Source organism: Dasypus novemcinctus, chromosome 23, assembly GCF_030445035.2.
Source record: "Dasypus novemcinctus isolate mDasNov1 chromosome 23, mDasNov1.1.hap2, whole genome shotgun sequence".
In the NCBI taxonomy this organism is placed as follows: Eukaryota; Metazoa; Chordata; class Mammalia; order Cingulata; family Dasypodidae; genus Dasypus; species Dasypus novemcinctus.
This window is the reverse complement of record NC_080695.1, coordinates 64369696-64513874: the sequence shown is the minus strand read 5'-3', so window position 1 is coordinate 64513874 and position 144179 is coordinate 64369696. Positions and strand designations below refer to the sequence as shown.

The 144179-nt window shown below is 47.9% G+C and overlaps 1 long non-coding RNA gene across 1 annotated transcript; it reads left to right on the top strand.

Moving 5' to 3' along the window:
- The first annotated feature begins 62381 nt into the window (after window positions 1–62381).
- LOC131275624 (uncharacterized) lies at window positions 62382–107280 on the top strand. Its single transcript, XR_009183084.2, has 4 exons — window positions 62382–63371; window positions 87643–87730; window positions 102434–105608; window positions 105791–107280. It is a non-coding gene; the product is annotated as an uncharacterized lncRNA (long non-coding RNA).
- The last annotated feature ends 36899 nt before the right edge of the window (window positions 107281–144179 follow it).

Here is a 144179-nt window from a genome sequence, read left to right as displayed (position 1 = left end):
TTTTTTAAAAAATTATTTTTAAGTAAGGACGTTGTAAATTTACAGACAAATCATGCAGAAAACACGGAGTCTCTCTTCCACCCGGCACGATGAACACCTTGCATGAGTGGTAACTTTGTTACAATTGATGAAAGAATATTGTTAAAATTGTACTATTAACTCTAGTTCATAGTTTAAATGAGGACTTCACTGTGTTGTACAGTCCCAAGTTTTAAAAAATGGAAACATTTTATTCTAGTAACATATATACAACCAAACATGTCCCCCCTCAGGGGGCTTTTGAAGGGTTTCTTAGCTCGCAGGTGAGTGGTTGTGCACATTGCTCCTGAAACCAGTCTCCATGGGTTCAGTTTCAGTTTTGCCCCTTGCGAGTTGGGCAACTTCAAGTAAATCACTGAGCTTCTGAGACTCAACTTCCTTATCTACCATTTGCGGACAAGAACAGTAGTATCCCCATCATACGTTGATGTGAGGGTAAAACAAAACAATCCCCGTCACTGCCCAGCACACAGCAAGCCCTCAGGGAATCAGACGTGCTAAAAAGGTGCAAGAGCTGCGACAGCGGCTCTGCGTCTGGCACGCTTGTTGATCTCCCTCTGTTAACAGCTGTCTGTTGAGCCCACTATCCATCCACATCGCTTTCTGTCTGTCCCTCGCCATCCCCTGCCCCTTTAAGACACATCTCCCCACCGATCTGTCACCAATCTGTCCTCGGTTTTCCAGCCTTTTGCAGGGTTCATCAGGGAAGCGCCCTCCATGTGCCTTTCCGGAGCTGAGCTCCAGGGGGCGCCATTCTCACAGCTACGAGGCGCGCGGTGGCCCCGAGAGCTGAGAGCTGTGCTCTAAAAGGTCCGGCTGCCGCGCGCCTCCGGTCACTGCAGGGGACCAAACCGGGCCTCCCTGAGGAGCCCTAGCCCTCTGCGGGCAGGGCCTGTAGGCTCGGGGTCCCCCCCACCAGCTGCTCAGAGCGGTAGAATGGCAGGAAGCCTGGCAAGGGCTGAGGCCTTCTCCCTCTGCTTGGCAGTCCCTGATGGCATAAGACGTTGAAAGTCATGGAGGATGGCGTGATGACAGTGGAAACAGAGTCAGAGGCGACGTCAGGCTCACTGCCGCTCCCCATCTCTGTGCCGGGGGTCCGAGTGGCTGCAGGGCTGCCTCCACGGCCAGCTCAGTGGGCTGCACCAGGCTCCTCAGCCTCGTCCCCAGACATCTGGGGCCAGGTGGCCCTTCGCTGGGGGGCTGCCTGTGCCCAGGGTGATGCTTAGCAGCATTCCTGCTGCCACCCAACCAGATGCCAGGAACACCTTTGCCCCCACTTAGTCGTGGCCACCAAAAATGTCCCCAGCTCTCCCCTGGGGGCCACGTTACCCCGACGGAGAGCCGCCCGGTTACAATGGCTCCACTGAACAACTGGGCTCAGGTCCTGCTGGGTGGCAGCCACCCGAAAGCCAAGTAAACGGCGGGAAGGTGAGCCAGCCACGCCCCCTCTAGAGAAAGCCTCTGACTTAGGGCGCTTGAGGCCTGCAGTGGGGCCGCAGGGGCTCTGGACACGGCCCATCCAAGCTCTTCAGGTTTGAGCTTGGACCTGGAGGAACACAGACCACGTTGTGAGCCCGCTGGCTAGAGCTCGCTTTGTGTGGTCAGCGGGGGGATGCGCTGGGAGGGGGAGGAAAGGGGAGGAGACACGGGAGGTTCCTGGGGTTTTGGAGGGCGGGCAATCCCTCTTCTGAGGCAGGCGGACACCCAGGACATAGGCAGACTTCCCTTCTCCCCCTGCCTCACCTGGGAGTAGCTCTGTGGGCCCACTCAGGGGTCAGCCCCTCTAGGAGGGCTTCTCTGACACCCCCCCTACCCCAAGCTCGATTAAGGTCCTTTTGGGATCTTTGGGATCCCATAGCCTGGCCTGCCTCCAGTACCTGCTTGGCTACTTGTCAACCTCTGCCCACGCCCAGGACCTCGGGGGCTTTGCACTCCCAGCGCCTCGGTGTAGGAACCCAGCACTTAGCGGGCGGCCCACCCCTCGGTCCAGGCAGCTGGCAGATCGCCTACAGTCCAGGCAAAGACTTCAGTGCAGCCTGTTGGTCGCCGATCAGACTAAGCCCTGTGTAGTCACAATTGTGGGCAACAATGACGCAGTCCCTGGGGCTTATGTCTACTGTGTGTGTGTGTGTGTGTGTGTGTGTGAAGGGCAGAAAGGCAGACAAGCAATCCTATCATTTCCAGCCATGGAAAAGGCCACTATGGGTATTAGGGTGCAGACAGAATGGACTCAGCCCTAGTCTAGGGGGTCAGAATGGAGATGTGTGTCCCAGTTCACCTGGGATGGAGGACTTTTTGGGAACCAGGACTTTCAGGTTAAAACCAAGAAAGTCCTGGGCCAACTGGGACACGCTGGTGACCCTCACACTGGGCACCAGCCTAGGGGATTTACAACTTGTTACATAATTTAATCCTTAGAACAATCCTACAGAGCAGGGGTTCTCAACCTTTTTTGTTCCATGGACCCTTTGCCAGTCAGGTGAAAACCGCAGACCCCTTACGAAGTCCCCACTATACTGTGTAGAATTTAATAAACAGATCAGACCCGCACCAACACGTGCCCACAAGAAGAACGTTCTTTTGAATTTAAATTCAAGCTCACGGACCCCTTGTTAAGAAACCCTGCCATAAAGTCAGCACCAGGATTTGCGAGGCAAGGAAACTGAGGCCCGGGACCAGGGATGCAAGGAGTTACTTGTCCAGACCCCACGGTGAGTTAGGCCAGGGCTGGAACTGGAACTCAGGGGGAATCTGCCTGACCTGCTGTAGGAATTCCCAGGAACTCGGTGAAGGCAATGCCCACTTCAGGGCCAGCAGGCCAGCAGGCTCTCTTCCTGTGTGGGGGGTCCTGAGCCTTTCCCCAACCATCCCCTGGAGTCTGTAGAAGGATCTGGGGGTCTGGGTGGCTCCCAGCCTAGGGAGTGGAACCACTGAGTCAAAGGCGATAAAATTTTTACTTGGATTCTCACAACAACCTCGAAAATCAAGACCTATGGCTAACGACTGCCTACCTTTTTAGAAACCTTTGAGGAAACCGAGATCCAGGCAGGTAAAGTGACTTTTCCAAGGTCATGCAGCGAGTGGGGAGAAGCTCTGAGCTGGGTGCTTTGTTTGGAAACCGGGTTAAGAAAAAAAGCTCTGGAGTTCAAATCATGGCTTTGCCCTTACCAGCTCTAGAACCCTGGTCAACCCACTTAACTTTCTCAAGCCTCTATTTCCACTTCTGTAAAATGGCAGTAATTCTAAGCCTCCTCACAAGGTTATTTTGAGGCATCAGTGAAATAATCCATGTTAACAAAGAAAAGACCTTAATAGAGTACATAATTAAGTTTTCAGGACACAAAATAAAGCCCCACACTTAATATTCCTCTGCCGAGGCTGTGGCCGCAGAGGCTGGAACCCACAGGGATCTGTGTCCTCTCTCTCTTGCCAGACACCCGATATCCTGGGAGCCGTGCTTTCCTCCTTCCCTCCAGGGAGCCCAAATTCCCAGAAATGCAGCTAAAATTGGCCCTCGAACAGCTTTTGCAGAGCACGTCGCGGCTTTTTTTGGGCTTCCGAAGAGTCAGTTTCCATGATGAAAGTGGCACAGAAGGGGCCACCCAGCTAAAAACAGCCGCCGCCCAGCCCGGCGCTCACAGGCTGCAGCTCCCGGGGGGCTGGGGGGTTTGGGGCGCTCCGACTTCCGCGGCAGCCTCCCCCGGCGCCACTAGGTGGCAGCATCACAGCGCGGCGGGGCCCTCGCCCCCGGCCGGGACCGTGGGGAGGGAGCCGCTCGGGAAAACGCTGCGCGTAAATACGCACCCGCCGCAGCGCTCCCCACGGAATGATTTCCCTTTTATCTGGGGCATTTATCTGCACCGCAGGGGCGCCCCGGCAGTGTCTCGTCTTAGGCCTCAGGGCGGCAGAAGCAGAGCGGAAGAAGTCGAGGGTGAGGTCGCAGCCGCGCTGGCCCCGCGCCCCGGCGCCCGCGCCCGCGGGTGGCCTTTGGGGCAGTCCGCGCCACTCCAGAGGCCCGTTCTGCCTGCGGGTCCGCGACGTAGTTGGAGAACTGGCCTTGGTTAGGAATCTGCCGGGAGCCGTGGCCTGGCTTGGGAGGGGCGCACGGCCGTGCCCTGGGGCCACCGGTAGCTTCCCACTCTGGTCCGGACATCCGCAGCTTTGGGGTCAGGGCGCCGGATCCCTCCGAGCTTGGGGACCTTTGCCGAGGCCAGGGCTGGGAGTCACAGCCCAGACTCAAATGTTAGCGACTTGTGCTGTTTATTCCCCAGTATCTCCAGGGTCTAGGGTGTCACGGTCACCCAACAAATAGTGGCGCCTCACTGCCCTGGTTTGGGACACAAAGGGGTGGTGGTGAGGGGCCCCCCAAGGCCTCGGTGTTCAAAGTGTGGTCCTGACCTGTGGCAGCAGCCGCCCCTGGGGGCTTGATGGACACGCAGGGCCTCGGCCCCAGGCGGACCCACGCCCCCCCCCCCCGAGCCTTGCCTGGATCTCGCGGGCACACTCTCGTTCCCAGGCCCACCCAGTGTTGCTCTGTTCTCTCGGATTTGTTTCCTTCGGAACAGCAGGCGACAGGCGGCCCCTGCATTTTCACCTTCTCAAAATCTTGCTTTTCTCAAGCGTCTCCTCCAGCTGCGAGGGCGCTCAGGTGTGTCGGGGGCTACGCGCTGCACGGGCCCGGTTGTCTTGCGTGCGCCCCCGCCTCTGGTCTCCGTAGCTCCCTACGCCCCAGTGAAAGGAAGTCCAGCTTTAGGGGTGACTCCTGCCTCGCCCCGACCCCTCCTCAGCCCTGGTAATTCCCTCCCCAGATGCCTCTCTCGGCCCAGCCTCCTCTCCCATCCTTGGTTCTTGCGCTTCCATCTCTCCTGGAACTATCACTGCGTCTCCTCACTGGACCCCTTGCTCCCGTCGCCCCTCTCCCAGCTCCCGATATCATCTCACGCTTCTGCCAAATTAGCTCCTGCAGGCTGAACGCTGCCGGTTTCACGCTGCCGCCCAGGGTCCCGCAGCAGCTGGCCATCGCCCTCCCTAGCCTGGGAGCCGAGCCCTCCTGTGCGGCCTTCTCAAGCCTGCCCTTCACCCCGCCGCTCCATCTCTGGCTGTTTTCCTCTCGTGCTAATCAGGTCCTGCAAACGATGGCCCATTTTTTTTTTCAAAGTATACTAGAAAAATACTTTCGTCATTTGTATACTGATAAAAGAAGGAAAGTAGAGATTTCTTTTTGGTGTATGCCAGAATTAAGGGACATAGAAGAATAAGAGGATTAATAGGACTTTTATGTACTTCATGACAATGGTATATGGGAACCTCCTGTATTTTTTAATGTAACATTTTTTTTGTGTGATCTATGTATCTTTTTAAAAAAAGACAATTAAAAAAAAAGTTAACAGTGCCAACAGTTTGCCATAAAACTTACCACAGCTCACCAAAACACACAAATAAAGGACCTTATATATATATATATATATTTTTTTTTAAAGATTTATTTATTTATTTTCCCCCTTCCTCTCTTCCTGCCCTGCTGTTTTTGCTGTCTCTGTTGTCTTCTCTTCTCATTTTCTCTCCTCTAGGATTCACCGGGATTAGATCCTGGAGACTTCTGATGTGGAGACTTCTGATGTGTCAATTGCGCCACCTCAGTTCTTGGTTTCTGTTAAGCTTCACCTTGACTCTCCCCTTGTCTCCCTTTTGATGAGTCATCATCCTGCTGTGTGTTTCACTTGCACGGGCACTGGCTCCCCATGTGGGCACTTGTGCTCCCCATGTGGGCACTTGTGCGTCACTGGCTTGCCGCGCTGGCATGTTTTCTCCTCTTCTTTTCCACCAGGAAGCCCCAGAGATCGAACCCAGGTCTTCCCATATGGTAGGCAGAGGCCCTGTCACTTGAGCCACATCCACTTTCCAGGACCATGGTTTTAAAATCTATAAAAGCAAAAACTAAACAGCCAGAAGATCTAAGTCTTCTTCCATCTTAAATATAACATTGTAGGTATTTATTTACAAAGCAAGTGGGTATAACAAAATTTCAAGCACCCTTTTCCTGACTCCCGTAAGGCCTGTTTTTGTAGATAAAGTTTTATTGGCACCTAGCCATGCCCCTGATTCACCATCTCCTGGGGCTGCTTTCGTGCCACCCGGGCAGAGCTGAGTAGCTGCGGCAGAGCCCGTCTTAACTAACGTGCGGCTGGGCCCTCCCATGTTCTGCCTGGCTCTGGCGGTCCCTGCATGTGCAAAGCCCTGGCCCGTTTTTGCTCATCATGATTCTGCACATGTCGAGGGTCCAACTCAGATACAACTGCCGTCAGCATTCCTGCAGGAGGATCTGGAGTGCCCCCAGTGAGGCCTGTGCTGGGGTGACGTCGGGGTGCTCGTGCCGGGTGCTAACCGGAAGCACCTCTGGAGGTTTGTAGGACAAGTTCTGGGCTCCCTCATGGTATAACCGTAGTGTCCTATGGACTCGAGGCCAGGTGCCTGCCGTCTGTTTCTGTAGACTTAGCAAGTGCCTGGCACACAGTGTGGGTCGATATAGTCCTGTCAAATAAATGGATTTCCCTCCTCCCCAGGGTCCAGTTTGGGGTTATCACCCCAGGAGCTGGACTCCATCTCCCCCACATTTCCAGCTGCTTCTGGCATCCCATTTCAGGCCAGATGTGATTTATGTCAGTGCTTCTCAAATTTTCATGTGCCTAAGAATCCCCCAAAGATCTTGTTAGGATGGAGATTCTGTAGGTTTGAGTAGGGCCTGAGGTTCTGCATTTCTAACAAGCTTCTGGATGATGCTGAAGCTGCAGATCCACGGACCACACTCTGAGCTGCGGGGATTGGTGCTCAGTCCTGATTTCACCCTAGAATCACCTTCAATGCTGGTGCCTGGCCCTACCCCCGACCCGGTGAATCAATGTGCGGGGTGGGGCTGCAGTGGGGCCCCGTCTCTCCAGGTGATTTGAATGTGCAGCCAGCATTGAACCTAGACCTAAACCTAAACCACTGACCTGGAACTATGGGGCTTCTTCCCAAATATCTCCCTCTTCCACCTACCCCCTAAGAGTGGTCCCTAAGCATGGCCTCCAGCCCAGCAGCAGCAGCAGCACCTGGGAGCCTGTTAAAAACGCACTCCCCTGGGCCCCGCCCCAGATGTCCCGAATCAGAAACTTCAGGGTGGTGTGATGTTCTAACCAGCCCTGCAGGTGAACTGATGCAGGATTTATTTATTTTATTTTTAAAAACGATTTATTTTTTATTTATTTCTCTCCCCTTCCTCCCTCTCCTGTTGTCTGTTCTCTGTGTCCATTCGCTGTGTGTTCTCCTGTGTCTGCTTGCATTCTTGTCAGCAGCACTGGGAATCTGTGTCTCTTCGTTGCGTCATCTTGCTGCATCAGATCTTTGTGTGTGAGGAGCCACTCCTGGGTGGGCTGTGCTTTTTCGCATGGGGTGGCTCTTTCAAGGGGTGCACTCCTTGCGCATGGGGCTCCCCTACACAGGGGACACCCCTGCTTGGCACTGCACTCCTTGCACGCATCAGCACTGTGCATGGGCCAGCTCACCGCATGGGTCAGGAGGCCTTGAGTTTGAACCCTGGACCTCCCATATGGTAGGCAGACGCTCTATCAGTTGAACCAAATCCGCTTCCCATGATGCAGGATTTAGAACAGTGGTTGGCAAACTTCTGAAAAGGGTGGTTAGTAAATATGTTGGGCTTTGCCAGCCGGAGGGGCTCTGCCAGAGCTACTCAGCTCTGCCCACGTGTCGCAAAAGCAGCCCTGGAAGATCGTGAACCAGTGGGCACGGCTAGGTGCCAAGAAAACTTTTATCTACAAAAAATGGGCCATAGCCGCAGCCACTGATTTAGAATAAGAGGGGAAAACAAGCGAGAGACCCCTGGGGTCCCGCAGTGACTTTCAGTGCTGACTGATGCCTAGGGCACACCCAGACCGGCTGTGCCAGACTTTCTGGGGCTGGGGCCAGCACCTGTGGATTTTTTTTTTAAAGATTCATTTATTTAACTTATTTCTCTCCCCTCCCCCCGCCCTCCCCCCCCGCTCCCCCCTGCCCTCCCCCCCCCGCCCCCCCTGCCCTCCCCCGCCCCGGTTTTCTGTTCTCTGTGTCTATTTGCTGCGTCTTCTTTGTCCGCTTCTGTTGTTGTCAGCAGGCATGGAAATCTGTGTTTCTTTTTGTTGCGTCATCTTGTTGTGTCAGCTCTCCGTGTGTGCGGCACCATTCCTGGGCAGGCTGAACTTTCTTTCGCGCTGGGCGGCTCTCCTTATGGGGCGCACTCCCTGCGCGTGGGGCTCCTCTATGCGGGGACACCCCTTCGTGGCACACCACTCCTTGTGCGCATCAGCACTGCGCATGGGCCAGCTCCAGACGGGTCAAGGACGCCCGGGGCTTGAACCGCTGACCTCCCATGTGGTAGACGGACGCCCTAACCACTGGACCAAGTCTGCTGCCCAACACCTGTGGATTTTGAAGCTCCCCAGCCATCTGTGGTTCATTGTACCCTCCAGGTTCTTCTGAGGCTCGCTTAACCACGAGCACGTGGCCCAAGAAGGGTCTCGTGCAGAGTTCACCCATCAGCTCCTGCTGATTCTCCTGCCTCCAGCTCACTGTCCAACGCTTTCTCCATTCTGTAGTGAGTGATTTTCCAAAAACCTCAATCCAACCGGGTGACTCATCTGCTTGAAACCGGGCCCAGGATCCCCATTGCCCCTCGACTCCACAGCAGAGCTTCAGAGGCCCTCTGAGGTCTGAAGCTTCCCAGCCCACTGCCCACCACAGCCCACCTTGCTGGCATGGTCCGGGAATGTGTTTGCTCCCCCCATTGTCTTTTCTCCTTCACCTCTGGGTGCTCACACGTGCCAAGTCTTCAAGGGCAAAATGTAGTCATCTGGACAAAGAAGGAGGAGTCATTTAGTCTCTCCCAGATGCTCTTTTCTGTTAACTAAGGTGGGGACTGAAATCATGTCTTTTTGATAATTTGAAAAGAGTTTTCTGTCTTAATTAGAATGCTGGGTTCTCCAGAACTCTGAGTTACCTGGAAAGTTCCTGAAAAACAAAACAAAACACTGGCTCCTTTACCTCCTGTTCACGTTATACTTGAAGCTTCTTAACAGAAGTTTTGGGACATAAGTATAGGGAATACCCGGCCATATGACTTTGTGTCGTCCAGCTTTCTCTTTCCTACCACCCATTAGTCCCAGTGGGTCTCGTCCTCGGTGGCTCATCAGAATCACCTGAGAGATTTAAAAAATACCAGGCTCCCATGCCCAGAGCTTCTGTTTTAATTGGTTTGTTTCAAGCCTGGGCACTGGGGCTCCCAGTGAGTGACTGATGCTGAGAACATCTGAATTTAGCCAGAAATCTGTTCCCTGAGTCCAGAAGCCCTGTTTAATAAGAGATGGGGGAGCCAGTTCCTGGAGGGTTGAGAATCTCTAGATCTAGCTGATGCTAGGTCTCACCGCAGAGGTCAATGTGGGGTACCTGGATCTAGGAGGCCTTCCATCAAACCCACCCAAAGGGCAGGGCTGGTAGCTAACAGTAACTGCATTCCACACACATTCATTCTTATCATCTTTAAGGCTGCTCTACCAAGTAGGTTTTAGTATCTTGATATCACAGACTAATAAAGCTGGGTTTGGAGTTTTTTTTTTTAAATTTTTTTAAGCTCCCTTTCATCAAGAACTTTAACCTCTGCTAAGCGCTCTATATCCATTTGCTTATTAAATTATCACATGAGATGTAGATATTTCTGTTTTCTAGAAGAAGAAACAGAGGGTCAGAGAAGAAAGTCATATTAGAGGTAAGGTCCTAGGCCCCTTGAAAAAATAACCTCAAACCCTAGTCTCAACCTTCTGTATCACCTTCATCTCCAATTTTAAGCAAACATTAGGAAAAAAACCACATAAAATGGTTGAATTGAATGCAGAGAACCTGCAACTTGGCTTAGTATTATCTGTATGTTAATTTCCCTTTATCGGTCTCAGCTATCGCCAGAAAGATTCTAATCCTCATTTGAGGACATGTTCAAAGTTATGTTAGTAAAAATTACTTTAGGTAATGAACTCTAAGATCAGTTCTTATTGAAATGAGCTGGAATTAGATTTTGCTATTCCCATATGTAATGCTTTCAATTCAATGATGAATTGCCAGAGTCAGTACTATTTGGCATTTCAATGCCGTGCACAGTGTGTTACGGCGCTCTTGTTTGCTGGTCCTTTGCAGGGGGAAAGGCAGAACTATTGGACTGCATTTTTAATTTCACGGGACTGTTTGACAGAGGCTTTTTTCTTTATTCAGAGAGAAATTGCCATTTTAACATTTAGATTCATTTGTTTTCTAATCTCCCTAGGGTCCCTCCGTGAATCTTAATGATTGTATGCAGATACAAATACATATTTGTGTGACTTTGGGCAAGCCAGGTCACTTCTCTGTGTTTGCTTTCTCCTCATCTTTGAAATGAAAGGTTGGATCAGGTTGCTGTCTGCCAAAATTCTGTGTATTTTACTAGATGTTCAGAAAAAAATTAAGAGAAGTATTGGACTCAGTGAAGTCAGGACTTCTGCCTTTATAATATGAATAGCTCCTTTGCTTGTTCTGTGTTCTTGGCCCAGCCCATAAAATATGAACTTATCCTAACGCTCCTGCCCTCTCAAGGGAATATAGCAACAGGTTTAGGCTCCAACCTTCTTCCTTGTGGGAAAAAGAATAACTCACGTAACTGGATAGATGGGCAGAGATTGTTAGTCACTGGAGTCTTTTCATCAGGGCTGGGGACAAGGCATGCCTAGACTGACCTGGGCGCCCACAGTCATTTCTTCCTGTACTTGTCGGAATGTGAGGCCAGCTAGAATCTTCCATGCAGAAGACTGGTAAAGTTATTTTATTAGGTGCATCCACTCTTAGGACTATTTTATCTTCCTGGTGTAGTGAATATTTTACCATTTTTTTGCGATCTTCTCTATCCCTAGTGTTTTTTTGATGTAAAGACTATTTTGTCTGGTACTAATATGGCCACACCGTATTTTGTCAGTATTTGCCCAATATATCTGTGTCCATCCCTTTCCTTTCAATCTTTCTATGTTTTTACATTTTAGGTTTTTTTTGTAAATAGCATATAACTGGATTTTTCCCTATTCCAATTTGATAATCTTTTTAACTGGCAGGGTTAGTCCATTTAAATTTATTATGAATACTGAGGTTTTAGACTTATTTCTCCCATTTTAACTTTTTTTGGGGGTTTCTTTTGTCCTTCTTTTTATATACATCTAATTTTTATTTTATTGTCTGTACAAACCAAGTTCTCCCCCCTTATTACTTTTTTCTCCCTCCTGGGATGAAAGTAATAGGCTCTGCTTTTACTCTTGAAATGGTTATCCTTGAAATTTTACTAAGTATATGAAATGTAATAATCTTTAATATTTTGTGTTAAACCCTCCCCCCCTTACCTGAATATACAAAGAATTTGGAATACTTAAAAAATCCCACTTATCTAAAGACTTAATAACTTTTGATACTCTGGGTTTCAGGTCTGTCTTTTTAAAATTAAACCTGGCTATTAGACATTTACTTTTATTTTACAAATAAAAACTTCCTCTAGATTTACCTATATGTTTACACTTTTTTTGCTCCTTTGCCTTTCCTTCTTGTATGTCAGACCTTTCTATCTCAGATCATTTTCATCCTTCCTGAACTACATCCTTTAGAAATTCTTTTAATTGGGCTATTAGTGAATTACACTTCAAATTATTGTTTATCTGAAAATGCCCTTATTTTGCCCTTGCTCTTGAATTGTAGTTTTGTTAGATGTGTTATTCTAGCTTGAAAAGTTATTTTTTTTCTCTGCACAGAAGAGATCATTTTTATAACTGCTGTTGCTCCTGTTAAAACATCCAATTGCTGCTGCTCTAATAGTTATTTTTGTGTAGGTGGTGAAAATTGTCTGCAAATAGGATCTAAGAATGTGCTTCTTTTTATTTACTATGTTGGTGTAAGTTGTACTTCTTGTATCACTGGATTTGCATCTCTATCATTTCTGGATAGTTCTCAAATTTTAATTCTTCAATGATGGCCTTTTCTTTATTCTCTATATATTCTCTTTTAGGGATTCAAATTAGATATATGTTAGAATGTCTTATTCTACTGCCATATTGCTTAACTTCTCAATTTCCTCTCTTTTTGGCTCTGTGTTACCTCCTGTGTAATTTCTTCAGTTCTATTTTCCAGTGTACTCATTCCTCTTTCAGCTGTATCTAATCTGTTTTCTAATATACTCGCTGCTTTTTTTAAAGATTTTTTCCCCCTGCCCCCACCCCCGCCCCTCTGTTTTTTTGCTGTCTGTGTCCATTTGCTGTGTGATCTTCTGTATCTATTTCTCTTTTTTGTCTTCTATTCTTCATCTTTCTCCTCTAGAATTTCTTGGGATTTGATCCTGAGGACCTCTGATCTGGAGAGAGTTTCCCTGTCAGTTGCGCCACCTCAGTTCCTGGTCTCTGGTGTGCTTCACCTTGACTCTCCCCTTCATCTCTCTTTTGTTGTGCCATCATCTTGCTGTGTGACTCACTTGAGTGGGCACTGGATCACTGTGCGGGCACTGGCTCACTGCATGGGCACTCATGTGGGCACTTGGCTCACCCTGTGGGCACTTGTGTCGGTACTCGGCTCACTGCGTGGGCACTGGCTCACTGCACAGGCATGCTTTCTCTTCTTCTTTTTCACCAGGAGGTCCTAGGGATTGAACCTGGGTCCTCTCATATGGTAAGCAGAGGCCTTATCACTTGAGTCACATCTGCTTCCCTCACTTTTTAAATTTCAACAATTATACTTTTAATTGATTCATTTTCTTTTGTTTCAAATCCAGCTGGTCATTTTCGTTCATTTCTTGTTCCTTGCTTATTTTTAAGATCATATTTGTCTGAAATTTAATCTGCATGAACCCATAGATTTGAATTGAAGATGCTTTCTTCCAGAGATGGCTTGCATTTTCAAGCTGAGGGACACTATTTTAGTCCTTTTACAGGGTACCTGGCTTAATAGTGGAGGGTCAGGTTTAGTTTCCCTACTTTGCTATTGGTGCAAAATTGAGTACTTGATTTTAGCACTGATAGTCCCTTTTTGAATACTCACTACTCCCAATTCTATCTTTAACTCAATTTTTTTGGCCCCTTCAAGATTTTTCTTTTTGTCATCCCAACAATGAATTTTTTTTTCGAGATCTAGTTATTTAGTATGGGGAGGGTTGTTCAGAATATCTGGTCCATGTATACAGAGTAAGCATCTGGAATCCAGACTCCCTAGTAAAGTAACATAAAACCTTCCTTGATCTTAGAGCATCACAAATGTGCCAGAAACTGTGCATTTTGGTATAATAAAGTTGATAACGCATTTCATTATGTTTGGTTCAGAGTCCAGAGGGGAGCAGAGGTTAATCAGTAACTTAAGACCTACTAGGGGAAGTGGATGTGGCTCAAGCAATTGGGCTCCCATCTACCATATAGGAGGTCCGGGTTTCAATGCCCAGGACCTCCTGGTGAGGGCAAGGTGGCCCATGTGGTGAGCTGGCCCACATGGAGTGCTGACGCATGTAGAGAACTGGTGCAGCAAGATGATGCAGCTAAAAGAGAAACAAAGGAGAGACAATAAGAAATGCAGCAGATCAGGGAGCTAAGGTGGCGCAAGAGAATGGTCGCCTCTTTCCCACTCTGGAAGGTCCCAGGATCGGTTCCCAGAGCCTCCTAATGAGAATACAAGCAGACACAGAAAAACACATAGCAAACGGACATTGAAAGCAGACAATGGGGGGAGGGGTGATTAAAAAAAGTTGTTAAAAAAAAGACTTACTGGACTCCTAGGAAGAGAATATACAACCCAGTGTTTCTTACACTTATTTGACCACAACTTCTACATGTACAGAGGACCTCTCAGAGTTGTTATACTAAACACATTCTCATTTGGAAGTGCTGGACAGAATAATTTCTAATGACCCTTCCAGAAATTTCTGAGTCTGTTTTCTCCTATTAATGTGTAAGTCCTTGATTCTATTATTTAATTATCAGCTAAATAATATAAGATTCCCCTTTTCCTTAGTAGTTTGCTTCAGTATAATATATGAGGCCATTTTGGAGAAAATATGTAGGAAATAAAATAGTCTGCTTTTATTTCTAGGATGTTTTTTAACACTGGACACACGAGAAAAATCCCTGCTGGGTTTTGTTACACAGTGACTTACAGTTGAATACTGACCATAACAAGGGTGAATGTGTGTGAGAAGGAAATTGGATGTGATTAAGGCTCTGGGTGACTCTACAACTGGATATGTAGAGGAGGGAGGAGGCTGTGGGAAAGGCAAACAACCAGGAGTATCATCTTCTATTTTCATGGAACATTTCCAGGTGTATTACCATGAAGTGGGTTGGAGACTCCTGCTTTCAAGAAGACCCAGAACCATGTTGGGAGTCTGGGTACTTGGAAAGAGTAGCTGTTTTTGAGCTTATTATGTGCCTGTCACTAGTCTACACACAGCGAAGAGAGTGAGGAATGGAGCAGACAAGGTTCCTTCTCTTGTGGGGCTGACATTCTAATGGAAGAGAAAGACATTTTCAAGGAAATGACTATATAGAAAAGGATCATTTCAGATGGTTGTAGATTCTGTAAAGAAGATATGCTGGGCATGGGATAGTGATGAGGGGTGACTAGATAGAATGGTGAGGAAAGGGTTTCTGAGCTGTAACCTCAAGGAGGTTAGTGGGTTGGTGCTGCGTAGAGCTAGGGGCAGAGATAACAGACCAAAGGAAGGCCCTGAGGTGGGAAGGAGAGTGGCACCATTGTGGGACAGAAGGAGACTAGTGTGTTTGACGCTGTATTAGTTATCCACTGCTGTGTAACAAATCAACACAAATGTGGCAGCTTAAAACAACAAGCACTTACTGTTTTACACTTTCTGTGGGTCAGGAGCCTGGGTTCGGCTGAGCTGAGTGCTCTGCTTAGGGTCTCACCAGGGTGTTGACCAGATTGTATTTTCACTCAAGGCTCAGCTGCAGAGGGATCTGCTTTCAACCGTGTTCAGGCTGACGGCAGAACTTATTTCCTCGTGGATGTATGGCTGAGAGCCCTGGCTTTGCTGGCTGTTGGCTGGTGGCAGACCTCACATTCTGCAGTTCCTAGAGACCACCTACAGTCCTTTGCCAGGTGGGATTCCTTAACATAATTGGTTACTCCCCTAAGCCAGCAAGGAGGATCTCTTCTCTCCGGGAGACCTGAGCCCAGTTCCTCTTTTAAGAAATTTTACCTGATTAAATCAGGCCCACCTAGGATAATCTCTCTTTTGAGTAATTTAATGTCAACTGATTTGGTACCTTAATTACATCTACAAAATATCTCTTCACCATTGCCCTATTCTATTGGCTAGGACAAACCACAGCTCCTGCCCATATTAAGAGGAGATTACACAGGATATGAATATGAGGAAGTGTGGATCATGGGAGCTACCTTAGAAATTTGCCTACTATAGGCTCATTGCGAGTGACAATGGGAGCTGTATGGCAGGTACTGCTGGTTGCCTGCTCAATATTTAATCCCTCTTTTTTTCCCTGTCAATAAAACTCTGGGTTTTTTTTTTTAGGAGGCAAAGTAGTTGCCTAAGAAGACTTGGCTTCTCAGGTTCCCTTGAAAGTACAGTTGATTGGGTGACACAGTTCTGGCCAATGAGTTACAGTAGCAATCTAAAGAAATGTCACCAGTTTCCTAATAAAAAGGAACAGACCAGCAGGCATGAGCCTTTCCCCACTCTTTTTCCTTCCTGGAACTTGAACACAAAGTCCAAGATGGAGCAGCCATCTCTGTGATCTTGAGGCTTCCTATTTTTCTAAGGATGCCAGAGGAGGAGGATAGAACCTGGGTCTCCAAGGGCATTCTAGAACTTCTCTGGACAATTTCTGGACTTCTTGTCATGTGAAAAAACATTCTCATGTTAGGCTACACCAATTTACTTAGGTTTCTGTTACATGTAGCCAAATTCAAACCTAGCATATATAATGATATAAGGTAAAAGTCAGATTATGAAGATGCTTGTTATGGAGTGTGGGTTTTAGTCCAAGTCAAAAGGGAAGTTATTGAAGTCTTTTAGTAAGAGAGGTGCCTGGATTGTTTTATGCTTTGGGAAACTCTCTTGGCTATTTTGTGACACACTGAATATAAGTTCAGAGTGTGCACAAGTTTAGAAGTGGAGACTCAGAGAAGATCAGTTGTCCAATGTTATACAGCTAGAGGGGGACAGAAAAGGGATTCAAATGTATGTATGTTCTCTTTTTTTCCTGGACAGTCTGGCTTTGGTTGTTGTTTCTGATTTTAAGCAAGGTCTGATGTTTTCGGAAGAACCCAGAAGCCACCAGTTCACTGGATTTATCTCTAGACTCTTATTCTCTGAAAAACCTTAATTTTCACCATCACAAAAGAGGAATTCATTCTGGGTCTGGAAAATTTTCCAGATCAATCTGGGTCAACTTAATTAAAGCTAAGAAAAGAGAGCTGTGTGTGTGTGCAGGAGAGAACTTCCTTTCTCTTATGATTTGCTAACACTTTCTTTTAAGTTCCTGTTGACTAATGACCACCTGATAATAAATTACTAATGCTCAGAAATGAAAATGATTCCAGCATCATAATCAGAACTGTAATCAGCCCCAAACGAATGCTAAATGAGCTTGGAACAGGGTACTTCCCTTGGACATGATGTTGAATTTTATCCAGGCACCTCCAAGGGAGTCCTACAAAATTTGACGTGTTAGGCAGTGTAGCAGCTGAATGAACTGGACTGTGAAGGAGGAGATCTGGACTCCACCTCTTGGCCCCACTGATCACTGGTGACCTTGGGAAGTCCCTCTCTGGTCCTCAGTCTTCTACATGCAGAGTGATGCTGTCTAACCAGAGAAATGGTTTTCAATCTGGGTTCCCCAGAGTCTTGGGACTCCATGGGCGCAAGGATCAAGGAAGGGGACTGCTTCTTTGGGTCAGTTGAATCTGAAACTGAAAGATGAGCATCGGGCAATGAAGGAGCTGTAGAAGCAGACTCCTGCAACCTTGTCCCAAGGGCGCTCACCTTTCTGTCACGGCTCCACTGTTTTGCTCCAGTGGGGGGTACCAGCCTCTGCAAGTCACTGAGAAAAGCATCTGCTCTAATTAGACCCATCATGAGCGGGCAGGTGGCTTCCCGTCCGTCCTCCTGGGGAATCTGAAAGTTGGCCATCTGCTTGTTTACCATGAACAAAGTCCCCTTTGCCCTCTTGGCTCCTTGGCAAAGCTGACTTGGCCAGGCAGGGAGAGCTGGGGCAGACTCTAGAGAAGATGAATGAGGAAAAGATAGAGAGATGCAGCAAGAGGGCTAGGAAGAAACACCCTAGGGCTTAGATCCATTAATCCTGGAGGAGAGAAGCTTACTGTGTGGAAGTAGGGTAGAGTGTAGGGCAGTCTTCTGTAGGGTATCCAATGTTAAGAGTTTTGAGGGCATCATTTACTTCCTTCATAACTTCAGTCCAACCACTGATTTACAACTGCCCACCCACCCATCCATACACCTCTGTCCATTCATCCATCCATCTGTCCGTCTGTCCATCCATCCATCCATCCATCCATTTATCCATCCATCCCATAGACATTTGTTGATTCCTTACTATGTATCTGGGGATGTAGAAGAAAATGAACTCTTTTGGGAACTCACAGTCCTAACATTGTAACAGATGTGTAAGCAAATGATTACAATGCAGTCTGAGAAGTGATTGTAATACACATAAATGCAAAGTGGTATTAGAATTCAGAAGAGGGAGGATCTGCTTGGGGGAGTGGATCAAAGAATTCTTCAAGGAAGCAGTGATATATCAGCTAGTTCCTGAAAGGGGAGTTTAACTTTGTCAGTCAGACAAAGTGGGACGAGGGTTTATTTTTTTCATTTATAAAAAGGAAGGAAATTTTTTTGAGGCCCAACAAAATAATCTTAGTGTTACCAGATTTTGTTTAGGTTCTTTGACTAAGCTGGAGAAATGAATTTCAAGAGCATGTCAGGTGAGTTAGGTCAGTAAGTTATTCAGGTAGGGAGGGAAGAGAAATGGGAGACATGAACAGATCAGGAATCCCAGGTAGAGAGGAAGGGGGTGAAAAGGGATAAAGAGGGCTGATTTACAGACTACAATTCCCCATTATAGATTGTAAATGCTCAGGTTTACTTGTGTGGCCATGCGGCAGAGGGAAAATGGCGAGAGTGGCACAGAGGGAAGGAGTGGGTCCAGAGGCAAGAGAGCAGGGCATGTGCTCAGGTCTTGCAGTCTGCTTTATAAACTATTAAGTATTCCACCCCTTTACTAATGGCAGGGGAGGGCTTCCAGCTGTTTGCTGTTTGGATTGATTACCCCACCCATCCATCCCCCATGACGTCCCAATGATAAAGACCCTAGGGAACATCCGGGCGTTTTCTTAGCATCCAGAAGAAGTCTTTGTTCTGGATAGCAGAATCTTGGGGTGGGGTCTTCCAGCAGCCATCTTGGGGGTTACTGATGTCCACGTGGACTCTCTGCCAGGTTCCAGATCCACCCATTAATTCCCTATCATATTAGCCTGCTTCATTAGTGACAAGTAAATACCAGCCCAGGTAAAGGACTAGTGAGATACTGGATGGAGGTGAGAGGAAGGGGTCTTCTCCTGATTCTTCTCGGCCTGCAGATGTGAATGCTTCCCTCCAGGCAGGCTGTAGACTTTTTGGGATGTTGCCAGTTTGAGGGGGCAAGGCCTTTCTTACTCTTTACGGATATATTATCTCTATTCCTCTTCCTCCCCCTCCTTCTAAGCCTCAAAAAAAGTCTGGATTATTCAATTCAAATTTCTTGGCTGATGAAATTCAAGTTTTATTCAACAACTGATTGTTCTTATTCAAAATATTGGGGGAAAAAACCATTCAAGGAAAAATCATAGATAGTCATAGCAGGAAGTTACCTCAATCAAACTTCTCTGTGTGGCGTCTCCTACAAGTGAGAACCCAACGGGCCACGTTGCTCTTTTTGTGTATGTGTGCATGAGGCTGTGTGTATGTGTTGATGAGTGTGTGTATGTGTGGGTCTGTGGTGTGTTTGTGTTGATTTTGCTTTAGAAAACCAGCCCGGTTAGGGTTTGGAATCGTTGCGTCTCAGGCGTCTCTTAGCGCCAGCACTGCCACATTGCCGTGGAGCGTGGAGCCTGACACCTATGCCCGCAGGGTTCACCTGCCCGTCCATTCATCACGTATTCGTTAAGCTTCCCCTAAGCTTTAGGCTTGGCAGCAACCGATGCTGACGGGAACACAATGATGACAAAGGCTGGTTTCTTGCCCTCAGCGAGCCTGCGGTCTAGCGTGGGGCGCAGCAGGCTTCTGCTGTAAAGGGCCAGGTAGCAAATATTTTTGGTGCAACCATCGTAGCGCCATATAAGCCATGGCAACATACTTCAGTTTCAGTTACCAAACAGATGTGGCCCCAGGCTGGAGTTGGTGGGCTCCCTCGTCTGGCTGGGGAGTCCCACAAGGAACCAGACGGCTGTGGGAAGCGCCGCCGGGGGGTGGAGTGGCCGCACCGTGCTTCCCGGGAGCAGGGAGCAGCTCCAGACCCAGGCTTGGGCCGTGGGGCAGGTGTCTGGAGGCGGCGGCCTTGACAGGTGAGTGGAGTCCGCAGGTGGGGCGGAGGCCCGGGAGGGGTTGGGAAGGTGGGGGCGGGGCTCTAGGCTAAGCAGCCAGTGTGCAAAGGAGGCTGAAGGCAGAAGAGGAGAGGATGCTGTGTGGAAGGCAAGACCTGAGAAGAGGGCGGGAGGCTTTGGAAGGAGCTGGCAGCTGAACGTGGTCAAGAGAGGGAAGGGGTTTTGGACCAGGACAGGGGGTGCCCTCAGCTTTCCTTCTGCTCACGCTCCCGTGTTAGCGGGCCGCGGAGGTGGCCTCCGGCCCCGGGGACTGCCGGCCCACCCACCGCAGGGCCCACACAGAGTGGGGCAGCGGCTCCTCCCGGGGTGATCTTTGAAGCACCTCCTTCCTTAGGCAGCCTGGAGGCTGGGACAAGACGCAGTGCCCTCAGGAAGACGTTTTAGCTGCAGAACTGGGGGCGCTGGTTCAGCCAGAAGCACAAGCCAACCCAGGCGTTGAAACGGAGCGGGGATAATGAACGGCCACCTGCTCAGGCCCAAGCCCCACGCGCGCGGGCCCTGCTGAGGGGCTCCAAGGCTCCAGTGTGGACGAAACCTTGCAAACGTGGCAGTGGAGTAAGAGACAAGATATCTGAGCGCTCCTCCCCTCCCGCACTTCACGTGGGTCTTGTGGACCAGGATTACCGAGTGCTCTTTGCTTTCTAGAACCTTTGGAAGATAAGTGGTATAAGCACTGCTAAAATAGGGACCTCAGAGAGAACCAACCTTGGTGTGAAGCCTGGCTGTCGTATTGCTAGCAGGCTGCTCAACTTCTACAAGAATCAGCTTTCTCTTCTTTTAAATAGGGAGAACGTTCGAATGCTTATTCTGTGTCTGGTGTGAATGTTATCATTATTGGTTTCAACTTCCAGGACCTGGCACATAGCAGACACTTAGCAAATATTTGTTGATGACTTAATCATGGCTTATGGAACGTGCAAAGCATATTGTTTTTAGGTACTAGGACTACACAGCTTAATTTGCTAGTTAGGAGATTGCTTCTAGGACAGCTTCCCTTGGGTATGCATTCAAGGTTGCCCCCAGAGTTCTTACTCCACTTTGCCCAATTTTGTCCATTCCATGTTATCAGAGTCCCTAAAATCAAAGTTCCACTTTCATTCCTGCTGTCACAAAGGTGGCTCATTATATTCTTGTCTGAACCATATCTGCGTTGTCCAATCTGGTTTTCCCGCCATTAGTCTTTTCATGCTCTGTCCATCCGCCTAACTGGGGACAGACGGAGCTTCCTCAAAAACAAATAGGGGGTGGGTGGGGAAAGGAATGGGGAGTTAATGCTCCCCATTTCTGTTTCTGTTTGGGGTGATGGAAAAGTTTTGGTAATGGATGTTGGTGATGGTAGCACAGCATTGTGAATGTAATTAATGCCAGTGAATTGTATGTGTGAAAGTGATTAAAATGGGAAATTATGTTGTATGTATGTACTAGAAATGAAAAAAAAAAGATCTCTAATCTCTGCCTAATAGACAGTACAGATGCTCCCTGATGCTTAAACTTCAAATTGTCCTCCCCAGCCTGGCCTGTGAATACCTCTGGAGCAGGGCATCTCAACCCAGGGTGATTTTGCCCCCTGAGGGGCATTTGGCAATGCCAGAAACATTATTTTGGTAGTTACAACTGGGGTGGGGGGGGGCTACTGGCCCCTGGTGGGCCCCAGTTGGGGTGCTGCTAATCATCCTACAATGCACAGGCTGGCCTGACAGCAGATGATCCAGCCCCAAACAAAAGTCGTGCTGAGGCTGAGAAGCCCTGCCCTCGCCCCACCTCTTTCCACCACCCATCGCACTGCCCGTCGCTGAGGTCTGTACATGCCTCCCCATTCTCGCGGATCTGATTTCCTTTGTGCAGATCACTCTTCATCTCTCTCTTTGCCCCCCCACACTTATACTCAACCTTTGAGACCCATTTCATATGCTTCTCTTAGGCCAGAATTAATTGTTTCCTTCTTGGGGAATCACCAGAACTTTATCCATATGCTTGTTATAGCCTTTACCACATTTTAATGTAATTATTTGTTATGCCCTTACAATATTTGCTTCTGAGCCTTAGTATCAGGACTGAATCTTCTTCCTCTCCATATTCCCTTTGCCCAGTATAATAAGTACTTGCAAAATGAATGAGTAAAATATTCAATATAATAAATGTTCAAAGCATTTAATCTTTGATTTCTGTGCTATTGCTATTTTGAGACAAATCCTCTGGACTGATATGTAAAAGCTTGATTTTCTCTACTTGTTCCTTGCCTTACCTACTTTTCAGGTAAATTGCATGCAGAAAACCTTCAGACTTTTCTGAAACTCAGAAATGATTTGTGTTCATGATTCAATTCCAATTTCATATCTTCAGCATTTTCACATTCAGTAACATATTCCATTTTGCAGCAAATCTACTGATACTGCCTAAACACAGTTTTGTTCTGCTCTATCCCGTGGCACTTTTCCCATCACCAATCAAGGGTCTTATTTTTGGGAATGGAAACCAATGCTTCCCACGTGTGCCTGCCAGCTTCTCATTCACGTTCAAACCAGGATTATATCTTCCTGAAATGGCATTTTCCCCTCTTGTGGCAGGAATTGAGGTTTTGTGAACCCAAGGACCTGACCTGAGTTAGTCTTACTGCTGTACCCCTGTGCCTCATGCAGCACCTGCCTTATAAGAGGTGCTCAATGGATACTTGCTGAGAGAATACCAAATATTATGAGTTATTATGACACTTTGGTTTGCCAGACCAAGATCATCTGAGAATCACAAGGAGAGGTTGTGGGAAGAACTCAAATCTTGGGTCCTGCAAACCTAGGAAGGCTCCAACTCTATGACTTATTATTCCATGTGCTCAAGGTCATGTTAATTTTTTTAAAGGGTAGGCAAAGGAGTAAAGAGTTTATTAAGAAACAAGAAAAGAAGTAAGTATGCAACCCGGGACATGAATTGTGGGCGTGCTACAGGATGAGTCGTGTGTGTGGACCCAGGTCAGGCCTTTTTAAGACCTTTCCTTCTCCCCTTCCCTAATATTGGGGAGGGGTCCCAGCTGTTTGCTGTTCTGATTGGTTGCCCCATCTGTTAGCTCTTAGGGGGGCCAATGGGGAGGCCCATTGTTTAGAGGTACCCAGGACTTCCCCTTGAACCTGGAAAGAGTTCCAAATGGGAACTCAAGGCCAGGGTCTAGAAGGGGTCTTTCCAGCTTTGATCTCAGGAGCAGGGGGTTTCTGGGCAGGGTTTCACAGCCATGTTCCCTGCCAGGTCTCAGCTGTGACTTGTCTTCCTTCTTTTTCCCTATGCTAACCTGCCTCAACTTTCCCCTCAGAGTTTACACACTTATTCTCAAGGGGGAGCTGAATGGCAATGGTTAGTTTTCTGTAGCTGCTTCCTGCTGGTTAGGGGGAGTAGACCCTGCCTGACAGAGTGTAAAACTCTGTGGCTGTTCTGTTGAGGTTGAGGGAAGATGGATCTGGCACTGTGGTTGGAACTGGATGAAATCCCTGCATGACTAGTATCTTGTTCTGAAAGGCATTGATTCCGGAAGAAATAAACTTAGAATATAAGATACATGGTCCTAGATAAAAGGATAAAGAAGATATCCGAGATGGTAGGTGGACCCAAAAAAGGGGCCAGTCATGACATAGTGGGCTACGAGAATAAGAAAGGCCAGGGGCCTTCGGAGGCTGCATCTTCCCAAGGTTGATGGGAAACAGCATTCTTCCTTGAGTTCTTTTATGCTGCTGGTTAAAATTGTGGCAGGCCTGCATGGTTTGATATAAACTGCCAATCCCAGTTCCTGTGGCAGTGGTTATGTTTAACTCAGCTGAGAGACGAATGAAGAGAGGGACTGCCCTAGACATAAGCTCACAAAGACAGTATAGACAACAAGACAAGCATATGGCAAGCAAAATAAAGACAGTACTTACGAGGGTCATCCCTTCATCTTATAGGTACATTCATTAACTACTTAGAAAATGAATTAAATTTACCAGGACTTTTAACATGTTCAATATCCCTCAGCATATGATCTAGAATAGAAGAGATATTATTACAGTCATCAGGTATAGTTACAACACTTAATATAATCAATCCACAAGTTCCTCTTTGAGCTGCAGGTAATAGATCTAAGCTCCAGGTTTGCAATACCATAAATGTTATCTCTCCATGGGAGCAGGCCCTAATACGATTCTGTTGGTTTAAGTTCTACTCACATTACTCTGGTAATTATTGCTCTACTTGGTAGATCCTTGCCACAACCAGCAGGCTGCAGCACTGGTGGCCCTTGGAGGGAAGCTCCAGTGTTTCACCGGCGTGCTGCATAGCACCCTTTCAGCCCTATGAAACAGAGCCAGTCTGTTCATGGTAAATCTGTCTCTATCAAGCCATTGCTGGCTGCTACAGGAGTCTGAAATTGTAGTGTGCTCTCCAACCCCCTCAGGAGCATGTCTAGAGATTTTAGGGGTTGTAGTAACCAACATAGCCAATAACTTAGATAGAGAGGCACCATACAGGGTACTGAAAGCCTGGTTTGAATGCACAAGAGAGTTTGACAATACTGAAATCTGTCTCTTTTAATTTTTATATAATAGAAAGTAAATAAATATAATAAAGTAAATATATTTTCTAATTTTCTAAGCTTTCTGTATTCTTTCAATGCAGTTTATAACATATCAAATGAACTTAACTATTTTAGTACTTTATTTTTTTTACTTTCACTTTTATACCTTTACCATGATTACATTAATTAACAGGTCTTTTATTTTAGCAGTACAGGGAAAACTACTTTTTCTATTATTTTATGAAAACCTACGATTCTCTATGGAATCAAGAGTCAATCCCTTACCACCATTTTAATATGCAGATTGAGGTGGCCTCTTACAGGTTTCTCTGTTATGAAGCTACTTTTTGTTATTAATTTAGATTTCTAATTGATAATGGCTTCCTGGAATCAGCCATTTAAATACTTCACTTTAGACAGAGATATGCAACTTCTTTTAATTAACTGTAAGTTAATTTTACCTTTAAATGTGCTTATGAAATTACAGTTAGGGAAGCAGATATGGCTCAATGGATAGAGCTTCCACCCACCACACAGGAGGTCCAGAGTTTGATGCCCAGGGCCTCCTGGCCTGTGTGGCAAGCTGGCCCACATGGTGTGCTGCCGTGTGCAAGGTGTGCTGCCCCGCACAGGGGTGCCCCCCCATAGGAGTGCCATTCTGCACAAGAGTGGCCCCTACTCAAGGAATGTCCTACTTACAAGAAGTGCCACCTCACACAGGAGTGCAGCCTGCCCACGAGTGGTGCCACCCACACAGAGAGCGGATGCAGCAAGATGATGCAACAAAAAGAGACACAGAGAAGAGACAATCTGAGTGGCAATGAACTAGGGAGCTGAGGTGACGCAAGAGAATGATTGCCTCTCTCTCCCTTTGGAAGGTCGCAGAATAGTTTCCTGGAGCCACCTAATAAGAACAAAACAGACGCAGAAGCATGCACAGTGAGTGGATGGATACAGAGCAGACAATGGGGGGAGGGGAAGGGGGGAAAGAAATAAATTACGGTTAACAAACAATGAAATTTACCCTTGTCCATTTGAAAGTCTTGTAAAATTCTAAAACTGTGAATAAGCTTAAAAGCATATTGACTGCCAGTTTCTAGAATACTCATAATTAATTTGTTTTAATCATAATTTAGAAAAGATGTTTCTGTAGCTCAAGGACTTTTTCTTTACTTACTGAAATTTGGTAATCGGATTATTAATCACCCTTATTTTAAGACTATTAAAAGGTTTCACACTGCTTAGCCTAATTTGGGCTCTAGGAATATTCATTCACATATATAAGTGCATATTTAATTGTTAAGAATTTGAATAGAACTCTTTTAAGAATTTTCATTTGTTAATTTGATATTACTATCCTGATGTATGAAAATATGCTGAGCAAATAGGTAGACACAAATAGAGGGTAAGACACAGAAACACACAACTCATTATTACTTATAATTTTCATTCTCTTTCAAAATAAATTGAACTATAAAATAACATTATATTCAAAAGATCTCTTTGAAGGCTATTTCTAATTAATCTGCACTGTGACCATGTGGTTTTGCATAAGGATTTCATTTTTTTTCAGTTATTGGCTTATAACCAAATTGTTTGCAATGCTCTAAAGTAACATTTTCTTTTACTTCAAATTCTGTTTATTTCCCATTTTGACTTTGACAGACCTTGGATGAGCAACACTAATCACAGTATATCCTCACTGAGGTCATTGACGTCTCAGGGAAAGCTGGTTTTGTCTCGGCTGCTTTCAAAATTCTTGATGCTCGGTGGTGGGTACGGAGGAGGGGGGGCGGGTGGAGGGGTGGGGGCGTAGGAGGGGTAGGGGGGTGGGGAGTAGGTCCTCACTCCCCAGAAGTAACCGGACTCCAATGGCCTCTGGACTGGAAGAGTGGGTGTTCAGAGGCCAAGGATTCCCACCACACAGCCTCAAAGTCGTGGGGTCCCTCTGGGCTCTGGCCCAGGTAGGTAAATTGGCGTCCGCACCTGGGTAATCATGAGAGAAAGTGGACAATTAACACCAGTGGAATGAGATGAGACAAGGGTGTCTCAAATTTGCCTTTCCCCAAGCTATGGGAAGAAGTTCCCATGCATTCAACCAGAGGAGAAAAGAGTGGCTATCTTTACAGAGGTGAGCAAGTACCCTGGTTCACCTGTCAGGACTGGTGAGGCCAGTCCTGACATAGCCAGAAGCGAAGGCACACAGTTTAGCATTACCATCACAATAGTAGGTCCAGGGGAGAAGCTAGTCTTACAATAACTGTAATCAAAGGCAGGTTCAGTTTATAATCACCATTACCTGTAGCAAGCACACTCAAGGGTGAGGCGAGACTTGAAGTAACCATAAAGAAAGGTAAATTAGTATAAGATTACCATCACAATAGTAGGTCTAGGCTAAATCCACCCAGTGACAGCAATTTCAGATATCATCCTTTCGCTGTTTTATAATAAAGCCATCTGTACAGTGATCTTAACTCTTAGTTACAGTTTCTAGTAAGTTTTCACTTTTAAAGCAAACCGGGCAACTTTCTTGTAAAACTATTTTAGGGTTGCTAAGTTTTCCCACTTTTCTCTCAGTTGAACTGATTCCATTGTGATTCTTAAACAGGAGCAGGCTGACAACGTTAAAGCAAACCCAGATTAGAACAGAAGAGGGAATTTTACACGCTTAGCATAGGGAAGGACCTGAGGGCAGCCATTTTCCGGGAACTTTTTTTATCTTAATTGATGGCTTATGAGGAGGTTTCCTCTTCTACAGGGGAGATGTCCAGTAAACGCCTAGAACTTGATTCCTCACTCACTCCCTCTATTAGGCGCAGTGGAGGCTGGAGAGGTCGGGAGTGGCAGGTCAGGCCCGAGTAAAGCGGCTCCCCTGCTAATTAAGAAACTAAGACTCTTACCTGCCCTGTCAAGGGTCACCGGAGGTTCCTCCTGGTTGGGTTCACCCGTGGCTTCAGGTCCTTTCCCTCCTCCCTGGGGGCGAGTCCCTGGGGGCCTGGGTGGTGAGGCAGCTTGGGGCCAGGCTCCTGCTGATTGGCCTGTCACGGTGGCAGCTGAGGCGAGCCTGCCCCACATCCTGTGCCGCTGCTCCTTACCTTCCCCATCTTGGCGGTGAGGCCTCTAGTGATGAAAACGAAGGAGACTGTTCCTGAAAGCCAGTTAATGGTAGCGAAGGGGCCCAGGGAGAGTTTCTGCAGCGTTCTGTGGCTATCCAAGGTAGACTGGCTAATAAAGCGAGTTCCTTGGAAGATCTGTCCTTCTCCAGAGCCAGGCTCTACCAGAGGGTATTTTCATTGCCTCTACCAGCTTTCCTGTACGTAAGGCTGGGTTCCTGTCCTGCCTCTGAGTAAGTTCCCTGAGCTGATGAAAACCGACTAGTTTGGCAGCACATGTCCTCTTCCCTTGAAGGAGACGTGACCATGTGGTCTCCTCGACCCTCAGATCTGCCTGTCTCCTTCTTTCCGCTTATACAAGTTTAACCAGAACTCAGGGTCCCATACAAAGCCCACTCTCGGCCATACTGTATGGCAGGAAAAGATTAGCCTCTTCTGTTCCAGACCATCGGTAGGCGAGTTGTCCCAATTCCTTAGAGTCTGCTGGAATGCTAGAGAAGCCACACCCATTGTTTTAGGGAGAAATGGGGAAAAAAATGTCTGTCAGCTGATCCAGCTTTTCGGCTCCTGGCCTGACTGAACTTTTACCCTCCAAACTGAAGCCCAAGCTGCTCCTCTGGTTTCCGGCATCCTGGAAACCACAGACACCGGGAGTCCAGGCGTCCCTGGCATGAACTAGCACTTGGGAGACGTCTGGACCCAGGTTCTGGCCTGAAGCTGCCCAGGTGAAGCTTTTCCTAGCAGAGGGGCTGGCTGGAAACCTTTCCTCTGGGCTCCTCATGCAGAGGGCTTAGAAAGGTTGGCCGTGAAAGAGGCCACTGCCAGCGGCCAAGTTCTGCAGTTAAAACTAGGCTCAGGGGCCTGGAGGAAACGGGTGAGTAGGAATTTCAGGGCCTCCTGGGGGCTGAGTAAGGAACAAACCTCCCTCCTGGCCCAGGGTGAGACTCCTGGGCCTTGCTAATAAAACAAAAGAGGGCACAGACAGGCTACAATGAAAAGTTTACACTCACCAGTCCTTGCCCGGGTGGGGCAGAGTTACCTGCCTCTGTCTCCTGGCTTGGCTCACAAATATGTTAGCAGAACGCTCTGGGTTCTGGGCTTTTAGGTTCAAGATTACGTTGCCTAAAAGAATTTAAGGACACGCCATGGGGTAGACAAGGGAGCAAAGAGTTTATTAAGAAACAAGAAGGGAGATAAATACACTACAGGAGACATGGATTGTGGGCATGCCAAAGGATGAGTTGCGCTATAGTCATATTAATTTTGTTGAGGCTCAGTTTCCTCATTTTTCTGATGGGTCTAATTTATACCTTTCTCCCAGGGTTGTCGGGGTGAGTGCAATGATCAGCACACGGGGAGTATTCAATAATGGTAGCTCTTAATAACAGTAGGACAACCACCTGGGATGGATTGCTCCATGGACTGATCAGACACAGAAAGTCTGGTCAGGGAACTGCACAGCCTCCCAGGCGTTTAGGGATTCTTCCTGATTCTCCTGCAGAGTTCCCTTCTTGCTTTCTCAGGGTTCCCTCCCCATTCTGGTCCCACTCATAGGTCTGAACCTCAGTATGTGGAGGGAGACCCAAGCCAGCTCATGATGATATGGGCACAGGCATCCTGGATGTCAGAGGCAGAAGGAAACTTGAGAGAGCCCGATTCACCACCCTCAATGCACACGGGGGCCTGAAGCTCCGACATGTTGATTAACTTGCCCGGGGTCACACAGTGAGGCAGTAGTAGCCCGGACTTGATCCAGGTTCTCCCGACTTCCAAGCCCTCGTTGCTTTTCCTGCACAGGGAGGTCTGTGGTTTGCCTTTTATTTGTTTATTTATTTAAAAAAATTTTTAAATGTTACATTAGAAAAATATATGAGGTCCCCATATACCTCCCCACCCCCCTCACCCCACTCCTCCCATAATAACAACCTCCTCCACCATCATGGGACAGTCATTGCACTTGGTGAATACATCTCTGAGCACTGCTGCACCACATGGTCAATGGTCCACATTAAAGTTTACACTCTCCCCCAGTCCACCCAGTGGGCCATGGGAGGACATTCAATGTCCAGTAACTGTCCCTGCAGTCCTACCCAGGACAACTCCAAGTCCTGAAAATGGATAAGGCATTTTTTTTTTCAAATTTTTTGTCTTATTTATTTTTTTAATATTACATAAAAAAAATATGAGGTCCCCATATACCCCCCCACCCCTCTCCCCCCATTCCTCCCCCCATAACAACAACCTCCTCCATCATCATGAGACATTCATTGCATTTGGTGAATATGTCTCTGAGCACCGCTGCACCTCATGGTCAATGGTTTTGGTTTGCCTTGTGTGCTTTAGTGACCAAAGCACAAATGCTATTAGCATTGAGCCTATAGAGATGCACATGGCATTTCTTCCTGCAGCCTAAAATGAAATTCCTGATTCAGCTTTTGGAAGCCTGATGTCCCCTCATGAGAATGGCACGTGCAGGAAAAGTACTTCCAGAAGGGGTTTCTGAGAGTGATGCTCCTTAGGAAAGCAGCTCTGGCCCAGACTCTGATGTCCTTATGCTGCAAGGCTGGCTTCTCAACAACAAGCCTTTGAAGTCTCCTAGCCATATAAACTCTTTTGTCTTTACCATTTCCCCAGAGTCTACAACTGCAAGCAGGAGAATCCCATCCATCAGCCATGTGGGATCTAAGTCACTCCTGGTGTGCTTTTCAAATTGGGGCCCTTTTCACTATTAGCCCCGCCCCCACATCTCACCATTGGCCCTTCTCGCTTTAACCCCGCCCCCAGCACTTCACCATTGGCCCCCCCTCATTTTGGTGCCACTTTTCAAATTCCTGGCATGCCAAAGCCGGTAGATCCCCTTTCCCTCCCTCCTTGAATGGCAGTGCCGCAGGGTCTGGCTTCCCCTTTGTGGAAATTAAACTTAACCCTTTCCGACACAGGGACAGATGCAGGACATTATATATCCTGCCATAACCCATTGAATGGACTGGAGAGGGTGTAAACTATAATCCATGGGGTGTAGCAATGCTCCAAAATGTATTCATCAAATGCAATGAATGTGCCACACTGATGAAAGAGTGTGTTGATGTGGGAGGAGTGGGGTGGGTTGGGGAGTGGGGTATATGGGAACCGCTTATATTTTTTAATGTAACATTTTCTGTCATCTATGTATCTTTAAAAAAAGAGAGACAATATAAAAAAATTTAAAAAAAGGAAAAAACAAGAAACAAACAAATGAACAAAATATAAGCCTTTAATGGTGGAGCTGCTTCCCTGCAGGAAAACGGCAGGGAACTAACTGAGCCCCAGGACACTTGACTCTCCTTTGCCACAGCCTCAGTCCTGGTTCTGAGAGGTGGGGGAGGTGAAGCTTTGGGAGCCAGACTCCCCGGGTTCAAAGTCTGGTTCCACCTCTTCTTGCTGGGTGGACCACAGGGATGTCTCTTAATCGCTCTGCATCTGTTTCCTTCTCTATAAAATGGAGAGGGTCCCAGTGCTCCTCAAAGGGTTGTCATGAGGCTTAAAAGGGTCAAAGACAAACAGCACTTAGAACAGCATCTGGCACATGGGAAGTGCTCAATAAATGCCGGCGATAGATAAATGCAGGTGCTGGAAGCCTGCTCTGATCCAGGTCTACTTCTCATTGGTTGTGTGATTTAGGTAAGTTACTTGACTGCTCTGAGCCTCGATTTCCTATGAGATGAATGAGTATAACCATGGTAGAGGTAGATCCTGGCTTCCACATAACCAGCTTGGGGCCATTTTCTCTGATTCCCATATATTGTTTCTCATGAGTTGGAGCTTTTGCACATCAGCTGATGGGAGGCAGCCTGACAGGCTCCTGTGAGGATGCCTCTGGCAAACAATCTTTCTTAGGAGGGTCTCCAACTTTGTCTGTGCAGCAGTGTCTGTGCCAAGAACTTTACTATTTTATTGTATCTGTATAAAACCAAGCAGACAGAAGAAGGGCTAATCTGACTGTGAAAGAGCATAAGTCTCATAAACTAAATACAGTGGCTCCAAAGAAAGAAAGAAAAAAATGAAGATAAAATCACAAAAGCCACAGCGCACAGCAGAGCTTCAACTTTAGCCAGAAGATCTTTGAGCTTCAGCTTATAGCCTGTCACTCAGTTGTGAAGGGGAAGAATAAAATTAAAGTACATAGATGCAAATGGCTGAAGATTGCCTTAAAAATGAAGTTTAATTGGGTATTTCCTAACCATGTTATCTTTCTGGATAATGCCCTCCCCCATTGTAGGAACTGGCAATCTCATGGACATAAAGTGCCTGCCACAGTGCATGGTTTCCCGTGACCATCATCATCCTCAGTTGCATCAGTCACTGGCATTATCATCATCAGTGTCTGTTGGGTGGCCTCAGAAGATTTAGTTGAATAAGTGGAGACTGAAAACATTGACACATTAGCCATCATCTCAGGTAATTCGGAAGTCAGCCATGATGTCCCTCAGCTTCTGCTTGAATATCTCCAGCACTGGGAGCTCATTACCTTCTGAGGCGCCCATTCTTTTCTTAGGTGTGCTTGAGTGTACCTACTATGTGCCAGTGTATTTCCTGGGGAATTTCCACCTAGTGGTTTCTCTGCCCTATATGAAGTCATAGAAGTAGTGAAATCTTTCTTTCACATGGAAAGATAGTCTCCCTATCCTTCAAGAACTCATTCATTCATTCACTCATTCATCCATGAATATTTCCTAAGCACCTGCTACATACTGGCTTCTGTGCTCAGCCTTGGAGGAGTCCCAGGGCTAGTGGGGGAGATAGATGATTACAATCTCTAATTGGAATTACAGGGTAATTACAGCCTGGAAGTATAAGGAGGTGAGCACGGTGGGCCCCAAAGGGGAAGCTAAGCCAGCTGGGGTGGCAGTGGTGAGAGAAGGTTTCCTGGAGGAGATGACACCTGAGCTGATGAGTTTCAGAGGATGAGTGGGAGGTGGGGATGGGGACTGGTAAGGCATTTCAGAGCCGTGCAGAGACCTCAGTGCCTGGCCCAGCACATAGTAGGTATTCAGTGAACGCAACCATCATAGCAATCAATGTTCCAAGAAACATCCAGAGCAGCGTGGTGGAGGAGAGAGCAGTCCCCAGAGTAAGAAAACTGCCCTCGTCCCAGGCAGCCCATGAAAGGTCTGATTCAAACCGACTCATTAACTCCAAGACAATAGAAAATTGAACATCAAAACTTTGCTCAAAAGGCTGAAACAGCCATTGATTACGAGTCAGCCTTCTTCTTTCCTTCTTATCTGGTTGACTGGCTTCCGAGGGCTTCTCTTTCCACGTAATTAAAGAGCTAACTTATCTGTCAAGTGTTTCCACCGACAGCCACCATTCTGGGGGAGTCCAACAATCCATAGATTTCTTGCTGTCTGGTCCCACAGTGAAAAACCCCAAATCCAGCAGAGCTCTGGTCGGAGTCTGGATCTCTGAGGCCACACAACACCCTTCCATTTACCACCAAAATAAAATAGAGGCAATTGGAACCGACGATTGTACAAGAAAAGGGTTCAGTTGCAAAAACCGCCAGGCATGAAGCTTGGCTGTCACTGGTCAGAAGAAGGAAACGGGGAGGGTGGAGGGGAGTGCGTGGCATGAGCTGAGGGTGGCGTGGCTGGGTGTGATGCGTGCATGTTTTGCATCCAGGTCGGGTGCCTTCTTGGCTTGGCACTTGGGGGCAGTGAGTCGAGCTGCTGGAGCCTCTGCTTCGTCACCCGTAGAACGGGGATAAGAGCTACTTCGTGGGGCAGAAATGAGAGCACACCTGAAGGTGGCTGTCCATGAGGGGCCTTCAGCTGCTGGGGATGCAGCTCTCCTGAGTGCAGCTTGTGCCCTTGGCATTTCCTGGGAAGGAAGGAGACGGTTTATTCCCTCAAGTTAGACCCTGGGCTGCCCTCCCAGCTAACACGGTGGCAACCCGCCCCCGAGGAACCACAGAGGAGGGCTGGTCATGCTACGTGCCTGAAGCTGGCAGAGTTCCTGCCCAAATTGAAATGCAGGATTTGTCACAGGCACTGATGTCCCCTTGTAGAAACAGATGAGTGGATAAAGAAAATGTCATACCTCCCTGCAGTGGAATATCATTCAGCGCTAAGAAGAAATGAAGTGCTGATCCCTGCTTAACCCGGGTTAGCCTTGAGGACGTGATGCTCCGTGAAAGAAGCCACATACGAAAGGACAAATGTGGCATGATCCCATTTATATGAAACCTTTAGAATAGGCAAATTCATACACACAGAATTAGATTACAGGTTACCTGGGACTGGGGGGATGGGGGATAGAGGAGTTCATGTTTCATGGGTACTGTTTGGATTGATGAAAATTTTGGTGTTTGATGGTGGTGATGGTAGCACCACATTGTGAAGGTAATTGACACCACTGAATTGGGCACTTAAAGATGGTGAGAGGGAAGTGGACTTGGCCCAGTGGTTAGGGTGTCCGCCTACCACATGGGAGGTCCGCGGTTCAAACCCCGGGCCTCCTTGACCCGTGTGGAGCTGGCCCATGCACAGTGCTGATGCGCGCAAGGAGTGCCGTGCCACGCAGGGATGTCCCCGCGTAGGGAAGCCCCATGCACAAGGAGTGCGCCCTGTAAGGAGAGCCACCCAGCGCGGAAGAAAGTGCAGCCTGCCCAGGAATGGTGCTGCACACACGGAGAGCTGACACAACAAGATGACGCAACAAAGAGAGACACAGATTCCCGTGCCGCTGACAACAACAGAAGCGGCCAAAAAAAGAAGAACATGCAGCAAATGGACACAGAGAACAGACAACTGGGGCGGGGTGGGGGGGAAGGGGAGAGAAATAAATAAAAATAAATCTTAAAAAAAAAAAAGATGGTGAGAGCGGCAAATTTTACATTATGTGTATATGTTATATATGCTTTACGTTACCACAACAAAATAAAATAAAAACAGATGTGGCGTGGTGGGGGGATAAGGACTCGGTGTGGGGTCAGAGCTGAATTCCCATCCTGGCTCCACACAAGCCGTGCGATGGTGGGAAATGGCTCCCGCCTCTTGGCTCCAGGCTGGGGATCAACGGTGAGCAACGTGGCCCTGTGGGGGCAATGACATGCGCATCGGGAGTCAGGAGGCCCGGGTTCCAATCACTTCTCTACTGCACCCGTCCTCAGCCAGGGTGATTGTGCCACCCGCCCCCAGCCCCCGGGGACATTTGGCAACAGCAGCAGACATTTTTTTGCTGTCACAGTGAGAGGAAGGTGTGTGCGCCTCTGCCATCTAGTGAGCGGGGGCCAGAGACACTGCTCAGCATCCTGCTGAGCAAGGGACAGTCCCCGTCGTAGGGCGACCCAGCCAGATCGCCAGTGGTGCCGAGACGGAGGCTCCCCGCTCTGTCGCCTGCTAGCTTGCTAAGGTCTGTTCCCGCACCTGCGGAAGGCAGGTAAACACAGGGCCTGTCCTGGACGGTAGTTCTACTTACAGAGACGAGGTGGCACCTAGCAGGCCATCAGGCCCCTGGCCAGCCCTCCTTAAGTAAGTGTGGGTTTCCGTGGGGCTGAGGGTCGATGGCATATACTGGCGGCGTGAGCACAGCAGGGCCACCAGGAGCGGGGGCGACGTGCGTCCTTCCCCCCTTCCCTCTCACTGTCTTTCGCCAGTGGAAGGCGCCGTCACCCGGCCAAGAGAGCCCTTTGAGGTCCTGCTTGACGTTCCCTCTCTCTCTTCTTCCTACCCACATCCCGCCACCACCACCTGTCAGAGGCACCCCTTCCGCCAGAGGGGTCGGCTTCAGGCCACCGTCCTCCTCTCCAGGACCACTGCATCCGCCTCCCGCGTCCAGCGCCGCCCACGCTTCGCTTGGCAGCCAGAGCTGCATTGAAAAGTGGACGTTTAGGAAGCTTGTTTCTGAATTCTCTCTCTCCCATCTTCCACGGTTGGTTCCAGCTCGCGCTCAAGGTATCTGCAAGGTCAGCTTGGCTTAGGGAACTGGCCCCGTTGCAGTCATTTCAACATTCCTCCTGCAAACCTTTCCTGAGTGCCTTGCGCCAGGCTCGTGCTGGGGGCCGGGGCTTGTCTCGGGCGCAATTCCTGCTCCAGCCTGTGCTCCAGTCATGCAGGCAATGCCCTTCCTTCCCCGTGGGGGGCTGGTGAGCGCCCTTCCATTCTTCCAGCCCCAAGGCAGATAGCTCCCTCCGCGAAGATTTCTGTATCTCTAATGACGATCATTCCACTCCAGATAACGTGAAAAAAAAAAAATAAAGGGTTTACTGGACATCCAGGAGTGGGAAACTTGGAAGCACAGAGGCAGGGCAGCTCTGCAAAGGGATTTAAAGGCGCAGTGTGTCCCAGGGCCACTCTTTCCTGCCTTGCATCCCAGGAACGACAGCCGGCTGGTTCAGGGTTGCGTCCTGTGATGCCCCTGAGTAATGTCCCTCGACTGACAGCCCCGGAAAGGCTGCGTGTCACTGGGGAGGCAGAGTTCTCCGAAAGAAACTGGGGTTCTGTTATAAGTGAGGGGAGGCCGTGAGCCTGGGCAAGCACGGTGACCGCTGCCTCCCCTGTCCTTTTGTCCCCTTGGCTGCAGAATTAAGGACTCCTTTCTGAGCTTTACCTTATGCATGCTTTTTTAAAAAAGGAATATTTTAAAAATCATTTCTCTGACCATGTTGAATTACAATTATTTATGTATATGCTCTTGCCCTTGACTCCATGTGTCCTTGTGAACTGGGAGCTGGGCATGAGCCCAGCGCATAGAAGGAGTTCAGAACTGGTCATGGTGTTAAATGGAAGTGTATTAAAATGCACACTCAAGCATGGACGGATCTTGAGAACATGATGCCTAGTGAAATAAGCCAGACACGAAGGGACAAGTACTGCGTAATTCCTCTTCTATGAAACACCTGGACTAAAAAAGAATCAAATTCATAGGGATGGAAAGTAGATTAGAGGTTACCGAGGGCTGAGGGGAGAAAGGGAACCAGGAATTATTGCTTTTTAACTTCAGAGTTTCTGTTTGGGATGATGAAAAAGTTTTGGAAATGGATAGTAGTGATGGTAGCATAACATTGTGAATGTAATTAATGCAACTGAACCGTGCATTTAAAATGGCTAATTTTATGTTGTATACATTTTTAACCTCTATATGTTAAATATAAATATATGTTTTTCTTGTTTTAAAAATATATATTGTTACTACAATAAAATGAAAACCCCAACAACTACAAAACAATCGTATTAGCTTCCCAGGCTACCATAAAAAGAGTCTACAAAGTAGGTGGCTTTAAATGACAGAAATTGGTTCTCTCATCATTCTAGAGGTCAAAGTTGGGACTCAAGGTGCTGGCAGAGTGGGTTCCTTTGGGGGGTCCAAGGAGAATCCAATCCATGCCTTCCTCCCTGAGAGTCGGGGGCCCCTGGCATCCTGGCCAGCTCGTGCCTCGTGGGTCTTCCAGCTGCCTCTGGCTTCCCACGCCTGCTTTCCTGTGTGCATCGTGGCTTCTCCTTCCTTGTGTCTCACGAGGGCTCTCCACTGGTTTTAGGGCCACGCTACCAGAGGATGGCTTCATCTCTATCTGTACCTTCATCACATCTGCAAAGACCCTTGCCCATACAGGGTGCCCCTCACAGGGACCAGGAAATAGGACTCGTACGCATCTTTTTGGGGGGTGTTGGCCAACCCACTACACCAGCTATTTCAAGTCCACCTTTTGAGATTATTAGCCAAAGTTGGATTCTAATTTCAAGACTGCAGCTTTTCATTCTTTTTTTCCCCCAGGAAGCTTTTAGTCTTGCAACGTTGCCTATAAAGAGAGTTTGGGGAAAAATAAAATAAAGAAACAAAACAAAACAAAACCCCACAATAACACAAAAAAGAGAATTTAGGTTTATCAAAATTGATTTACTGAATGGTTTTAATGATAATAACCAGATATATGGTCCCCCAGGAGAGAGGACGCCCAAGAACAGGAGGAGAAATTGGTCCTTGAGACATTTCATGGACAGGCTTAAAGGAAACGTGGTCATTTGGGATGAAATAGGTAATTACGATGCATAAAATGCCATAGAATATGAACACAAACAGCCTGAGTTTATGTATGCCTGGGGAAAAAAAGAGAAAAATAACTCTGGAAGACTCGGGAGTAAAACTGTAAACGGATGGCGCATGTGCCCTTGTAAACATCCCAGCTTCCCTCTTCTCCCCACCATTATTTTCACGTAGGCTCCAGGCACTGACTCAAGCACTTATACCCACGGTTGCCTTCAATCTTAATGAGGAATCATAAGACCCATTTTATAACTGAAGACCCTGGGGTTCAGCATATTTATACACCTGGCCCCAAGTTCATACAGCTGGGAAGTGGCAGAGGTGAGATTTGAACCCTGGTCTGCCTGAAGCCAAAGCTGCTGATCTTGCTCCCACATGAGCCTGGGCACGGGGCATAGGTGTAATTTCCAAAACTGGGGTCCAAAGGGCTGACTTCACTTTTAGTCCCCGAGTTTGGTCCAGGGCCTTTTAAATCTTTTTTCGCCGAGGTCAAGACTGGCCCTGGCTGAGCTTTCTTGCTGGGTGAAAGGATCAACTGGAAAACTCTTTCTTGGCAGGATGTGCAGGTGAAATGCCCCAGCTTTAAGGAACACTCTGTAGGGAAAACCTGCTGCCTGTGGAGAAGAACTCCCTTCTGGCTCTCTGGGCTGATGAGGGTCCATGTGTGTGTGCAGTGAATTTATTTGCAAGCACGCGTGAGCTTACATGCTTCTGCATAAGAGGGCGCGTGTGACTCTGAGTGTGTATCTGTGTGTATACTTTTGTGTGTGTCTGGGTGTTGTGCATTTTTGGGATCATTTGTGCCTCTGTGTGTATGTAGTGACTTATAAACAAGGAGGAAATATGTGTACAGACACCTCTGACTTTCTGCCAGGCCGTTTAACAGGTTTCAGAGCGTGTCTGTTTGCCTCTTATTGGAACTGCTCTGCAATACTGTATTCTGCAATTTCATTTTCCATTTGATCAGATGGGTTTTGTTTATCTTCCATAAATCTCGCTTTGGCAACTCCAGCTCTGCTGATTTCCACGTCTCTCGTTGTTTGCAACATTGTCGCGTCTTTGATGAGCCTTAATATTCTGCCCCAGCTTCATGTGATGCTAATTTCCTATTAGGCTGTGATTTTGTTTTGTTGGCCTGGACGCTGTGGAGTCTGGCTCCAGTAGCTCATGTGCAGACCTGTGCTACTAGCTCTCCGGAAGTAGAGAGATGACCTTGGGCATGGGCAAATTTGGCTTCATCTTAGGCAGTCTGAGATGAAGCACATAAATGATGGGTTTTTGAATTAAATAGAGTTATTTTATAATCTGATTCTGAAACTGACCACATGCAAGTCGTTTTTTTTCTTTTCTTTCAATGAAACCCCTTATAACAAAGAGAAGTATAAGTTCTTGGTTGCTAGGATAAAAACAATATATTCAAAACATTGATGACAGTGTGTCAGAAAGCTACTGCTGTGTAACAAGTTGCCTCAACATTTATTGGCTTAAAACTATAAACATTTGTTATTGCTCATGATTTTGTATGTTGGCAATGGGGGTTCCCTCCTGTGGTCAGCTGAGGGTCAGCTGGGTGGCTTTGTTTCTGGGGCTGGCTTGCTGTTGGCATGGGTGTCAGGGCTCTTTTGCCTGGTCTCTGCTTCCAGAAGGCTAGCCCGGGCTTATCTCTTGGTGGAGTGGTAGTGGAACATTGACAGTTCCACTGTATTCTTTTGGACAAATTAAATTATGAGGTCAGCCCAGAAATTAACAATGGAGAAATAGACTCCACCTCCTTTTTTTTTTAGATTTTAAAAATTTATTTCTCTCCTCTTCCCTGCACCCACTCCCCCTTGTCTGCTCTCTGTGTCCACTCACTGTGTGTTCTTTTATGTATGCTTGTACCCTTGGTAGCACTGGGAAGCTGTGTCTCTTTTTTGTTGTCATTGTGTCATCTTGCTGAGTCAGCTCTCTGTGTGTGCAGTGGCACTCCTGGGCGGGCTGCACTTTTTTTCACGTGGGGTGGTTCTCCTTGCAGGGCTCACTCCTTATGCATGGGGCACTCCCACGTGGGGGCACCACTATGTGGCACGACACTCCTTGCGTGAGGCAGCTTTGCGCATGGGCCAGCTCACCACACGGGCCAGGAGGCCCTGGGTATTGAACCCTGGCCCCTCCCATGTGGTAGGTGGATGCACTATCAGTTGAGCCAAGTCTGCTTCCCTTTTTTCCTTTTTAAGATTTATTTTTTATTTATTCTCTCCCTTTCCCACCCCTTGCCCTGTCGTCTGCTCTCTGTGTCCATTTGGTGTATGTTTTTCTTTGTCTGCTTGCATTCTTGTCAGCAGCACTGGGAATCTGTGTCTCTTTTCATTGTGTCATCTTGCTGTGTCAGCTCTCCGTGTGTGTGGCGCCACTCCTGGGCAGGCTGTGCTTTTTTCGCACTGGGCGGCTCTCCTTGAGGGGCACGCTCCTTGTGTGTGGGGCTCCCCTATGCGGAGACACTTTGCGTGGCACGGCATCTCCTTGTGTGCGTCAGCACTGCGTGTGGGCCAGCTCCACACGGGTCAGGAGGCCCGGGGTTTGAACCCTGGACCTCCCACGTGGTTGGCGGACGCTCTATCCGTTGAGCCAAATCTGCTTCCCTAGACTCCACCTCTTGATGGGAGTTGCTGCAAAGTCACAATGTTTGTTGGCCTGGAAACTAAGAGACATTTAATGCATATTAATTAATGCTAGTTAATGTAATTTGTATAAACCAAGTTTTCTGTGGCCCAGTGTCCATTCAGATTTGCAATAAAAGAATAGTATTCTGGAAGAAAATTTGAAGAAAAGAAATTAAAACCTTTACTCAGTCTCTCAATCACCTTACAAACCTTAGCTTGTCTCTCTCTCTCCAAATCTCTAAAACTCTGCAGTGACTCTTGGAAATAGACCAAGCCATCTGTCCTTCTGCTCTCTTACTTTCCTAACCTTGACCCTCAGCCCAGACATGTTTTTGCTTCTCTTCTACTTCTCGTCTCTGCCTTTTTTCTTCATCGTGTCAACCAACTTAACCTTTCTGGCTTCTTGAGAATTCTTGCCGCTTTGCCCTTTTCCCCACACGCATAAAGCAGGACTCAAGAATCGACCCGGGAAGAAAGAATTCATTCTCTTTAAAGGGCCAGAGGAGCGGGAGAGGGTAGGATGAGGCAGATTGCAAATGCTTTCAACTTCATATTGTTTCTTTTATTTTGGTCACACCGCTATTAAATTTAAAAGACACTATCTGCCCCCTGCTCCAAGCCCTTTCTTTTGCTCCTTGCCTCTCTCCAGCCTGGTTTTTGGCCTCCAGAAGCTCCCTGCTTGGGTCACAGTTCCCGGGGAGCCAGCATCGGGGCCTGAAGGAATGTTCCGCAGAATCGTCAGGGAGGGGGGAGGCAAAGAGCTGGGATACCGGGTGATGGCCCAGGGTGATGCCCCGGGGTTGCGAGCAGTTCAGGGTGGTCCATTTCCTTCCTCCGCCCTCCACGTGTTCCCTTAGCAACTTGAGAGGGAGCTCCCACACTGCTGAAACGTCGAGGTCTTAAGGACATTACCCAGAGCGTGACTCAGGTGGCACCCTTCTCCACTGTGGCCTCAGACCCGGGCGCACCCTTCTCCACTGCGGCCTCAGACCCAGGGCGCACCCTTCTCCACCGCGGCCTCAGACCCAGGGCGCACCCTTCTCCACCGCGGCCTCAGACCCGGGGCGCACCCTTCTCCACCGTGGCCTCAGACCCGGGGCGCACCCTTCTCCACCGCGGCCTCAGACCCGGGGCGCACCCTTCTCCACTGTGGCCTCAGACCCAGGGTGCACCCTTCTCCACCTGCACCTGCTGACCCAGGGTGCACCCTTCTCCACCGCGGCCTGCTGACCCGGGGTGCACCCTTCTCCACCGCAGCCTCAGACCCAGGGTGCACCCTTCTCCACCGCGGCCTGCTGACCCGGGGCGCACCCTTCTCCACTGCAGCCTCTGACCCGGGGCGCACCCTTCTCCACCTGCACCTGCTGACCCGGGGCGCACCCTTCTCCACTGCGGCCTGCCGACCCAGGGCGCACCCTTCTCCACCGTGGCCTGCCGACCCGGGGTGCACCCTTCTCCACCTCCACCTGCTGACCCGGGGCGCACCCTTCTCCACCTCCACCTGCTGACCCGGGGCGCACCCTTCTCCACTGCGGCCTGCCGACCCGGGGCGCACCCTTCTCCACCGTGGCCTGCCGACCCGGGGTGCACCCTTCTCCACCTCCACCTGCTGACCCGGGGCGCACCCTTCTCCACCTCCACCTGCTGACCCGGGGCGCACCCTTCTCCACTGCGGCCTGCCGACCCGGGGCGCACCCTTCTCCACCTCCACCTGCTGACCCGGGGCGCACCCTTCTCCACCGTGGCCTGCCGATCCGGGGTGCACCCTTCTCCACCGCAGCCTCAGACCCAGGGTGCACCCTTCTCCACCTGGCGCCTGCTGTCCTGGGGCGCACCCTCCTCCACCTCGGCCTGCTCACCCAGGCGCACCCTTCTCCACCGCAGCAGCTGTGGCGCAGCCTTGCCTCCTCTCCGCTGGTTTCTCTGACCGTCCCCCCCTGCTCCAGTCGTTCACGGCCTGCTGCTTCCTCTGACCCTTGTTTCCCTGCTGCACCCCCCCGGCGAGGCTGGTTTCTTCCTTTCTAGCTGCACAGGCATTCAGCACGCTCCCTGTCGCCCACTTCTTCAGAACGATGAGAGCAAAGTGCTGAGTGCTTACTCGGGGCCAGGCACGTGCTGCTCGCTCTGCTTGCGGCGCTCCTGTTATCTCACTACAGCTGGCCAGGGGGGCGCCGCGCCGCTCCCTGGGTGCCACACGGGAAGGAAGGTGGTCTGCCCGAGGCCGTTCAGCTGTCAGAGCTGGTCGGTCTGGCTTTACAGCCCAGGGCCTCAAAAGTCACCTTGAACTCTCTCCCCAGCCTGAGGTGACGGACTCCTCCTGATGCTCCGGGAGCTCTCCTAGCATCAAAATGGAAAATCCTACGTCTCTGGAAACCCTTCAGTCCTTGACCACGTGGGACTGTTGGTCACTCCATCCCAACCTGTGCCTCCTCGGGTGAGGCTCCCCGATGGCCCCTCCACCTGCCGGTCTAGCGCAGCATCTGCCTCTCCGCCCACTTCCTCGTCCTGGTCAGAGGAGGACGGTCCCAGGCCCGGCTGTGTCTCCTATTTTCTCCCCAGTTCCTGACACCTGTCTCAGCGCGCGTTTCTTGCCCTTGCAGACTCGTATGCCTTCAACAGCTGGTTTATTCCTCTTTGAAAATGCATATGACACGGCAGGCCGATCCTGGCGCGGGCTGCCTGCCCCACCTCAGCAGCCGAGGCCTCCTTGGGAGCCGCTGGTGTGTAACAGCAGGAATCCCATCTGGTCTGCAGAACCAGGGCAGGAGGCATCTTGGCCTTTAAAAAAAAAAAAAAAAATATATATATATATATATATATATATATTTATTTATTTATTCATTTTCCCCCTTCCCCTCCTCCTGCCCTGCTGTTCTTGCTGTCTGTGTTGTCTTCTCATTTTCTCCTCTCTAGGATTCACCAGGATTTGATCCTGGAGACCTCTGATGGGGAGAGAGGTTCCCTGTCAATTGCGCCACCTTAGTTCCTGGTCTCTGCTGCACTTCACCTTGACTCTCCCCTTCTCTCTTTTTTGTTGCATTATCATCTTGCTGCATGACTCACTTGTGTGGGCACTGGCTCACCATGCAGGCACTTGCGCGGGCCCTGGCTTGCCGTGTGGGCATGCTTTCTCTTTTTCTTTTTCACCAGGAAACCCCAGGGATTGAACCCAGGTCCTCCCATATGGTAGGTGGAAGCTCTGTCACTTGAGCCACATCTGCTTCCCCATCTTGGCCTTTTAATGCCTCCCAGTAGCACCCATGGAGAGGGGGAAGGGAAGTCAATGCAAGGCCTTCTCCTCGTTGGGACATCTTTTCATGTTGACCTTCATGACAAGCAATGGGATATTATCAGGAAGGAGGAGAGAAGCAAATATGCAAATCAAACATAGTTGTCTTCAAGGATCTTCTCTTATTCTATACTTTCAGATTCTTAAAATAGAATGCCCTTAACAATTACCCTTCATGAACCTGCATTACCACGGAGGGACTTCCGGTGTGCTGGGGCCTGGGATGCTGCGCAGAATGGTATGCTTTTCTCTCCAGCATGCGGCATAGGCGGCTGCCTCCCAGCTATGGGAGATGCTGGAAAGGATAAAAGGGCGTGCCGGGTGGCCCCCAGCGCCAGCTTGGTCAGAGCAAAAGCACAAATGTATCACAAACACAGGCCTCGACAGGTACTGGGGTTTGAATCGGGTCTCCCCGCAAAAGCTATGTGGCAGTCCTAGGGCCTGAAACCTCAGGAGGTGGCCTCATTTGGAAACTGGGTCATTGTAGATGGAATTAGTTAAATGAAGACAGGGTCATCCTGGGGTCAGTTGGGCCCTTAACTCAGTATGATTGACATCTTCAGAAGGGGAGGAGAAGACGCATAAGACAGACCTAAGAGGGAGAAGGCCACGTGGAGACAGAGCCAGAGTGGCAGCACAGCAGCCGTAAGCTGCGGAACGCCAAGGCTGGCGGGCGGCACGGCCCCAGTAGCTAGAAGAGGCCAGGAAGGGGCTTCCCTTGTGGGTTGAGAGGGCGCGCTGCCCTGCCGACATCTTCGTTCCTGCCTCTGGCCTCCAGAACTGGGAGAGAATAGTTTCTGCTGCTCTGGAGCCGCCCAGTTTGGGTACTTTGCTATGGCCGCCCAGGGAGCTAACACAGCAGGTTTGCTGTATCCCTCCTCGGGTCACCAGACTTACCAATGCCAGGTGACAGCGCCTTTTTTAAGCCCTCCAAGTTTGGGAATTTGAACATGCCTAGCAGAGCACAAGGGAAGTGGCCTGCCTTGTTTAACAGCCACAGAAAGAACTTTTCTATGTGCAACATTCTTTTTTTTTTAAAGATTTATTTATTTATTTCTCTCTCTCCCCTTCTCCCCCCCATCCAGGTTGTCTGTTCTCTGTGTCTATTTGCTGCATGTTCTTTTGTCCACTTCTGTTGTTGTCAGTGGCACCGGGAATCTGTGTTTCTTTTTGTTGCGTCATCTTGTTGTGTCAGCTCTCCGTGTGGGCGGCGCCACTCCTGGGCAGGCTGCACTTTCTTTCGCGCTGGGTGGCTCTCCTTATGGGGTGCACTCCTTGCGCGTGGGGCTCCCCTACCTGGGGGACGCCCCTGCGTGGCACGGCACTCCTTGCGCGCATCAGCACTGTGCATGGGCCAGCTCCACACGGGTCAAGGAGGCCCGGGGTTTGAACCGCGGACCTCCCATGTGGTAGACGGACGCCCTATCCACTGGGCCAAGTCCGCTTCCCTGTGCAACATTCTTATGCATGTGTTTGGGGTGGCAACAGGTGGAGCAACCAAATAAAAATGTGTGAGTGCTTTCATCATCCATAGTTGACTATTAATTAAAAACCCTTGGTGCCACATGTTGTTGGAGCTGGGTGGGTATTTGTGATACAAAACTGGAGTCAAATCAATATTTTCCCAGAGATACAAATTAGGAAGAGCAGTTCCATACTTAGCCAAGCACGCTCAGCTCTCCAAGGATGTGGAAATGAAAGATTTCCTCAGTCCTCTGTGCATGCCTCAAAGAACATCTAAAATCTCCCCAAGGTTAACTCCAGCATAAAAAAGGCCTTTGGCAATTGTGATATTGTGAGAATTTTCTATTAGATAAAGTTAATGGGATTTTAAAAAGTACTTCTTGGATCCTATTAGGTCCAGGCTGGGGAAATAACGGGAAAAACCCAGTAAAAGTACTTTTCAAAATACACAGGAAAAAATATTGTGGGGGGAAAAATGCCCCACAGATGAAAGCAATCTTACTTTTGGAATCAGCCATTGAGTTGGGTAGATTTTCTATAATTTCAGTTATTGTTGTGGTTAATATTGACAGCAACCAAAATGGGGTAACAGGACTTTAAGTGCATGGTATACCGTGGGTGCTCAATAAAGGTCACCCAATAAACCATTATCGTGAAGTAGTTCCTGAAATTTCCTTGCTTCTTCCCCCAAAGTCCAAAAGACACGTCCATGGAGGAGCTGTATTTGGAAGGACGTAATTGTGTGATCAACTCTGATGTCCTCTTTATCCATTCATTACCCAGAAGCCCCCAGTGCAGAGGTGTGACCCACTCCTCCCTTTGAGAGGGCTCCCAGGGAACTGGATAAAACATAATTCTGCAATAGCTAATGATTTAACGACAACCTTTATTGAGCACACACTGTGTGCCACACACTTTCCCAAACACTTGAACGTCACGTTAGCGCATTAGGGGTTATTACTATTTTACAAATGAGGAAACCAAGGCACAGAGAAGTGAAGAAACTCAACCAAGTTCACACAGCTCAAAAGTACCAGAGATTTCAATCCCAAGCCTTTCTGGCTTCAAGCCTTATATTCTTTTCTCGGCTCACATGGCGTCCCTCGTGTTTCTTCCATCACACCCAAAGAATTTCAGGGATAAAGTTTAGAAATCATCCCATAGTTGAACTCAAAATAAAATCTGAGTGTCCTTTTCAGATGAAAGTGAGCTCCAGTGATATTATTCATTATTTTATTGAACTTTCCAAAATTATTGAGGTAGGAAGCGGGTAAACCATGCATCAAGCTTTTGGTTTGTGTGAATCACCACTCTTCCCCGTGGATCTAAAGAACTTTTAAATCAAAGAATTCTCGACTGTGAGCAGGCCTTGGCGAGTTGGGCACCGTGTTAATGAAGTCTTTCATGTTCATGACGTTCTCCGGAGCAGGAGGTCAAGTTCGGGCATCTGTAATCAGTTGATAAAAGTCATGTGTGCGCAGCCACATGGGAAATCTATGAATATTATCAAATAACGATGTAAAGTATAATTAAGGTTGAGCTATTAAGCACTAATTAATTAAGCTGTCAGATTTTAATCAAGGAATTGATTGTTTCTGTAGAGAGCTCCAATAGTTCTGCATCTTTGCAAAACTCTGGAACCCTGATTTGCAAAGATTAACAAATTGAAGGGCCACGCGCCAGCTATTATGGTCTCGGCAAGGGGCAGTGAGCTTTTCTGTTTCCCAGAAGATGCAGACCCAACAACTTTCTGAATCTTACAGAAAACCAAGAAGACAAATGGGCCCTCTGGAATAGAGAGCGCACAACCGGACCCAGAGGTAGTGTTTAAAATTCATGACCTAGGCGGTGATCACTCAGAGGCAAAAAACACCCATGCTTGAAAGTATGTTGTTTCACTTCATCCCACTTTGCAGCAACCCACTTTATAGAAGATGGACCGACCTGAGGCTCAGGGAGGATGTGGGACCTACCCAAGGTCCTATAGCTGGGACCAAACTCCACGAGGGCGGAAGGGGGGCTTGGTTCTGTAATCACTTTGGGTTGATAATGATACAACTGCAGCCTTTGTTGCATTTTTTTCTCCTTTTTTTTTTTTAATGTTACATTAAAAAAATATAGGAGGTTTCCATATACCCCCACCCCAGCTTCCCCCATCCCCAGTGCCTCTTCCCATTGCACAGAGGTAACTCGCCCCCTGGGAAACACTCCTGTTTTTGGAAATCATACGGATCAGAACACAAACCTTGGGTCTGTTACTTTCCTGACTATGAGAACTTGCACAATCTTCTGGGCCTCAGCTTCCTCATCTGATTAACGGGATTGATACCACCTACCTGGCCAAGGCATCTCAAATGATGTCGTTTGATGTCATTGCTACACTGTATTGAGTGCTTGCTACCCGCCAGGCATGGAGCTAAGCACATTACATCCAGCAAGCCATTAAATCCTCACCATAACCCTCAAAGCCTGTGCTGTCCTATAGAACTTTCTGTGATGATGAAAACTTTCTGTATCTGTGATGTCCATGAGATGGCCCCGGGGACCTAGAAACGGCACTAGTGTGAATCAGCGGCAGACTTTCATATTTCCTTCATTTTAATTAATTAAAAATTAAAATTTAAGTAGCCACACCTGGCTGCTGTAGGGAACAGTGCAGCTCTAAGGAGCAGCCGATTCTTACCCTCCTTTTACAGATGAGGAAACCGGGGCTCAGAGAAGTCACCCAACTTGCCTGTAGTCCTGCAGCCTGAGGTGGCCGGGCTGGGGTGCGAATCCTGACAAGGTGACTTGCTCACTGTACACTGTAGTCAATGAGAACTATTAAGAGGATCACGGGTTTCCTAGAGCAGGGGCTGGCAGCACAAGGCTGGAGCGGGGCTGCCATGCCGCCTTCCTCCGCCCTCCAGCCACTGCACCCCACCCCTTCAGAAAGACCCTGTGGTCTTGGGTTGTGTCTGGGTGCCGCTTCCTGCCTTTGAACAGTCCATGTGCCTCCCGCCTGGCCCCGTCTGCCCTGGGTGAGACATCCTTTTATACGAGAATGTGGAACAGACCTGGACGGGGCCCGCCAAGTGGCCCTGTGCGGGCGGAGTGGAATTCCGTGGCGTGGGGCTGAGTGAGCGCTGGCGTGAGCGCTTTCACGTGCGTGATCGCAGTTAACCCTGCCAGGCCGGCGCCACCCAAGGGGTGAAAAGACTCGCCCAAGGTCACACAAGTTGAAGGGGTCGGGGGCGGGGCTCGGAGGCCAGCTTTGGCTCTGCTCATGGTTCAGGCTCGACTTGCTTTTCTCTCTTTCATGGAACTCATTGCCAGGGCCGTCCCTCCTGATCTGCCCATTTCCCTCTAGCTCGAGAAGAATTAACTCCTGGGGGGCCGACCTCTGGGATCCAGCTCCGTGGTCAAGGGAGAAACCCGAGCAGAACGGGGCTGTGCAAATCTGACCGCGGCCGCTGTGAGAGGCAAAGGGCCGTGCGGAGCTGGGGAGGGACGTGAGCCAGGAGAGCTGCACCAAGGCAAGGCATAATAATAATGATAAGGATAAGTATGCCGATTCTCCAGCCCTCTCCCTGGAAGCCCTCTGGCTCCCCACTCCCAGCACAATAACCCCCTGTGTAGCCGTCTGGAATGATAGCATCTGAGCAATCATTATGAAAGAAGGGCTGTCAAAGCTGGAGCCAATGGGAAGGCAACCGCCAGCCTTTAAGGAAATGTGTCTGCATCTAATACTTGGTTTCTTTCATGGGGCAATAAGAAGGCCAAGATTGATACGTTCCAGGACGCCTAATTGAATCGTTTAAGTGTGGAAAACGCGAGCTCTGGGACTCTCCAGAAAAGCGGGCTGACAGCTTGTCAACCTCAGCTTGCCATGCCCGTTTGGGTCTTGGGCAGCTCGGTGGTTGGGTTGGTGATTCATGGCAAGTCTTCTGTGCTGGGGCGTGTCATCACCGGCTCATTTCCTTCTGGGTCGGCGCTGTTCTCCTGCAGGGAGACTCTTAAACAAAGGAAAACAAAAGGCACTGCTGGCCATTGGCAGGCAGCGCCTCCCAGCCTTCTTTCCCTCTCTATCTGATGCCCAGTGGTGTGGTTCCTGAGATTGGGAGGTCAAAGATGGGCCTGAAGCCTGGTTCTGTCATGTGGCCTCATGTAAGTTACTGAACCTCTCTGAGACTCAATATATAATTCTGTAAAATGTAGAACATTGCTTAAGGGTGGATGGTTTCAAGAAGTTAACTTCTTAAAACCTGGTTTCTGCGCCAGGCACGAGTCCATGCTCAGGAAATCCATGTCCCTGCCTGTTTTCCTTTGGAGTTTTTGGGGTCCTACGATGTCAAGGAAGAGAGGGAAGGCAGGGCAGTGGTTTAAATCACTGACTAGGGCCTTCCTGCCTGCACCTAGCTCCCTCATTGACCTGGCTTGGCGACTTTGGGCAAGTTGCCTGAGCTTTCGTGTCTCAGGTTTGAGAAAGAGCCGAGCAGCCCCTGGCAGCCAGGGAGCAGGTGAGGTACCGTCAGCTGGACTCGGCTGTTCTCCTGAAGACTCTGAACAGTTTAACCCAAATATCAGGCTCAAGACAAAACAAGACCACTCTGTAACAGTGTCTGAGCACAGACAAGGTGCACACAGTGTCCACGCCACAAAAATGACCAGATAAGCTCTTATCTTGGCTAATTTGAGTGGCTGCTGTTTATCAGTCCTAGCTATAGCATCACGTCATTCCTCCCACCTTCTAGATAATCTTTGTTAGAATACACAAGCATGGCATCAGCCTCACCTCCTGACAACATCCAATCCAGCACAAAGCCCTGCTTCCTCAGACCCTTCCCCAAATCACTGAACACAAGCTCAGTCCCATAACAAGTCCTTTCCATAAAATGGGACCAGGATACAACAGTGTTGTTGTCAAGAAGTAAATGAGGTAATAAGAGGAAATGCTGGAACAGCATGTGACACAAAAAAGATGCCCACATGATTCTTTTTAGGTTTTCCTTGGCCACCTCCCTGTCCTACTGCCTCACGCCTGCTAGGCCTTGGGTCTCAAGGGGCCATTTCTGAATTTATTAGTAGGTGTTCTTAAATGTCTATTGAAAAAAAAATCCATCACTGAGGTGCTTTTCATGGCTATTAAACAGCAAAAAATCCCAACCCTAAACAAACTTCTGAGCCCCATGTAAACTGATTCTGCTGCCACTGAGGAAATCCTGTTATGGTTTCCTGGGAAAATAAAAACCTTGAATTGGGCTCAGAGCCCGATAAGAGTTGAGGGTACTGGGGGGTCTCAGCTGACCGTGAGGAGGTAGACCTTGGGGCGCTGCTCTGGGTGGCTCTGGGACACAGCAGAGGCTCGTCCTGCTGCATCGGGACCCCCTTGGCCTGAAGCCGGCTGAGCCCCAGGAGTCCAGGCCCGTCAGTTCTGGCTGCCCAGCAATGATGGTGGTGAGAGGAGCAAAAAGCTCTCTTCCTTGTCGAGGGCATGGCTCGTCCCTGTTGCCGCTCCCTCTTGCTCTTTGCAGCCATCCACAAGGGGGTTTCCATCCCAGCTCTGCCCTGGCTTGGTTGAACCTCTTCACCTCTTTGACCCTCGTTTTTCTCATCTAGAAATAACTATCCCATGGGTTCATGTAAAAAGTAGAGTTTAGATCAGAGGGGGCGTAGGCAGTGGTGCATTGTTAAGTCATCTCTCTGAGAAAAAAGCCCTGATTGATAACATCTGCCGATTTCCAAGGTGTAAACTCCCCGGCTACAGCAGATTTCAGACTACTGAGAATGTGTCAGTGAATGTGGAGTTGGGAAGAGGCATGCACAATCTGCCCTTGTGGGCAGTTATGAAAGGCCTCCAGCACACCCAGTTAAACCTCTTACACTAATTCTGCCTCCTTAGTCAGTGGCTTCCTGCACCATGGTGTTGAGAAAGATTCTGAGGCTGTGTCTGGGTATCGGGGAAAAGAGATCAGTTAATAACAGGTGCTGGAGAGCACAGCATAGGAATAGGGATCTATCTCTGGATTTGGGGGACTATATACAATGGTCCTTTCAGGGTCTAGCACCCAGTAGACAGGCAATAAATGGTATGTATTACAACTGTGCAAGGTGACAAAGGCTGTCTCCCACTCCTGTGGCTTTGATAAGAACTTGCCTCACTTGCTGAACCCATCTGTGAGCAAGTAACTGTGCCCAAAATGGATAAGTGTTATGGTTACACAAGGTAGTGTGGTACAAAGGAAGAAGTTTGGATATTAGAGTCAATTTGACCGGGGCTGATATTCTGGTCCATTAGTTGTTGACCTAGGGAAACCATTTATCCTCTCTGACCCTTGGTTTCTTCTTCTGTGAAAAGGGACGTTATTGGGAGAATCAGTAAGATGATGTGTGTGAAAATAGAGTGTGAGGCCCAGAGCTGGCATTTCTAAGTGGTGCTTCCATTTCTCCTATTCAGTTTGAAGCTGCAAAAGGATTCTTTGACCCACAGCCAAAATCAGCCTCATAAACTTGGAAAATCCTGTAACTGATTTATAAGCAGTAGCAAAATGCAAAAACTCACTCGCAAGACTTCTTGCTACCCTTAAGCTTTTTCCTGAGTTATTCTTTTCTGTTTGCAAATAGAAATGGAATAAATGGAAAAATACGCTTATCCCAACCCTGCAAATAAACACCCGTAAGTAGTTCAGCCCCAGCGACAGCCTTTGGTGAAGGCCAGCGGTTTTGTTTTTGCCACATACTGGTTCATTATAATCCTGGGAAAAAGCAGGTTCCAGGAGAGATGCTGACACAGCCCTTCTCCACGTTGCTATGATACGTACCGACGCGCCAATTACAACTCGATACTAACATTTGGAGGCTGAGTTTTTGATTGCCCGACTCCCCGCCTGTCTTAACAGAGTGCCTAGGTCACTGTTTGCTGCTTCATGCCATTGTTTGTTTTACTTCCTTGATAGATAACGAGATTAATCAATCATGCCAGACAAATTAGCTTTTTTAGACTCAAGTAGAGGAAGCAGTTCCTCAAGGAAACAGACTCTCCGGAAGGCTGCAAGGGGTCGGGCTTGCGAATCCTGGGACTTGCTTGCTGTGTGTGTATTTCAGACGAGGCCCTTGGCTGCTGTGGTTCTCCGAGCGCTCTTCAGTACATAAACTCGAATATGCGCATAAATCCTTGGGGATCTCGTTAAGTGCAGATTCTGAGTAGTAGGTCTGGGGTGGGGCCTGAGATTCAGCATTTTTATGGAATGAGAGCCTGGGTAGTGTCTGGCTACTTGGAGTAGCCAGATTGGAAAAAAAGTTTTGGAAACGGAAAGTTACTGTAACGCTGTAAGGAGCTTTGTGGGAAAAACTCAGATGTAGAAATCCCAGCAGCTGCTCAGCTGGGTAATGCTTACTAAGGCCTTGAAAGAAGAGCTGCGCTCAGTTTGGAGACTGTGACCTAGATTGCAAAGTGCTAACTCCTGCGTGGCGACGGGGAGAGAGGGGGAGCAAGGGCCTTGGCACCAGGCAGACCTGAGTTCAAATCCTGATGCTGCTGTGTCATGGTGGTGTGATCTTCACATGTCTGAACCTCAGTTTCCCTAATTGTGACTTGAGTGTTGGGGATTGAAGCATACCCCACAAAGACATGCCAGGTAAATAAATGTTGGAGATGCTATTAGTTAAGGTGCAGGCTCATTTGTGAACAGGATCGTGGAAGAGCCTCTCTAGATGACTCGCGATGGAATCGGGGTAAGCCTTACTCCACGTGTCTAGGGTCCTTCCAAGCAGAGGAAATTCAGACACCGCCACTCAAAAGAAGCCAGGAGTGAGCGGAAACCAGAGGATCAGACACCAGGAGAGAGCATTCTCCATGTGCCGGAGGACGGCTAAAACGCTATGGACCCTGGGAAAAAGCCAAGCTGGCCATACCTAGAGGCTGGACTTCTTGCCTCCAAAACTGTGAGGTTTAAGCCAACCCGTTGTGGGCTGTTTGTCACAGCAGCCCTGGCAAACTGATACCATGGGGATGATTTGCCATCACAGGATGGGCCGTGAGGCTCACGTAAGACTGTCCTAACTATCGAGCTACGAGCTCGGCCTCAGCATCCATCCCCCTGTGGCCGAGCCACTGGCCTCACTTCTGCCCTTCGGCCTAGTTCCTGGAGAGCTTTCCAGCACTGAGACAGAAACTCCCCTAGAACGCAAACTACATCTGTGGCTGCCACGCACACCATCCACAAGCCTTTCCTGGGACCCAGAACCCTGCCTGATAAGCCGATCGTTACCCCCACCGACAGACCCCCGGTCCCCTCACCTTCCCGTGCCTGTGTGCTTTACACTACCCACTCCTTGACTCCCGCTGGAAATCTACCACCTCCACCCCCAGGCTGCAGGCCCGAGCCCACGGGTCCCTCTCCTTCTGCTAACGTGCTCATCCCCGGCCGGATGAGCCCCGCGTGGCTCCTCTCTCTCTGGGACCTGGGAGAAACATTGTCTTTTCTCCTGCCCTTTGTCCTCAGTTTCCCAGTGTGCTGCTCCTGGCCACCACCTGGTCCCAAATGAAAAAGTCCAACTTAACTAATTTGAAACAAAGACAATGGAGGCGGAGTGCCTGGCCCAGTCCCCGGCCCAGAGCAGATGTTCCATCTCCCTGTCCACACCCTTCGAGAGCCCAGTGTCCTCAGGCCAGGGCTCAAAGGGGAGGGGGCAATGACTGCTCCAGAGCAGCGTCAGCCCCGGGCAGGGCGTGCGGTCTCTCCAGGGCCCCGGCGGCCATCCTCCTAAGTCACCCAAACGGGCGGCAGCAGGCAAGGGCCAAGTCCATCCCCAAGGCTTGTTAGCTCCCCTTCCCTCTCCCTCCCAACTCTGGACAGCGACCAGCAGCCTCCATGCCCCCAAGGGCCCCCAGGGCTCCCAGCCAGGGCTGGAGGCTTGGAGGAGGGGACAGCATGTGTTCTGGTGTCAGAGTTGAGTCACTAAGCCTCGCTCAGTCTTCTCGTCTGCAAAACGAGGCTCCTTGCCAACGATGAGGATCCGAGTGCCCAGCAGTTCACATGAAGCATCTGAGTCCTCACAACCCTCCTGGGCTCTGGTCTCGTTCAATTGCCTGATTTACGTGGTGGGAACTGAGGCTCAGAGAGGTTAAGCAACATGCCTGAGGGCACACAGCTGGCAAGCAGCAGAGCCTGGAATTGAACCCCAGGAACCTAACTCCAGAGTTAGGAAGCCCAGTGGCCCCGCTCTACTGCCTCCTCATTAATTTTTCCCAGCATCTAATACGGGTGCGTCAGGCAGGGCTGGGCTGGAGCTGGGACCTCTGCCCGAAGGGGGAGTGAATCCATACCAAAGGCCCCCCCTTTGGTGACCTGTTTATGTCCTCTGGACTTCTCACATGATTTCTTGCAACACTTTTTCATCAAATGCCTAAGAACCACCCGGTCAGGTGCCTCCTTCGCAGCTGAGGAGCGTGCTCAGTGGACGCAAAAGCACCCCTTTTGTCCCACTGGGCCCCGCCTCCCCAAACTGTCCTTTGGTTCCCCGTCTAGGAGACGGTCTGGGGTGTGTCTTGGCCCAGCCTTTGGGGGCTGTGATAACTGGAGCAGCAGGACCTCAGCCCAGGCATCTCCAGCCCCGAGCGTGTCCCATGTGGGCAGGGAAACAGCTTCTGGGGTCCTGCCCTCTCCCCGGCGGGCCGGCCCGCGTGCTGCCGCAGGAGCAGCTTGCCGTGCAGTCAGCCCGCGGCAGTGGCTGTGGCTTCCTGGTGCCCCGGAGCCCCTGCACAAAGCAGGACTAATAAAGCTGTCAGGGGGATGGGCTCTTCCGGTCTCAGAGCTGACCGCTCTGTGGGTGCCCTCCCTCCACGCATACTGCTGCTGCCTCGCCTTCCGGAACCTTAAAGCAAAGAAGAAACTGTACCTGCGCTTCTGGGAGTCCAGTGGGGCTGTGTTAGGTGAGGCCCCTGGAGCAGCCGGGCTACAGGGAGGAGAAAAGTATACTTTGGGTGCTGACTTGCTGTGGCTAACAGCTATCTGGGCCTTAGGTTTCTCATCTGCAAAATGGGACAACAATCCTTGATTCAGAGAGGCCGTGCCAAGTAGAGGGCAGCAGTTGGGCAAGTCTGGACTTGGATTTGGCTCAGCTACTTGTAAACTGTGCCCTCCTAGGAAAATTTTTTTCTGTGCTCTGAACCTTAATTTGTTTTTTCTTGAAATGGGGCATAATAATAATGCCTAGACCTCATGGCGTTATTATGCTGTTTAAACTGAAATAATGCATGTAAGGTGCTTAGCCTGTTACACGGCAAACGGTGAATGTTTGTTTTTCTTATTTAGGAAGCTATTCATTTCTTCCTTCCAGACACTGTTTTGGAGCTGGGGATGTAAAAGCAAACTGACTTGACAAGCATCGAACACACCTTTCCAAAGTTGTTGGGAGAATTAGTTGAGACGAAGCCTGTCAAGGGCCCAGGTTGTGTGCTAGGGAAGTCCTTAAAGTTAGCTGAGGCGAATACCTTCCCCTAACCCCACATCACCTGCCCACCAGCAGACACTAATAAGAAAGAGCTCATACTTGTTCTAAGTACTTTAAAAATGCTCATTCACTTAAGGGCACACCAACCCTATGATGTGTATGTCATTCTTAGCTTTGTTTTAGAGACCAGGAGGAAATTAAGGAACTCGCCCAAGGTTACACAGCTAAATGGTGAGCCAGGATGCTGAGCCCAGGTAGTCTGGTTCCCAAGCCCTTGCTTTTTTTTAAATGCCCTTGCAGAAGGTTTTATTTTTATTTTTGTGTCTTTTTAAAAAAATGGTCTTTCTAAAAAAGAAACACAGATTACAAAAAATGTTAAAAAATATAAGAGGTTCCCATATACATCACTGTGGCCCCACTTGCCACCCCACTCCTTCCACATCAGCAACCTTTTTCATCATTGTGGCACATTCGTTGCATTTGGTGAATACATTTTGGACCACTGCTGCGCTACATGGATTATAGTTTACATTGTAGTTTACACTACCCCCCAGTATATTCCGTGGGTTATGGCAGGATATATAATGTCCAGCATCTGTCCCTGCAATATCATTTAGGACAACTCCAGGTCCTGAAAATGCCCCCACATCACATCTCTTCTTCCCTCTCCTTGCCCTCAGCAACTACTGTGGCCACTGTCTCCACATCAGTGATACAGTTTCTTCCATTGCTGGAGTCACAATAGTTCTATAGTAGAATACCAATAAGTCCACTCTAATTCTTATTTTATTCCTCCATCCTGTGGATCCTCAGATGGTGATGTCCACTCGACCTCTAAATTGAGAGGGGGCTTAGATCCCACATGGCTGATGGATGTGATTCTTCTGCTTGCAGCTGTAGGCACTCTTGGTTCCCTGGTGTGGTGGTTGACCATCTTCGCCTCCCTGTTAGCTGACCTGGGTAAGTACAACGAACTGGAGAGTTGCAACCCTGCTGAGGCTCAGGGGTCAGCTGGCACATGATCAGTCCAGAGATTCAAGTCTCCTGAGTTTACACAACCTCAGTGCCAACCATAGGTTAAGTAAAAGTGACAAAAGAGGCATGTGTAGAAAGGTCACATCCGAGTCCAACTCCATCACATTCAGGAGCACAAATTCCAAAGTAGGGTCCACTGACAAGGCACGGAACTCCAGAGCTGTTTGCCATTACTGTAGAACCTGTCTGTATCCAAAGCCCTAAGGATCACCAGTACCTGGGGTTGTATCCACTTTGGCTGTCTCTGGGGTCCTGCTGAGACATGCATAAGTGTGACCCCTCTGATGACCTCCTGACTCATTTTGAAGTCTCTTAGCCATATAAACTCATTTGTCTTTACCATTTCCCCCTGTTATTCAAGGTCCTTTTCTAGTTGCATCACCAGCTGGTGATTGGTAGTAATTTCCTCAGCACCAGGGAGGCTCATACCCTGGAGTCATGTCCCACGCTGGGGGGAAGGTAATGCATTTACATGCTGAGTTTCCAAGCCCTTGCTTTTAACTACTCCACTAGTTGGCCTTTCAGGATGGCAGGCTGGGTTCCTGATCTTGTGTTCCATGACCATTTCCTGTGCACTGGATACAAGTTCAGTGCTGTCCCTGGGATTGCAACCCTCATATATGCCTGCTCCTGACTCGACACAATTATATTCAACCCGACTTGACAACTCAACCCAACTCCACTCCACTCCACTCCACTCCACTCCACTCCACTCCACTCCACTCCACTCATCTCAGTCAGAACATGTGTCCAGGGTATTTTATGGATGAAGCACCTGAGGCATGTAGAGGTTGCCTAGGGTGTCCAAGTCACAAAGCTGGTGAGAGGCAGAGCAGTCCCCACTGTGGGCTCACCACCAACCAGGGAGACCATTCTCCATGCCTTCTCTGGAAAGCAGGACTCCAAGGGATGAGGGGATGACCAGAGGTGTGTCCTTTTCTTACCTGTGTGCCAAGAGCTAAAGGAGTTACAGCCTGTGGACTAGCTGGAGGCATTCTTTTTCCACAGGTAGAAGTTAGGGCTTCAGAGGAGCCAGCTTCTGCTCTGTGCACCTGGCATGAGTTCACCCCTCACCTGAACTTATGGTTCCCTCTCAGCTGACACGATGCTAGCAATCCCTCTGTTGTCACTGATAGGTGCTTTGGAGTTTGAACTGGAAGGAACGTAACAGACCATGTAGTCTAACCACCTCATTTTCAGAGGTGCAAAAGGCCAAACCTCAGAGCCAGGTGGACAAGAGACTGGAACGCAGGCCTCCACACAGCATCTGCTGGGGTTAGTTGAGTTCAATGCGTCAGTCGGAAGGGGGATTGAGATTTGGCTTTTAAAAATGAGCATTGACCACATTATCGACCCTTTTACTTTGTTTTTCCTCTTTGTCTTTGGATTCCTGGATTCTGCTTGCTGCAGGCATCAAACATGATAAAGACCCTGTTAATTAAAATGCTAACTTATACTGAATAGGGTATCTGGCTGTAGGAAGGAAGGAACCCATGGAATGAACCTGGAAATGCAGGCTGTAGCACTGCTGACTTTGGGCTCTGCCAAGTTAAAAGAGATGGATTCTGCTGGGAATGGCCACTTAAGGGCCCGTTCATTTTGTCTGGATTCAAGTTCTCATTTTCCGCTTGCTTTGAGCTGTTAGCTCAGGGAGGCAGCATGGCTTGGTGGAACAATCCACGTCAATGCCAGGTTAGGAGCCCTCACTCATCACTGTCTGACTCTGTGACCTTGGCTCCGATTCGTAACCTCTCCAAGCCTCATTTTCCTTCCTAATTAAATTAGGATAATAACACCCAACAGGCTGGGGATTCAGAAGGATTAGATGAGTAGAGAAAGGTCCTGCATATTCAACGGTTGGTAATTTATTATTAATATTATTTTTTCATAGTGGCAGAAATCTGATAGCTAGACAGCAAGCTTTTCCATTGAAGAATATTATTTGTTAGTTATATCTCAGTTCCCATATTATCCTTTCCTCACCGGGCAAATAACCTGGTGGAATTTTGAGCAGGAGTCATATTTATCAGAGAGCAGGCCTGAGACGATACTCTGTGGATAAGGCCCTTGCGTTTTCTGTGGCCCTGAAGTGGGACTGTGGCTTCCTGCTGTCCCTAGAGGTTGGGGATGTCGAGGGTCCTCTCTTTGGTAGACCAGACAACCTTCTCATTGATTCTCGTTTTGTGTGCAATTACTCTGATCGTGTACAGAAGGCTGAGAGCTAGAAAGAGACAATGTGTCTAGAGGAATCGGCTTTGGAGTCAGAGAGAACTGAGCTTGCGTCCAGCTCTCCAACCCCAATGGTGTCATCTTGGTTAACACGTAACAGCTCAGAGTCCACTTTCTAGCTAATCGGGAGAGGTAGAACACACTAGCTACCCCGCAGCCTTGTCGAAAGGAATAAAAGAAATGCATGCTGAGTATGTACATAGGGTCTCTGTGTTAGCTGTAATTATGTCTTTTTTAAAAAAATAAGAAACTTCCTATTGATTTCCAAGTCTTGCCACAACAAATTACCACAAACTGGGTGGCTTGACACAACAGAAATTTATTCTCATATTTCTGGAAGCCAGAAGTCCCTAAACAAGGTGCTCTCAGGGCCATGCACCCTCCAAGGCTCTAGGGGAGGCTCCTTCCTTGCCTCTCCAGCTTCTGGCCGCCCCAGGCCTCCTGTGGCCACTAACCCCAGCCTCTGCCTCCATCTTCCCAAGCCTCCTCCCCCATGTCTCTAGATCCCCTCTCTTTTCTCTTATAAAGACACCAGTCACTAGATTTGGGGCCCACCATAACCCATTATGACCTCATCTTAACTGGTCCCATCTGCAAAGACCCTATTTCCAAATAAGGCCACTCTGTGGATTTGGGGGGAATGCTATGGAACCCAGCACAAACTCTATTTCTGACTGTTACTTTGTCCATCTTGCTAAAATCACCTGAGCTGGAGCACAAAGACGATCACTAAAAGGCTGTGCAAAGTAGAAGGCATCACTCTCCACGTGCCTTGGGATCTATCAGTCACCATCCTTGTCCAACGAAGAAGACCCAAGTGGGCCGACACCTTCAGGTGGAGCGGCAGGTGTCCGTTAAATTCCCCCGTTATTAGTGTGAGAAGCCAGCAGAGGCTAGATGTCAACCCCCTTGCCTTCGTGTCTGAGGCCTTTGACGGTTGTGCCTCCCCTGCCTCTTGGCCTCCTTTCCCAGAGCTCCCTGGCAGGCAGGGTGATCGTGGTGTGGGTGGGATGTTCCCAGTTCTGTGTCTGTGCCCACACTGTGGCTGCTCTCTGCAAGGTCCTCTCCCCATCCCTACAGGGGGAAATCCAAATGGATCCGTCCTCACCTTCCATTTCTTCCCAGCCTTCCCATATGTAGGGGATGCTTCTTAGATCAACTTTGTTGAGCAAATGTTCCCTCTTCTTTTGGTAGCACCCCTCACCTTCACAAGTAAGGGAGGGATTGACCCCTCTCCCCATATCCAGGTACCCGGGGAGGACCCACTGAGAGCATTCCATCCCTGAGGCAGGAGGAAAGCGGAAGGCAGGAGGGAAGGAGGAAAGCGGAAGCTTCTAAAGAGCCTTCCTGGAAGTCCTCCTGCCCTTCCCCCATCCCCTAGTGCCAATATATGTTTACACCTCACCGGCCCGACTGTAGTCTTGTGGCCATACCTGGCAAGGGAGTCTGGGGAATATCATCTTTTAGCTGAGGGCAAATTTGGGATCTGATACTAGCAGAGAAGGGGAAATCAATCTGACATTAGCGTCTCCACCACTGCCCCTGTGAGTTCACCCATCATGTAGATGGCCAGGGTGCTGATGAACGTAGGGGAGAGAGTTTTGGGTCAAAGAATTGAACGTTAGCAAGTTTAGCGAGAAATCCAGCTTTCCTCTTCCAGTCCTCTTTGGGGAAATAACATGGCATGGAGGAAAGACCTCTAAGAGTGTTGCCTTAACATTGAGTCTCGGTTTCCTCTTCCTTCTGTGACCTTGGACACTGGATTCATGACCTGTAAGAGCAGGGGTTGGGAGGTGACTGCTCGCGCTCCTTCCACCCTCTGTGATTCTAATGGGAGTGCCCCTGCCTAGACTGGCCCCAAACAACAAGGGTTTCTGTTGTTGCTATGCCTCTTACCGCTGTCTCTGGCTCCGGCTTATAAATGTTTAAAAATATTCGCTTAACGCACAGTGGGGTTATAGACTCTCTTATTTCCGAAACGAAAAGCAGTTCATGCATTATTCAAGAAATATATTGTATTATTGAACAAAGGATTGGGTGGACTCATCCCTTATTATGCATTCCAGTCTCTGTCACCTTATTAGTAGATGCATTCTGTGAGGGTTTTACTGATAGGGTTTGTAAACAGAGGCGGAGATCAAAAACTGGTGGGTTTAGATGGCAAGATTAAGAGATTATCATAAAATTAACAAATTGCTTGCTTGGAGGTCATGTAGTTCACCCAATGCGTGGGCTTCTTCTACCATAGTCCTACCAAGTGGAAATGTAATCTTGGCTTGAGCTCTTCCAGGGATGGGAAACACATTATTCCCTGTTTCGCTTTTGCAAACTTTGACCAAAAGGAAGTCCATCTTATATTGGACTAAAGCCTCTCTCTCTGTGGCCATTACGCACTGGACTTATTTTCCACATGGAATAATTCTGTTCCCTTTTCTCCATGACAGCTCTTTAGTTATATGAAGATGGCGCTCATAGTAACTCCCCTGGGCCATTTCTTTGAAAGGCTGAATATCCCCTGGGTTTCCAGCCATTGCCCATAACCAAAAAGGAGAGTCTTTTAGACCTAATAATGCATTTATCAAATAGCCTCCTCCTTACGTACCAGGAACTGTGATGAGAGCATTTACGGCTTATAACACTTCGCTGCTGAGTGGACCATTTGCAGAATATTCAAAATTCATGTCCACTCTTCACCTTTCAGTCATGTCTCCTTCTGTTCATCTTCTTGCTTCCTCTGTCCCAGGCTTCTTGATGCCTCAGGACCTTTACACATGCCATCCTTCCTGCCTTGGGTGCTTTTCCAAGACCCTCTTCTCTGCTGCCCACTTCTCATCATGCAGCTTTCAATTCAAACACCTGCTCAGAGAAGCTTTCTTAGGCAATCCCACTTCTACCCATCACTCTCCATTCTGTTACCTTGGTTTATTTTTCTGTAGCACTTTCCATTCAATTGGTCAATTCAACAAATATTTATTGAACACTTACTAGGTATGTACCCATGATTGTTCTAGGTACTTGGGTTACATTGGTGAATGAACCAGGGATTCTTGTGTACATGGAGCTTACATTCTCACAGGAGAGACAGAAAATAGACAATAAGCATATGGAGAAATTATCTTGTCTATTAGAAGGAATTATGAGCTATGGAGAAACAAAGTAGGGCAGGGTTAGGGATTTGGAAGAGCCAGTGGGGTGGGCGGAGCTGTGTGTTAGATGAAACACTAGGGCAGGTCTCTTTAAGAGATGAGATTTGAACAAGGGCTTAAAGGAGGTGACAAGTTCACTACGTGAAATAATCGTTTTATTTATTTACATACTTATTATTTGTCCCCTAGACTGTAATCTCTGTGAGGGCAGGGGCCTTGTCTGCTTTGTTTCCATCTGCTCCCTGTCCCTGGTATATAATAGGCTTTCAATGGAATCTTTGACAAGTGACTGTTGAACGCTTATATGACAAGATAAGAGCTTGTGGCAGAAGTTTCTCTCCTGGATTTAATGGTAAAATCCACACAGTTGTCACCTGTATCCTCTGTGACCCTCTGTGAATGCTCTTTTGAGGTCTTTCCCTCCCATTTCCAATGAAAACATCCCATGATTCTGACCAGGCAGGACAAGTGCTCTTATTCCCATTCTGCAGATGAAGAAACTGAGGTTCAGAGAGGTCCAAGGTCCACCAGCATTTAGTGAGTCTATGGGCTTGAATCGGAGGCTTCCCACCAGCAGGTGGACAAGCAGACACCAGCAAACCCCTTCTCCCTGGGCTTTTCTCAAGCATCCGCAGACCAGAGCTCCCCTTAACAACTGCGCAGAAGGCTGCCCGGGGAAGTCTTGGGAGCAGGCCCTTCCTCTGCCTCCTCCAGCTGGCTGTCCTGAAATGCAATTTCCCGGAGAGGGAACTTCCCGCTTCACAGCTCTCTCTGAACCAATCTGGTCACGGCAAATCTTTCTCCGCCTGATGGGTGCTTTTAAACAGAACCAAATAAATAAGCGAGAGCTTTGAATAATTGGCTTTTGCTTCTCAAAGCCAATTGTTATCAAAATGAATCCTTCTCTCTGCCTCTTTCATTACATTTAACCAAATTGTTTTTTCAGGCTCAAGAGAAAGATTAACTCTTTTACTTCCAGACGTTTTTGAGCAACATCAATACTCCCTTTACAAAGGAAATAAAATCATATGATTTTGGTCTAGGCATTACAAACAATGCTTTGATATGTAAGAAATGAAGATTAGTTTAGTTTTCACATAAAGGAAGAAAATATTAATTAATGTAACCTGGCAGCCTACTGCCTCAGTCTCCCACTCCTGGGTTAAGCAGGAACAAAGGAAACCAGCTTAAGCCAGTCCTACAGGCAGTAAAAAAGATGCCCAAGACAGAGCTAAGTCAATACCAGTTCAGCACTAAATTCCGTTCCTTATTTGGCAAAGGGGAGCAGGTAAAAACTAAAATGATTGGAATGTGATGGGGGAAGCAGTTAATCACACTTTTGTGCGGATAGTTGTAACTTCTCAAGTATCCAATCTATGGAGAAACAGAAGAAGCGCTTGCGTGCTAGGCTTAGGGGTATAAATTGTGTCATTCTTCTTTGTTTGGCATGCCAGCCACGTTTTCTGGTTGTGCGCCCCTTCTTGCAAGATTGAGAATAAATTCTTTTCTTCTCCACAATCGGGTGAGCCTTATTTTCTTCCAGAAGAAGATTTCTTTCTTACATGATATATACAGGATTCTTTAAAAAACTTGGAGTCCGTTGGATGCTTTCATTTTCAAGGAACAGAAAACTCAACTCCAATGGACATAGAAATAAAAGAAACTTCCCGATGGAACTGAAATGTCTCGAGGAATTACAGCTTCAAACACAGCGCGGTCAAGGTATGGTTTAATTTCTCTGTATTGTTTTTAATCATCCCCCATTGTTTTTGCGAGTCAGATTCATTCTCAGCCTGGCTGCTTTCGTGATTGCAATATGGTTATGACAACCGATGCCTGGACTTTCTCCCTCCCTTTCAGGCACAGAAAGACTCCTTCTCTCCATTCCAAGAAGACTTGCAAATCATCTCAACTGTATTTCTTCAGGCCACATGCTCACTGCTGAGCTGGGAACTGGTGCCTTGGAGGATTGAAAGAGGCTGATTGGTTTAAGCCACTTAGATCATCCTGTATCAGGTCTTGAAGTCACTTCCCCTTAAAGCATGTGGAAGCTGTTACGGAGAGTGAGGGGGGCGTTGAATGCTGGGTAGCAGCCAGCACATGCTTGCTACAGACCCAATTTAGAGAAGGAAAAACTGAGGATTGAGTGACTTGTCAAAAGGCGTCTGACTTTGGTAGTGGAGAGAGGCTAGAATCCAAACTCATGAGTTTTGATTCAGAGCTCTTTCCAAGTATCCCATTCTCTTCAACTTTTTAACATTTTAAATAGTGAGAAGTGATCTTCTCTTTGTCCTAGGCTGGGCAGCTGTCAGTGGAGTAAGATATTAGGGGTGAGGGAAGGCCCCTTTCGTGTCTTGCTGATACTGAAAATTCCCAAATAATTGCCTTCTTTTGGGTTATAGTATTGCTCATTCATTCATCAACAAATACTCATTGAACTGGGAACATTGGCTTCCTGGGCCATCTGGAAACCTGTTTTTTAATCAAAAGTCTTAGAGTTGCAAGTAATAGAAATCTACTTGAGCTAGTTTGAGCACAAAAAAGAGGGGGGTGGATTTATTCTAAGGATACGGAACTCTATTCCATCCCTTGTTCTCCCAGAAATTATAGCATAATCTTATATGATGAGATGTTTAATAACAATACCCATATTGCTTATTGAAAGACTTGTTTGACCCTCACTCTCCCTGCAGCCTCCTTGGTAGTTCACATTTGTCTTTCTGCTGAATACTCTGTTACTTTCATTAAATCTGGATTTAGGGAACTTCAAATAAAATCTATCCCCATTTGCATGCAATTCTAGCTAGCTCATTTAGGCTTAATTAGATGGATGTGCTCAAGAAAAGTGAAGGGACTGAAAACTTTCTTAGAAAAAAATATACAGGATGAGTCGGAAAGCTGGATGGCTCACTTCATTATCTGGCTCCACAATTCAGTGGCTGTAACCTCCGAGGCAGGCCTATTTTGTACTGAGCTTGCATTCTGATTCAGGTCCCACAGGTGCAAGCCAAGACTACTCCAGTCTTACAGGAGGCGTGCTGGTTTTATAAAGTTCCTTTGGGTTCGGTCTGCTCACTCCCATGCAAGATCTTGGAACATGGGAAAAATTGCCTGGCCATTCAAGTGTTCATATACGCCGGGTGCCCCTCTGCTTGGGGTGGTAAGAGGGTCACCTTCCCATCCATCTGGACCAGAGCATCTTGAATGATCCTTTCTTATTGACATCATAATTTCCTTTTCTTTCCAGAGGGAGAAGAGACCAACAACTAGATAACTTGGTAAGTAAGCAGGTACCTTCCCTCAGGAATGACCTAACTCCTCTTTTGCTTCCCCAATGAATTTTGTGGAATTTCTTTGCTCAAAGCATGGTTCTTGGACCATCACCTGGGAGCTTGTTGGAGATATAGAACTTTAAGTCCCATCCCAGACTTTCTGAATCCAAATCTCTATTTTAGGAATAATCCCTATTTACATGCATATTAAAATTTGAGAGCACTGTTGTAGAAACTGCTTCTATATCATCTATAGTTCTTTATTACACTCATTTCATTACTTTTATTGTCCAAGAGAGGAAGCAAGGTCATGTCTATTAATCTATGTATCTCCATATATTCATCTTCTACCTTGTATTTGGTCTTCAGGAGGTATTCCATAGCTACTGGATGGATGGATGGATGGATGGATGGATGGATGGCTGGATGGATGGATAAAACAAGTTTCACTATATGACACGGAGGCTATTTGTCCTAGTGGAAGAATGCTGGGGTCAGAAGAGAAGGGAAAAGCCACTGAGCAGATTTGTTGCACTCAGCATTTCTTGAGCATCTAATTAAGGTGAGGTGGTTTACCTACATCATGCAATTTACTCCTCATAAAACTTTCCTGGGTAGGTATTGATATTTATCAGTTTTCAGATGAGCTAGTGGCAGAGCTACAGTTTGAATCTGCCATAATCCTTTTATCTCTCCTGCTACACTGCCACTCAGTAGTTTTGTGTGAGCTTGGGTTTGTTACTTAACCCACTGAACTCCTCTTTCTAGATCTGTGGCAGAGGCATTGGTGCCCTGCTAATATCCCCAAGCTCTCACTATTCCTGCCACCAGCTTCAGCTACAAAAACCTGCACCTCTGCCTAGCCTTCCCCTGGCTTTGGAGGAGTGGGGAGTTGGTCCTCTGTGGCAGGCAACGAGAAGTGTTGGGGAGCTAATGTCCAGGAGCATTAGTGATGAATGGGAGTTGGTGAATAAATGCCTCAACCAGTGATGAATGGGAATTGGTGAATAAATGCCTGTTTCTGTGCTCCCTGGTTGGGATAACTCTGAGGGGCAGGCTCTACGCCATTTCCCAGAATCCCTCTTGAGATTGAGCTCTAGTTTCCCACAGCAGTGAGCTGCATACACACAAACACACACACCCTGTATTGACCCTCTTCCCTTCCCTGTCTTGTTTCCTCACTCCCCCTTTGGTACTTCCAGGGATCACCTTCACAAATAAATTGTTTGCACTCAAACCTTGTCTCACGGTCTTCTAGGAAACCCAATCTGAGACAGATGCTGTTAAATAAAGACAACTACAGCTAACATAGTCTGATTGTGTGATGAGCACCTTGTGCGCATTATCTTATTCACTCTTAATGACAACCCAATGGGATCCCCAGATGAAGAAAAGGAGACCCCGACAGGTGAAGTGACATGCCAAATGTCCCCCAGCTCTTAAAAGGCAAAGCTAAGGTTGGAACCAATCTCCCGTTGATGTCAAACTCCATGGTCTTTTAATACTTGCCTCCCAAGATTATTTGGATTCCACATCCCTGAAATCAAGGGATGTGAAGATACTTTGCAAAAATTATAAGTTTAATACTCATGTTTCTAGAATGGACTGACTTTGTCAAAATCTTTCTTACCAAGTGGGTTAAGACAAGTCAACTAGGGCTTGGGTTGCAAGGGATCTAAAAAGTTGTGTTATACTTGGAGAGTCCCAGTGTTAGGATTCAAAGGGACCAGAGGAAAATGCCAAGGCTAAGGCAGAATAATCTCTGCCAGGGAGAATAGGATGAGATTGAATAGATGGAAGGATGAGCTGGGAAAGTGAGAAGGACCTGGGCCTCTCTAATGGACCAGTTCATGCTTGATGTTGTGGTGAAGCTTAGGACTTTGATAGACAAGCATGGAAGTAGGAAGATGAATGACATGTCGACCATAGTAGTCAAAGGTGAGCACCTGGCATCCACATAAGTAAATCCTAGATGGCAGAATGGCAAACAGCTTTAATCTTACATACCAGCTCTCATTGATTGATACTGGCCTCCTGGAGCCCCATGTAGAGGGCAATTCTAAGGATGCTTTGCTTTCCTGTTCAGAAGGAAAAAACATGATTGATTAGTGATGTCTTCTAATGTCTGATTGATTGGTCATGCCTGCATAGGGCATAGGCATGGAGAATGTTGATACACATGCCACATGGGGGAATAGACTGAATTCTAAATTGAGTCAGAAGAATTTTCTGTGGTCTGAAGCAAAGTTTACATTTCAAGTAGACTTCCACTTTTGAAAGGGATGGTTTCCCCTTGAAGACAGTTTATCTGTAATTTCCACAGATATGGCTAAACTTATGCAATATGCAAAATCACAGCTTGATTATATATCCCTAAGTGCAAAGAAGAGAAAAATCAGCACATATTTTACAGAGTAGAACACATGGGGAAGTGGAGCGTGAGCCTGTTTTGAGCAGCCTTCCTTTTTCCTTGTTGGCCCACTCTGTGGTGGGCGGGTTTTGATAATGCTAAGTCATGTCATAACCTTTCTGAATCTGTGGTTTCCACCTCCAGGAACCTTGTTTCTTGGTCTCATCTAAGTTCTGAGTGTTGGAACTCTGTTTTCTCAACTTACTGCAGTTGGGAGAGGGAAGCAGGGAGCACCCCCACAGGTCATGGTGAACGAGCACATCTGCCTGTGAGGAATGTTAAACAGAAACCATAAATAATGCAGCTACTTCTGCCCTTGAGTTTGGAACTTGTGTGAATGTACTGCATCACAAAAGTTACTGGTGCTCAAGGCAGACCTGTGTGGTGGGAGGATTCATGCTTTTAGTTTAACCCATAATTTGTACCCTTGACTTCAAAATACCCAGTGGGAATCACCTTTTATCTAAAAGATGTGAAATTCTCTTTGAATTTTCACAGGAAATTCAATTTCAAATTCCTTTAATTAACAAAATGCCTAGTACATTTAGGCGAAGTTAGATGGAGTGCTCTTGTCATGAAACCACATTGGGACAGATTCTATTCGTGTTTAATTAATAATTGTCCAGTCAATGGCTTAACACTGAGATTCTATAGTGAGACACTGGCTTTTCTAAAATGAGCTTTGCAGTCAACTGATTAATGAATGGGAGGATGGGAGACACAATTCTTCTAGTGCAAAAGCATGGTCTGGAAGCTCAGTTAGGTGGAGTAGTGCTGTAGAAATGGTGGAAGGTGGATTTTCTTGGGTTGGTGGTAATGCCTGGAACTTAACTAAATAGAGAGGCTTCTGAGGCTGAGGCTGGGGGCAGTCAGACTGATTAGCAATGTCCACCATGGGAAAAGGAGGGGAGAAAATGGGTTAAGACACATATGTGTCATCCCTTCTTTGGGAAAAGGTTGTCTAGAAAAATAGGGCAGGTAGAACAGACACCAACCGTCCTGGAAGTGAGAAAGAGTAGTGCAAGGTCCATCCTGACTGCCTACTGCTGAAGGAAAACGTTCGATTTAGATGTTGGCAGCCTCCAGATCAAGCTGATTCTCTCCATCCTCCACTGTTTCCTAAAAGGATGAGCCAAAGCATTGCTTAAGGCCTAATGCAAATGAGGTTTCCAGGCAGAGGAGAGACAAGAGAAAGAAAAGCAAATATCTCCTTTGGCACTGGGCAAGGAGCAGCAGAAGTATAAAAGAAGTTGCTTTGTGGAATCACACTGTTCTCCTTGGACTTTCCACCTCTTCTAGAGCAGGTGGTGGAAAGGTTCACCCATCTTTGGATATGGATTTCGAATGCTGACTCTACCACTTACTACCTAAGTGACCTTGGACAGATTATTTGAACTTTCCAAATCTTATTTTCTCCCTGTGTCGATTAAAGCTGAAAATACAAAACCCTTTTAACTCACAAGGTTTTGGCACAAATGGAAGAATATTCTTCTCATGTGGAATCAACATCTGAGGACGTGACTAGCACAGTGTTGGGCACACAATCCACACTCAGCAATATGACTGCAGGAAGGCAACTTCCACTTAGGGTCAGACGGAACTGGCTTCTGCCTCCTCCTTCCCTCCTACCCTGAAGGCCCTGGAAACCTTCTTCTCAGCGGGTACTGCTTCCAGAATGCCTCTGTTTAAGAGAGGACACACAGGTTCTGGTGACTGGGCCACTTTATGTCTGTGAATTCAAGAGACTGCAGGAAAAAGCCATGTGGTGGATCAAGTGCATCCCAAATGAGACCCTTTGGCTGGGATGTCTAGATCTTTCTTTAGGAAGACCCTGAATGTTGGAGTTTTGTCTTTTTAATTTTCTGCAGTCAGGAGAGACAGGGTGCCCTCTCACTATTCCCCTCCCCACTTCCAGGTGTTTATGAAGCTCCAAGGTGAGGGTTTCTGCTAGATGCTTTCTCACTGTCTTGTTCTCTCTGGAGCCAACTTCAGCATCTCACTTTTGAAAATCTCAAGTCCTTCAACTGTTACAGACCACAGAGAAATCGAGACTCTGTTAAAGCCACAGAAGGCTTCAGGCAGGAAGGACCTGGGGGGATTAAATCAGACCTTCCCCTATGAGCTCCAGGAGCAGGAAGAACTGAAAGAAAATCTATGCAGATGTCTGTCCAGGCCCACAAACCTTTCTACCTTAACGTGTTTCGCAAAATGACAGCAGTTGAATAGGCAGAGAATCCAAAGGTCTCTGCTTGTGTCTCGAGTGTGCACAACCCTCCTAGTTGAGCTTCTGAGGTGGTAGTACTAAGTTTAACTAGTAGGTTTTTCTGTGAGTGCTGCTTCCAACATCACTCCATCCTTGGCCTTCACTGGGCAGACACCAGGTCTACCCTGGCCCTTCCTCACTTTGGAATTTCAACAACAGATAATCCTTTTTTCCTGCCTGGCTATTGAGAAAGGCCCAAGGCTGTGCTCTCCCCCTGCAAGCTGAGAAGGTCTGAAAGAGTCAGTGTCAGAGTCTGAAGAGTCTAGAGTCCGGTATCTGTTGGCTTCGGGATTGGGTGTAGTTCCAACAGCTACCACGGAGAAGACGGGCCTTGCTCTCCCAGCCTCTTGCAGAGGCTGAGCTGTGAAGCGCCGGAGGCATTTCTCCACAGGCAATCAAGGCAGAAACTAAAGCTGAATTTTCTGTTTTCTGGCAGCAGCCCTGGCTTTCCTTGCCCCTCTGGGGAAATTAGCTTGCTGGCTGGGAGGGAGGGAAGATAAATAAGCCTAACCTGAAATATGCATCAGAGTTGAGCTATTTTTGGAGGTGCCAAGATTGAAAGTGGCTGAAGGCTGACCAGTTTCCTGCCCTGAATTAACTTTCTGAGGTTTTGTGGGGACAGTGAGGGGGCCTGTTCGTGGCACGACACTTTGCTGAGCTGGCAGTGGATCTGGGAGAAAGAATTATGGTTATGGAAAGTTCTTTCCTCTTAGTGACCACTTGAAGGAGAAGGCGGAGGGGGAAGATTGTCAGGATGGGTACTGTGTTTGGAACTCAAGGGAGAGCCTGGGACTTCCCCATCAAATGGATTATCTTGACCCCCGAAATGGCAAGGCTGGAACATTATTTTGGGGCATGCTTTTACCCTTTCCTCTGGGTCAGAAGAAGCATGAGAAGATCTTGCTTATGTGCATTAGGCTGTGAGTTTACCAAGAGCAGGGGTTATCTCCAGTCCTTCTCTGCATCCGTAAGTCCTAGTAAAATGCCCAGTACCTAGTAGATGCTCAGTTAACATTTGTTAAGTAAATGGAAGTGGGGGGTGGAGAGAACATACCTTTTTTTTTTTTTAAGATTTGTATATTTATTCCTCCCCCTGCCCCATTTTCTGCTTTCTGTGTCCATTTGTTATGTGTTCTTCTGTGTCTGCTTGTATTCTCATTAGGCGGTTTTGGAACGAATCCTGGGACCTTCTGGAGTGGGGGAGAGGTGATCATTCTCTTGTGCCACCTCAGCTCCCTGTTCCACTACATTTCTTATTGTCTCTCCTCTCTGTCTCTTTTTGTTGCATCATCTTGCTGTGCCAGCTCTCCGTGTTGGCCAGCACTCCTGTGTGGGGCAGCACTCCTGCGTGGGGCAGCACTCCTGTGTGGGGCAGGACTCCTGCACTGGGTAGCACTCTCGTGTGGGCCAGTACTCCATGTGCACCAGCTTGCCTTTACCAGGAGGTCCCAGGTACCGAATTGGCAGACAGGAGCCCATCTGCTTGAGCAACATCCGTTTCCCAGAACATACTTTTTAAGGTGTCTCAAAGACCCAGTTTACACACTGGGAAATAGAGATGGCTGCATATGCTGTCATATTACTATTTTACTATGGGGGAAACTAAGTCATAGAGAGGTTACAAGGCCAGGAAGTGGTGTGCCAGAGTCTCAGCTCCTAATCACCATGCTTTGCATCTTGTCTCCAGGGCGAACTCTGACCCTGCAATGGTAGAGAAATAAGCAATGCTATGAGAGCAGAGGGGAGGGAAGATTCATTTTATAAGAGGCGACTCTTCCTCCGATCCCTTGCACTGTGTGGTCACCTACAACTACACTGTCTAATGTGGTAGCTGGAAGCCACAGGTGGCTGTGTAGCTTTAAATTAATTAATTAATTAATTAAAAAGAAATAGAACTGAGATTTCAGTTTCTCAGTTGCACTGATCACATTTCAAGTGCTCAGGGGGCTACATGAAGTTTGTGACCACTGTATTGGACAGCACAGAGAAAGAGCATTTCCATCATCACAAAAAGTTCTATTGGACAGCATCTATCCTGATCTTTTGTCCAGCGTCAAGTTCTGAAAGAGACCCAGCTCGAGTTCCTTTCTCTTCCTTATGGAGATGGTAACTATCATATAATTGCTACTCTGATTTGCAGAGATCTCTATTAAGTCACACGAGGTCTTCTTATGGTTCCCCACTTTCCCCTCTATACCATGTGTCACCAACTACATTAGTTTCCTATGACTGCTGCAACAAATGACTGCAAACATCGTGGTTTAACACACACCTTTATTATCTTACAGTTCTGGGGATCAGAAGCATGAAAATAGGCTGGAAGCAAGATGTTGGCAGGTCCATGTTCCTCCTGCAGACTTTAAGGAAGAGTCCGTTTCTTGTGCTTTCCGGCTTTAGAGGCCACCTGCATTCATTTACTTGTGGACCCTTCCTCCGTATTCAAAGCCAGAATGACTAGTTGGGTCTTTCTCACATCTCTTCACCAGGACCTACTCTTCTGCCTCTCTCTTCCCAATTAAGGACCCTTATGTTTACATTGGGCCCACCTGGATAATCCAGAATAATCTCCATATTTTAAGGTCAGATGATTAGCTACCTTAATTTCCCTGTGTCACATAATGTAAAAATTCACAGGTTCTGGGAATTAAGAGGTGGATGTCACTGGGAGGTCATTTTTCTGGCTACCACACCATCTAATGTTCTAGAACCAAATACAGCAAAAGAAATATAATCGAGGTGTAGAGAGACAGACAGGTTGGTGAGAGGCAAGGCTTTGTGATCTGAAAAGCAGTGAAGGATGGTGGCTAAGAAGGTTGACTTTCGGAGCCAGCCAGCCTGGGTGCAGCTCTCATTTTGTGATCTTGGACAAATGTGTCCAGCCTCAGTTTCCTCACCTGTAAAATAGAGATGATGACAGGTCCTCCCTCTACATAGTTTGTTGAGGGTGAGAAGAGGTAATGCGTGGGAAGCTTGGCAGGTTTGTCGCCCTCAAATGTCAGCTTCCACCTGGAGGCTGAAGATGGCTTCACATTATGGCTTGAATGCATCCTACCTGTGAAAATAGCTCCAAGTCCCATTTACATTAAGAACCACACAGCTCTCTGTCTGTGTGTATGGGGTCCTGAAGGATTGCTGTGTGGAAGGAAGGAAGCCCTGCCCACTCCAAGGTCCCAGAGAGGAGGCTGGGTGCCAGTAGAGCCTCCCTCCTGCTGTATGCTAATAGACTTGGGGAGTTGAAGGTCAAAAGTGTGATGTGCTTCTTCAAATCTAATAGAAATGCTTTCATCTTGAATGCAGTGAAATTAACTAGTGCTGATGTCTTTCAGGAAATTCCTAGAATTTCCAAGGAATCTATTTGGACCATTCTAATAAAGTTTGAATATTCTACAAATAGTCTGCCAAATAGTCGCCCCTGTTTAAATGACCCAGAGATAGCATTTTCACTACATTTTTAATAATAATAAAAAAAAAATTGAATAGGTAATACACATCAAGGGTATAGAATTTAAGAGGCTGCCTAGCCTTAGCTGCAGTTTCCCCCTCCAGGTCAAATGTTGCTTTTGGTTCCTTGTGAGTCCTTTCAGATCTATTCTTTGCCCTTACATCCATAAGTTTATTGATTTTCCCTGCCCCATCCCTTGCACCAATGGGAGCTTACTATAGCCATGATTCTAGAGCTGGACCCTCTCCTACAATTTTAACATCATATCTTGGGGACATTTCTATCTTGCTACTAAGAGCAGATTCTGTTGTATGGCTGCACCAATCACTTATTTGTCATTTTTAGATTGTCCCCACAGTTTTGCTATTGCAAGCAATGCTGCAAATAATCTTTGCCTATATACCATTTCACACAAACACAAGAATGGTGTTAGGATACCTTTCTCAAGTGGAATTGCTGGGTCAAATGGTATGTGCATTTTCAATTTTAGAAGTATGTGCCAATTGCTCTTCATAAAGTTTTATCCATTTATCTGCCACCAGCAATTATGAGACTGTTTCTCTACAAACTTGACAGCCTAGTTTATCACACTTTTTAATTTTTGCCAATTTTAAAGATAAAAATATGTTATTATAGTTTTAATGTGCATATTTTCATATGTTTAAGAGACATATATATTTTTTCTTTTTAAATGAAGGACTCGATCTATTTTTCTAATGAGTTGTTGGTCTTATTCTTTATATTTAGGAAATGACCTTCTCCTCTGGTTTGTACACATACCTCCCCTAGTTTTTTTTTTTTTTTGTATTTTGTTTGTTGTTCTTAAAGGAAGCAAGTGCTTATTTTATTTGTTCAAATATATCTTTTATATGTGGATTCTGAATTTTAAGTAGTTTTATTTTTTAAAAATTATTTATTTATTTATTTTTTTAAATTACATTATGAAAAATATGAGGTCCCATTCAACCCCACCGCCCCCGCCCCCCACTCCCCCCACAGCAACACTCTCTCCCATCATCATGACACATCCATTGCACCTGGTAAGTTCATCTCTGAGCATCACTGCACCCCATAGTCAATGGTCCACATCATAGCCCAGACTCTCTCGGTTCCATCCAGTGGGCCCTGGGGGGATCTATAATGTCCCGTAATTGTCCGTGAAGCACTATCCAGGACAACTCCACGTCCCGAAAACGCCTCCACATCTCATCTCTTCCTCCTGTTCCCCACACCCAGCAGCCACCATGGCTACCATTCCCACACCCATTCCACATTTTCTCTGTGGACATTGGATTGGTTGTGTCCATTGCACATCTATGTCAAGTGAGGGCTTAGATTCCATATGGGTACTGGATGTACTCCTCCCACTTCCAGTTGTAGACACTCTAGGCTCCATGTTGTGGTGGTTGACCTTCTTCAACTCCATGTTAGCTGAGTGGAGTAAGTCCTATAAATCAAAGTGTAGGAGCTGAAGTCTGTTGAGGCTCTGGGCCTGGGTGTCATATTATCAGTCCAGAGATTCGAATCCCCTACATATATCTTAAACCCAGTACCGACTACAATTCCAATAAAGTAGCATGCAAGTCTTGTGAAAAGAGATCCCCTCTGAGTCCAATTCCATCACGCAGAAACACCAGCTCCAAAGAAGGGCTATCTGTCATGGCAGTGAACCCCTTCTGCCATGACCATAGAACCCGTGGGTCTCTTTATCCCTCAAAAGAACCAATACCTGGGGTTGTATCTACCTTATCTGTCTCTTAGACTCTGTTCAGTTGTACATAGGGGTATTCCTTCCGACAACCTCCAGACTCTTTTTTAGAGACTCACAGCCTTATAATCTCATTTCTCCTTTCCATTTCCCCCTTACATTAGGTCAAACAGCTTCCCGAAGTCATGTCATTATATGTAGACAGGTATATTCTGCTGTTCCGCATTGAATCTTTAATTCAAGGTCATTTTCTAGTTGCTTCTTCAGCTGGTATGTGGTAGTGATCCCTCGGTGCCAGGGAGGCTCATCCCCGGGTGTCATGTCCCACGCTGGGGGGAATGCATCGCATCTACAGGCTGAGTTTGGCTGTGAGAGTGGCCACATTTGAGTAACATGCAGGCTGTCAGGAGGAAACCCCCAGGCACAATGCTACTCTAGGCCTTGTTCTTATTGCAGGTGTATAGGCTCAAAAGTGTAACCATTAGTATCACGAGCCCACTGTTGGGCCCTCCTTCCTTCCTGGTTCTTGCCGTTGCACCTGGAGGATTGCCGCTGCTCTCCCAGGGCCCACAACAGTGACCCCCCGGCCAGGAGCCCAGTACCCGCCCAGCTGTTGTTTTTGTTTCCACTATGAGTATATATAGACATTACCATATACCCTGGGCATATGCCCTGTATAACTCCCTGTGAACCATATATATCCTGTCAATAACATCCCATATCAGTATTCCTCCGCTGCCATTGTTGAACCACTCTGTGATCCAAAACTTCCCGTAAAGTGAATCCCAACATAATGTCAGCTCCAGAAGAGTCTTAGATCACCGAAATTCATATATACAATATACAGTATTTCCCCAGATCCACCATAAAACCTTTTCCCTTGCACAGTAATAATCTTTTAACTTATTCATATCATATTTCCTGAAACTGATGTACAGATTCCAACACTATAGTTTTCAAACAAGGTGACATTTTTGCTTACTATGTGGTCCATATTTTAGGCTGTACAGTTTTCTAAATTTTTTAGTTATCCTATGTTTTGTCTTATGGTTTTCATTATTAGTCTGTCGTCCCCTATATGTTTTTGGTGTAATATTAGTTGTTTTATATTCATCCTCGTGTACTCTCACATAACTCCTCTTTTGCCCCCTTATTTACCTTTGTTCCATCCATTCCACATCCATTTTCCCCTCCCCTTAGGGCCCACAATGCCTGCCAATCTAATACCCTGGGAGCCGTCCTTTCTCACGAGAGATACAGTTCTCTCTATTCAACGGCATTAGTCTTCCCCAGGATATGGGTCCACCCCACCCAATGGTAGAACCCACCTTGGCAAAATGAGCCTTCAGCTATTCCCTCCGGAGTCCGTCACGCATCAGACCATACCCCCTGAGCGTCCTAACCAGGTAACCCTCCTACTTATACTTTGATACGTTTTACTCAACATTTAGTTCTCAACGAACTTCTGACACTCTCCCATATTCGTATGTTGCCCCTCCCTCCCAACTATTTCTTGGACAATATTACCCTTCTTCCCATCCCCAGCCCCCCTCAAACCCAGAAAACCCCACCCGAAGGTAACCCCTTGCCCCCATTTTGTCCCTTCTTTGTGCTCATACTTACTGCCAGCTCATCACAGATTCCACCCCTGCAGACATTAACTCACATCCTTCCTCCACCCCCCGATTTCCTGTAAGCCACTTTTCCAGACTCTAGCTCTCTGAGGCAGTTAACTTATTTCATATCATTGAGGTCATATAGTATTTGTCCTTCAATGCCTGAGTTGCTTCACTCAACATAAGATTCTCAAGGTTCATCCATGTTATCATGTGCGATTGTAGTGTATTGGTTCTTACAGCTGAGTAGTATTCCATTGTGTGTATATACCACATTTTATTGATCCACTCATCTGTTGATGGACATTTGGATTGATTCCAACTTTTGGCGATAGTGAACAATGCTGCTATGAACATTGGTGTACATATATCGGTTTGTGTCCTTGTTTTCAGATCTGATGGGTATATACCCAGCAGTGGTATTGCTGGGTCATATGGCACATCTATGGATAATTTTTTGAGAAACCGCCAAACTGTCCTCCAGAATGGTTGGATCCTTCTGCATTCCCACCAGCAATGGATGAGTGTTCCCCTTTCTTCACATCCTCTCCAGCATTTGTATTCTACTGTTTTTTTCATGGCTGCCAATCTTATGGGAGTAAGATGGTATCTCATTGTAGTTTTGATTTGCATTTCCCTGATTGCTAGAGATTTGGAGCATTTTTTCATGTGCTTTCTAGCCATTTGTATTTCTTCTTTGGAGAAGTGTCTGTTTAAGTCTTTTTCCCATTTTTTAAATGGGTTGTTTATCTTTTTGTTTTCAAGATATATGAGTTCTTTATATATGCAAGTTATAAGTCTCTTACCAGATATATGGTTGCCAAATATTTTCTCCCATTGTGTGGGTTCCCTTTTTACTTTCTTGACAAACTCCTTTGAGGTGCAGAAGGCTTTAATTCTGAGGTAGTCCCATTTATCTATTTGTTCTTTTGCTGCTCGTGCTTTTGGTGTGATATTCATGAAGCCATTTCCTATTACAAGGTCCTGTAGATGTTTCCCTACACTGCTTTCTAAGGTCTTTATGGTCTTGGTTCTTATATTTAGGTCTTTGATCCATCTTGAGTTGATCTTTGTATAAGGTGTGAGATGGTAATCCTCTTTCATTCTTCTACATATGGCTATCCAGTTCTCCAGGCACCATTTGTTGAATAGGCCATTCTCTCCCAGTTGAGAAGGTTTGGTGGCTTTATCGAATATTATATGGCTATATACATGAGGTTCTATATCTGAACTTTCAATTAGATTCCATTGGTCTGTGTGTCTCTCCTTATGCCAGTACCATGCTGTTTTCACTACTGTAGCTTTGTAGTATGTTTTGAAGTCAGGAAGTGTGATTCCTCCTATTTCGTTTTTCTTTTTCAATATGTCTTTGGCTATTCGGGGCCTCTTTCTATTCCAAATAAATTTCATAGTTAGTTTTTCTAGTTCCTTAAATAAGGCTGTGTTGATTTTTATTGGGCTTGCATTGAATGTGTAGATCAGTTTTGGTAGGATAGACATCTTAATAATATTCAGTCATCCTATCCATGAACAGGGAATATTCTTCCATTTATTTAGGTCTTCTTTGATTTCCTTGAACAATCTTGTATAGTTCTCGATGTATAAGTTTTTTACCTCTTTAGTTAAATTTATTCCTAAGTATTTGATTTTTTTATTTACTATTGTGAATGGTATTTGTTTCTTGATTTCCTCCTGATCTTGCTCATTATTGGTGTATAGAAATGCTACTGATTTTTGCGCATTGATCTTATAACCTGCGACTTTACTAAACTCATTTATGAGTTCTAGGAGCTTTGTTGTAGATCTCTCAGGGTTTTCTATATATAGGATCATGTCATCTGCAAATAATGAAATTTTGACTTCTTCCCTTCCAATTTGAATGCCTTTTATATCTGGTTCTTGTCTCAGTGCTCGAGCAAGTACTTCCAAGACAATGTTAAATAGGAGCGGAGACAATGGGCATCCTTGTCTTGTTCCTGAGTTTAGAGGGAAGGATTTCAGGATTTCGCCATTATAAACAATGTTGGCTTTCGGTTTTTCATATATACTCTTTATCATGTTCAAAAAGTTTTCTTGTATTCTGATCTTTTGGAGTGTTTTTATCAGGAAGGGGTGCTGTATTTTGTCAAATGCCTTTTCTGCATCTATAGATATAATCATGTGGTTTTTTTCTCTCAATCTGTTTATATGGTGTATTACGTTGATTGATTTTCTTATGTTGAACCATCCTTGCATACCTGGAATAAATCCCACTTGGTCATGGTGTATAATTTGTTTAATGTGTTGTTGAATACGATTAGCAAGTATTTTGTTAAGTATTTTTGCGTCTAGGTTCATTAGAGAAATTGGTCTGTAATTTTCCTTTCTTGTGGTGTCTTTGTTTGGCTTTGGTACTAGGGTAATGTTGGCATCATAGAAGGAATTAGGCAGTGTTCCTTCTGTTTTGATTTTTTGGAATAGTTTCAACAGGATTGGTGTTAGTTCTTTCCGGAATGTTTTGTAGAATTCACCTGTGAAGCCATCTGGCCCTGGGCTCTTCTTAGTTGGGAGATTTTTAATGACTGATTCTATCTCTTTGCTTGTGATTGGTTTGTTAAGATCATCAATTTCTTCTTTCATCAGTATGGGCTGCTTATGTGTTTCTAGGAATTTTGTCCATTTCCTCTAAATTGTCATTTTTGTTGGAATATAGTTTTTCAAAGTATCCTCTTATGATAGTCTTTTTTTTTTTAAAAGATTTATTTATTTATTTAATTCCCCCCCTCCCTTGGTTGTCTGTTCTTGGTGTCTATTTGCTGCATCTTGTTTCTTTGTCCGCTTCTGTTGTCGTCAGCGGCACGGGAAGTGTGGGCGGCGCCATTCCTGGGCAGGCTGCACTTTCTTTTCACGCTGGGCGGCTTTTCTCACGGGCGCACTCCTTGCGTGTGGGGCTCCCCCACGCGGGGGACACCCTTGCGTGGCACGGCACTCCTTGCGTGCATCAGCACTGCGCATGGCCAGCTCCACACGGGTCAAGGAGGCCCGCGGTTTGAACCGTGGACCTCCCATATGGTAGACGGACGCCCTAACCACTGGGCCAAAGTCCGTTTCCCGATAGTCTTTATTTCTGTGGGGTCAGTGGTGATATCACCTTTCTCATTTCTTATTTTGTGTATTTGCATCTTTTCTCTTTTTTGCTTTGTTAGTCTCGCTAAAGGTTTGTCAATTTTGTTGATCTTCTCAAAAAACCAGCTCTTGGTCTTGTTTATTTTTTCAAGTGCTTTCTTATTTTCTATTTCATTTAGTTCTGCTCTTATCTTTGTTATTTCCTTCCTTCTTCTTCCTGTTGGGTTACTTTGTTGTTGTTTTTCTAATTCCGTCAAAAGTGCAGTTAGTTCTCCAATTTTTGCTCTTTCTTCTTTTTTGATATATGAATTTATGGCTATAAATTTCCCTCTCAGTACCGCTTTTGCTGCATCCCATAAATTTTGGTATGTTGTGTTATCATTATCATTTGTTTCAAGGTAGTCATTGATTTCTTTTGAGATTTCCTCTTTGACCCACTGTTTTTCTAAGAGTGTGCTGTTTAATTTCAAAATTGTCGTGTGGAGTCTGGGTCTCTGTCCCTTGCAAATTTCCAGCTTCACTCCACTGTGGTCAGAGATATTGTTTTGTATGATTTCGATCTTTCTGAATTCATTAAGCCTTTCTTTGTGGCCTAGCATATGGTCAATCTTGGAGAATGTTCCATGTGCGCTTGAGAAAAATGTATATCCTGCTGTGTTTGGGTGTAATGATCTATATATGTCTATTAGATCCAGCTCTTCTAATATACTGTTCAAATGTTTTGTTTCTTTAGTGATTCTCTTTTGAGATGTTCTGTCCAGAGTTGATAGTGGTGTATTAAAATCCCCCACTATAATTGTAGACGCATCTATTCTTTCACTTAGTTTTTCCAGCGTTTGCCTCACATATTTAGAGGCGCCCTTGTTAGGAGCATAAATATTTATGATTGTTCGATCTTCTTGACAGATTGTCCCATTCACTAAAATATAGTATCCTTCTTTGTCTCTCACAATTGTTTCGCATTTAAAGTCTATTTTGTCTGATATTAATATAGCTACTCCTGCCTTTTTTTGGTTGTTGTTTGCTTGTATGATTGTTTTCCAGCCATTCACTTTCAACCTCCATGAGTCTCTGGGTCTAAGATGTGTCTCTTGTAGACAGCATATAGATGGGTTGTATTTCCTTATCCAGTGTCCCAGTCTGAATCTTTTGATAGGTGAGTTTAGTCCATTGACTTTCAGTGTTATTACGTTTAGAGAGTTATTTATGGTAGCCATATTTTGGTTGGATTTGTGTTTGTTATATTTTGTTTGTATTATTTTATTTTCCCCTTCTATTTTTGTCTTTCTTGTTGCTTTTACACTCTCCTCCATCTCTGACTGTCCTGTTTTTTCCTTTCTTCCTGCAGAACTCCCTTAAGAATTTCTTGAAGGGGAGGTTTCTTGTTGATATACTCTTTCAGTTTCTGTTTATCTGTGAATATTTTGAACTCTCCATCATTTTTGAATGCTAGTTTAGCTGGATAGAGTATTCTTGGTTGGAAATTTTTTTCCTTTAGTACCTTGACTATATCATACCACTGCCTTCTTGCCTCCATCGTTTCAGATGAGAAATCAGCACTTAATCTTATGGAGTTTCCCTTGTACGTGATGGTTTTCTTTTCTCTTGCTGCTTTTAGAATTTTTTCTTTGTCTTGAGCATTGGATAATTTGACAAGTATATGTCTTGGGGTGGGCCTGTTGGGGTTTATGACCAGTGGAGTGCGCTGTGCTTCTTGGATATGTACATCTGTCTCTTTCAGTATATTTGGGAAGTTTTCATTCATTATTTCCTGCAACACTCCTTCTGACCCCTTTCCCTTCTCTTCTCCTTCTGGAATGCCTATAATACGTATGTTTGAGCGTTTTGCGTTATCATTCAGGTTCCTAAGTCCTATCTGGATTTTTTCTACCTTTTTATTGACCACTTCTACTATCTGTTTGATTTCCAATGCACTGTCTTCCACATCACTAATTCTCTGCTCTGCCTCTTCTAGTCTGCTGATATTTGCTGCAAGTGTATTTTTGATTTCTTGAATTGTGGTGTTCATTTCCATCATATCTGTTATTTTTTTTGCGCATGTCTGCAATTTCCCCTCCAAGTGTTGTCTTCATGCTGGTAACCTCTTTCATTACTTCATCAAATTTGTCGGTGATAAATGATCTGAGATCTTTCATTGCTTGTGGGAAGTCCTGCCCCCCTTCCTGATTGGATTCAGCCATGTTTTCCTGATTACTGGTTTGGTTTGTAGATTTTTGTTGCTGTCTTGTCAACATTTTTTCTTGACGGGTTTAATCAGTTCCTTAGCTTCTTTGTCTAGTCTTGGAGATTAATTAGCTGTTGTTTTTGCGTAAGTGTTATATCTTCTCTTTGTCACTTTGTTCTTCTTATTCCAATTTCTTATTGCTAGTTAAGCTCACTTTAAAGGAAAATATTAGTGCTGGGGAAAGGCAATTGTGTAAGGGAGGAAAAAGTGTGAAGTAGTATTGGTGATATATGTTAACAAAGCAACAATATGAGTTCTGAGAGGATGGAGGTTAGATCATGTAAATTGTGTAGAGTTATAGTAGTAGGAAAGTACCTATAATGAGGTAGACGACTGAATATGGGAGGAATGTGGTACGTACTAAGAGGCTATTGTTTCCGTGAGAGAGGGAAAGAGAAAAGAAAGGTAATAGTTTCAGGGACGAATACCAGATGGAAAACTAAACAAAGGTATTAGGAATTAAGAGTTAGACACTTTGCAGATCAAAGAAAGGGAGATGGAATATAGGAGAGATAGCAGATGGTGGAGGATATCAAGTTGTAGGGGAAAGGGGATAGTGTAGATAGGCTAAATCTATTCACAGAAAAATGAGGCAGTGAAGGGTGAGGAAACCCAGCAAATGTGAGGTATTTCCTGTAGGACCTATTGTATTGTTAAGATAAAATAGTATAAGAAGAATATTGGGGACAGGAAAGAGAGGATTAAAAAAAAAACACAACAACAACAAAAATAAAATAAAATAAAAAATAAAAAAGAAACAAAAAAAACCAAAAAAAAACAAAAAACAAAGAACAGAAACCCCGCCGCCAGGCTCGGCTGGGCTCGGCTGGGCTCGGCTGGGCTCGGCTGGGCTCGGCTGGGCTCCGGTCCCCTGCCCTCCGCGGCTCGGCTGGGCTTGCCTGGGCTTGGCTAGGCTCGGCTGGGCTCGGGTCCCCCGCCCGTCGCGGCTCGGCTGGGCTCGGCTGGGCTCGGCTTTCTTGCCCGCCGCCTGCCGCCCGCCGCCCGCCGCGGTGCAGCGCGGCTCGGCTCTCCCGCCCGGCGCGACGCGGCTGGGCTCGGCCGAGCTCGTCTGGGCTCGGCTCCCTCGCCCGCCGGGGCTCGGCTGGGCTCAGCTGGGCCCGGCTGGGCTTGGCTTCCCTTCCCGCCACCCTCTGCGGCGCAGCGCGACTCGGCTCTCCCGCTCGCCGCCCTCCGCGGCGCGGCTGGGCTCGACTGAGCTCGGCTGGGCTGGGCCCCCTCGCCCTCCGCGGCTCAGCTGGGCTCGGCCCGGCTCGGCTTCCCCGCCCGCCGCCCGCCTCCCGCTGCAGCTCGGCTGGGCTCGGCTCCCTTGCCCGCCGCGGCACAGCGCGGCTCGGCTCTCCCGCCCGCCGCCCACTGCGGCCCAGCTAGGCTGGGCTCGGCTCCCTTGCCCGCCGCCTGCCGCGGCGCAGCGCGGCTCGGCTCTCCCGCCCGCCGCCCACCACGGCGTGGCTCGGATCCCCCGCCCGCTGCCCACCGCGGCCCAGCTAGGCTACCCTGGCCACCGCCCGCCGGGGCTCGGCGCGGTGCTAGCTGCCTCGGCTCTGCCTACTCAAGGAGGGAATCCTCCACACGTAGCTGGGATCTCCGTGTATATTTCACGGATGGATCCTCTCTGTTACCTTCCCTCCAAATCGATGTCTAAACACCTTGGGACCAGGGAAAATCCCGAAACAGCCCGGTCCCAAGGAGTCTCCGACGCCTCCCTTTAAGTAGTTTTAATGTTTTCTCTTCATCAAGATTTTATAGAAAAAAAAAACCTCTCATGTTTTCCTTTAGTGTTTTAATGGTTCCATTATTTTACGTTACATCTTTGATCCATCTGGAATTTGTTTTGGTGCAGGGTGTGAAATAAGGATTTGACTTTCTACCTTTCCAGATGGTTTTCCAGTTGTTACCATTTATGGAGAAATCTGTCTTTTCCGCACTGATTGAGTTAAACACCATCACACACTTACACATGTGTATATTTGGGTCTATTTCTGGGGTTTCTATTCTATAATCATCTACCTTTTGAGGTACCTCACCCTGTCTTGGGGTATCTCCAATGCTCTTTATGCCAAGTATTCTAAAGCAGAAGAAAGGAAGAACTTGCTCAGAGGTTGAATCTAGACTTCTTTGATAGCTTCCATTTGGGACTAACTCCTGCTTGAGAAGGTGGCTAGTTAGAAAAAAGGGCATAAGGGTGAGGAAATTTCTTCCTACCACTAGGTGTAATCAGAGTCTATCAGGATGCAAAGGTTTCAAAATTACTGCACTGGAGAATGAAAAATGAGTTAACTTCCTTTCTTGTAGAGAACCAGTTAATGATAATAATGATGATATCAGTGATTATAAACTATCATCCTGACAGTGCTAAGTAGTCTAGTACATACACACAGACACACACAGATGTATCCCTGGGCTAGATCTGGCTCATGGGCACCAATATCACTAGTTTTTGACTTTTGCACTAAACCCTCCTATTTCCCATCCACCCCATACATGTTGCCTGGTCAGCCAGTTGACTGTAAGAGGATTGTTCTGGCAGCTCCAAACTCTTCCTTCTTCCACCTGCCTCACACTGGGCTTGATAGATCTGGCACGGTTCAGTGAGTTAAAGCATGAGAAAATCCATCACCTGATGACATCATTCACATCTCCCCAACATGACCTGCCTGAGATAAAAGTGCAGCTTGGCTTCCCCATTAATCAGGGGAGAAGATGAAAATCATTCTGGCGACCCAGCTCCTTAGCCCCTTCTGCTAATCCATCTTGCTGCATCGGCACCCTCTCTCCACACAGCATTTAAATTCAGAGGGGACAAAGATGAGCTCAGCACCTTCCCTTCAGCTGAAGGCTTGTGAAGTGTTTGTGGGCTGCAACGCAAGCCCGTGCTCGTCAAGCAGACACAACCTTCACTCCTCAGCAACATCTCAGAGCCAAAGCTTATGTCTGGGTTGAATGTCCAACATGTGCCCTTGACTGTGCTTGGGATAATGGAAAATACGACCAGGAGTGTAAGCCAGAGTCTTGAAAGTGCTGCCAGAACTGCAGGGAGAAGGGAACAGAGGAGAGCAGTTTCTCCTCTAAATACATCCTCTAAAAACGGCACCTTTTCAACAAATTTAAAAGGCAATTTGCCATCATCCCAATTAAGACTATGATGAATACAAGCCAGAGGAAGCAGGGGTCTGTCTTGCTAATATGTGAGCGACACATCAGAGATCAGACCTGGAGACATTTAGAGATTGTATGCAAAAGGTAGCATCTTTTGAAATAAGCTTCCCCCCTATGCTAACTGAATTGTTCACTAGAATATTCACTTGTCTTCCCTGGAGGAGAATAATACTTCCTTTCTCCAACGATGTCATGTTGTGATTTGCTTTGGCCAATGAAATGTGAGCAGAAGTGAAATGAGTCATTTCCAAGGAGAAGGCTTAAGAGCCATGCTCTCTTTTCCCTCTGTCAAAGCTATGTCCCAGATTGTGGCAGCAGCCTAGGTCCCAGAGAGAAGAGTGATGGAACACAGTCAGCGCCGACCCTGATGGACATGTAATGTGAGCAGTAAATACATATTTGTTGCCATTAACTCACTGAATTTTTGGATTCATTTGTTACTGCAGCATAACCTGGCCTAACCTAACTGATACACTTCCCAGTCAACAAAGGACCCGTCCTGCCCAACCCCCTCAGATATGATCCTCTTGAGGTTAAGATTTCTCCTTAAAACTTCTGCCTAGTTTTTTTGGGAAATAATGAGAACCACACATTAAACTCTCTTGAATAAAGATAAAGACAATTTAGATGTAATTACATGTTGGGAGGGTGGTTGCTAAGGGAGGAGCCCATGTGGACTGGTAGAGACAGTGATGGCTGTTGAGGATAGAGAGAGCATGGGGCAGTGTGGTACCGTGGTCTAGAAGTCAGTAGACTGTGCTTGAGTCCTGGATCTACTTTCCACTGGCTGTGTGACTTGGCCTCTCTTATCTTTCATCCCTACTGGATGGAATTGTTGCAAGCTAAGTCATATGGAAGATCTAGGTCAAATGTGAAGCCTACCATCAGGGTTGCTGTGTTTATTCATCTCCTTCTTCTTGCCTCATTGGTCTGGATAGAGTTTTAGTTTATCAGCTGCTAAAACAAATACCATACAGTGGCTTGACTTAACAATAGGAATTTATTGGCTCATGGTTTCAAAGACTAGAAGGCCAGCTTCTTCCCAGGGTTGCTTAGCTTCTGCCTGACACACTTCAGCCTCTCCTCTCTCCCAAAGTCCTGTGAAATAAATGGCTAGAGAGAAGGAGAGAGGGGATAAGAAGGAGAATATATAAAGCAACAGCCTGGAAAACAGGAAAGAGGGTATGGTAGGTCGAATCGTGTGTCCCAACAAACGCATATTCTTTTTTTTTAAATAATGGATTTATTTTTAAAGAGAAGTTATAGATTTACAGAAAAATCAGGCATAAAACATGGAGTTCCCATATCCCACTCTAGAAGTAACATCTTACATTAGTGTTGTAGTTTGCCAAAGGTCTGCCAATGCAAAGTACTGGAAATGGGTTGGTTTTTATAAAGGGTATTTATTTAGGGTAAAAGCTTACATTTCCAAGGTCATGAGTGTCCAAATCGAGACTCCATCAGAGATGCTTTCTCACTGACGTCAGCTACTCGTGATCCTGTTGTCCAGCCATGTGGGGAAGCAAGATGGCCGCCAGGCTCTGCTGAGGTCTCTGCCTTGCCCTTCAGAATCTGCCATCTCCTGAGCTCAGCGGTGAGCCACCAAGCATAGGGCTCGTCTCTCCCTGGACCTCGGCTCCTTGAGCTTCTTGGGCCTTCTGTTTCCCTGCGGTCCTCTCTCTCACACGGCAGGATCAATATAATACGGCAGCTCCCTTTCCCTGCTTGTGTATCCATTTACATGACCCAGCAAGAGGGTGGAGACTCAACCCGAGTCCCGCCTCACTGCTGTGGTCTAACTGAAAGGGTCTCACACCCACAGGAATGGATTAGTTCAAAACATAATCTTTTTCTTTTTGGGATTCATAAAGGAACTTCAAACTGTCACAATGAGTGTGGTACATTTGTTAAAATTCATGAAAGAACATTTTATAACTGTACTATTAACTATGTCCATGGTTTACATTGAGGCTCACTTTTCGTCAAACATGTGCTCTTCATCTTGATCTGCATCCCTGTGGGTATGATGTGCTCGCTGTCATGGGACCTTCTGAAGATACTCTTTTTAGTGAAGATGTGGCCATCTGAAGCATGGGGCCCTTAATCTGGATTACGGGAAACCCTGTAAAGAGAAGGCCATGGGGAGAAGCAGGTAGACGAGAAGGAGAGGACATCATGTGATGGGAAAGCCCAGGAACCCCAACGATGGCCAGGTGCCAGCACCAGAATGGTACCATCTTTGGGGGAAAGGCAAGCCTTGCCAAAATCTCTTAGTTGAACTTCTGGCCTCTGAATCCATGAGCCAATACTTGCTTGATGTTTAAGCTACTGTGTGACATTTGTGAAATTCAGGTAAACTAAGACTGAGTAGCATCAACAAACCCGAATTCTTGCAGGATTCCTGGCAGAAGGCAGATGAGGTATTTGGAGACATAGCCATTGAAAACTACAGTCTAAGATATAGTAAAAAAAAAAAACTGATTTTTTGGAGTGGTCACTTTACTTCAAGCACAGCAAGTGCTAAGCCGTGTACATGCATTATCTACTTTAATGCTCAAATAACCCTACCATGTGGGCTGTTATTATCCCCATTTTACGGAAGGGGAGACTGAGGTTTAGGGAGTTGAGGTACTTTGCCCAAGATCACACAGCTAGAGAGTGACAGCGCCAAGATGTCTCCTGCCTGACTTCAAGGTCATGGACGTGTCCACTGCTCCCGCCTGGCAGTTAATTGCTGTCTTTAATTCATGTGCAGGAAGAAGCCTGTTAAATCTGCTGGAATCTGCAGGCTTAAGAACCTGGGATGAAAACCGTGCAGGCACCAACTCCGGTTTGGGTGAAGCGTAAGTTGCCCCACGCCACTTTGGGGGCAGTGCCATCCTCATCGCCTCCCCTCCACGTCAGCAGTGCTGGTGGAAGCTGTCTTGTTCTGGGGCTGCTGGGAGGACCCATGCTAATCTGTGCGGGAATTCTGTGCTTGAGTACAGTTATCTCTTCTCTGAACATCATTTGCCCTAAAAATACTCTTTGACATTATGCACAAACATTGAAGAGACATTTATTTGGCCCTGACCTTTGTAAGGTTCCCCCTAAAAGAGATTCAGTGACATACAAATGGGGCTGAATTATTTATAGGCCCGAGGGGAAATCAAAGTTGCTTTTATTCTTATTGAAAGTATATCCGAAGGCCAAAGAACACCAAATTAGCTTTGGCTCTGCACAGAGGGACTCCAGCTCAGGTCTAGGATGCTTATTAAAATTAGAGGTTCTCTCCACGGCTGGATCTTTGGAAACCTCCATAAATCTGGGCTGTGGTTCCTTTCCAATGCTTTGTCAGAAGCTCTCAGGGTGGGAAGAGAGGGGTGAGGTATGAATTTAATTATTAAGCCAATCGACACTGATTTAGCATCTGTTTTATTCTGGACACTGGAGAAAGAGATGAATTCATTCAATCTTTTGTCCAATGAGTCAAGAAATATTTATTTAGTGTCTTCTCTTGGCAGATACTGTTTCCAGCACTTGGGATGCATGTAACAGGATTGACAAGTTCTGCTCTAAGGAATAAGAAACTGCTCCTGCCTTCAGGGAACTTAGCATAAGGAGCACATTGTGAAAATAATAATAATAATAATAATAATAATAAATAATAATGATAGCCAACTTCTATTGGATGCTTACTTTTTGGCAGACACTGTAAATGCTTTACCAGTGTTAGTTCAATTAATCCTCATAAGCACTTGAGATAAGAATTATTAACATCCCCATTCATGGTTATGGACAATGAAACTCAGAGTTTAAGTGTCTTGCTCAAGGAGTCACACCTCGGAAGTTGTGAGGCTGGGACTCAAAGCCCGTCATTCTGCTCACCACGTTCCTGCGCTATTGCAGAAGCACGTGTAAGGGGTTCTAGGTCCTGAGGCACAAGTAAACCAGGGGAGACTCCAGGGAAGGGCATCTGAAGTGAATCTTGAAAGATGAGTAGAAGTTGGCCAGGTACTCCAATGCAGGACAGGAAGGGCAAGTCCTGCAGCAACCTGAACTTCTGCTTCCTCGTCTTATGACGTAAGGCTCTTAAGAGGAATGTCCCGTCCAAGGTACCTGAGAGCAGAGCGAGTCCCACCTTTTCTTCCTCTCTCTGTTCCTTCTTGCTGCATTCAGAGCCCCAAGCATCCTGCCCCCAAGTACCCTAACCTCCACCTCAGGTGTCTGGAGATATCAAACTCCTCAGGCTTGCTGGCTGCCAGTCATCATACAAAGGTGGTAATTTTCTACATGAGCTGCAATATGAAAAGTCTTAGAAGGTACTCTAAACAGAAGGCCCTCGAGCCGCTCTTTCCAATGGTTGATTCCTCTTTTATGTGCAGGAAGGGGCAGACTTTGCTTGGGAACCAAAGTCCTGAGCTCTCTGTGCATTCAGTGGTGCCCGTAAACTCGGACGGACCGCCATAGCCACCTTGCCCAGTGGTACCTGGGCCATTGAGGGTGTTAGCTGGCTCGGTCAATTGGGGAAAATCTCTCTGACACCCAGTTCCGGCCTTAGTCCATTTGGCTTTTGGTGAATACTAATTAGAACGGCAGAGGTTTCCTTCTGGGGCAGTGCCCTGCCTTTCCAGTCGTGTTAATTTACAGACAAGAGCTCCTCAGGGAGGGCGGGAGCCAGCCCCGAGCTCTGGAGGAGCCCAGGGAGAAGTTCCGTGGAGGGAAGCCATATTTGCCTCGATATCAAATCTCGGTTTAAAGCAGGCTGTGGGTACTGATGCTCGGGCTCCGTTTCCTGAGAAAGCCGCACAGTGGAAGAACCGGAACTTGTGTTTTTTTCCTCTGTAGGAGCAAGAGAACCCATGTTTGTGTGAGTGCTGGGGCAAAGCGCTATCAAGAATTTTTTTCTGCAATAAGCATCCAATATTTTAAAACCAGGAAAGAGCCCATCAATATGCCTTTCCACTTTCTTTTTTCTCTTTTTTCCTTTCCTTTTGTCCTTTTATCCTTCCCTCTGGTGTACTCCCTGCCTCCCTGTCCTTCTCTCTTTGTTCCCTTCCCCCTCTTTAAAGGAAAAGAAGGCAGGTGAGTTCCCAGATACTTCTGAGAGGGAGAAATAGGGGAACTGGACCTGGGGGCTTCGTCAGGAGACAGAGGGGCAGGGGAAAGGATGGAGAGGGCAGGGGGGCTCCCTGCTGGTGCCTTCTGCTTTTCATTTCCTTTTATCTTACCAACTATGCAGCCACAGAGGTACTGTTCTTCTCCCCACTTAAAAAAATATTTATTTTATTTATTTATTTTTCTCCCCCTTTGTTGTCTATGCTCGCTGCTCTCTGTTCGTCTTCTTTTTTTTTTAGAAGGCACCGGGAACCGAACCCGGGACCTCCCAAGGGGTAGGTGCACACCCAGCTGCTCCAGTCACATCTGCTTCCCTCCTCCCCATTTATTTTGACAGCAAAGGAAACAGAGACTATGAGAGTGGACTAGCTCAGTGGCCAGTAGAATCCATTTGCATCCAGGTCTGCTTTTATCCACCTTGCTGCCCTTCTAGCAGATTCTTCTCTGCCCTAGTGCTGCCCCTCTCCAGGGCTTCAAACCTCAAAGAGCTTCCCAGCTTTGGCTCCTGAGAACTGCGGCAAGGTCCCTTTTCTTCATACAGCCATATGGTTTAGCCTTTCCCTGGCTGACTCCTCAGGGGCTCTTGAAATGCAGAAAGCCCTACTCTGCTCCTTGAGCTCAGGCCCCCTTGAATTTTATCAGACAGTTTCACCATAATGTTTACATCTCAGCTAAAAAAGGAAAAAAAAAAAAAAAGCTGCAGTTTTCCCAGAACATAAACTTGACCTAGATTCTCCCAGGCAGGGACAGTTTCATCTACAAGTTGCTGTCCCAGAGTTGGACTCAAATGGAAACAATGGAAGGAGAAGGTGCTGCTCTGAGGGAAGAGCCATTCCTGCAGCAATGCTCGGGGGCATCTGTTTCTTGTAGGTGTGTTATTGATAATTTATTCAACAAGGACTGATTAAGCTCTTTCCATGGGTCCAGCGTCAAGGTAAACAAGACCCAGTGCCTGCCCACACAGAGGTTCAATAGCTCCTCCAGAGCCTGTGAAGCCACGAGGCCATCATAGCACAGGATGATGAGAGGGGAGGTGGGGCATGAGGGAGCACGTACCCCGCACGGTGGGGAGGCATGGTCAGGGAGGATGCACGGATGTGAGATGCTGAACTGGGGCCTGAGGGTATAACCCAGGTAAAGGAACGGCTGGTGCAAATAACACATTGAGGTCAAGGAATTGCAAGAAGTTTGGTGATGGCAGAAGAGTGACTCAGGAATTAAACTGACATACGAAAAGAGCACAGGTATGAGGCAACTTTTCTATAGCATTTGTCACGTGCCTTGGAGTGGCCATGTTTTCATGAGGGACCCTCTCAACTGGAAAAATGCAGACTCTTTCAAACTGGAATGGAACCAGGATCAAAGCACAAAACATGGCCATGTTTGATAAAGACGAATTTTCCCTCTTCCACCTCTATTTCCTTTGATCTTTGAGATTATGTTACTATAATAGATGCCTGGGTTTCCTTTCTGCCATTTTAGTGGTGGATCTCTAAACACTGTGGCCCCTAGGTGGGGGGTATATTTGGGGTCAAGAAGTCACCATTTATATCACACCCCATACCAGCTCCATTGGACGTTGGTATCATGAATCCATAACATCTTTATTTCCCCCTAATAATATGGAGCTTACATTCATAAGTTCATCTTCTCTTCTCTGAACGTGTCATTCCACATGTCATAGAGGGCCCAGGGGATTCCTCTCCAGCTTGTTTGCAGAAGGAAGGAGACCTGAGAAGCTAGTGATTTCCGTCTCCTTCTTGGAAAGCCTTTTACAAGGCTTCCCCTGGCATTGCCAATCCTGGACTGTGGCAGGTCTTTAGACACTCAGTATTGCTGTGTTTGACTTGTTTCAACTTCTTTTAAATTTCTTACTGATGTTTTCAGGCACATATGTTCTTAGTTTTAAACAAACCAGTTTTACAAAAGTTTGAGCATACGGAATTGATAAAGTAGGCTCTAGAACACTTTTTACACACACTGAAGAACTGTTGGGACTGGAGTACATTTTTACAAGGTGGCCCCTACTAGCAAAGTGTAGTATTGCAACCCACCTCTAATAGTAACAGCAATTTTCATATAAATGAAGAAGTAGAGCTGAATTTGAGAAATTGAAAATGAAGTGTTAAGCAATTATGTGGTCTGGGAGTCTTGCTCTTGCCTACAGAAGGCAATTCCTGCCTGGGAAGAAAGAAAAGGGATCTTAGAATTCATGTGATGTGCTACAAAGTTCTGAACCCCCTTTAAAAATCATCTATTCTATTAACAACAACAAAAAGACTTGGACTTGGCTAGCCATGGCTTCTTTTTTCAGTGTTGTGTTGCTTTTCTTTTTAGAAACCAATGAAGAAGTTGGATTTACTTTACAGATCCCTTTCCTGAAATGCATCTACTTGCTAAGGCAACAAAGTGCCTATTTGAAGTTGAATAAAAATAAGTGGTTCCAAAATCAAAATTATTGAAATTGTCTAAAGTAGTGCCTTTTGACTGTCACTTCTTCTCTGAGCTGTTCTGAAGACCCAGTGTGGGTACCAGGGCAGACTTCAAGGAGACATCCCATTGTGAACATCAAGGAAACATCTGGCTATGTTTGGAGATCAACTGCTAAAAATACCTCCATATGCCGAGACCAGTCACCCACATAGGGGACTTGTCAGCCTTCTCTTCAATAACACCCCAGCTTGAAGTGTGCACATGACAACTTTTGAAATTCTAATAGCAAATGAAATAAGAAATGAGAGGGAAACCCAGACCTTCATCTCTGGTGCCCCCAAGTGGGTGGGATGCAGTCTGAAGATGTTCGTCTTTTCTACATTGCATTTAGTTCCTCCCTAAAGATTCAAATAGGATTTGATGATGTCATGTGTATTGTAAGCTAAGGGCAAAGTCATGGAATTTTTGACTTCATTTTTGGCTAGGATCCCACAGTCTGCTGGGCTATTTACTACCAGGATATACTGCCTTAATTTCCTAGGGCTGCTGTAACAAAGTACTATGGACAAGGTGGCTTAAAAGAATGGAAATTTACTGTCTCATGGTTGTGGAGGATAAAGTCCGAAATTAAGGTGTCGGCAGGGCCGCCATCCCTCAAACACCTAATGGAAGCATCCTTCCTTGCCTCTTGTTGCTTCTGGTGTTTACCGGCAGTGCTCAGCATTCCTTGGCTTATAGATAGCATGACTCCAATCTCTGCCTCCATCTTCACGTGGCCTTCTTCCCTCATGTCTGCGTGTCTCTGGTTCCAAATTTCCCTCTTATAAGGAATAGCAGTCATACTGGATTAGGGCTCACTCTAATCCAGTGGGACCCTATTTCCAAGTAAGGCCACATTCATGGGGCCAGGGGTTAGGATTTGACCATATCTCTTTGGAGGACACAATTCAACTCATGCTTAGCATGTTACACACCCCCTCCCATTTAAATCCACCACCTAAAAGATTAGGTACTTTTGTTGCCTCCATTTTACAGATGAGAAATTGAGGTGCTAGGAGATTACAGACTCTTCCATTCATAGCGGTGCAGCTGGGATTGAAACTCTTCTCAGTTTGACTTCAGAGCATGCACTTAAAAAAGGACAAGCAAATTGACTGATTTTAAAAAAGTAACACGTGCATATTTTAAAAAATTCAAGCCACTGGACAAGAACATGGAAGAAAGGAAAAGAATTCACGTCATTTCATACTATCCGGAGAAATATAATTAATATTCAGTGACTATTATTCTAGACATCTTTCTATGTACATACAAACAGACACAAGAACAGAGAAGTCAATAAGAAAAGGAGATGGAAGTAATTTTGTTAAATGAAAGCATACTCTTTATATTATTCTTGGTAAAATAATTAAATTTTATCTGAAGAAAGTTCTGTTTAGTTTCTTTTCATAATTTCTACCTCCCTATTGATATTATCTTTATGTTCAACTAATTTTCCCCCTGATTTCCTTTAGTTCTTTGTCCATGTTTCCTTAAAGTCTTTGAGCATATTTAAAAGTCTTTGTCTGGTATGTCCCAGGTCTGGTTCTCTTCATCAATCAAGTAATTCACCTGGACAATTATTTCCTGTTTCTTTTGTAACCTTTTGTTCAAACCTGGGCATTTTGATATTTTAATGTGTTATTGCTGTAATTTAGACTCTAAGGCATATGTTTCTTAAGCTTGCATCCAGCTAGTGCAATGAGAGAGCATTACTTGATCTCTAGGAGCTAACAACAACAAAGAATAATAATAAGAAGAAGGAATAAAAGAAAACAGTGGTCCCAGCCTTTGCAGAGTGACCTGTGGAAGCAATATCCTTCAGAGCTTATCCATACAATGAGTTTAAAGAATAGCTCCCTGATCCTTTCTTTGAGTGTGTTTGGTCACGGGCGTGCAGTCCTAGGAATTCCCCCAGTTTCCACGGTTCTGAACGTTCTGTCTTCCCTAGGAAGCAGTTTCTTCATGGTCCTGGGCACGACACTGTTTGCCCTACGGCCAGCAATCCCTTGCTATGGGCAACCTCTTGACTGCTCTCTCATAGCTCTGTGAGCTGCTTCTGCACACATGGCAAGTTCTGGGATGGTGAGTCTCTCAGACAGATTGAACCAGACATACATGCTCCCAGTATGTGCACAAGGGTTGCTCTGCTTCCTCCAGGATCAGGACCAGGGATCCACCCTGGGAGTGCAGATTGGCTCCACTCTGAGCCAGGAAGGGGTGGAGGAAGGGTCAGTCAGGATGCCATGAAATCCTAACATTTTTAAGTTGCCGCTTCCTTGATTTAGCACTCATCCTGTTGCTTCAGTCTTTTAGCTGCTTTCTGGAGCTTTGAGAAAGAAGCTGCTGCCAGTTCTTGCTGGTAGTTCAAAGCTTCTGTAAGAGGACAGAGCCTTGCTGCATCTCACCCTGCCATCTTGATCAGGGCAGGACTGCTGATTATTTATTTTAGAGCTTCCATTTCTCCATTGACTTTTTCCCATATTTTCACCCTATATTGATAATATTTGCCTCCAAATTCCTTACCACATTTTATAATAACAGGTATTTCAAAGTCCTTGTCCACTAATTTCATCGTTGGTGTCATTTTTGGGTCTGCATCTATTCATCTGTTTTTCTCTTGATTTTGTCTAGCATTTTCCCCTACTGGCTACATTTTATTGTTTGTAGAACTTGGACATAAGAACTAGAGACTGAAGTTGATAATATTTCCCCCAGAAATGGCTCAAAGCAGCTAGGGTAAGGAGTTAATCTTTTCAGCCTAGTCAGGAGCTGAACTGGTTGTGGCTGGTTTGTTGCTTTAGTTTCAGTTCACCTCTGGTTTAAATGTTTGAAGGTGGGACCAGATCTGTCCCTTCAACAGATCTTTGTGCTTTAACAATTGCAAGACTGCAAGATCTATCCCTGCTTTCCAGCCATGCCCCCAATTTCTTGTACCACACCCTTCTTGAAAAATGTCCAATGGGAGGGGCAGTTGATGAGAGGACTGCTGCTAGCTTTTGGGTTCCAACAGATGCCAATCCACCATGCCAGGCCACACTCAGTCATTAAAATTTTGGTCAGTTTCCTTTGTCCCAGCAAAGCTCTGCTTTACATCCCTGTCTTTGTGTTCAGTCACAATGTTTTAGTTTTTAGTTAGTTTTCTAATATGGCTTTTACCACTATGATATTGTATTTTCCCCCTTATTTTTTTCCTCTTTTGTGGATACATACACTTTTCTTTGAAATTTTATTCTTTTAGTGTTAATTTTAAGAGATAATACATTCATCATCATTTATTTGTGATTATGGAGAAATAGCTGAACTCATCTTCTGTTTCCTTGGTTGATTCCTCTTGCAACTGATATTTTAAAAAGCCTACCCTGTGTCTCTGCATCATTTTTTAATTCCCCCTCTTTGGGGCTTGGTCTTAGGCTCTTAATTTTCCTATTAATTTTAAGTTTTGCATCCATCCGTTCCATTTGCTGAAGAGCTGGAGACGTCTGCATCTTTAGTCTGCTTTCTTACCTCAAACTCACTGATGCAAAATGCTTTTTATTTATCTTTTACTCTTTTGGCACACTCCACATCATATTTTGTGTGCATAGTGGCTCCCAGCAAAGCTCTTTCATCCCCAAATTCTCTGTGCGGTCACCTGCCTATGCCTATCCATCCCACTCCACCCTGTTTACCTCCAGCCATCTCCCTGGACAGCTCACAGGTGGTTAGAATGGTGGGCCAGCTGAGCACCCCCTCCAGCTCTGCCTTTGCCGGCATCCCGAAGGGTCAAACGGGGTTACCGCAGAGGCCCTTCTGTGATCTGATCTTGCCCTTAAATTTTGCCCTGATTAGAGATTATTCTTAGATAAGCCTTTCATATATGTGACATTTATTTTTAGGGAAATTGGTTTCCTGCTTGATGTCTGAGTAGGTATTTACTGGGATTCAGCCTCACCAAAAATAACGATAACCATGACAATAACAGTGCCTTAGTGCCAGGTGCATTTTGCCTATAAAATCTCTAATCCTTTCAGCAGTTCTGCTTGGTAAATATTATCTCTGTGTTGCAGATACATTTTATTTATACCCCACTATAGGTTTGTAAAAGGCTTTATAAGGATTCATAAAATATAGCACAGTAATGAAAGGTAGAGGTAGTGAAGATATTTTTTTTTAAAGAGCAACCTCAGAGAGCTTATCGAATCTTGCCTTTGAGCAGAGACGTGTTAAGAAGCAGAATTGTGACTTGAACTTGGGTCTTTCGGCTGCTCAAAGCTCTGATCTCTGTGCTGAGCCAGACTGATTCGGGCTCAGCAATGAGAAGAGACAGGTAAAACGCTGGAAGGCAAAGCCCGTGGAAAGCCAGGCCGGCTGTCCAGGGACAGGAAGGGTCCCCCCGCTGTCTGAAGGTGGGCTTTGAGCTGTGGGTGGTGGGCTGGGTTCCTGACTGTGAGCACAGCCTCCATGAGGAGGGCTGTTTTTGCAAATCGCCAGGTGTGGGGCTGGAGCTCAGAGCACCTGAGTTATCCTGCCAGCTCATGACTCAGGGGACTGAATGAGCACCACGCCCCTTTACAAAAGCCACACTGCGGTATGTACTGAGCACCGACTATGGCAAGATCAAGTGCCGGCATTAGTGTGAACGTAATTAGCGGCACTCGGAGGTGTGGCTGTGGTCGAGAGGGGAAGTTTAGCGTTGCGTATGCCACTAGAGGGGGGGCTAAAGGAAGAAACAAGGGGCAGGATAGCACGGTGAACAAAGAAACGAACAGAAAGTGGAAACTGTGAGGAAAACTTGTGTTACATTTAAAAAATTTCCCCTCCATAATTTTATGTTCTTGTGAGGAAAAAATAAAACGTGTTCAGTTTTATTTGATGTATGACATTGTTTTCAACAAGCAAATGTTAAATGTGTAAGACTTGACTTGTGCATTAGTGCTGAATCTGCCAAGTAAAATGCCCCTAAAGGCCAAAGAAAAGACACAGTGCTGGTGGGTGTCAGGGGTCCAGGCGTGAGCGAGACAGGCATCATCTCTGCCCTCAAGGTGCTTCTAGACTAGTGGGTACAACAGCTACACGTACAGGTAATAAACACAGCATGCGTGTGTATTCACAAGGAGCCTAACATCGGGGCTAGTTTGGTGTGGGAAGAGAAGTCAGGACAGGTCTCTGCAGAAATGCCAAGTGGGTGGAGACTTCTTAGCCGACACCTGCTGTTCTGTCTTTGAAAACAGAACCCGTCTTTCTTTTGGGGAAACCCATTCCGTGTGGCTTAGATGGGGCTTTCCCCTGCCCCAGCTGTGGGCACGTGGCCCACACTGGCCCTCTGAATGCTCTCATGCGCTCAGGTGTGGGCAGAGGGCCTGAGGGACGCCGGAACCCCCCGTGGGCTCTTTCTTCCAGGGCCATCCGGGAGCAGGGTGCCTTTCCAGGCTGCTCCCACCCAGAACTGCGTGAGTCCAGGGCTTCCAACACCCACGGAGAGAGGCCGGGCATGGGATGGAAGGAGCGTCTTCGCACTGACGACACGCTTCCACGTGCAGAATCCGGCCTGGCCTGAAGTCTGAATTCTTAGTTACCCGGATGGATTAAGTACCCCTTTTAGGGTGCTAAGTTTGAGTTCAGTTTGTAGCTTGTAACTGAAAGGAGCCTGATGCAGACCTGAAAGAGAGTAGGAGAAATCAGCCATGAAAATACTGCATGGACGAGCGTTGCACGCGGGAGGAACAGCATGTGTGAGGCCTGAGCTGGCTGTCCCCAGTCGAAGGAGGCCAGTCTGACCGGAGGGCGTGGACGAGGTGGGCAGTTACTCCGTCACTGGCCTGTGCACGCCGCCACGTTGCCTGGAGGAGGCGCGGAGGGCGCTGGTGGAGAACTACCAGCCTACTCAGCCCTTGGGGGGACGGCTCCGAGGCACGTCCCTCCTGGTCCCTCAGGATGAGCCCCAGGTGTCCAGAAGGAACCCTCCTCCTGAACTTGCCCTCTGCTAGTTCTACCCCCTGCCTCACTCTCCCCCTCCCTCCCTCACTGTGCCTCCTGCAGTCAAATAAGCTACTTGTGCCTGAATCCTCGTCTTAGTTTCCCAGGAAAGCTGGACCACAGGGTGCTTAAACCAACAGAAGCGCCTCACGCCTGGAGGCCAGAAGACAGGTCCAGGGACCTGCAGGGCTGGGCTCCCTCTGGGTCTGCCCCAGCCTCTCTCCTGGCTCCTGGCGGTGGCCGTGGCTTGTGGCATAACCCAATCTCCACCTCCAGCATTACGTGGCCATGTCTCTCTATGTCTACATTTCCTCTTTTTCCAAGGACACCAGTTGCACTGGGTGCCACGTAAACAAGCCGTAGCCTGGTGGCGTGGTTTAGAGTGACGTTAGCTGGCTGGCTGCGGCCAGATCCTGAAGGGGTCTCAACAGCAGGTATTTGGATCTTATTCTTGGAGTCATGCGAAACCAAGGAAGGACTGGAGCAAGGACTGAAGACTGACGTTCCTTTTTCAAAGGACTCATTGGCCTCTCTTTGGAGAATAGAGGGGAGGGGGGCGCGAAAAGGCGCAGGCGACCTCTCTTTGGAGAATGGAGGGGGACAGACCAATGGCCGTGGTCCTTCCCCCCTCGTATATTTCATGCTCTGAGTCGAGGTCCCCGCCGAGGCCCGAGTGAGATGCACAGTAGGCTCCGCGAGATGCAATTTTCTCCCCATGGCTCTTGGGGACCTCTTGTTATGCTTCAGGCTCTCTTAGTTAACACTCAATTGCCGAGTAATTCTCATTACCTCTCCTCGCTGACAGACAATGAACAGCTGTCAAGCTTGTCTTACAAAACAAGACAATTTTTTCCCCATTAATGGAGCTCAGGTTCGGAGGGAGCGGAGAAGCACGCAGCGCCGTGATGGCGCATTCTGGCAGCGTCTCTGCCGGCTGTTTTCCCGTGAACGAGAATCTCCCTGCTGTCGTGGGAGGGAGCGGTGGGAACGGGGAGCTAGGCGGAGCTGACCTTTTGGATCTTCTGACTGCAACACCGTTGGAATTTGTGTATAATTTGCGTTTGCCACGTGATGGGATGTATGGGACTTGCTTTCACCTGGGATTGCAGGTTAATTGGAATCAGAAGGGCAACGATCTTATCCAGAGTCTCGGTATCGGGAGGGGCGTGAAAGCTGAGCTTGCTCTAGACAGAATGACTGGCACACAGCAGGAGCTCAGCAAGCCCATCCATCTGTCCTTCTCCTCCCTCCGGGCTTTCCTTTCATCCTCCTTCCCCTCTTGCCCCTCTCCCAGCCTCATTTCGGATGCACAGATAGCATCTACAGTATGCCCACCGAGGGCCGTCCAGCCTCGGCTTGAATGCTGCCAGCGACGGGGTGCTCACTATTCTCATTCCATCCCAGTTCAGCTCTGACAGCGAGAAAACTCACTTTTTAAAATGCTGGGATGAAATTCAGTTCCCACCTGGATCTCACTGTGCTCCCCAGTGGTCCTGCAAGGTAAGCCTTGGCCCTGTACCACAAGAGCCCCCCAGCCATTGGAAGTCAGGGCTTGAAACCCTGACTGTCTTTTTTTTTTTCTGTTGAGCTAAGAGAAAAAGAAGAGAGTTTGCTGGCTTTTCTGACTTTTATAGGCAAGTTACAATAGTCTTTATCTCTTTTGAAATGTGGCTTTGACTCTGGGTATGTGATCTGGCCAGTGAAAACAGATTTGGACTATATCCTCCCTTTTCCTGAGCATGATACCTCTATTTATGCAACCCAGGATAACATTTGCCTTTAAAAATGTTTCATTTTTATTTTTTTAGTTGCAGCCACTTTATACTTCTAGGTCATGTTTAGCTTAGCATTGATGAAAACCTTTAAATCAGGGGCTGCACATGCTCATATGAGGCCAGGCAGGTGAGGCATATGAATGAGACATTCTGGGTGCAGCTTGGGGTGAACTGAAGAGTTTGAGCCGCTTTTACAGTGGGCAGCAACTCTCCGCTCCAGTTGATTATTGCCATGCCGGGTGTAAGCACAGCACTGAAAATTAGGAGCTTCCAATACAAAAATCCAGATGTGCAAATTCCTTCACAAAACTCAAAAAGCTGGCCGCCTTGCACTCATGTTCCAGCATGGCCGGAGCTGAGCTGTGGCATCCGGGGCCACTGGCCAACGCCGTAGAAGCAGCCAAGAGGGCTTCTGGGCTACTTTCCAGGCAACAACGCTGACTCAGTCCTGTGAGCAAATGGGGGGGGGGGGGGTCGAATGGCCCCCAGGAGAGATGAGCGCTGAGAGCTGCAGCTGCTCTGTCCCCCTGAGATGATTTATGTGAGTTATAACAAGGAGAGGGGCCCAGCTGGGGACCTTCCCAAGCCTTAGCATCTTGTACTTTAGGATGAGAAATTTTGCAGGCTTAATACTTTTTAGTTATCTCTGGTAGAGAATGGAAGGGGAGAAATAAGAAACAAACAAACCTATTAAAATATACTATAGGGTTATTAAAATATACTATAAGGGTTATGATGGGACATAAAACAGGGATGGGGGAAGCGGACTTGGCCCAGTGGTTAGGGCGTCCGTCTACCACATGGGAGGTCCGCGGTTCAAAACCCCGGGCCTCCTTGACCCATGTGGAGCTGGCCCATGCGCAGTGCTGATGCGCGCAAGGAGTGCCCTGCCACGCAGGGGTGTCCCCCGCGGTAGGGGAGCCCCATGCTCAAGGAGTGCGCCCCGTGAGGAGAGCCGCCCAGCAAGAAAGAAAGTGCAGCCTGCCCAGGAATGGTGCCGCACACACAGAGAGCTGACACAACAAGATGACGCAACAAAAGAAACACAGATTCCCATGCTGCTGACAACAACAGAAGCGGACAAAGAACACGCAGCAAATAGACACAGAGAACAGAACAACTGGGGGAGGGGGGAAGGGGAGAGAAATAAAAAAAAATAAAGATTTATTTATTTAAAAAAAAAAAGGGATAGGGGTGTTGGAGAGAAGGGGTGGAATGGGGTCACGGTTTGGCTCTGCAGGTCGGGTCTCAAATAGAGGCCTGAATGAAGGGGGCCAATTCCCCATGAGGATATGGGGAGAAGGATTTTCAGGCAGCAGGTGCAAAGGCTCTGAGGTTAGAGAATTCCTTGCGTGCTTGAGGAGTAGCGCGGGGCCGTGGCTGTGGAGGACGGAGAATTGTGCCGCAGTGTTGGGACAGGAGGTGGGGGAGGAGGGCGGGGGCCATGCCAGGTAGGTCCAACGGGCCTTGGGAGGAGTTTGGACTTTAGGTGTTGGGAGCCTTGCGAGGCTTTGAACAGCAGAATGTCAGGGCTGGACACTGCCTGCCACGTGTGAAATAGCACAGGGACACACACGGAGGGGGGAAGGTGGGTGAGGAGGCTGCTGGGGTTCCAGGTGAGAGGTGACGGTGGCTCGACCAAGTGTGTGTAGGGTGGGAGACGTGGCTGGATTTTGGGTATCCAGAGCATTGGCTCTGGAATACGAGAGAAAGAGAGTTCAGGAAGACACTCAGCTCTTGGCCTGAATAACTGGCGGAGGAGGAAGGACTGAGCTGAGGAAGACTGGGGGAGGGGCAGACCTTTTCCTCCCAGGCAGGAGAATGGGAATCCAGCGATGGGACGATGTAGCTGTAGCCGTCCTCACTGTCGGCTGGGCCTAACAGGAGGAGGAGCAGGGGCTCAGCTATGTCCCTGGGTCTCATAGATGGTATTAGTTTCCTACTGCTGCTGTAACAAATTACCATGGACCGAGCCGCTTAAGCAAGGCAATGGATTCCAGAAGTCAGAAGTCCAGTGCGTGTCTCATAGCGCTGAAGCCAAGGTGTTGCCAAGACTGCATTCAGGAGGCTCCGGGGGGATTGTTCCTGGCCTTTCCCAGCTTCTAGAGGCCACCTGCCTGCCTTGGCTTGCGGCCCCTTCCTCCATCTTCCAAGCAGTGGGCTGAGTCCTTCTCCCACACTCCGGTTTTCTCGTTGACTTCTCACTCTGACCCTGACCTGCTTGCTTCCTTCTTTCCCTTTTAGGGACCCTGATGATGACACTGGGCCCACCCGGATAACCCAGGATCAACTCTCCATCTCCAGAGCCTTCACTTTCATTGCAGCTGCAACATCTGTTTTTGCCATGAAAAGGACCATCTTCACTGGCTCTGGGGATTAGGACATGGACAACTCTGCACAAACGTCTTTCTAGGATGGGGTAGAAGAGGAGTAGGGGTTTCCTGTTTGTCTCAGACCCCTAAAACAGTTCAGGGAGGAAGATTGAACCAGCAGGGGGCTGAGAACCCAGGGAAACAAAAATCTGTTTATTAATAATATCATTTTGAGTAGAAAATGAAAGAGACATTGTTGAAAAATCCTTTGAGATAATGTCTTTCTCTTGGGAGTTCTGACATTTCACTCAATGCCCCATAAACTTACCTATTAGTTAAATTAAGATCTGTTCCGGAGAAGGCTGCAAATTCCCCTCAATAGCTGATGTTTCCAGTTTGCCACATTCCCCACTACTCCATATTGTCTCAGTCCTGGTCCTCTTCAAAAACATGTCAGCTGCTTGACCCTCAAAAACATTTAGTTTACGACCCTTCATTAACACCAGTTCTCAAGGGAGTCGATGATGTAGTATCTCAGACCTTGATATGTAGCTGATGAGCTGTGTGGCCTCAGCAAATCAAGAAACCTCTCTGAGCTTCAGTTTCCTTTTGAGTCAAAAAGAATACTGTTAAGGTGAAGAATAAGTGGGAGGGAGGCAGGATTCATGATGATTATGAGCTCCTGCTCTGGAGTCAGGACAAGGCTGCCTCTCTTGTTGGTCATTTACTACCTGCATTACGCATTATTCAACAAATATCCTTTAAGCTCCTACTATGTGCCAGACACTGTGCTAGGTGTTAGAGACACATCTGTGAACAAAACTGGAAGAAAATTCCTGCCTTCTCAGGGCTTACCTTCTAGTGTGTGGGATGTATGGAAAAGAGCATGTGATAATGTATATACCATATGTACTATATGTATTATGAAAATAGAAAAAACAGGATGGCATTGCAGCCTCTTAGAGCCTCAGTGTCTTTATCTTTAAATGGCTCTAATAGGGGTGTCCTCTTGCCAGTTGTTGCAGGATTTAAATAAGAGAGTTTAAGTAAAGAGCTGAGCCGGTATCTGCAACTAGTGATTATTATGATGGACAAAAGGGGGTGGCTACTGTGACGAGGCCTGACCTGGCTGGCCCACGGAAGGCTCTTGTTATGTGGTCCTCCTCCTTTAACGGGGTCCATCATAAAGGAAACTGCCAGGCAAACTTCTGTGGCTTCTTCCGCACGTCTTGCCAGCTCTGTTTCAGACGGGTTGCTCTAAGCAAGACCCCCCCGAGCGGGTCTGATTTGATAAAGTTATCATGTCTCGGTAGAACAAAGCTTTCCCCCGACGACAGCTCTGTGGGGAATAAAAACAAGCCATCGCATCACTGCCTGACACTCCTCCATCTCGGATTTTCTTCGAGGTCTTCGTGCCAGACAGCTGAGCTGCGAGTGGCTCCTCTCCCAGGGGCATTGTCCACGACCTCCTGTGACAAGTCGCCACCTAAATGGGCAATTGGGCAGCGCTAGCAGAGCTGTTAGCAAGGAAAAGGGGAGGCGGCAATCCGCCCTCTGAGTAACAGACTATTCTCTGAAGTGCTGCTTGTTAGACCGTTAGACACAGAATGGTCCCCTGGCTCGTGAGAGGTGGGTGGAAGGATGCTCCATCTCTGACCACCCCTCCCCTGTGCCTGTCCTGTCCACGTCACTCTACCCTTGGCTTGTCTGTCCAATTGGATGGATTCAGAGACTTCTCCAGCATTCCACGGCAAACCAACAGTGTGAAATTACAAGTTCTTCTTTGGCTGGGACACCACAACCCGCTGGCCAAAGCACCTACTGTGTTCCAGACACTTATGATCATTCATTGATTTCATAAATATTTGTTGCGCTTTCACTGTAGCAGTTAGGGTGAATGGGGCTGCAAGTAAGAGAACACTCATCTAAGCAGAGAGTGATTTATTTCTCACATAGCAGGAGTCCAAGTGGAGGTGGATCCAGGGTTGATTCTACAGTATCTGGGCACTGAGTTAGCTTCTCTCAGAGTCCCTTGATTTCCCCCTCCTGGAGTCAAGATGGTTGCTGCTGCTCCAATCATCACATGCCTTATGTCAATGGAAGGAAGCTTTGGTTTCTGCACATTTGTCACCTTCTTGGGGACACCCTCCTGACCAGTTTATCTAAACTACGCCTCCAATGCCTCTCCTCCCTAGCTTTATTCTCCCTCTCATCACTCTCTGAAATCATGTCTTGGCATATCATGACATTTGCTTGTTTATTGGGTGCCAGAAATCAGGGGCTTGGCCTGCTGTGTTCACTCCTGTTTCCCGGCATCTACTTCAATCCCCAGCACACATTCAATCCTCACTAAACATTCGCCAAGTCGATGGATTTACTGGGTGAGTTTTCCAGCCCCTGAAAGTCATGGCTGCCTTGACATGCTACCCCAAGGCCTGGGAAATCTGATGAAAGAATCCGCTGGGAATGCGGGGCAGCCCCATTGGAGGCTTGCAAGGCAGTCTCTTGGGAGCAGAGACCTCACTTCCTCAGGGAGGCTGGGACAGAGCTGGGGACATTTGTGCATCAGTTTGCTCACCGTCACCCCCTTCGTGGCATCCCGGGTACGTCTCCAGCATCCCAGAGCAAACTGGGCTGGTGAATTCTGAACCGCAGCTCAGAACCAGCGGCCCACCCAGTGTCTGTGCCAGGAGCACACGCAGGAGAAAACACTGTGGGGAGAATTCTCTTTCCAAAGGTCCATTGACCATGACAGGAAATCAGATGCCCCTGCCTGGGAAAGTGCTGGGATAAAGGGTTTAGACAGCCATGCCTCAGGGAGCCCCGGAATCTCCTGGAAAATGTGTTGAAGGTGCAGTTGCCTGAACTCTCGCCTTGGAGGCAGATTCAAGAGCTCTACATGGTGGGAAGTGGGTTTGGCTCACCTGATAGAGCATCTGCCTGCCATATGGGAGGTCCAGGGTTCAAACCCAGGGCCTCCTGACCCGTGTAGTGAGCTGGCCCATGCGCAGTGCTGATGCACGCAAGGAGTGCCGTGCCACGCAGGGGTGTCCCCGCGTAGGAGAGCCCCATGTGCAAGGAGTGTACCCCATAAGGAGAGCCGCCCTGTGCAAAAAAAGTGCAGACTGCCGAGGATTATTGGTGCTGCATACATGGAGAGGTGATGCAGCAAGATGACATAACAAAAAGAGACACACATTCCTGGTGCCGCTGACAAGAATAGAAACGGTCACAGAAGAACACACAGCGAATGGACACAGAGAGCAGACAACTGGGGGGAGGGGGAGAGAAATAAATTAATAAATTTTTAAAAACAAAAAGAGATCTCTACATGGGAGCCTCTATTTTCAACCAGCACTCCAGGTGCTGTGGATGTACGTGTCCCCGGCCCCACTTTCAGGAACACCAAGACTGTTGTCCGCAACTTGAGTTCGCGTCTCTGTTAAGTGCTGGGTTCAAGCAAACGTGGGAGATTAATGATGCAGTTCTGTTGAGACCTTCCAGAAGAGCTCAGTCACTTCATTAATCAGAGCTGAGCAAAACTGGGACCGGTAGCTGGAGTTAAAATAGCTTCACACAGGTCAAAAGGGAGAATGAACTTTAGTGTTGGGAATTTAAGTTTCACGATTGTGGGGGACATTGAGGGGAGTCAATAACTGAATATTTGGGTCCCAGTGTCTGTGTGGGTCCTTTGGGGCAGCACCCAAATCGTACTGAAGAGATGATGTTTGCTGACACGCAGCCCACAACCTCCCCTGAGTACCTACGATGCGTGCACTTAGGGGGACGTCGAGCCTCATGCACCTTCAGACCAGCGCTGGGCTTGTGGCCCCACAGCTTCGTCAACGTCATTCCTCTCCACAGCGGCCCCTCCCTTTTCCAGATGGGCCGGGCCACTGGAGGTGCACACTCAGGCTTCCAGCCACCAGAATCCACCCGCCGTGGAGGCCTGGGTCCCCAGATCCTGGAGTCTCAAACACGAAGACAGACTATTCAGCTGGCGCAGTCTTAGGAGCTTTAGTGGTTCCATGGTGATTCTCCCACATTAGGAACCCAAGGAATCCTCTGGACCAAACCAGAGAGAGGGAGCCTGCCCCAGAGGCTGCAGACTTCCAAACGACCGTCTCTTCCCAAGTCCTCCTGCCTCTCCATGCCTGTCCATCCTTGACGGGGTAGCTACTCACATCCTTACCACGAGATTGCGTGTGTGATTTTGAGGGAACATCAAACTTGCCACCTCTGCAGGCTTGAGTGATGCAGCCCTCATTACTCTCTGTTTTTGTCAAACAGATTCCTTCAAACGGGCTCAGCAAATATTTGAGCTCCTGTTCTGTGGCATTCACCGGGGTCCGAGGACCACGTCCCTTTTCTCATTAATCACAAAAATTCTATGGAGTTGACAAACAAGGAACAAAGGAATGAATGAGGCCCCTGCTTTTGCCATCATTTTTTGTCCTCCGATGTCTGATATTCCAAGAGGCTGTGACATCCACTCTAGCCATTTACACCGAAGAGAGGCCAAGACACGCTCTGCATTTTGCGTGCACGCCGGGGTGCAGGGAGGGCCGTGCCCTGCCCAAGCTGGAGGCAAGGCTGTAAGAGCCACAGCTGCCAGAACCTGGAGGAGCCTCTGGGCAGGGGCTGCTTCTCCAAGGAAGCTCCTAGCAACAAACTGGAAGCAGGGAGCAACGCCCAACTTCTGCTCCCTTTCACTTCACTGCCGAGTCTGCTTTCCTACTAGAACTGGGTATGCTTAATAGAATTGTATCTTGGCATGCAGGTCTGTGTCACTCCACGGTCTGTGATCTTTCCTCTAAGTGGAGTGAGCTGTGCTTAGCAGCCGCGGGCAGGACCAGCCCCCAGCTGTGCCAAGACCCCTGTCCGGGGGGGACATCTCCTCTTGGCACCCATCTCCTCCGCTCCCTGAACAGTGCCACAGTCCTGCCAGGCCCCTGGCCGCCAGCCTCCAAACCACCCTATCCCTCCTCACTCCCCGTGTCCAGTGGCCATCCAGTGCTGCCACGTCTGTCTCAGGAACGTTTCAGAAATGGCCCCTTCCTCCTGGTCCTCGCTGCCACCCCTTGGTGGTCTCCACACCTACAATCAGCCAGTCCTTGGCCTTGGAGCAGTGGCGTTGGCAGCACGGACACTTCTGAGTGAGAGCGTTGTCTGGGATGAGACCCTGGGCACAGGGAAACCGGGACAGCGGCTTTGGGGGGTGGAGATTTAGGGTCAGGGTTAGGGTTGGGGAGGGGGCGGCGAGAGGGGTGAGAGGGGCACTGAAGAATGGACTCAGGTTTATTCGGCAGCTACCAGGTCAGGGACCGGGGGGAGGCGAGTGGGGCCCTAGCTTTGGGTGCGAATCTCAAGGGTGTCCCCCAAAACTTAGCAAACAAGAGAAATCATATTTTAATGCAATATTTGAGAAAAGCAAAATCAACGCAAACACCGATGGTGGTAAAAATAGCAAAGCTCCTAGCTTAGGACCTGGCGCAGAGGAAGTGTTCAAGCTGGGGGAAACGATGCCCAAGGCGCCTGGTGTTCTTCTTGGGCCTTTGCAGGCACCACCTGGAAGCTCCAGCCTCCCTGTGAGATGGGTTTATTCCCATTTCCTAGATGCAAAAGTTGAGGGATGATGCTCATTCGTCGGGCTAGCAAGGGGCTGGACCAGGATTAAAATCCAGGGCATCTGGTGCCCGAGGAGAGCTCTTGACTCTCACAATGGAACAACAACAACAAAAAAACTCTAGAAGTTTCCACTGTTTCTCTGGGTCCTCATTTTAGATTAATCTGAACAGAATAAGGCCAGAGGGGACATTTCCCGATCGGCTAGGTAAAAAAGTAAAATAGAATAACAGAAGGCTCTTCTCCGCGATGCCTGTTCAAGGCGGAGGAAGATAACCCTCTGCTCTCAGGCTGGACATCAGCCTAACAGGTGGCAGCATCGATCGGGTGCGTCGGGAGCCCGTGACAGCCCATCAGACAGGAAGACATTATCGGGGAGGCGGGGAAGGGAGAGGGTGGAAGGAGTTTAACCTTTCTCGGCGGCCGGTCCTGCAGCCCAGTGAGCGTCTCATCTCCAGGACAGACCCGCGGGGAGCAGGCCCTCCTGTACAGCCCCTCCCCAGGGAGCGAGGGTGGCGTGGGGGCTGTCAGCTCCAGCACGGCTCTAGGCTGAAGACCAGAGCTTAATTTGGACTGAAAAGCCCCGTGTGGCCTCATTGAAGAGCAGCGTCCTATGGACAGCTGTCGGTGTAGATGCGACCTCCCCATTTTTCTCAGTTACAGTGCCCTGTGTGCTTCCTTCACGGAGCCAATCGGGGGTCATAATTGGATCCAGGGTTTGATTTCCTCCCTTGTTTGCCCGGGCACGGCCCATCTCGCGGTGGGAGCCGAAGGTGCGCAGCTCTCCCTGGCTCGCTTTTCAGGGTCGGCCTGTGGCAGCTTGAAGTGGCCGCGGCGGGACCCTTTACACCGTGGAATTGGCAGAGGCTGTAGACCAGGGCCCTCCCGCGCCTGCCCCTGCCCCACCAGGGACCCCGCGAAGCACCCCGAGGCCCAGGGCACGTCTGCCCGGCCCCCCTGCCCCGTGCCAGGCCTGGCACACGCTGGGTGCGCGCATGTGCCTGTCGTCCCTGCTCCTCCTCGGAAAAAACTGTCTCAGCTCAAGTCAGCAAGTGTCGTTGGGGCCTCAGGGGATTCGAGATGGAAAAATGATAGTTTCCTTTCGCCAGAGACATGGGGCTTAGGACGAGGGACCACGGGCCAGTCACGGGTGTAAGGCAGTAAGTGACAGGAGGGGAGCTTGGGGAAGCCAGCGGCAAAGTGACAGGTTTGAACGTACCCTGTTTATATGCTGGGGGATTATAACCTGATATGGTGGTTTTGTTTTTTTTCAAATTTTAGTTTTTAAAACTTGTTTAGCTTTTCATCTTGGAATAATTTTAGATTTAGAAAAAGGTTGCAAAAAGAGAATCCCCATATACCCTTCATCCAGATTCCCCAGATGGTCTTATGTGACCAGGAGCAGGAAATTAACGTGGACACAATACTGTTCTCTTATCCACAGCCCTTATTCAAATGCCACCCTCTGTCTCACCAATGTCCTTTCGCTCCTGTCCAGGATACATCCAGGCAGCTCTGCACCGTGATGCGACCAGATGCGGAGACGCAGCCCGCTCTGGAGGGCACGGAGCTGTGTTGGGACCCCCTGCTCTGCTCTTGCTGGGCTGTGGGGCTCTGTGTGTCTCACCTCTGTGAGCCCCAGTTTAGTTTCCTCATGTGATAAGGCTGGAGGAGGGGAGAAGCTTACTTCGCAGGGTTGTTTAGGAGCATAAATTAGATAACAAAAGTAAGCAGAGTAGACAGTCAAGGAAATAGTCATTGAATTAAAATTCAATCATCTATTGTGTTGGAAGAAGTAATTAAAAAAAAAGATTTATTTATTTATTTATTTATTTATTTATTTATTTATTTATTTATTTATTTCTCTCCCCCTCTCTCTTTCAGTTGTTTGCTCTTTGTGTCCATTCGCTGTGTGTTTTTCTGTGACCGCTTCTATTCTTATCAGCGGCACCAGGAATCTGTGTTTCTTTTTGTTGCATCATCTCGTTGTGTCAGCTCTCCATGTGTGCAGTGCCATTCTTGGGCAGGCTGCACTTTCTTTCGTGCTGGGTGGCTCTCCTTACGGGGTGCACTCCTTGCGCGTGGGGCTCCCCTACGTGGGGGACACCCCTGCATGGCATGGAACTCCTTGCGCACATCAGCACTGTGCATGGGCCAGCTCCACACGGGTCAAGGAGATCTGGGATTTGAATCGTGGACCTCCCATTTGGTAGGCAGACGCCCTATCCATTGGGTGAAGTCTGCTTCCCAGAAACAATTTTTTAATCTTTGCTCAAACGCAAATACAATACATATCTTTCCCACGTGGGCCACCCCCTTCCCTCTATCCAGCCCCGTCCACATAATCTTAGCCATAGCTAACTTTTATTCACCATTTACTAAGTGCCAGGCCCTGTTCTAAGTACCTTACATGTGCAAGTTCCTTAATTCGCACCCCAATAGCAGGTTGTGCTATTATGGCTTCGTTCTTACAAATGAGAAAACGGAAGCCTAGAGAGGTTAATTAACTCGCCCAGAGTCACCCAGCAAACAAGAGGCTGAGCTGGGCTGCACGCTCAGTTGCTCTGCATAATGTTTATATCAGATCACATGCCACATTCCCCACTGTGAATTCTTGACACAGTTTTCACATCAAGTATGCTGCTCAAAAAGGAGGCAGAGCTGAGCAGCTGAGGCCTGGGTGGATTGGGGACCCCCAGCCTGGGGTTCTTGGTGGGCAAAGAGTACTAGTCGGGGGCTATTACACCCAGCAGGCCGCCAGGAGCCCCTTCCCTGCTGGGGGGGTGGCAGGTGCCATCTCGTGTCCCCTCGGGTGCCGGTAGCAGCCAGCGGGGAGGCTGGCCTTGCCTTTCCCTGACGAGGGAGGCTCAGGAAGGAGCAAGAAACAGCGTCAGCTTTCCTTTTCTCCCAGGAGGCTGCTCCTGCTGTCCTTGGCTGCACCGGGCAGCCTTTTCTTCCTGGTAAAGCAGAAGTTTGCCAAGAGTGTCGGCAGCAGGGGCCACGGAACTGACCCAGAGCCCACCACAGAGTCCGTGTTGGCCAGGGCTGCCGTCACAGAGCCCACAGGCTGCTGGGCTGCAGCCACAGGAGGTGACTGTCTCCCCGTTTTGGAGGCGAGAAGTCCAAAATGAAGGTGTGAGCAGGATGCCGCGCTCCGAGGTCCGTAGGCTCTGGTGGTGTCTGCCGGCCACGCATAGCTGAGCCACCTGTCCCCTTCGGTCTCCTTGCCTGCGTCCAAGTGCCTCTTCTTACAAGATCCATAGGCGTATTGGATCAAGGGCCACCTGATTCAGTTGGCCTCACCTTAGCTAAAAAGATCACTGATACTCCTAAGCACGAATGGGTTCATGTCCATGGGGCCAGGGGTTAGGACTTGAACGTGTCTTTGTGGGGGACACAGTTCAATCTGTGGGGCTTCTGGTCTGGGCCCTGAGAGGTGCTGTACCTCCTTGGATTGCTGCAGGGCCCCCCTGCTTTCCTCCCTCTTGTCCACCCTCTGAACAGCTCTCTCCAGGGCAAGCAGGACTCGTTTTGGCCAATGGAATGGGGCAGAAGGGACATATGGTCGTTCCGAGGCTAGCCTTCAAGAGCCCTCTCCTGTCTCTTTGTCTCCTTGCATGTCTGCTATCACCTGGAGAAGAGCTGCCCTGGGGTCGCTGCTGGCTCTTTGACCTGAGACCTAGCGTGACTACATATGGAGCTTGCCCTTTTGGTGAGTTTTTTTAAATTTTGTGCAATCAAAGAGTCCTGACAAACACACCCAGCCACTCGTTCAATGCAGAAGAGTGCGACTATGTCATAACTTATGAAGGACTTGCTTCCTGGAAGGAAGAAGTGTGGGGTCCAACTCTTGAACATCTGTATCCATCAGCATTCTTAGAAGTCAGCAACAGAAATATCTCCAGGCTGAATTCAGTGAAAGGGTAGTGGTTTGAAGGCTATCATAGCTTATAGACTTGAAGGGCAGCTGGAGGGTCAGGTGGAGACCGAGGCAGGAACCCAGGATGCTTCAGAGGCCAAATAAATGACCACAGACATAGCCAAGGGTGGGAGCCCAAGATGCCTCTGCTGCCTCAATGAATCTAACCCTCCCAATGTGCCCTTTGTCTCTCTGTTACCTGTTGAGATTTTTAAAGTCCGTGGAGTAAGAATAAGATAGAGGGAAGTGGACTTGGCCTAGTGGTTAGGGTGTCCGCCTACTGCATGGGAGGTCTGCGGTTCAAACCCCAGGCCTCCTTGACCCGTGTGGAGCTGGCCCATGCGCAGTGCTGATGTGTGCAAGGAGTGCCCTGCCATGCAGGGGTGTCCCCCACGTAGGGGAGCCCCACGCACAAGGAGTGCGCCCCATAAGGAGAGCTGCCCAGTGTGAAAGAAAGCGCAGCCTGCCCAGGAATGGCGCTGCCCACATGGAGAGCTGACTTTCCATGCTGCTGACGACAACAGAAGTGGACAAAGAACATGCAGCAAATGGACACAGAGAACAGACAACTGAGGGGGGAAGGGGAGAGAAACAAATTAAAAAAAAAAAAAAAGATAGGCTGGCATTGGGGTTTGAAGCCCACCCCTGGACATGGGGTTGAATCTGCTCTCCTGCCCTCCTTCCCCCAGGATTCTGTTTGTAATGGATTGGAAACTCCTCCTGCCACGATCATGCATTTTCAGGAATTCTTCCTAAAGGACTAAAGGACTATCAGTAAATCATGGCAAAAAGGGTGAGGTAACGTCTGCTGAAGCGCCCCCTCTCTAACGCCCTTTCAGAGGGACTGAACCTCCTGTGTTTCCTCCATGTCTTTCGTGGTCTGTTTCTGTCCCCTGCTTAGCTATGGAAAGTCAACTGCAGGTTAAATCTCAGAGCACCCTACACCATGCCAAAAAGCGCGTTATAACCAGGTTCCCTTCCTACACTCCACAAGTGATGGTGGGCCTTGGTGATTTCTCACTGGGTCCCTTGACCTCTTGCTTTGCTCTTTGGTCAGTAAACAGGTGGCGGCCGGGCAGGGAGAACCTGCCAGCATGCAGCTTGCTCTCTAAGCAGCGTTCGCCTGCTCCTGCCCCTCCCCATCTGCTGAATCTCAAATATTGGTCCAAGGACAGCACAAGCTATGACATCAGATGGACCTGCACCCATCAGTCTCCCATCAGGCTCCGTCCCTGCACAGCAGGGAGCCTTTGGGGAATTCACGTAATCCTCCTGAGTCCAGAGGCAAGTACTGCCTCCTTCAGAGAGTTGTGTTAGATGCCATAAAACAACGAGCCAGGAAAGTCCTGGACACATAGCAGGGGCTCAGTAAATGACGTTTATTATGATTATTGACAACAGCCAAAGCAACTGCTTTACCGAGAAGAAAGAACACAGATTTGGAGTCAGACAGACTGGAGTTAGTATCCAGCTTCTACAACGTATTGGTGGGATGACTCACTTATCAGCTCTGAACCTGTTTCTTCATCTGTAAAGTGGGTAGAAGAATCTCCAGCTGCAGGACAGACATGGTAATATTTATATTCTAGACCTGGAACACCGGTGCTAGGTACTTATATTGGTTAAGGATTGAAATCTGCTGTGAGCAACTGAAGAATTGTCAAGGACTGTTTTAAATAAGTAACGGTTTCTCTTCCTGAAGGAACACAAAGATCAGAGGGAGGCAGTCCAGGGATGGCATCAGGGTCCCAGACTCTTATTTTTTCACTTAGGACAGTGGTTTTCAGCCTTGTGTCAGTGGCTGAGGACAGAAGATGGGTAAAGGCAATGAACAAAAGGCATTTGACAGCTCCTGGTGAAAAGGGTTTTTGCAGAAATCCCGTGGTAAATGGCTTTAAAAAGAGTCCACCAATTCTTTGATCTTTCTTCCAGGAAGCAGAGCTTAATTTTCCTCCCCTTGAGCTTAGTAACTCGCTTTAACAAATAGAATAAGAGATGGTGTGTGGTCTGAGACCAGGTCATAAAGAGCCTTGTTGCCTTCCCCTCTCTCCATTCCTTCTCCTCGTCCCCCCTGCCCCATTCCTCCTCACCCTCCTCTCTCTCTGGAACGTCAGCTCCCGCGCTGTAAGGACCCTCAAGCAGCCTAGGCAGAGGCTCCCGTAGTGAGGAGCTGGGGTCTCTGGTCCACGGCCACTGAGCACCCGAGTCCTGCCAACAGCCCCGTGAGGCATCCGGGAGCGGCTCCTCCAGGCCAGCCTTCCGATGCCCGAGTCGTGGCTTGAAGCCCGATGGCCACCTCATGCGAGACCTGGACCTGACCACCCAGCTGAGCGGCTCCCATATATTCCTGACGCACAGAAACTGTGAGATAATAAATGCTTGTTGTTTTAAGCTGCTGTGGGAGGGTAATTTGTTACGCAGCAGTAGATAACTAATACACCCATCCACCGACTTCTGCTTACTTCTTATTGAATAGAACTGTGTCACGCGGTCATTTCATCTTCAAGGGAGGCTGGGAAGGGTAGTTTAAAACCACGCATCTGGCCAATCTCAGCAAAGTTATGACTCATTTAGAGAGTAAGAAGGGGAGAATGGACATTACGCTAGCAATTTCTTTCCTGTTGCCTTATTATATTTCATATAGCACAAAGATTTAAAGAGTCAAACATGGTTTATGGATGATACCTTCCTTCAGACTCTTTCTGTGATTATTTATCTTTCCTTCTCTCTCTTTCTCTCTCTTTTCTCTTTGCTAGAGAGGCAGATAATCAGCTGTGTTTTATCTCCAGCTTTTATGGAAAGGGAAAGTTACTGTTTCAATTGCAGTTTTTCAAATACACTTTTGTAATGAGGAAAGTATCCAGAAGGTCTACCTGTGGCTATTTCCTCCTGTAAATAAGTCCATGGTGAAGAGATTGGCATCATCAATCAACCATTTAATTTCTTAAGAGGACATTAATTTAAGAACCTTTCTACTGGCCAATTGTGTGGCTATGTGAGGATTTGGAAGGATTTATAGTGTCTTCATTTTTCTAGCTGGCACCGTCTCCTTCCTTCCTTTTCAGGAGGAGAGGCCCGAAATGCCATCATAATATTTCATGTCATTTACTTGAATATCTGCCACAGGCACATTTTACTTTTTCCTAATTAAGTGGGGAGTGCAATCCCAAATTTTATACTTTCCTAAAACACATCCATCACACAAAAAACCTTTCCGTGCTGTTTCCTGGTGGGAAGGAGACTAACATTCGCTGACGACCTGCTGTGCGCCGGGTGCTTTAGCTATATTAACCAAGTTGTGTGCTTGCCACGGCCTTATGGTGGAGGCAGTTATTATCCAGTCTATTTTATAGATAAGATTCGTAGAAGTGACCTACGCAGGGGACAGCTGGCATCTGAACTCAGGACTCTCTGGCTGCAAAGTCTTTCCGTACCATTAAATTGTTACCCTTATGCCGACTTGTGAAGAACAAATTGATCCTTCATGGCCAACATTTAATTTTCCTGTATTCGTAGCTTCCATGACCTAGTTAAAAGAAAAGTTAATTTCAAAACTTTTAGGCACTTCCACAGTGCTTAATTGTATTTTAATATTTGATGTGCTTAGAAATGTATGAAGAATTAATGCTAATTCTGAGCTGATTATCACATTCAGTAATTTCTTATGGTACATGACTGTGGTCTCGGGATATTCTTGAACTTTTCCCTCTAATTATCACCATGTGCTGCCTTTCAGGAACCCGTCAGGACTTCAATTTTTGTCATAGATTTTTTTTTTTTTTTAATTTTGAGAAGAACTGGCTCTGGGTTTTCTGAAGATGTTAGCTGAATGACTAATTGGTAATATTCTAAGTTTCTACAGCTCACAATGTTGCCTGTGAATAGAGATTGGATTCCATTGCTGCTCAGGTTAAATTTGGGTGGCAGGGTCATTTAATTTTTTTAACTAGATTTTTAAATTTGTGATAATGGTATGTTCACACACAGTTGTAAGAAATAATACAAAGAAGCACTGGATACTCTTTGCCCATTTCTCCTCAATGGCAGCGTCTTCCTAAGCTATAATGCAACGATCACAACAGGGTGATATTGATGGAGTTGAGATAAAGACTTAACTGGATCTTTCCATCACCCCAAGAATTCCTTTTCACCATGTCCCGTCAAGATATTTTGATTGCAAGGAGTGAAGTCAACTCAAGACAGTTTAAGCAAAAAAAAAATTTGAAAAAGGAATTTCTTTGAAGGTGTAGTTAATATCTGCTGCTGCTGTCTGTTCATTCATGCCCCTGCCTTTTCTCTCCTCTTCGAAGAATGTGATTTTGGTGATGCTATCAATCCCAGCCCTTGCCCTGGTTGCCATAGAGACTGGTGCGGCCACTCAGACTGTTGCAGCAACGCATTTCCCTGCTAACAGCAACTGGTGGCGGATGGGTTGGTGGGCTAGCAGGTTGCCAATTCTGGCCTAGTGACCTTCCATGGGATTTTTTTTTGCTTTTTTAAAAAAAGATTTATTATTTATTTATTTATTTATTTCCCTTTACCCACTGCTCCCCTCCCCTGCTCTCTGTGTCCATTCACTGTGTATTCTTCTGTGTCTGCTTGTATTCTTGTCAGTGGCGTCATCTTGCTGCGTCAGCTCTCCCTGTGTGCGGTGCCACTCCTGGGCAGGCTACACTTTCTTTCGCGCTGGGCGGCTCTCCTTGCGGGGCGCCCTCCTTGTGCGTGGGGCTCCCCTACATGGGGACGGCACTCCTTGCGCACAGCAGCACTGCACGTGGGCCAGCTCACCACATGGGTCAGGAGGCCTGGGGTTTGAACCCTGGACCTCCCATATGGTAGGTGGAGGCCCTATCCATTGAGCCAAATCCACTCCCCTCCTGGGATTTTTTTTGATGTGGAGCTAGGGAAGGGGCTTGCCTCTGGGGTCTTGGAACTAGGCTGACGAGAGTCATTGTTCCTTACAGGCCATTGCCTGTCATGGGGGAAAATCCTGTTCGTCCAAAGCTGCAGAGGTAAACAGATGGGAAAGGAGAAATTGTCAGGCAAATTGGTTCTGAACCTGTCTCCTGTTTGGATCCTGTCCTGCCTGCGACCACCTCCTTCCTGTACTTCCTGTCATGTAAACCAGTAACTCCCAATCTTTGTTTAGTCAATGTGTTTTCCGTCACTTTCCACCTGCAGGATGCTACTGCACCCTGAAGGATCGCAGGGCAGCTCACCTGCCCAAGCTCAGCAGGGCCTCTCGAGGCCTGGGGCCAGGAAGTCCAGGCAGGGAGGACCCAGCAGGCCTCCCTTCCTGGCCGATGTTCTGCTTCTCTTGACAGAGTGTTTCCTTTCTTCCTTTCTCTGCAGACCAGCGTTTTCTTTTCCTCCATGCGCGTGGCAGGCAAAAGAGAGGGCCCCTGCCCAGCTTTGGAGTGAGCATCGCTGCACGGTGACTGTCTCTAAATCCAAATTCCAGGTTCCTGGGCCTCCATTCTCTTTGCCCAACTTGAGCTAGACAGGTCTTCAGAGCCACCTTGGAAGGGGGAGGAGGAGGTTCTCAGGGAGCTTTTTAAGTTTGTGGGTGCACCAAAAGATGCCTACCCCAATATTTGGTGCAGAGGTTCTCAATCTTGTCAGCCCATTAAAATATCCAGGAGAGTCTGAAAATATGGATGACGAGCTCCATCCCCAGAGATTCTGATTTAATAGATCTGGATTAGGGTCCAGATATTGGTGTTCTTAAAAAACTCCCAAGATGATGTCAATATGCAACCAAGATTGGGAGCCACCAGTGCAGAGGAACACATTTACAGGGGATACAACAATAATTTGGGCCTGGACCACCTGATGAGTCAATTGAGGTGCTGGAATAACCCTTTTTTTTTTTTGTTAAATTTTTCTTCTTGAGCAGTATTTACTGATATTCTCTACTAAGGAAGGCCACATGATATCCCTGTTGTCTTACAAAACTTGCCTTTTGCATTTATTCTAGCTGTCTTGTGGGGTTAATGTAATTTCAGGGTCCCATCTTTTTAAGTAAAAACATTATGTAATGTCTGGGTCTAACAGAAACTTTCCAGTGTTCATGGACTGCAAGCCTGAGATTTATAAGAACTCAGAAGAAGAAAAAATAATCAGATAAGGCTGCCAGGAATAAAAGCTCCTGTGAAGAAAGCAAAGGCTGCAGTTGCAAGGTTGAACCTCATTTGTCAGTTCTGGCAATGCCGCTGCTGGTTGTCATGGGATGCTGGTCATCACGGTGATGGAAGGCGGGCTGGACCCGGACAAGAGAGTGAGAAGAGGTTTTCAAGCCTTTACATACACCTTGTCCAAATTCTGCCCCCAAGTTAGGCAGGACCCATCCATACTTGTGTCCATGGTGTTCATTTGCTCGATGTCTTCTATAATAGACAGGAAGGGATTGGGGCTATCTTGTTCATTTTCATGCCTGTCACCTATTTGCTAAACTCAGTGGTGTAAAACAACCTTTCCTTACGGTCACATGCCGTGGGTCAGGAACTCAGGCAGGGCACACAGAGGGCATGCTCGTCTCTGCACCAAGTGTCCGGGGCACTCAGCTGCGGGGAGGTGAATGGCTCGATGGAGGCTCCGTGGCTCGGTCTTTGGCTCTTCTCCCAGTGATGTCTTCTGGGACTGGAATGTCCAAAGAAGCCTTCATGCTCACACCTGGAGCCTGGTCTGGGATGGCTGGAGCAGCGGGGGCCTGGGCAGTGATTTCCTTGCACCCACAGCCCCACCACATGGCTAGCTGGGGCTCCACCACGGCGTGGCAGCCTCAGGGCAGTTGGACTTCTTACACAGCAGTGGCTTCCTCCAGCTCAGTTATGCTGGAGGCAGGAAAAGGAAGCTTCCAGCCTCTTAACACCTAGACCTGGACCTGGACGGTGTCACTCGTTCTATAATTTATTGGTCAAAGCAGCTCTCTTACACCCATCCCAAGGGCCACCTCCTTAGTGCCTAGTACAGTACTTTCCACAAAATATTAATATATTTCTGTTGAAGGCATGAATGAATTACTCATGAAGTCAATAACATCCAAACATTCTGAGTCAGACTGGTTTTATCTTTGTTGTGTTACTCCAATACTCCAGGGGATGACTGTTCCTGAATTAGGGAAGTTCTTACACCCTAATTGTAAGAACTTTAGGGTTCTTACAATTACACCAAAAGAGAAAGAAATGCTTTGGAGTCATTGAGTCTATGGATGTGGCCCTTATGTTTTGTGTAACTTGGTGCAAACTTCTTCACCTCTCTGAGCCTCATTGCTTCAATATAAAATGAAGATGATCATACTGACTTCTCAGCGTTGTGCGGACTAAACAAGAGCATGCAGACAGCACATTCCCCATGACCTGGACTTTCTTATGTGTTGAATCCATTGCTACTTCCATCAGTGGTTTCAAAGAGAAGCAGACTGAATGACTTCTTTGAGCTTCAGTTTCCTTGTCTGTAACATGGGGTTCAGGATGGGATTGCTGTGAGGATAACGTGAAATGAGATTTGTGATGCATTTGGCAGCTACTTCACTTTCCTTTCCAACATGCTCTCATCTCTCCATTATGTTCTGACCTTTTCTGAAAGGGATATTTTGCTAAAGGCCCCACCCACAGATATATTGGCTATCGAGAAAGATGTAAGCTGCACATTTCCCTTCTTTAAAATAGGGATAAAGGATCTGCCACCCAGGGCTGATTAACGTATTGGTCATGTCGATGCACAACAAATTCCCCCAAAATGTAGAAGCTGAGCGTCATAAGCATTTATTATCTCATGAATTCTTGGAGTTGAGCTGAGTAGTGTGGCTCACAGTCTTTCACAAAGTTGGGACCAAGATGTCGATGGGGGCTGGATGAGGCGGGAGGACCCACTCCAAGGTGGCTCACTCACCTCAAGCTAATCTGAGCATGGGCAGGGGACCTCCCATCCTTGCCACATGCATTCTCCATAGGGCTATCAAATTGTCCCCACCTCACAGCACAGCGGCTGGCTTCCTTCAGAGTGTGTGAGCCACGAGAAAGAAGTCATGGGTGTTTCATGACCCACCCGCATCACACACCGTGAGTTCTGCGGTATCCTATTGACCGCACAGATCAGCCGATTATGCAAGGCGCGATGCCGGGGGTTGAGCATCGCCGGGGGCCGTCCTGGAGCCTGGCTACCTCCACTAAATAAAATAGCACCCGCAGAGTGTGTAGTTCAGCCTCGCACCTGGTCGACAGCCAGCTCCTTCCGTCAGCCCCCTAGCTGGACTGAACTACATTCTGCTTTGGAATCTCTCAGACCCTGCCAGAAATGGCTTCTGATACCAGTTTTTCTCTGAGGCTCACAAGTGCAGGAGCTCATAAATCTGGAATTGTACTCTCTGTAGTGTGGATTCTGTTTTCTTTTCTACTGCAAATATCTCCTTAATTCACAAGATTAACCTTTATTCTCTCAGTGAATGGGAGGTAATCTCTCCCCCACAAGGACCCAGAGCTCCAAAAGGGGCTTAATTTGAAAATTCATGAAAAGTAACAACACAAAGACAAATGCTGTTTGTGGGTCCTCGTGGGCCCCGAGCTGATTAGAGACGTGCTGTAGAATAATAGCAGACTTGAGGAGCCTCCTGAGTGGAAGTGGGTTGGTGATAAGGAGTAGTTCATGGAATGAATTACCAATGTAAAAAAAATGCCTCCACCTTCCCAAATGACTGGAGCCCTAAGATACTGAAGAAGGCGTCTCAAATTCAAATTTCACAACACAGGGGAATTTTAGGTTGGTTTTAATGAGGGAGAGAGAGGGTGCAAGAAGAAGGGAAATTTAAAATTTAGGAAAAGGGACACCAGAAGAGAACACCATTTATTAATTCAGCAAACACATCTATCCAGCATCTCCTTGTGCCCGGCACTGGCTGGGAGCGGGGTACGCAAAGATAAGATCCAGTTCCTGCTCTCCAGGAGTGCATCGTCTAGACAGCAAAATAGAACTGTAGACAAATCATGGTGATAGAATGTGGTGGGTGGGATGAGAACTCAGAAGGTACACCTTCCAGCCTGGAGATGAGAAAAGCTTCCCTGAAGGAGGCAGCGGTGTGTGAGCTGAATCTTCAAGTTCGTCGGCAAAGGAAGGAGTAGCGCAGGCCGAGCACGTGCTATGGTGCAGAAACACGACATGGTTAGACCCCGCAGATCCAGACAGGACGTCCACTCGTTATGCCCCTGAAGCTGACAGTCCGGCAGGAAACGTGGATGTGGAGCTACCCGTGCTATAATCTTGTGTTCTGGGTTAGTGTACACATTCCTTTTATTAGAGCGATGTGTGCTGCCATGCACGCGCATACACACGCATTAAAAATCCACAGCCTCTCTCCGCTGACTCATTTCATACACTCATCACTGATGTGACTTTGCCTGGGTTGGGCCAAGGACCACCTCTCTGCTCTGAGCTCCGATATGCATTGTTTTCTTTTTTAAAGGTCTATTTATTTATTTATTTATTTATATATCCCTCCTTTCCCCCCACCCCGCCAGTTTTCTGCTCTCTGTCCATTCCCTGTGTGTTCTTCTGTGACTGTTTCTATCTTTATCAGTGGCACCGGGAATCTGTGTTTCTTTTTGTTGCATCATCTTGTTGTGTCAGTTCTCTGTGTGTGCGGTGCCATTCCTGGGCAGGCTGCACTTTCTTTTGTGCTGGGCGGCTCTCCTTATGGATTGCACTCTCTGCTCGTGGGGCTCCCCCACGCGGGTGACACCCCCGCATGGCACGGCACTCCCTGTGCGCATCAGCACTGCACGTGGTCCAGCTACCCATGGGTCAAGGAGGCCCGGGATTTGAACTGCGGACCTCCCATGTGGTAGGCAGATGCTCCATCCATTGGGCCAAGTCTGCTTCCCCAGATATGTGTTGTTGGTTCAAATAGCAAGTCCTGGAAAAGGTCAGGGCTCTCTCCTCCTCCCTCCCTCCCTCTCACTCTTTTTTTTCTTCTCAAGATGTATTTTATTTATTTATTTCTCCCCACCCCCTCGTTGTTTGCACTTGCTGTGTCTGTTCATTTTCCTTGTTTCTTTAGAGTCATAGGAACTGAACCCGGGACCTCCAATGTGGGAGGGAGGTGCCTAATCACTGGAGCCATCTCCATTCCTTGCTTTTATTGCGTCTGTCATTATGTTTTTCCTCTCATGTCTCTTGTTGCATCATTTTGTTGTGTCAGCTTGCTGCACCTGCCTGTTGTGCCAGCTCACTGTCTTCTTTAAGAGGCACTGGGAACTGAACCAGGGACCTCCCACATGGTAGGTGGGAGCTCTATCGCTTGAGCCACATCAGCTTCCCTCAGCTCTCTTTCTTTTAAAGCAGTAAGATCTCTTTGCTTCTACCAGGCATTCTGAGTAAGGAATGTGACCCTCAAGTGACAAAGGTAGAGGGGTGAGGAAGAAGACAGGTAGAGGCAGGGAGAGGGACACCTGCTAATTTATTAAGGTGTGAGGACAGGGATTTCCTTTTTCTTCTGTCTGATAAAAAATAAATGTGGACTTGGTAAGGAGAGACTTTATTCGAAAGGATTATGTATTGCAAGGGGGGGCAGTAAAGGGGCTGTTGCTACAGGGAGAGCAGTCAACAGTTTTTGGTGTGCACAAAGCTAGAAGGAGCCAGGTGTGGGGAAGCGGATGGAAGGCTGGCGGGGTGGGAGAGTAGATGAGAGAAGGTTTTACCCTGAGATCAGCCTCTTTTCGGGAAGGCCAAAGGTTCAAGGACCTGTCGGGGTGGAGTGGAAGAGAGAGAGAATCTCAACCAAACTTGGTTTAACAAGCATTTTCTTCAGATTTATCAGTGGGGACAAAACAGTTCAGCTAATCTCTTGTGAGGTGAAGCATGGGAATTCAGAGGGGCTGTGTCTGGCCTGTCATAGGTGGCGAGGGCATCTGGGAATCTTAGCTAAGATGCATGGGGAAGAGTGGTTCTTTGCAGTGAGCCATTTCCTGCAACACAGTGTTGGGGTAGCACCTTTAAAGGAAAAGTCAGTTCCCCTCCAGAGCCGGAGTGACCCAGAGGGCACTTGCCCACCTGGTTTCTGTTAAAGCAGGTGCCCATTTATAGCAGCTGAAGATGTGTATGGTGAGAGGAAGGGTTATTTTTTGTTTGTTGTATCCTGGAGAATCATTGGAGGAGGTCTTCTATGTCTCCATGAGGGTAAGGGAAATTTTGTTCTGTGGTGGGGGAAAAAAAAAGGAAAAGAAGGTTCTTAGGTCAACTTTAGGTTTTATAACCGCCTCCAGGTGCATGTTCAGTGTCTACCCTGACGGCAGGGCTACATGCCTGGATGCCAGAGGTCCTGTGGTAGATGTCACTAGTGGTCACCAGCATCAGGTGCTTCTCTCCTTCCTGGGCACATGGAAGACCTCATATCTCAGCCTCTTTGGAATTAGGTGGCAGAGTGTTAGGTGATTGGGTTGGAAATGAAGTGTGCCGCTTCTGGGGTAAACCACTTTAGAGATGGTGTGTGTTTCTCTTCCTTTCCCAGCTATAGCAACTGAGAAGCCTTCGTATTCCAACTGGGGCAGATGCCAGATGGCAGGACCTCCAGCAGCCTGGGCACCTGGGTTTGACTGTGTGGAGCAGAGGGCCCAGCCAACCGGGGGGACAGGCAGTGTTTGTTGTGTCAAACCACTGAGATTATGGGGCTGTTTGTTACTGCAGCAGATCCTAGCCTGCCCTGACTTTTGGAGCCATGGAGCTGTGTGTTAGGAAAAGAGTTTGAAAGTCCTGAATTCTACACAGAGGCCCTTTTCGTGCTGCAGCTAGAGCAGCTGTAAATGCCTTGATAAACTACCACCATTTTCAATCAGCAAACTGCTAAAATCAGAAAGGGGGATACCTGATAAAGGGGCAAGAAAGGGACTGGGAGAGAGGGACCAGGTGGGTTCCCTTAGACATTGCTGTTCAAATAGATGGATTAAGAAGTTCATAGACAGTGGCTGTTCTAACCAGGCAGCTGCTTTGTCTCTGAGCCTCTGAGGAGCTCTTTATTTCTCCTGTATGAACAAGAGGGACCATCTTGTTCATAAATGAATAAATCAGCTGGCCAGTAAATGAGGTTTCCAGATAACAAGAGCTAGAATCAGAGTCTTAGGTCTGGATTCAAATGGTTACTCCCAAATGTGAGTCCAAACTGAATCTATACCTAAGCCTGAAGATCAGAATCAGGGAAGGCAGCAATGGGCCTTTCCCCCACCCCCCCAACAGGGTCACAGGGCCAGGCAAGGAAAATGAAGCAGCACCGTGCCATGGTTCTGGGCTTGGACTCAGATCACATGATCTGATAATGAATCACAGCTCTCATATTTTCTGTGTGACTTCAGGGAAGTTGCAATACCTCTCTGAGCACAGTTCCCTCAAGCTTAAGAGAGCTAAAATGTAAAACAGACCTCATTGTACTGTTGTGGTATTAAAGGAAATGAGGTATTTGTGGCAGGTAGAAATCTAAGGCCATAGAATTCAACATGAAATAAATGTAACCCTGTATCTCTTTATATCTCAATTTAGTCTCAGTCACACATGCCTTAAACCGGCAGCACAGCCTCTCCACTTTTCCAGTTCTGATTGACATGTTTATGCTGACATGCTCATCCCAAAGGAAATGATCTGTCTCCTTCCAGACCCAAACTGTGGAAGACGGGGCTCAGGATTGCCTTAGGCTGCCAGCTTTTCCAGTGCTATAGTAGTCACCTAGTGCAGGATGAAAAATTTCCCCAAATTTATCAGCTGCAAAAACCCAAACCTTTATTAGCTCCCAGTTGCTGTGGGTCAGGAATCTGGCCCGGGATCCCCACGAAGGTCCAGGCACCTCTAGGCTTCCCTGGCTAAGGAGCTGCTTTCAGCCTCACTCACGGGGCTGGGAACCGAGGGCCCCAGCTCCACACTTTCTTTTGGCCGGGACAGCAGTTCTTTGCCACAAGGTCCTCCCCGGGGGATGAATCACAGCGTGGCAGTTGGTTTCCTGAAGAGCAAGTGATGGGAAAGCAAGACGGAAGCAACAGCCTTGTTGCCACCCAGTCTGGGAGGTGACATCCCACTGCTTCTTCCATAGGAGGGAGTCAGAATTCCAATCCCTACTCAAGGGGAGGGAATTGCACCAAGGTGTGAATTTCGGGAGGCAGGATCAGGATCAGGATCATCTCAGGACTTGCCTCCCCTGGGGAGTTCTTGGGTCACTTCCCCAAACCTGTCCACTTGCTTTTGGTCACAATCCCCTGGGACCTGGCCTGGGGTGTGTGTGGGAGGGGGCAGGTTCAGGCCCCATGTCTCAGGGATAGAGCCCCATATTCTCTTCCTTGCTCTTCTCTCTAACTCTCCCTCTCAACCCTAGCAATCTCCAACGCCTTGAAGGCTGGAGAACTCATTCCGATTGATTGTAGATTCTCCCAAATCTATTATTAATCACATCATTTTTATGTCAGAATCTTTTAGGGCTTCTCATGCTCAAAAGGTAGAATCTTGACACTCAGAGAAGCCATTCTCTCCAACTATTGTTTCTGCCACGAGTTTCAAAAGCTTGTCTTGAACCTCAAAGGCAGAAAACTGATTCTTCTCCCCTTCCTGGATTTATGCTGTAACATCCTTTCCTGGAAGTAGGGAACATGGAAAACCTTAGGCCTGGACAGGAGGAAGGATCAGCACAAATTTGGGAAGGAGGCTAGAAACATATCTGTTAATACATGCGGGTATTATAACGCATGCAGCACCTTGTCAAGGTCAAGGTCATTACTTAGTATGTATTAATTCTTTCTATTTTTCTTCTTTGTCATCTATCCCGAGTGCCAGGCAGATTCTGGAGGTGAGTAACTATCATGATGAAGGGTGTGAGTGAAGCTATAGGGTCCAATGCAGTAACTGGAGATTGGACCGATGCATAAAGGGACAGCGAGAACTTCGGTGTTCTGTAGTGTGCAAGGGGCACAGAGTGGGGAGGCACTTGGCTTGAGTCACATAGCAAGTGGCAGAGTTGACATAACCCAGGTCTTTGGAACCCTAAGGGAGTTGTAACTTAACCAGGTGATCAGCTGAATAAGAGGGGGTTCAAGGAGATAGGGGCCTCTTCTTGACAGCCTCACCATCACCATCATCATCACAGTCACATCGCCGTTGTCACCACTGCCACCACCACCTCCTCCTCATCACCATCCTCCTCCTCCTCATTGTCATTATCATCACCACTGTTGTCACCACCACCACCCTTGTTTTCATTGTTGTCATCAGTTCCCTAGTATATCTGAGCTCTGCACTGGACACTTGCTCTCCAGCTCATCTCCATGGCCTACCTTCTCCTTAGCCACGCTGCAGCAACCTGCTTTGCTCAGGTGTAACCTTATAGCACTCCATTCGCTTTCTGCCCCAGTGCTTCTTGGATGAGGTGCTTTGAGACACCCATGAGAGTCCTCCTAACACTAAGACATGGTGGCCTGCAGGGGTGGGGGAGTGGACTCTCCCTAGTGGACTGCATACCAAATACCCCCCCTGCTGTGCCTTGGGGAGGTGATTTTAAGGAGTATTCTTCCCAGCTTCTCAGAAAATCCTGGCGAGCTTGAACCCCATGCGCACACGGGGGTGACCAATTTGAGGTTGACTTTCTCTCCTTCCTTCTTTCACTCTTCCCTCTCCCTCACTCTTGCCTCCTGGGATCACTTCCCAAAGCCAACTCCATGTGCAAAAGCTCTTTGTCTCAGGATTTGTTTTCTGGGGTGAGGTGGAAACCCTGGCTAGGACAACTTCCTTCCATGCACCAGGTCCTACACCAAGTGTTCTAAGCATTTAATACATATATACATATGCACACCTGTACGTCCATATGCACACACATATATGCACTCACATACATATGCATATACATCTACATACACACATACATATACATATACTCGCTGCATCCTCACAGTAGCCCTATGAGGTAGGTGCTATTATCCTCATTTTATAGGTGTGCATCCAGAGGCTCAGAGGGGGGAAATGAGGCTGTTGGAGCCCAGCAATGCTCTGAATTTGTTCTCTGCCTATGATCACACGTCCCCATGGGAGTCCACAGGTGTGCCCTGCTCTGGCTCCGGAGGACGCTTCCCCCAAGGAGAAGGCCTGGGCACTGCCTCTATCCTCCATGCAGGGCTGTGTCTGCCCCCTGGGAACTGAATCCGCTAAAACTGCAGTTTCAGAATCACAGCCAAGTGCCCTGAGGCTCCCACCCTCCTGAATTCCAAGTCTTTTGAAAAGCATTTGAGATTCCTTGGCAGCCGAGAAATGCGGAAACTTTCTGGATTGCTGTTTCGCGTTTACCCTCTTAAAGAGACTCTAGGTCATTTTGGCAGCAAGCCAGGGACCCCGGGCCAACAGTTCCAGTCTGGAGACACGCGGCGGCTGATGTCTGCCGCAGCCGGCACTGTCGTGCCCTCGCAAGAACCAAGTGGGCTCTTAGAAAGCCCTTCTGTGCCCCATTCTGGAGGGTCACAGGCTCTGGGACTCTAATCTCATCCGGCGAGGCTTGTGGTTCCATCACTGGCATCTGCTTATGAATGTGATCTCGTGTGCCAGGAAACTTCCAGTTCCCAGCGATGTTCCCCCGTACGCTACAGGGCCTGAGATTCCATCGTCATACACACATGTACAAAGACACACAGAGCTACCTTCTCTGGGGGTAGAAACCAGAACGGACAGAACATCACACCTCTAGGTGCTGTATGTTTTAGATGAAATTTCTCATTCTGTCCTCAAATTTCCATTTTATAGACAAGAGCAGGGGGGCCCAAAGGGCATACTTGGCTAGCCCGAGACCAGTAATTGGAGCCGTCGGAATTCAAACCCTGGACTTATTAGTGACCCCTTCTTTTGGATTATGCCTCGCCCTCTCCCTTGGGAATCACGAGGAGGATATGAACCCTCAACAGTGCTCTGATTGGGGAATGAGGGTCCCAAACCAAGGCCCCAAGATTGCTGGACCTACCATCATCCCAGACACAGGCTGAGCGGGCCCTCTTTGGGCCTCCAGGGACAGAGCTGCTCTGCGGCGCCTTTGCAACACTCTCTCACATCCACACCAGCCTCCTTTCCAGGAAAGCTGGACGCAGTGTTGGGAAGCGTCCGGGGAGGGATCTCCCTATTGTGCCAGCAGGGGCAGCACCTGGGTGCTTGCTAGAGCTGCAGCCTCTCCTGCAGGCTCCAGACCTGCTGCGTTTTAACAAGGTCTCTGGGCATCGTCAATGCACAATAATACTTGAGAAGCACTCGGCAGAGAGGCCGAGCGAGCAGCCTCTGACCACGCTCCAGGCTTAGGCTGTGAGCGTGCCGCGGAGCTCTTGTACCCTCCCTGGTTAGCCGGGGGATTGGTGGGACACAGATGAAGAATATTTGCCCTCTTCCATTGCCTTGCTCTCCTGTGCATTTTTAATGCAAAAAAAAAAAAAATTGATGTGGGAATTCTTGTGACATTCATTTCCTGCAAGAAAGTGTTTTATGGAGCAAATTCCATCAAGCCATTTTAATCCAGGGATTCATTTTCTATACAGCTCAACTAAGCCATTTCCATTTTTGTCCATTCAAGTGTTTCTTTATAATAAAATTATTTTCATGGGATCAGTTATTTTCTATTTACATTTGATTCATCAGTCTGATTTTTTCCCACATACCAACTTTTTGCTGATTGTACCTGTATTGGTCAGTTAAAGGGATGCTGATGCACAGTACTAGAAATCTGTTGGCTCTTTTTTTAAATAATTTTTTATTTTAATTTTTATTTATTTATTCCCCACCCCCCTTCCCCTCCTCCTGCCCTGCTGTTTTTGCTGTCTGTGTTGTTTTCTCTCCTCATTTTCCCTCCTCTAGGATTCACCGGGATTCAAAACTGGAGACCTCTGTTGGGGAGAGAGGCTCCCTGTCAATTGTGCCACCTCAGTTCCTGGCCTCTGCTATACTTCACCTTGACTTTCCCCTTTTCTCTCTTTTTGATGTGTCATCATCTTGCTGCGTGACTCCCTTTTGCGGGCACTGGGTCACAACGCAGGCCCTTTGCACTCACCACATAGGCACTTGCGCGGACACTGGCTCGCCGCGCAGGCACACTTTCTCTTCTTCTTTTTCACCAGGAGGCCCGAGGGATTGAAACCCAGGTCGTCCCATATGGTAGATTGAAGCCCTATTACTTGAGGCATATCCACTTCCTCTGTTGGCTTTTATAAAAGGTACTTATTTGGGGTAAAAGCTTACAGTTACAAGGCCCTAAAATGTCCAACTTAAGGTATCATAAGATGTACTTTCTCACCAAAGTCTGTTGCCATGTGTTGAAGCAAGATGGCAGGTGATCTCTGCCTGGTCTCTGCTTCCTTTTTCCTCTTAAGTCTCCATGGGCCAACTTCTTCCTGACCTCAGCTGTAGGCTGGCACAGGGCTCGTCTCTCTCCAGGGCTCCGGGATCAAACCTGATAAAGTTCTCTCTCTCTTCCCATATCTTCTTCTGTGTGTCTCCTTGATTGAATGCCTATTTGTAGAACCCACAAGGGGGATGGGGACTCAAACTGAATCCCCAATGATGTGGTCAAATTGTTGTAGGCGTCGAGAGAGGTTCAGTTATTTGCGTATGGAAAGGCCAAGACTCAGTTATAATTTTGGGAGGGAAAAAAAAGAATTTATTTATGATCGGCCAGGCTCAGGAACTTTCTGTTCAAAACCCAAGCCCGGAATAAGATTTTCAAGTTCCTTTTATACAGAAGAAGAGTTAAATGGTCCTTTGTTTCAGTGCTCAATAAGTTTGAATTAACACATATCCCCCACATTCTAGGTAAGCTTTTAGCATGAACTTTGTAGATTCCATGTGAGCTTTTAACACACTTGGTTTGCATTTTCCCTGAATATTTAAAGTTTGTAGAGTTTACATTGCTTAATTGTTCTTCCGGGACTGGAGTTGTTGCAATGGTTACCAAGGGCAGGGCTGCAGCTCTCACCCTCTGGACACACACAGCTCAGATTATCTACGAAGAGACGAACAGCCCCCACCCATAGCCTATATCAAAATCAAAGCCCTAATCTTAACAAAATTTGATCAAAGACATCTCAGCTGAATCTAATACAATTGGAGAGTATCACATGCAGAGGAATAGGCCAATTTACAAACATAATCTTTCTTTTTTGGATTCATAAATAATCTCAAACTGCCACAATAACGTCTGCTATTGTGAGGCTTTTGTTTGTTTCTTTTATGATCATTATTTCAACCAAAGTCAGTGTTCTTGGATCAAAATTTGCAGATTGAAATTTATCAACAATGCCTGTTTTTTTTTCTGTCAATTTTCAGCCCATTACAAATTCTAGTTTTTTTTTTTAACTTTTTAAAAAAAGATTTATTTATTTATTTCTCTCCCCTTCTCCCCCCTGCCCCAGCTGTCTGTTCTTTGTGTCTATTTGCTGCGTGTTCTTTGTCCACTTCTGTTGTTGTCAGTGGCACCAGGAATCTGTGTTTCTTTTTGTTGTGTCATCTTGTGTCAGCTCTCCCTGTGTGCGGCACCATTCCTGGGCAGGCTGCACTTTCTTTCATGCTGGGTGGCTTTCCTTATGGGGTGCACTCCTTGTGTGTGGGACTCCCCTGCATGGGGACACCCCTGCATGGCAGGGCCCTCCTTGCGCGCATCAGCACTGTGCATGGACCAGCTCCACATGGGTCAAGGAGGCCTGGGGTTTGAATGGCGGACCTCCCATGTAGTAGACGGACACCCTAACCACTGGGCCAAGTCTGCTTCCCACAAATTCTAGTGTGTGTCATTTCACCTTGTTTAGTTTGGTTTGCTGCTGATTATTTCTACCAGTAATTGGTTGGAGAAATAATAAATAGTATGCAAACCCTGCAGGGACAGGAGTTTTGTCTCTTTTTTAATTACCTTAACCCCAGGACCAATACAGTACCTGGCACATAGTAGGTATTCCATACGTTTTTGTAAGTGAAATGAGTAAAATTCACCAGCCATTACATCAAAGACTGATAGCTTGTCTGTGTTTGATGAGTAGACTGTGAGTAGCTTTAATCTGGGTGGAGATAGACAGGAAAGTAGAAAAGAGAGACAATGGCAAACGTGCACACATACGCACACACATGCACTCACATGTGTAGGCATACTCACACACATATGCATGCACAAACACACATGCGTATACACACACTCGCATATACAAAAACACCTACACACATGTATATAAGCAATATTCACACAGACACACACATATGCACACATATTTACGCCCACAGAGTACTAGTGTGTTGGCTGCTAAACTCTTTAATGCAAGAAAGAGTAAAATATCTCTGGTGCCAGAATGATGGAATAAAATTGCAGGGTCCAAATGGTGTGCTTAAAACACTCCTCTTTGGAGTGTCCATGTCTCCATTTTGCAACCATTAATTAAGAGCATATTGCGTTGGATTGAATATTGGAAAACCATTTGCTACCTTTTATGTGAATTTATTCAAAAATCTTACCAAAAACCTTCTCTGGATCAGACCCTGTGAAAAGTACTTGCTGTTGGTGATGACAAGTGCCCTTCTTTTTGAAAAGCTCCCAGCTTGGCGGGGGAGATGCATGTGGAAGCTGAGCAATTAAAATGTTGCCCAATAAATGCTGTGCTAAAAAATCTTCGTGGAACAGTGGGCGCTCAGAGAGGGCAGTCCCAGGCTGAGTGATGTAGTTTAGTGGGAGCTGTTTAAATTCTGAGCCATCTGACATTTCTGCTGGATTCCTTTTGGCGTATTTGTTACCAATTATAAAATACTTATAATGAACACTTCAGGGGAAGGGAGGGGAGTGGAAGTAGGAGGGCAGAAGAGGGCTGGGCTTGATAGAGAAATATGTGTGGCTCCAGACCTGGCTCCCCCATTTAACCTGTACGAATGGAGGCAAGTCACTTTGCTTTTATGAACCTCAGCATCCTAATGTGAAAATAGAAAATAAAAGCATCTACTTCACAGCTTTTCTGTGAGGGTTGTAAGAGAAAATGGGTCTGAAAGGGCTTTGGAAACCAAAGCACTTCTAGCCATCTAATTGTTTTATTATTCAGAAGAGACTGCAAAGTTTGGGGGTTTATTGTTATACTAGTAAGTGTCTACTGCACTAACAATGTGCAATCCAAATGCCCCAAATCTCAGCGATTTGCCACATCAGTGATTTGCTGTGAGTTCATCGGTTGGTTGGGGTTTGGCTGATCTAGGTTGGGTTCTGCTGGACCTGCCTCCAGGCTTGGGGTTGGAACCAAGTGTCCTCTGTGTGTCTCCTTGTTCTCCTCTGGATAGTGTCACCTTGGCACTTTAATCCCATGGGGCTGGCAGAAGTGTAAAAGGGCGAGTCAACCAAACAAACACATTTAAAGTATGATGTCCCTTTGGTTCAAGCAAGCCACTTAGCCAAACTCAGCATGTGTGGGCAGGAAATGTACTCCGAGGACTTTAACAGGAGGCACTGCAATGTCACGTGACTCTGGGAGTGCATGTATAATCCCACTAATAGAGAGTGAAGACTTGGGGACACAAACTGAATCTGCTCTGACCCTCCAGGCAGACGAGCCATGGTTAAGTGGCCGAGGTTGACGACTGGGTCCCCTTCCTGGCTCTTCCCCTTCCCAACCATCAGACTGCAGGTAGGGCAAGCTCTCTGGTCCTCAGTGTCCTCATCTGTGAAATGGGGTAGTAATAGTACCCATCTCAGGATTTCAGCAAGGATGACCATGTATTACCTGTCTCCATCCTGCTACCTTGCACTCCTTGTCATCGATTCTCCAAACAGCCGCAGTGATCCTTTAAAGACAAGAATCATCCATGGAGACTGAAAGCAGATGAGTCGTTGCCAGTGGGTATGGGGATTCTTTTTGGGGTGATGAAATGTTCTGAAAGTGATTGTGGTGATGGGTGCACAACTCTATGACTATACTGCAAGCCACTGAACTGTACACTTTAAGTGGATGAATTGTATAGTATGGGAATTATATCTCAGTAGGGCCCTTGTAGGGCAAAAGTGAGCTCATGGTCCTTCTCTGGTTGAAACCCTCCCAGGTTTGCCATCTCACTCAGCTTAAGAACCAAAGTCTTTCCACTGGTCCACAAGGCTGTGTGCCACCTGACCCCACTTCCTCTCTGCCCTCCCTGCGCTCCAGCCTCAGGGCCTTTGCACTGGCTGCTCTCTCTACCTGGAATGTTCTTGTCCCAGTAGCTGCATCCCCCCTTGCTTCGATCTTCAACATGACGGGGCTTTCCCTGCCCACCCTCTTTAAAATTGTTCGCCCACCCCTACTCCCTCTTTCCTGATATATTTTCTTCTTGAGTTTGTAACAGTCTGACATGTTTTATACTTTAGATGTTTATTACCTGCCCCCTCTTCCTTCTTCTCTTCCTCCTAGGGAACTCCAGGGAGCCCGGGCTGTTTTGGGTTTTGTTCCTGCCACATCCCCAGATGTGCCTAGCACCCCTCAATCACTCTTGGTTGAATGGATGATGTGAACAATGTAACACTTGTTAAGTGCTCAGGGCCTAGCCGGCATTAGGAGCCTGAGAAATGTGAGCCTTTAGTATCATTATTTATTTCAAATACGCTTCTTAACTACCGAGCTTTCTGTCTGGAGCGATTCTGAGTTGGAGTCACTTATTTGCCCCGTGCGTCCTGGCTGGCCCGCGCAGGCTGGCCTCCCCCCGCGTCTGTGGACTCTTGCTCCAGCGCCGGCTGCTTCCCTGCCGGGCACAGCCAGCAGCGAAGTTTCTAAATCTCCCGGCTCTTAATTCCCCGCTGATCCTCGGAGAGGAGCACCACCGGCTTGTTGCTAAACACCTCGGCCCACTTTGAACAAAGGCTTGGCGCCTCCGCGAGGCGTCCACCCCACTTGGGGGCCGTGGCTCCGCCTGCGTTTTGAGGAGGAGGGAACGGAACCCAGTGACGTTAAGGGACCCCCGGCTGGTGTGGGGGTGTCGTCCTACTAGAGCCACGTCGGTGGGGTCCTAGTGCCTGCCCTGCACACAGGCGTTTTGGGGCAGATCTGCTTGTTTCCAGGCCTCTGCTTCACCCCTTGAGCTGAAGGAAGTCTGCCTTCCCGTAAATCCTGCTCACTCCTTGCTGCGAATCTGCTCTTCTCCATGGGAAACATTTAAAGAGAGTGCGTTAGAGCAATTTCTGCAGAATTAGGCCCAGAAGCCCCCGGGAGCTTGCAAATGGGCGGCTCTACAGGATGTTCTGATTGTAATTCATGGGGCACGGCGTAGAGAGTTAAGCTGGGTGCTTTCATAACCAGCCACCGTGGAACCGGGACGGCGGAGCGTGGCTGGTGCTGCTAGCGTAACAGAGATGCACAGCTTGATAAGGAGGGGCTGGCTACTGAAAGACAAACGTGACACCAGGCTCCCCAAAGCCCAGAGCACTTACAAGAAGCATCCAGAACGAGCCCGTGGATACCAAATGATGGCCACGGAGACCTGTGTCTGCAAATCCCCCATTTATGGCAAGGGATCCCCCTGAAGGCAAGGGTCTTGGTGATGGACTGGCAGGACATAAAACAGCCCAGGAGACTGAACTTAGTATGGAGAAGAAAATGCATTTGCTTGCTAGTGTCTGGCTTTATTAAACAGCAGCCCGTTCGAGAGGGGATACGGGGGCCACGTTTGGGCACACTGCACTCTTAGAGGCTACGGTCTCTTCCTGGGCTTTCCAGAAGGTTCTCGTCAGCAGTTATCGACAGGAAGGGAGTTCATTCATCTTCAGATCAGTTCAGCAAAATTTAGTCGGCCGTGGGCTTGGAGCACAGGGATGAAGAAGCTGCCTGAAAGTCACAGCCCAAGAGGACACTTACCATGCAAACATATACAATGGGAGTACCTTCCTCCAGAACGCGTGCCTGTATCAGAGGTGTGGCAGGCCATAGACTCACCTGTCGTAAGACTGTGCCTATGTGTATCTGTGTGTATGTGTGTGTGTAGGGGCCACTCTGTAAAGAATTACAGACATGACAACATTTTCAGTCGCTCCTTTCTTTTTTCCCTTTAAGCTTTACTGAGGTATAATTCACATACCATGGAATGCACTTATTTAAAAAGTATTGTGGGACGCGGACGTGGCTCAACTGATATAGCGTCCACCCACCATATGGAGGGTCCAGGGTTCGACCCCCAGGGCCTCCTGACCCGTGTGGTGAGCTCGCCCACGAGAAGTGCTGCCGTGCGCGCAAGGAGTGCTGTGCCATGCAGGGGCGCCCCTACGTAGAGGTACCCCACGCGCAAGGAACGCACTCCACAAGGAGAGCCGCCCCTGGTAAAAAAAGCACAGCCTGCCCAGGAATTGCACCCCATACACAGAGAGCTCATACAGCAAGATGACGCAACAAAAAAGAGACACAGTTTCCCAGTGCGGCCAGGTAATGCAAGCGGATACAGAAGAGCACATGGTGAATAGACACAGAGAGCAGACAACGGTGGGGGGGAGGGAGGGGAGAGAAATAAAATCTAAAAAAAAAAATATTGTAGTAAAAGATATACAACATAATATTTCCCATTTTAACCACATTCATGTGTACAATTCAGTGATGTTAATTACATTCACAAGATTGCACTACCGATACTACTATCCAGTACCAAAAGTTTTTCATCTCCCCAACAGAAACTCCATACCCATTAAGCAATCACTTGCCATTCCACTCCCCTTCTTCAGCCTGCGCCACCCGTCATCTACTTTCTGTCTCTATAGATTTGCCTTTTCTGGACATTTCGTGCAATGAAATCATACCATAGCTGGTCTGGCTTCTTTCACTTAGCACAAGGTTTTTGAGGATCATCCATTAGACACAATCTCAGTGGCAATATTTCCAGCTTAAATTTTGTCCTTTTTCTTCACAGTGAATGCGCAATTAACTGACCTAAATCGGATGAAATTAAAGATTTGCCTTTCATGCTGTGCCTAGCCGTTTTGATCTTGTTCAAGATTTGATCCCTTATTACAAAGAGTCATTCTTTTGCTCTTCTGTGTTCCATCACTTTTTTAGCAAATAATAAGAGTGAAATATAGTGACGTGGCTAAGTAAGCACATTGACAAAGACGGCGATGGTGAGGAGCTGTGGGTTTGTAAGCGGAGCTCTGCCCTAACCGGGTAATTTGTCAAATTGAGGTGTGGAAGTTAAAATTGGGCGTACAGATTTGGTTCAGGGACATTGGTGCAGCGTATATGGAAGTGCAACTTGTTGAAAACTTGAATGTGTGAACGGCATGGCCCCGGGAAGGTCATTGCCATCATCGTAAATACACACATAGCAATCCTAACAGCGGCAACTCACTTTTTCTGAGTATATCCCGGGCGTCGAGCCTTGTAAAACCCTCACTACTCTCACTGGAGGTATGTATTATTTTTGTTACAATTTCCGGTTGACCAATGGAGAAAATGAGGTCCAGAATGTTTAAAGAAACAACGTGTTAGGGCCTGAACTGTGTCCTCCTAAAGATTCTGACCCTGTCCTGAGTATGTGATCCTGTTTGGAAATGGGGTGGTGAGTGGGCCCTTGTCCACACGACTGGTGTCCTCACAAAAAGGGGGGTGGCCACGTGAGGACGGAGGAGGCGAGACGGGGGCGGGGGGATGCATCGACCAGCCAAGGAATGCCAAGGACCGCCGGCAGCGCCAGCCCTGGAAGAGGATTCTGCCCTACGGGTTCCAGGGGGAGCCCGGCCCGGCGACACCTTGACTTTGGGTATGAGACCCTATAATCTGTTGTTCGAAGCCTCTCGGTTTACGGCGCTTTGCTTCGGCAGCCCTGGCACACTAAGACACATTTGGCGGATGAGGACAAAACCTCGGTTGAATTCAAGGGCTCTCCTGACCCCACAGCAGGTGCCAACAACTATAGCACGAGCGGGAGCAAACCAAAAAGAGGGGCGCGGGGCCGTGGTGGGAGATTACCGCCCCCTCCCAGGGCAGTGGGAACAGGCGGCAGCGGATCCAGAGAGGAGCCGTGGATTTGGGTCCAGACAGACAGGGAACCTCTCTCCTGCGGGGGGAGGACGGGGAGGAGCCCTCCAGCAGAGGGAGGCGCCTGAGTGAGGGTCTGGAATTCCAGGGGGACGGGGCACCAGAGAGCCTGGGGGATGAGGCTGGGAGAAAGGAGGGGACAAGTCATGACTGTGGATCTGGCCTTGGAGAGGAGCGTGCCTTTGTCCCGAGCACTGTGGGCAGCCACTGAAGTGACTCAGGACAGCCACCGTGTCACATACAGGTTTGTGGTTTGGAAAGATGAGCTCTCAGAGGGAAAGGTGGTACCTTGGAGGAAGCAGCAAGCATGGGCCTTGGAAAAGCTCCAGTGCTTCTGACCAAAGTCTCCGCTGCCCTCCCCTCCCCTTCCTGGCCCTCCTCTGCCCTCCCCTTCCCTTCCTGGCCCTCTCCTGTCCTCCCCTCCCCTCCCCTTCTCAGCCCTCCCCTGCCCTCCCCTCCCCTTCCTTTCTCAGCCCTCCCTTGCCCTCCCCTCTCTGCCCTCCCTGGCCCTCCATCGACAGTCTCCCCTGGGAGGCAGTTAGGGCTTGCCCAGGAGACCTTCAGGTTTCTAGAAGCCAAGGCTGATGGTGGAATGAATTTTGGGGTGGACCTTGCCAGGGGCTGAAGCGTGAACCAGCCTTGCTGCCTGTCTGAGAGACCACTGACGAGGAAGTGTCGTCTCCTTAGTGGACAAAGCCTTCTTGGACCGGAAAGCAAGGGTGGCTTCTTTCACGGTGCGGCCGTCTGGAGGCCCTGCCTTAGAGGGCTCGTGTGCACGGAGATGGGCCCATCCTTTCCTTGCCAAGTTGGGGGCCTTCCTCCCGCCGCTCGTCGGTCGGCTCTATGGATGAAGAAGGGGAGAGTCATCAGACGTTGTCCTTTGTCAACAGGCTGCTCTAGCTTGTGATCTGGCAAATATGGGTCGTAAAAGCACCACCTATCTGAGTGCTCCCCCGAAGGAGCTACCGGGGCGCTTCTCAGACCTCGTGCGGCCTCAGGCCCACGCCAGCCTCCCCAGGCCTCAGTTGTCTAATCTGTGAAATGGGGACAGTAGAAAGAACAGCGGTACCTGCCTCTTTGGGCTGTTGGGAGGTTTGGATTTGGATGGCTTAACATTTGCAGAGAATTTAGCGCCGCGTCTGGAGCAGAGTAAACCTGGAAGTGTTTGTTCACAGAAAACCGGGGCCGAGTCACACTGCGCAGGGCGATTTAAAGGACCTGGCCAGTTCCCCTCTCTCTCTCTGAGGCTCAGCTTCGTCACCTGTGGAATGAGGGGCTGGCCTGGCTGAGCCGCCCGATGTCTTCGGTCTCCCAGCTCAGCGCCTTCTGTCCCACCATCTGGTGAAAGGGAAGACTTGTTTATGTGCCGCGAAAGCAGATGACGCAACGAGTGGCCGTGCAGCCATGCTGCTTGCCAGGACGCTGGCGTGCCAGGTTGGATAATGTCCCTCCCAAATTCACGTCCACCTGGAACCTGGGAATCTCTGCAGAGGTAATCAGTTAAGGTGAGGTCGTGCTGGATGAGGGTGTGCCCTGAAGCCACCGCGGCTGGTGGTCCCGTAAGAGGAAGCAGAGGCACAAGGAGGGAGGAGGCCACGTGACGGTGGAGGCAGAGGCTGGAGTGACACGCCAGGGAAGGCTGGCAACAACAGGACTTGGGAGGGCAGGGAAGGCTCCCTGCCTGGAGCCTTCATTGGGAGCACGGCCCTGTGAGAACACATTTCTGTCGTTCCATGTCCCATTTGTGGCATTTCCTTACGGCCCTGGGAAGTGAAGACACGGAGATTCCAGCTGCCCTCGGTGGACGGTCCTTGGTGCCTGCTGTCCACGGGGGTCGTCTGAGAAGCTCCAGAGACACCCGTGCCCACGCCCTGCCCCGACAGTGGAAACCCCGCCTGTTTTTTGCGAGGACCAGGCCTCCATACTCGCTAAGGTCTCTGCAGATGATGCTAACAGCAGCTGGAGTTGGACGTCATTGGCCCGGAATAAAATTCGGGTCCAGCCAAGCTTGTTGCAGTTCCGCCAGAGACTTATGAGGTTGTCTGATGCTGGCCTACAGCTTTCTGGCCGCAGTTATCCAGCAGTCGAGTTTCCCTTCCAGTGGCCGGCACGCGGGACGCTAGCTTGGGTGCATTCTACCCGTAGCCCGTTTTATATTCTCAGGAGGTGGGAGTAGTAGGTGCTCATTTTTCAACGAGCAGCTGAGGCTCATAGAGGGGACTTGTATTTGTCAAGGTCCAGAAGGGATGGGACCGGGTCCATCTGACCCCAAAGTGGCGTATCTTCCCGTCATCCCTCACCACGGCGGAGGCTGAAGCAGAGGCAGCCTCTTGGGGCAATCGCACCCTTGACTTGCAGGCAGCGCACGGTCAGTTGGAGTTTTTGTCTCTGTACCTGCTGGCGTACCAGGGTGGGGGAGTGGGAGTGCTCCTAGTTTGGGTTAATGTAAACTCTGGACAGTCTTGAGTAACCGAGGGGGCCTCCAAATGTGATCCCCGGGCCACCAGCCTCAGCAGCGTCACCTGGGAATTCGTTAGAAATGCGAATTCCCAGGCCCCACCCTGGACTTACCGAACCAGAGGCTCTGGGCGAGGGCCCCAGCCATCTGTGTCTTAACAGTCCCTCCAAGGGGACAGAATACTTGCCGGAGTCTGAGGACCAGGGTCATAACCCAGAGCTTCACAACCTTCGCCGCAAACGACAGTCGCAGGGCGAGCTTTGAAAACATACCTATGCCCAGATCAATCAGAGGAGGTGGGGCCTCGGCGCTGGCATTAAAAAAAGAGAAACATCCACAGGTAATTTTAATGTGCAACTAGGTCTGTCAGATTTAGCTGAAACAGCCACAATACCAGCAAACAAAAAAAGGATGCCCAATTAAATTTGAATTTCAGAAAAGGGCAAATAATTTTTAAGTGTCTGTGCACGCAATATTTGGATCATAGGTTTGCTAAATATTCCTATCTGGTACCCTATGTGCAGTCCATGGTGAAAATCATAAAGCCACATAAAAATCAGAAAGGGTATGAACCTTGTGTGTGCAGTTCAAGGGATTTTTTTAACTTACCTAGTCACTTGGGTAGCTACCGCACAGAGCACTTGCTGCACAGTTACCACCTGGGGGCTGGTTAGGAATGCAGAGCCTCAGGCCCCTTCCCAGAATGGGAAGCGGTGTTTTCAGGAGTTCACTAGGTGATCTGTGAGCACATTAAGTTTGAGATGTTCTTTTTTCAAACTGCTTTGTCTAGTATGGTAGCCACTGACCACATGAGGTTATTTCAATTATAGTTATTTAAAATGAACACATTAGAAAAGTTAGTTCCTTAGTCACAGTAGCTGTGTTTCAAGTGCTCAGTAAGTGCAGGAGGCTGGCGGCCCCCGGCTTGCTCAATGCAGATCTAGAACTTTTCCGTGACTGCAGGAAGCCTGATGGACATGCTGTTCAGAACATGCCGAGAGTCCACGCTTTGAGGCTCGACAGGAAGGCAGTGGGGGCCTTGTTCTAAGACAGAAATAAAAAGGGTTGTGGGTCAGAGAGGCGAAGGAAGCTGTGGCCTCTCAGCACAAATGCCTGAGTCATCTGAAAAAGGTGGAAGAAAACTCCTTTTAAAGTTGGCAAAGCTCCTGGGTGAGCAAGTCGCAGCCTTGCTGGCAGAAACATCTGCGCGTATAAGCGCAGATGACATCCACATTATTACCAGATAAATTCATTAGGACAGATGCGATCACGGTGAATACCAAATGAGGTGGCAGTGGCAGGACAATAAAGGAAAGTGTTTCGCAGACAGCGCCTGCCTGCAGAGTTGCCCGTCCCAGGCTCCCTTCACCTGCCTGCAGGTGGGAGGGCGTGGGGGCCTCGTCTAAGGGCAGCCGCTGTTGTCAGGGGTCTCTGCAGCACAGAACCTGCAGGAGCTTGAAGACACCTGGAAACAAAAGGTCCTGGAGGAGCTGGATCCCAGCCTCTGGATCTGCAAGGGGGAGGCTGAAACTATCAAGGGCAATTATCACCCCTTGCACTTGCACAGGGTTTATTGTTACAGATATTTGGCGTGTACTTTCTCTCATCTGATTGCCAGCCATCTATGGGGTTGTGGGAAGAGAAAAATTCAGAGGAAAACCCTGATAGCACTTCGAGAAAATCCATTCTGTTCTTCCCTGGGTTATGAGTTCTTGGGCAAGCCTAGCCTCGCTGAGCCTCAGTTTCCTTCTCTGTAAATTTCTTACATCAAAGTCTTGAAGCGATGGAGATTTTGGGAACAGAGCACACAACAAGTGTCAGGATGGGGACAAGTGCCCAAAGATAAGAGGCTAGTCTTGTCATGTGTGGAAAGCAGCAGGACACAACAGATTATAGTATTCTCTGATTGGGGTATTGGTCGAGTGTGTGCAGGATGCTATGGGAACAGAAATGTGCTTGTCTCCAGGGAAGACTTCACAGGGAGATGCCATCTGAACTAGGCTGTGAAGGAAGCGTTGCAGTTCACTAGGAAGGCTTGGGGAGGGGCACAGCAGTCAAGAAGACTCAGAGTGAGAAAAGGCATGCTTTCTGTGGCCAGAAAACTTTAGGAGGTCTGGTGGGTTATTAGGACCTGAGGGTGACGAGGGGGATGGGTGGGAGATGAAGCTAGAGAAGAAGGCAGGGGCTGCATGTCACGGCAAGACTTGAGCCTTCTTATCTATTGATGGGGAACTGGATTAAAGCATAAATAAGACTTTACTACCCATACATGGACTGGTGCTGCCAGCATCTGAGGGCTGAGGATGTGGCCGGAGGTGCCGCCTTCCAGGTGCGAGCTGGAGCTGGCTGGTGGCTGGAGAGCACAGGTCCCCACCAGGTGGGCCTCCCCCTAAGGCTGCTTGGGGGTCCTCATGACATAATGTCTGACTTCCCTCAGAGCAAATGATCCAAGAGAGCAAGATGGAAGGTGAAATGTCTTTTATGCCCCAAACCAGAAATCCCACTCCTCGCCTTGGTGGTGCTCTGTCGGTTACACGGGCCAGCCTGTTCGATGGGGGAGCCTGACCTTCAGGACATGAGAACCACTGGGGCCATCCTGGAGGCGGGCCACCTTGCCTGTAGTACGAGGGATTCCATTGGTTGGTGACTGAGGCATATGACTGAGGGACTTACCCCAAGGGTCATGCAAGGAGATGCTGGAAAAATTGGCACCTGCTCCCCATTCAGGAGCTCCTGGTCCCATTCAAAGCCATTTCATTAGGATTTCTGAAGGTGCTACTGGAATGGCAGAGAGTTCTGAATTCCCTGTGGGGAATTCTAGGGAAATTCACACTCAGCAGAAACCAAACCCAAGAGAAACCACCCAGCTCTTCCATGCAGACCCTACTGCTCAAGCAAAACAGGGCCAGTTTAGAAGGGAGGTGGGTCTGTGGACGAATGCTGCTTTCTTAAAGATTAGCTCAGTTAACATTGCCTTCAAGAGGTTTATCATTAAGCTAGAAAAATAAGGGCTTTGTAAGAAAGAAGGTAGAATATATATAAATGGATAGATGAGGGGTGGGTAGATGGATGGATGGATGGGGGGATTTGTGGATGGATGGATGGGGGATGTGTAGATGGATGGGCATGGTGGATGGATGGGGGATGTGAGGATGGATGGGAGGATGTGTGGATGGATGGATGGGGGATGTGTAGATGGATGGGGGATGTGTGGATGGATGGATGGGGGATGTGTGGATGGATGGATGGGGGATGTGTGGATGGATGGATGGGGATGTATAGATGGATGGGGATGTATAGTTGTATGGATGGGGGATGTGTGGATGGATGGGAGGATATGTGGATGGATGGATGGGTAGATAAAGAGGCGGGTGGGTAGAAGTTAGGGTAACTCACCAACTTTCTTTTGGGCAAGATTATCCTTCACTTTGAGGTTATACTCTTGCTGAGCAATACTTAGAAAAACAGGCCCCAAACCTTGATTTCTTTTGCTCTTGTACCATGTGTCCTCTCTGTCAGCAAATTCTCTCAGCTCCATCCTCAAAATATATCCGAGATCTGGCCACTTTTCACCACCTCTGGTCCCGGCCACTGCCGTCTGTCACCTGAATTATTTCCATGGTGTCCACCCTTGCTGCCTCTCCTGCTTCTGCTCTTGCCCCCTTCAGTCTGTCCTCCAGACAGATCACAGGGAAATGTGAGTCAGATCACACCCTCCTAGGCCCAAACTTCCAGGGGTTCCCAACTCAAAGCAGAGCCTGGGGTTCTCATGGGGGCCCAGCAGGCCGCATGTAGCCCCTGCTGCCACCGACCCCACCTCTCACCCTCCTGCCCCTTGTTCACGCTGCCCTGGGCCTCTGGCCTCTTTGTGGCCCTCCCACTCAGGGCCCATGGCATCTCCAAGGCCTTTGTGTGTCCCTCTGCCCAAACCTTTTTTCCCTTGATGTCTGCAGGGCTCATCTCCCCATCTTCTTGGTAAACCTCTGGCCACCCTTGATAAATCCTCGTTCTAGTTTGCCACAGCTGCTCAAAGCAGATAGCATAAAATGGGCATAAAATGGGAATATGTTATGGTACAAGCTTACGATGTTGAGACTGAGAGAAATGTTCCTCTCGAGGCATCATAAGGCCGTGCTTTCTCCCTGAAGACCAGCTGCTAATGATCCTGAGCTCCTCTGTCACATGGCAAGACACATGGTGGCCTCGGCCAGTCTCTCTTTTGTTGTTTCTAGCGTCTTGCTTTCATGGCTTTCTCTCTATGCCTGAATTTCATTTTCTTACAAGGACTCCAGCTAGAGCATTAAGACCCTCCCTGAACAAGGCGGGTCACCTCTTAACTTAAGGACCTACTTACCCAGAGATGCTACTCTCCACACCCGCAGGAATGGAGTAGCATTAAGAACACACTTTCCTGGGGTTCACACAGCTTCAAACCCCCACCTCCCATTGTGTTTTGTTCATGGCTACAAGACCTCAGCTTCTGGACGGATACTGGTTGTATGGTAAGCCCTTAATAATTATTTGTCGAATAAACAAATGGATGAATGAATGCATAAATGAACAAGTAATAACAGCTGTCATCACAAGTCAAGGCCTCTCCCTCGTTATCTCATTTAGTCTAGCCAGGTAGGCATTATTTATCCCTCTCCCTATTTCACAGATGGCGAAACTGAGTCTGGAGAGGTTA